This window comes from Mixophyes fleayi, chromosome 5, assembly GCF_038048845.1.
Source record: "Mixophyes fleayi isolate aMixFle1 chromosome 5, aMixFle1.hap1, whole genome shotgun sequence".
Lineage (NCBI taxonomy): Eukaryota > Metazoa > Chordata > Amphibia > Anura > Limnodynastidae > Mixophyes > Mixophyes fleayi.
In genome coordinates, this window is record NC_134406.1 from 249292883 (window position 1) to 249437061 (window position 144179).

The window sequence follows — 144179 nt, forward strand, 5'->3', positions numbered from 1 at the left end:
TCACGAAAGGGGAAAATATGTTTGAAAACATTAAGCCCAAGGAATACATTCTCACACAATTCCATATATTATTAATTTCCACTTTCAAGGCATAAAACAGAAATAAATCAAACACCATTACGGCTGTAGCACCCCCTGTTGATGGATGTACCTGTGTTGCATCATAATGCTGTGACAGGAATGGAGCCATCTCTGGGGCGGGCTAGGATTGCATTTAAATGTCTCTTCCAGTGGCTGGGAAAAAACTTAGACTTCCACCTGAACACAATCTCAGATTATAACTTTGAGTTTTCCTCCTAACTCACCTTAAAAATAAAACCCCTGCTAGAGACAGGTGCAGAGTGAGGATTGCTAGCCTGCAGGCATTCTGAGAGGAGAATCCAGGACTTAGCTATGTCAAGTAATATACCACGGTGTTAGAGAGAGAGCCTGAGTTCTAAGAGGGAAGCTCTGGAACCCAGCATGTGGCAGAGAGCAGAGTCAGTGTAATCACTGAGAGCAGCGGTGAGAGCGCAGCCAACCCTTATACTGCCACTGAGCCATGAGTGCAGGAACATGGATGGCTGCTCTAAGAGGTATCCCTAGAGGAGCATTAATGAGAGACTGCATGTAGCATGGTAAAAGGGGAAGAGATACCTTGCAGTGATGTTAGAGTGAGGAGGGAGACCGTGAAAATATTGGGTCTGGAGAGAACGAGACAGTGACTATCCTAATCACTTTGAGTGTCCGCTCTGGGGACAACTGTGGGATGTGATTGTACATGCAGTGGGCACTTTATTAGGTGCTCATTAATGCAAATATCTTAAAAAAAAAAAAGGAATAAAAGCATGGATATATGGTCAAGAGGTTCAGCTGTTGTTCAGTCTGAACTCCAGAATGGGGACGAAATGTGGTTTAAGTGACTTTAATCATGGAATGACTGTTAGAGCTAGGCGGGGTGGTATGAATAACTCAGAAACTGCTGATATCCTGGGATTTTCACGCACATCAGTCTCTAGAGTTTACAGAGAGTTGTGCACAAAATGAAAAAGGAACATCCTGCGAGCAGCAGTTCTGTGGGCAAAAACTCCTTGTTAATGAGAGAGGTGGATGGGCTACAGCTGCAGAAAACCGCAGGGGATTCCAATGGTGTTGGTTAAGAACATGAAACAGAGGCTACAGTGGGCACAGGCTCACCAAACTTGACAGCTGTAGTTTTGAAAAATGTCACCTGGTCTGCCGATTCTGATTTTCTGCTGCGACATGCAAATTATAGGGTCAGAATTTGGCATAAACAACATGACAAAGCAGGATAGATCCATGGATTCAACAGTGGCTGCTGGTGGTGGTGACATAAAGGTGTGGGAATGTTTTCTTGGCACACATTAGATACTTTAATACACACTGAGCATTGTTTATATCCTGCAGCCTACCTGAGTATTGTTGCTGGGCAGGGGGGCATCGGTCTCACGGGCCGCTCAGAGTGTCCGTTGCTCGGCCCGGCCAACTCCCCCCCCTGCAGTATTTCCTCAATATTGCATCCACGGACACGCGATGCATCAAGGACGCGGCCGCATTGCGTGTCATGTGATGCGGCCGCCTGTGCGCCTCCCGGGCTGCATGTTGCCAGCCTGCGCCTGTTGGCCATATGCATCCCTTCATCGCCACAGTATACTAATCATCTAAAGTCTACTTCCAGCAGGATAACGCTCCATGGCACAAAGGCTACGTCAGGTCAAGCTGGTTCCATGAACATGACACTGAGTACAGTGTACTACAATGGCCTTCACAGTCACCAGATCTCAATCCAACCGAGCATCTTTGGGATGTGGTGGAACGGGACATTTGCAGAATCAATGTGCAAATGGATTTGCAGCAACTGTGCGATACTATTATGTTAACATGGACGGAATATGTATGGATCTTGTTGAATTAATGTCATAGAGGATTTAGGCTGTTTTAGGGGTCAAGCCAGTACCAGAAATATATACCTTATAAAGTAGCCACTGAGTGGATAACCAAGAACTGTGAAAAAGGAGAACGTAATAAAAAATTATTCTTTATTTCATCAAATAGTCTGACGTCTATTAACATGTCTACTGTAATTATACCGCTCAAACATACCTGTGTCAACTCCACAGCTTGCAACTTTTCTTTGTTACCTGCATGTGTCTGTTTCCACATTCCACATTCATGTCCATTGTACCTGGGGAAAAAAAGGACTTCACTAGACGTGGGTTGGAGTGTGAGTAACACCTGAGGCAGGTGCGTGAGACCATGAACCAAACACTATGCCACAGACAGAACAGCCTACACTGATATACGACATATTATATCATTTAAGCCCTATATAGTACAGGCAATTATCAGACATTATAGACGTAAGGGGGAGTTTGTTATACAAAGGCTGGAAAATCTGTATTAGAATCGCAGACCGAATTAGATCCCTGCAGCTGCTGAGGAACTACAACTCCCGTCATGCACTGCCCGATGCCGAAGAGCTACAGTTGCATACAGCAGAGATGCCAACCTGTGCATCCTCTCCTGGGCATTATTAATGACGGTGCAGAGGGCCAGCACGGAGCCTGTAACCAGCCGGGTCTTAGCTGTGCTTCCAGGAAGACTGGAGGTGGAGAGGAGCTCTCACTATTCTGGACGACTCCATAGCAACCCTCAATCACACACACACAGACGCCCAAGCAGGCAGCTCACACACACCAGCCCAATAATCCTATGTACCATAGGGATCAGTCATTCCCTCCCAGCCAGAGCTGTGATCACCCACCCTCGCCATGCTGCCCGGACCATCAATCAATCCGTCTGACGACTGAACTCTCCCACTGCCACTCATCATGGGACAGAAGATGCTGGCTACTGGTAGGAGGGGGCTGCAATGCTATGGGTGCAGTTATGTATGTGCTAATATCACTCAATGTATACCAGAACTGAACCAATGCCAGTGTATCCTATACAATGAAGATACACCGTCATGTAGGAAAGTTGTATGGCTGGTGTAGTAGAACTTTGTTAGCAGCTACATAGCTCTCTAAAATTGAATGCATTTTGCTTATACTTATTTTCCAGATTAATTCACATACACTTTTTATCCTGTTCTTACATAAGGCATTATAAATATACATATACATATATAGAGAGAGAGAGAGAGATCATTGTATATAATTTATGACAGTAAGCTATAGTACAATTGGAATAATCACATTCAGACTATTTTACCTCATGGATGCCCTGGATTTATAATGAGCATTGGTAGCCAAAAATAATTTCAAGACAAAAATAACACCAAATATTTGCTTTAAGAGTTTCATACCCCTCTGTCGGCTCTCTATACATAGGTGTAGTTAGTGACATTTGCTGTATCCATGTGCCAGTCTGATCCAGGCCCCTAATATTGTTTTTTATGACTTAAATTCCCAACATTTGGACTTAAGGTAAAAAAAGCCCTGTGGTTCGCTAACTGTTGTAGTACTGCAAATCCCAGCAATATTTGGAGTTGTACATCCACAAAAAACTGGAAAGTCTCATATTTATCTCTGCAATAGATGTCCGGACCTTCAGTTTAACAATAGGCAAAGAGTCAAAAGTTGCCTACATTTGCCATAGGTAGACAGATAATGTGCCGCCTTTTATTATTTCAATAGTTCTTTCTCTTGTGATGCTATATACTGCCCTATAATACCACAAGTTGGACTTATAGTCCATGTATTGCTCTATGTAGAATATCTGTTTTCTTTGTTGTCTTTAACTGTGTTGAATTTACAGAACAGTTTTATTATCGTTCTTATGTGTCCCGAATTTCTTTTACCTTTCATTGATACTGTGTAAGACAACATGTCATATAAAAATTAATAAAGTAAAAGCAAAAACAGTTTTGTACTTTATATCTTGGAGCATGCAGGGATGAGAGAGCCATTCACAAACTGACATAATACTCATCAAACTAATCAAAAGTATGTTATTATTGCTAGCTCATGACCACCTATGAAAGGCATTTGTATGCTTACTTAAATTCATGTCACTGTTACTATCTGTAGCTTTATATTTATCATACCTATGTCTCTTATCTGTAAGACAATTGCGGTGCTTCGAATTCTGTGGTGCTTTATAAATAGCACATGATGATGATAGTATTACATAATTTAACCTTTTCACTAATATAGATTAAACACCTGCTGATTTTCTCATCAACTGATGACTGTAATTTTTAATCTCTTCATTTTCCAGAGCCGCCCACTATAACAGATGATGTATTTGTAAGTATAGTAAGCAGATAGTCTACTTGAAAATATTTTTAAAATAAATGCACTTTACCGTTCTGTTTAAATGCTCACTTGATGGAAATATCAACAACATTTTGCAACTGTGACAATTAATTAAATGTAACCACATCATTATTGTAACTGTAGAATGTTTATTTGATTGTGCAACCTAATGTGTGTTACAAGTAAACGGTGTACTAATAATATGTCTGTCTACTATAGCTCATGTTTATAAAGTTGTTTCATTCAGTGTGTCAGAGTTTAAAGCATCACAGATAACATCTAATCTGAGTTTGTTGGATCTATGTTGCTAGGTGAGGTTGATATAGGACAGTTTGTCTTATAATTTAACAATTGGGTGTGCACTAGACAAACAGTGTTCACTAATACCACTCAATTACCTTAATAATGCTTAAAGATGAAAGATCCAATGTGCATTAAAGTGAAGTTCTGTTTACATCAAGGCAGTCTAAATGACAGCTCCCAAAGCATTTTCTTCACTGTAATCTCTTGTCTCCGATTATAGATATAATTTTATTGAAAAGGATCCAGCCCAAGAGCCCACCATATCACAAAGCTTGACCGTAAAGCTAGGTACACACTCAGGGATGGATTAACCCGAGGTTTAACTGCGCTAGAGGCCAGGGGCCTCGGACTTCTGGGGGGCCCGCCGGCATTCATCAGCGTCCCTGGCACCGACTGTCAGCTGGTCAAGGAGAATGGCAGACAGCTAACAGCAAATGTTATGCTGTTAGCTGCCTGCTGTCACTGTAGTGCTTCCGCGGCGCGCAGTAATCTCCTTACTGAGGAGATGTCATGAGAGTGAGACTATGAGTCATAGTCTCACTCTCACAAGATCTCCTCAGTAAGGAGCTTACTGCAGCCTGCGGAAGCACTACAGGGAGTGACTGAAGAACGCCTGCTGCATGCAGACAGTGAAGAAAGGACGGATCAGGAATAGTGATTTGCAGTGTAGACAGATCTCCATAGAGTTTACAGGTTGGGTATGTATTAACTACGAGGATAATTCCGACATGCATGAGACTTAAAAAAAACAAACTATTGCACCCAAAACAACGAACGAATACAATGTACACAAACTTACCTTGAGACCGAACACCCAGATTTCCGATGGCACTGGCGTGCTGGCAGGCTGTGATTCCGAACACACAGCTCTCCGGCACTACAGTTTGACATCAGGGCGCCCTACAGCAATGTTCATTTAAAGTGGCAATGTCTGGACCCCGCAGGCTAAGGCTTTCATCACTTAACCTGCAGGGTCTAGACATTGCCACTTTAAATGAACATTGCTGTAGGGCGCCCTGACATCAAACTGTAGTGCCGGAGAGATTTGTGTTCGGAATCACAGCCTGCCAGCATGCCAGTGCCATCGAAAATCTGGGTGTTCGCTCTCAAGGTAAGTCTGTGTATATTGTATTCGTTTTTTTGTGCAATCGTTTTTTTTGTAGGTCTCTTGCGTGTCTGATTTATGGTAATCGTTAATATGATTACCACCGGAGTTTACAGTGTCATGATGGTTATGACAGATGAAGAGCATAGATCTGAAGGTAAATGGTGTAAAATCGTGTAAGTGTGTATGCATGAATCGGCATGCTGATTGGGACTTTCAGTTGTTGGTAAAATCGTTAAAGATATCGCATCGGGAGTAATTTTCGGTAGTGTGTACCTAGCTTAATTCTTAGATACTTTTTTCAAACCCAACATTGTCCTACAGAACAAGAGAATAAAAAATGTTATCTTCAGCCTTGGAACTGTGGGTGCATATACAAATTGTTCTCTTTGGCCAATATTGTAACACTTTAAATACAGACACTGATGTAGAGCTATAAATCTACTTGCAGACAGCTGTTTTCATCTCTTTAATTCCATCTGTACAGGATATGACCCACAGTGACTTCCGCATTGTTAGACTTGAAGAATACAAATAGACTTCAACCTCAGCTCACATAGGCTCTTGCCTTGGGCGGAAAAATTGAAGGGGGTTCATTCTGCTCACTGCACATTATTGTTTTTATTTACTTTTTTCATTATGTGTATTAATATTTTATTACATATTCTATGGTGCTGATTCAATTCAGCGCAATGTGCATTTAAAATAATAAAAACGGATATACATAAGAGCAAAGCATTGTTAAGGTACTCCCTAAGCATTACACTGAACATAACATTGGTCCTTATCTTGCACTGATGAAGTTTAATAAGATTGAGGCAGCTATCTGGAAGTTGCATCCACCATCCTTAATCTGCAGCCCACCATACCTTTAACCAACACACTGTTCAGTGCCTTATTGTGGAAACACTTTTTCTCTTGAAAAGTTTGCAAGATCAATATGATTGCATATCACTGCACTAGACCATTTGTAAACTCATCAGATCAAATCCCAAACTGGATGTGATGTAATCAGGTACGGCAATGTGGAAATAAAGGAGGAGCCAACTGCGGCTTTGTAACCTGAATGTTTAGTGAGGAACCCGGACAAACGGATCAGAGCAATTCCATCTTCCACGTGTGGCCAAATTACTAACTGATCTGGTCACTGTTCACTGTTTGTGCCAGACAACCAGATCACAAAGTGTACGGGGTATTAAAGTATAAGTGATCTTGTTTCAAAACGTGACTATCAGCATTTGCTGTAATGTTCTGTTATCACTTCTGACAACAAATACTGCAGCTAGGATTTCATCACCTTGTCTGTTGTCTTTTTGTGTGCTCAGGAGGACTTCCTAGTAACAGATGATTTGCTTGTAGACTACTTTAATGAATTCCTCAATCTACCAGTAAGTGTTTATTTACTATGCATTTAAGAATAGCACAGTACTGTCCAATTCCCTCAGAGGGGCAGTGTATATGCTAACGTGAGGGAAGAAATGTCTCCTGGGGACCAATATGCAATGGGTTGGGTACGATATGGCAACGGTGAATCTGTCAACAGTCAGACTGTCGACATTCAACCGGCAATACAGCCTGCGGGTCCGGCACAAAATAGTTAATATTAACAAAACAAAACACACTCATACATTAACCCCAAACATCCCAAACACATTAACCCTAGTGCTGCCAGCCTAGACTGTGTGCTAGCAAAATCGGAGGGACTATAGCAGGTGAACCGGCAGCATGGGGTCCCCCTGCCATAATGACAACCTATCTCAGCTGATCAGCACAGGGCTGGATTCCCTAGGAAGATGGGGTCTGAAAAAAAAGCATTTCCCACTCCCCTATGGGTACTCCAGCCACTGCTGAAAGCACAAGGGCTCTTCCCATGCCCCTGGGCGGTGAGTGTGGGGCAATAAAATATATTTTTATAATAAAGACACCATTTTGTGTTGGTGTACTACAGGTCCCAGCAAGCCCAAGCTGCCATTAACAGTTTGGGCATGCAGGTGCTTGTAGCACTACAAGCATCAGCAAACCCATGGCGGCGAGGGCATGCTGGTACTTGGGGACCCACAATTGCCAGCATGCCCTGGCACTCTGGACCCACTGGGGCATGTAGTGCACCTATACAACATATAAATAAACCACACATCTCATGTCCTACATAATTGTATTGGAAAAAAATAAAAAAATACACAATAAAATTCCTGGTTCCATGGTTGTCCCAAAAGAAAATATCTATTAAAATTATTCCGTGGTTGTCCCCCCCAAAAATACTTAAATTAATCCCAGCTTGGAAAAAAAAATCTTCTGTTCTTCAAGCTTGATTAACCAAAATAATCCACTGGAACATAAAAAATATTACTGCCAAAATAAAAAACTATTACAAATGACACACACTAGCTCCTGACTGCAGGAGCACCTGGCACATAATAAAAGAATGACAGCCGCTAGGTCTATTTATAACCTGGGGCTTTCAGCTCTGACATAGTGGGAAAGTCCCAGGTTATAAGTAGCAGTTGTGATTTTTTTCATTATGCCAGAGCAGCTCCTGCAGTTATCTACCAACTTTCCCACTGTGAGAAAGACAAGCATGCAGATGGGACAGAGAATATTTTGCCCTTTCTCTCAGTAATTTTGGGCTTCATAATTGATCTTCACTGACAGGTGCACAGATAATTTATTTCTTTATTTGATATAGAGTGATGTATAAAGTGGATCTTTAAGTTTAGCACCAGCTGACAATAAGACCATGGGGTATATTTACTAAAGTACAGATTTCAAAAAGTAGAGATGTTACCTATAGCAACCAATCAGATTCTAGCTGTCATTTTGTAGAATGTACTAAATAAATGATAGCTAAAATCTGATTGGTTGCTATGGGTAACATCTCCACTTTTTCAAACCCACACTTTTGTAAATATACACCTATGAATCTGTATACTTAAGCTTATCTGAAAAATATGGCCACCATATAAAGAAATTAAAAGTACAAGAAGAAATTAAAGTACAATTAGGGATACAGATATAAATATTAACCTTTTAAAATTGTTTGCATAACACTTTCTCTGCAGACCTTCACTGAAGCAATTAAGTTCAATAAAGTATACGGGATTTTCGAAGTGATCAGTCATTTTCCAGATGAACTGGAACAGAAAATTAAAAAAGTGCTACGTGGGGAGCAGCCACCAAACCCCATCTATAATGCCACCAGAAATGTCACCAGACGGACAGCCACAAAATCCGCCAACGATTTAACCATTGACAACAATTATAGTATTATGGTGAGCTGTGTTTACTGAATTCTATTATCTCATATTTATAAATAATTTTGACATCTTTTTCTAGCTTTATGGTATGAGAAATCATCTATTAGACTGATGTTTTATATTTATAATCACTTTTCAATGAAAGGTGACTCAAAATGTTTTCTGTAAAACTCATTAAGAGATTATTTATGTTAAGGCCCTGGTCTTCTAGCAACTAATCCTGAACTAAACACATTGGGCCTGATTTATTAAAGAGAGCAAAGAAAAAAAAATTAGTATGTTTTCTCTGGGGCAAAACCATGTTACAATCCAAGGGGTGCATATTAGTTTATTATTTTGCACGTAAGTTAAATACTGGCGGCTTTTTTCATGTAGCACACAAATACTTGATAGCTTTATTTTTACACTGAAATTTAAAGTTAATCTAGGACATGCCCTTCCCCTGCTATATATCTGTCCCTACATTTTACATTTAACTTCCCCTCTAATGCAACAAGGTTTTGCCAAGGTGCAAAGTTACTCTTTTTTTTGCTTCCCTTTCCTTAATGAATCAGGCCCATTGTTTCTTGATGTGTACCTTAAAATAGCTCCCCTCCCAAAGGTAGACAGTAAGCCTACACTACAGAGGAACGTTTGCTTGCATTCCAACTATTTCGATCAGGGATGGACAACCAGCAGATTGCTGGGTGCATGTGGCCCACCAAGCCTTTTTATGTGGCCCCTAACTCCTTCTTTATGACTCGATTGTGTATTTCTTTGCTTTGTGTCCCGTCAGCCTCAGCTCTTATTATAAGTGAGTGGGGATACTAAGGGATGTTTTAGGGAATGTCTGAGAGGAGTTTTGGGTAAATGGGGATCTAAAGGGCAAAATGGGGTGTTTTGGGTGAGTGGGCACTGTGAGTTGTCGGGGGGTGTTTTGAGGTGAGTGGAGGGGCTTTAACTGCATGTGGGGTCTATTGTAAGGGCATGTGGTGTCTCTTTAGTTTTGTAAATGTATCGTTCTATTCATCATTTGAAGGCTAGAGGGCAGCAGACGTGGGTCTTGGAGTGTATCAGGTTGCCCAACACTGATGTAGATAGACACACGCACATACCCTATCAGGCTTTCAGCCGAGCACCAAAACCACTACAACTCACAAAATACCCAGGGATGGGGGATTTAAGTGTACTGAATTCAAACACCAGAAATCAGATTGTGTGATAAACTCTTTTACTGATAATTTGTATGTAAATAGCCAAAACAGCAACTTGCAGAGATAATCACAGTCCAGCTGCACCTCCATTCATGGCGTTACCTCCCAGTGCTCACCTCTGCATTCGTGATTCCATAATGTTTAACAATATGAGAGTGCTAGAGAGGTATAAACCTCACATAGATCAAGATATGTTGTTTAATTGAAAGGGGTAATTAGTGTTCCAATTTTGCCAGTTAAAGGGGACTTTCCCCCGAAATACACAGCGTAGCTTATGAACTCTTTCCTGGTATGGTGGAAAATACCAATAGTCAATTTTGTAAGTATTAATTTTTTTATAAAAAGCATAATAAAAAAAATAACAAAATAAATATATTTATTTTGATGCCATACAATACAGTTATTATGTGGCAGATTCACTTCGTTTCTGTGCCATGTTTATGGTTAATTTTTTTTTATAATTTTTGCTCGCATCTCGTAGCAAAGATCTCTGTACTGTAATTACCAGTCTACTGCGCAGAAACACCTCGCGCGAAGTTCCGTTCTGCCCTCATGTTTTTAAGATGACTTTTTTCCAGTCTCAAGAAGTAGTAATTTATATGATTTGAAGTAATTTGTTTACATACATATTACACACATATGCAGTATATCATAAACGTTATCCAGGGATAGCAGTATTTTTTATGAGACCATTTAAAACCCAAACATTTTTTTCTACATTTGATTAGAAATAAAGTTTCTGATAATTGTCCTATAACACCGACCTCGTCTCTGGTAATCAACTTGATATTACAGCAAGAAGGTTAAAGAGACATTTAATTAATTCTATAGTAATACTTTTAAAGAGACATCCTTTCTTTCAGTTCTACAATAATGTGCAAACATGTATGTTATTAACCCTTTCACTGGATAACCTTGCTCACGGCGGTACAGCCTCTGATTGTCCAAAGCTTATATAACTTCTGCCACACTGGGACATTGTTCTATCTTAGGTTTACGTTTCTCCAGCAGCATTCCTGAAAGAGTTCCAGTTGTAGCCTTGAATGATCATACCATTGCTTGATTTAAGTAGAGGCAAACCCACCATTGCTGACTTCAAAGTGGTGCTGGCTGGTACCTGCCTGTTATGCCAGTATACATCTTACATCTGTGCCAGGCTGGCAGCCCAGAAATGTTATATAGAACAGATAATAAGACTACATACCACAAATGTACAACCTTCTGCATGCCAACTGTTGCTGAATTACATTTTCTTTCAATAATAAGTATACCCTTGGTGACAGCAGGCAGAGGTGCAATTTTCTGTTTTACTGCTATGAGGGCCCTGTACTAGAGCTTTGCAACACGTAATCCAATGTTATATAGTATGTTACAGAACCATTGTATATATGTATATATTCACTGCCGTGTCACATGGGTAATACAAGTAGTTTCTAACCGTTTATATTGCAATGCAGAATATACAGGGGAAGGCTGGGCTGGGCTTTTTAAAATGCTCCTAATAGGCTGCTGTGTCGAGTCTTGACTCCCATTTGCCAACCCTCCCCTGAGAATATAGCAAAGATGAATGTTACTGATAATCTACTAATGAACTGGATTTTTTTCAAGTGTTTGAATCGGGAGCAAGGCGTTCAGTGGATTAAGAAGGAAAGACTACCAGCCTTTCTGCAAAGTGATTGCTATTTTGAATACAGGTACAAATTCCCCCCACTGTCTGAAACTCTATGACTATAGCATGCAATCTAATACAGGTAGACACAATGTAGCAATAAATATCAAACTATGGTTTCTAATTGGTAATTCTTTGTGTTGTATTTGTTATTTTGTATATTAATGTTGTTCTGTAAGAAGTGACTTTATTTAAGATATTTATTTTAATGTACATATAAACTATACTATTTTAAAGGACCACTAAACCCAAGGATTATATTTTTCAGTGTTCACCTAACATTCAACTTCAGCTGTATTATAAAGTAATGTATTACTGCCCCCAATCCATTCCAGACAGCTGGATCTCCTCCCGTATCCCAGTGTCCTGATAGGAACTGATGCAGGTTAAACAGCTGAGACTGTGACATGACTGGACCCACCCCACGGATGAATCAACCAATCCACACAGAGCATTTATCCAAAGCAAGTCTGCCAAGCTGTCAGTCACTGTCTGCTTGCTTAGCTTAAGGATCACCTCCCTGCTAACATGGCATCCTGCTGCAGAAAGAAATAGAGCATTGTGGACATATTTACTTAAGAATAAACACTGTAGTCATGCCATGTGTATTATTCAGCTCTGTAATACAAAGTGTTTAATAAATATTTTAAAAACAGAGAAGGTGATTGGCATTAGTCCATAAAAGAAGAATATTCATGGATAAAAGTAATGTGAATCCTCATTTTAACTCCCAAAGTTGTAAGTTCTTTCATCTTTGGGTCATATATTTGCAGAGGCTAGCTGGGCTGGGGGAGGGGGACATCTGCCCCCAGGGCCTGACCCATAGTGGGCTACATACTTTTTTTCCTTTTAAATTTTCTCCACAGGCTGCGTAGCCGAGTCACGCCACCCTGGGCTAAAAATCTATTTCCGTCCCCTGTATATTAGGGTGACTCACGAAATTCAGGTAGGTCTCCCGGACTACCGGGAGAGCAGGCAAATATCCCGCAAACGGCATTGCGTCATTTTGCCCCATTCCCCCCCCCCCCCCCCCCCCCCCCCGCGACAAAATCGGCATTTTGTTGCGGGGGGCAGGGGCCAAAATGATGAGATTCACTGCATCTCGCCCCTCCCTCCCTCCAACCCCGCCCCCCTGCCTGGGATCTCCCGGAAAGAAGTTCCAAACGGTTGGCAGGTATGATTTACACTGATCATTCATATTCCATTTATCTATTGATAAGCTTATACATTGTGTGAGTCTAATGATTGATGCCAATCTATGAATGAATGTTCCTCTTTTATAGACTAATTTCATGTACTTTCTATCAGTCTCCTTCACTTTTTTTTGAACTGATAACTGTTGTATGAACCATAAGTCTGAGAGCTGCTAGAGATCATTAGTTTGTCATCTACATTTTATTGTACGGATTTGATTTATATTAATGTCCAATAGTGGCTTGGCTTCCGGACATGAAATCCTAAATAACAACACAAAAGTTTTAATACAGCTGCATTGCCATTTTTGTTATTATATTATATTTTTATACCTATACATTATATGTAATAGCGCTGTCCTTTGTGAGGGAGAGAAAATAAAACTATTATTGCAGGGATTGCTTAGAAGCTGTTATGCATGGTTAATCTTTATATCGTAGTTTATCGTTGGATACCAAATGTAACCAAGGTGACCACAATTATCCCATTGTCAAACAGCTGTAAAATGTAAGTGCTGGAGAGGGAGCAATAAACCAGGGAGCAGTAACCATGACTGGTGTAAGCTATACAGGATAATGGATAGTTAGATAAATGAAGCTACAGGGAAACGTAAATTTAAAATGCTGTCTTCTATCAGAGGAGGAAACGCAATACAGACTTCTTCACTTTAAAAAGTAAAACGGTTATTTATTTATTTGCACAAATAAACATTAAACATTTCAACAAAAAATGCAGCGCACATTATATCAAAGGTCAAATACATTAAACCAACTTAAAAAAGCAAAATGTTTTGGATGGTTAACAGCGGTAGACAGACATAATGAATAAATGGTGCAGAGATTTTTCGATATTTGTTTTGACTCCTATAATAATTTAAGCAAGGAATGAAAATTAGGTCCAAATGTAATCTTGACGTACTAGACGTATGTTCATTGAGCGCTATCAAATTCTTTTTCATTAGTAAGTTCCACTGAAGCTCTGGAGCCTGAGTAAGCATGGCTGTATTGTATATTTGTAAACAAAAGCCTAATGCTTCTGTCTGAAGCCTACCCGGGCATAATCCCAGTCTTCCATCGTTACATAAACCTTTTAATTAATTAAAGGGCCCGCGTTCAAAGTTTTTTGCAGCCCCCTTCATCCCCTGGAAGGGGGCCTGTGCCGAAAATAACAAAGACTCTGGCTCAGTACTACAGCTTTAACTATCTCCTGTGCTGGCGCCATATTTCTGGCACTCTCTTTGGATGGGTTCGGTGGCACTATTTGGTTTTAGTCCCCTCTTGCCCTTGAGGATAGTGCCAGAAAGCTTCAATGTTTGTAAACGTGCACACACCTTGCAATGCACTTGGCAAACTAATAGGAACATTTCTACAAATAAGTAATGCAGTTTAGGATCTCATTGTTGTAGTTCAGAAACTGTCTGCAAAATCCCAATACTTTTTAGGGTTAGTAGTTATTTAGGATAACGTGGTAAATGCTGACACTAACTATGCTGTTGGCTTGTTCTATTGGTATCTACAGACTTGCTAAGCTGATGTCCCAGGTCAAAGCGAGCAACACAGGGGTGAGATTACAGGTTGACCCACATTACCAGCCCTGGACGCACAGGAGAAAAGACGTCACTTCCCTGACCCCTGACACTGAAAATGAGGAAATTATGAGGAATTTATTTGTTACACTTGGTCAGGTAAAGCAGACAGATGGAGTAGACTTCAGTACACCTTATGTCACACCGTGTTACAGTTTATCCATGTTCACTTCAATCTAAGAAGTCTACTTGCCAACGTTTTTGACCTCCCATCCAGAAGGTCGTTGAAGGGAGGTCCGAGTGGCAGGTGTGAGGGGTGTGGCAATATGATTCATGTCATCCTGCAATTTGCATAACCTTGCTGCGGGGTGGAGCCATGATGGGTCATCATGGCCCCCACCCGTCCACTTGATTAGAGAATTGGACAGGATGCTGGAGACTGGCCTTTTCTCCCAGGAGTCTCACTGAGATTTCTTGAGTGTAACAAGTATGCTAAAAAGTGTAATAAGGATCTATATTAATACTACTGGCCCTGAAATTATCAGCATACCAAAAATCAGTCAAATCAAAATAGATCTAATAACCATTTTTAGTCATGTCTTAAAATCACTAGGCAGCCATTTTGTTTACTGTTACCCCTCTGTTCATGACAAAGCTACCTATCAGTTTGCTAGGAACTGGTGACATCACAGTTCAGAGGGATGTGATATACTGTATTCACTTGAACATTGGTCCGGCCCACAAAATGCTTAAATCTGCTGTGTTGAAGTGACGGATACACTTTAATCTGGGTACAATCTGAACACCGTTAAAATCCAACCTTTATGTAAAATACATCACTTTCTGTCTTATAATAGACCTGTTATGTCTTAGCTATAATGTGTGCATCTGACCAGCTGGATTATACATGTGTTTCACAGGCGTCTTTCGTTCAGACAAAGGAGTGGTTCACGATAGCAAAACAAAGTCATCCCACCACTACCACAAATTCAGTTTCTCATCCCATCAGCTGGGGACCAGCAGACAGCAGCACTACATTGTTTCATGAACGTAATAGAAATCAAGGTAAGTAACAGCATCTGCCACATATGTACAGATCACTGGGAACCTTATTGCTACTGCGGGACTCTCGATTCTGTTCCTTCTCTGGGGGAATTTACGAAGCGTACCCAATGCTGAACTCCTTGTTTTTTCATCGCTGTGTCCACTCAGTTCACCCAGCACACATTACGGTGTAACTCTAATCCCCCTTCTCTGGAGCCGCCACCACAAACTATAGGTGACCCTCATTCTGCAAAGAGTCTGAGACATCTTTCGGGGGGCACTGTGCAAAGTCCAACCTACCGCTTTAGAACCAACTTCTTCAATCACAAAAACTCTTATTCTTTCTGCTAAAATACTGCTTGTCTTAGACACATTCATGGCTTGAGAGGACATAGGGACAGTCTTTTGTTCTATTAAACATGCCAATTGTGTGTGTAAAGTTCTTTTATTACATAGCTTGAGTGCATTGCTCCACCGAAGTGCTAACTTGGAGTATAAAATGGTTCCTATTGTTAAATATACAACCAGATCTCCGTTAGTTCTGCTATGCTGCAAAATGTGTCTCCTTTTGTGTACTGGAAGTGGCCGTGCATCCATCCATATGGCGAGGAATGACCCTGAAAATGTGCCCTCTCCACCCCTTCATCTCATTACAATAATCTTGCTCTGCAAAATAAGACGCACTGGTGTGCCTACACCAGGGGTTGGCGACCTTTTTCTATCAGTGTCCCGGCTAAAATCTAGTCAAGCCCAGGTGTGCCAGTTGTGTGTATATATACTACATTATATATAATTCATATTATGCCTCATAGTTGTGCCCCAGTTCATATCATGCCACATAGTTGTGCCCTCAATTAATATTATGCCACATAGTTGTCCCCCAATTAATATTATGCCACATAGTTGTCCCCAATTAATAAAATGCCACATAGTTGTGCCTCAATTAATATTATGCCACATAGTTGTGCTCCCAATTAATATTATACCACTTAGATGTGTCCCCAATTAATATTTTACCACATAGTTGTGCCTCTCAGTTTAACTTAAAACTTACAACTATTTGATACTTACCTTTACAGTGATCACGTCTGAGAGCTGGGACTGGGAACTGCTTCGCTGGAGAAGCCAAAGATGGTGGAAACGGAGATGCTGCACGTTTCAGCCATCTTTGGCTCTTTTAGTGAGGCAGCTACAGAGCTACGGCATGCCAGATAAAAGTGGTCTGTGCGCAGGGGGTTTTCGGCCCCTGTTCTATCCCTTACTTCACTAGGAACGCCTTCACTCTTCCAACTCCAACCCTCCGCCTGGGCATACGGCTGCTCCTTCATAAATGCACCCAACTTGTTATTTAAATCTATACGACCTGTTGAAAATCTAGCTGTACCCCTACACATAAATTTTATTTGCTGTGAATCTACAATATAGTACTGCCCCTTCATAGCCAGCTGCCATGTATTTAGTGGTCTTTTTGGCCACACAGTAAGATTTTGGCTGGTGGACTTGATGAAACTTAACTACCAATTTCCTTAGTGACCGCCATGTCCAATGAAAATATGATCCACTTACAGATATTGTTAGATATGGCTCACAACCAGGTCAAATCAATTATCAACATATATGTGGGCTCATTGTTTGATCGGAAGTGCAAGCAGTAGTACCAAACCACTGATTGCAACGTGTATGGGGCCATTGGTGTTTCAATACGCCACAGTGAGTGTCCCTTGCTAAGTTCTGCTGTCACTTGGTAATATTGTTCAGAATTACTCATTTGTGGGGGGGTTTTGGCTCCTCCTTAAATAAATGAGAGGGTTCTTACCAGAATAAATGAAAGTAACACAATGGCAGCGATGCAATTAGCCACGAGTTTCCATAGTTACCCTGTATCTGTCTCTGTTCTCATTACTAGCAATTACAATATTGAAAACCTTGCTCATTTTTGCTCGGACCTCTATGAGGTGTGATCAAAAATAAGTGAAGATCATTACTTACAACATCACATGGTCAGGTTACTATGGAAACTTGCGGCTAATTGAATTGACCCATCCCGTATAAAATAATATCTTTACATAGTGGATGCAGCAGCAGAACTAAACCTTTTCTGACACTTAAAAATATTTTCCAACCACGCTCGCTATAGTCATGTCTAATTCTTGTTTTGTTTTTTTCTAAAGCTGTCCTAAGTATTTCCAATACCCAGAATGCCAGTCTCCACCAGATGACTAATAAATCACAGTCTGGTAAATCTGAGGACAGGAAGAGTATCTCACCAGATATTCAGGAGGAAGAGGAGTATCCTGTAACTATTGCAGCATCTCCAACACCGAGTCCAGTAAGACTTTATGTGGAGCAGAAACAAGGGAAATTGTGCAATGTTGAAGAAGTGGTAAAATCGGGAGAAAATATTCCAGGTATTGCTCAAAGTCCACAAGTTCCAGTCTTCCCAACCATTGAGGACTTTGCTTTTTATTATGTTGATCGAGTTATGAAATCTGCAGTCTCCAAGGTCAATGGACAGGTATTGGAGGAAAGTTCAGACAAAGTTGATATTTTCGACTTATCCGAGGTGGCAATACAAAGGGCGCAGGAAATGGCTTCTTCCACTAGCTCTGAAACATCCATTGAGGAAGAGATCGGTGCCTCAGAATCTGACAGCGATGTACAGGACATTGTGGATTCCTCGCATAATAAACAGGAATATTTTCATATCCACAGCCGGAAAGAGTTTGAAAAGTTTAAATCATTTATTAAAGGGACTTCTGGGGAAAAACTGATTTTGTTGTGGATGGACATTGAGAGGTTGAAAGCAATGAAGGATATGAAAAGAAAACAGAGGTGTGTCTTCTTTTATAGATTGTAATAGATTATTAGGTTATCTTTTGCAGATTTAAGGTTAATAAACCTCAAAACGTAACATTGGGTATGTTCTTAATGTTCCTTTATTAAGCCCAGCATAAAACATCTAGCAAATTACAAAGTTAGAGTACTCACAGGTACCATAAACTGGAATATTAATTTAAGTGTGCAGAAAAGAAAGCCCTGCACTAAAGAGCTTGGTTAGGTAATGTAATACATACAGAATTGAATGGAAGAGATTGTCATGCAGTGTTAATAAAATAAGTGCACACGAGGGGCCTGATGCTGAGTTTGACACATATGCATTAAATAAAAAGTGTTCAAAACATATGTACATAAAAAGGTCATAGGCATCCGAGATGTGTTCAGCGCGGCACCAGTAGATGTATACTAAGTTCATGTCAACTGTACATCAGATACACGTGCACCCGACCAGGTCATAAGTTCATGAAAAGTTTTAAAACGTTTGTTTTGATAGCAAAAGATGCATAGGCAAACCGAGGGGGGGGGGGGGGGGGTTCCTAGTGCCTGGAAACCCCCCTCCAAGCCTGGGGTAGTGTATAATTGAGGTGGCTGGACCCTGCCCCTGCTTCACACAGCTCTGCTTGAAAAGGGAGAGTTGCGTGCACCTAACAGTAGTGCATGCAGCATTGGCCATGTATATTATGGGGAAAGGAAGAGTTGGAGAGCAGCCAAGCGCTGTCTAAAATTATAGCTACACCCCCATGTATACTGGCCACGCCCACTGGTGGCATGTTGTGGAAACCCCCCTCTACAAATCCTGCGTTTGCCCCTGAGATGCATTCGCTATTAGGTTTGATTTGACTACAAAATCTTCCTCCTCAGGTATAAATGAATGTAGCAAAAGGTTAGTTCTAAAATACACCCAAACAAATCATATACTATAGGCACAACCAATGAAGAAATGCAGAGAATACACAGTCAGCCCATCAGAAGCTGATAACTAGTGCTGGCATCTATCCTAATCATCAGTGTGTATTTGTACCAGCTCTCAGACACCCGCAAGTCATTCTGCTACTGACAGACATATCTGCATCTCTGTGCGGGTCTCTCTTACTTGTAGTTATGCAAACACACTCTTATTGTGCTTGGTCTACATTATACCGCTACTTCCCTCCCCCGGTACACCTCTGCAGTCATAAGGAGGCGCAAGTGTCGGATGCAAACAAATCAACATATGCACCTATTGACTTCATTTATGTGCAGCGCTGTACGGAAAAGCGCATTTTATGCTAAACAAACGGGTGTACTCCGAACTAAGCCCAAAGGTGAGCAGTTTGTTGAGACACAGCAAGCACTTCTTAAGGTATGATTTAAGCTTTGTTTTGAATGTAGACAGAAGGAATTAATATATATATATATATATATATATCAGTTCTAGGGGCAATGTATCAGATTTTCATCTTTTTTTTTATGCTTATTTGCAAACTGCAAGTGTGAGAGAGGCTGATTTGATTGTAACCCATGAATACCCGCCGTTTCCAAAACTGCCATGCTACAAATTGCCTTCCCGATTTGTTTCTATAAAAAAAAAAAAATCAATCGCAAAATGTATCAAGCACGGTTCCCGCACCTATGGATGCCCTGCCCAATGCTAAGTATAATAAATATAATAGTTCTTCCATTATAATTGCATGTCCCTTATATTAATCTCCTGTCTCCTACATTAATCTATATCTGGTACCCCCTTTATTATTTATTACTTTTCTGGTGCTCTCTATAGAATTAAAATCTTAAGTGTTGCCTTTTCAATGGCAAAAAAACCTTATTTTTTTCTGTAGTGCAAACAAAAAACAGATCGGAACAAACTGGTCTGCTCAATTTGAGATCCCTATGAGTTAAACTTTGGTTAGCCCGCCTACTGTATAGACCGACATCCAATTATTAGTTAGAATCAGAGACCTCTCCTGATTGGCTGCCTGTCTATTCAGTAAACGGGCTAGCCAAACCTTAACTGATTTGCAACGTATATCTAATATTGAGCAGTTCGGTTCTGCTTTATTTTTTATTGATTAGGATCAGAGCCTGCTCATCTGTTACTTGCCTAATTTATTAGCCAATTAGATCATATGAATGTTCACTGCATAACAAATAAAATCTTCTCAATTTGTACGGCAGCTCAAGGTATTTCAGTGATGTCATGATGTGTCGGGGAAAGGGGGGGGGGCTATGGCAGATGGAGAACTACAGACTGAGATTTAGATTGTAGAAGGAACAGGGTCCCCCAACAGCACAGAGTAGTGATGTGAGGCTCCAGTTACACTGATGCAGCCGGTTTGTTGTGTTAAATGCACCTTTATATGAAATACCGCTCATGTGTCCCACTTGCCTCTTATGTAATAATGCAAAAAAGTCCATTATTGTCAGAAGGTCATCTATCTCCTCCTTAATACCTGCAGCTCTGTCACAGTGTATCTTCCCATTAACATTAACCATGCATAGTGCTTATTTAACATGATGTGTTTGAAGTATTACCTGTGTACAATAATAATGCAGTGTAAAATGATGCATGTAATTTTGTTTTTGTATCTCAAGTCATATTAACAAGATGAAAAAACTGTATCTGGTGGCAACTAGCAACTATTATCTTCAGGCAGAAGTCTTTATGAAACTGGACCTTCTGGATACAAACCAGTGGAATGAAAACCATCTACACAGTGCCCAGGGTGAAATCGTTAAACCATTGCTCCTGTACTGGTAAGAGGGCATAAGGACGGTTTCTAATTATATGTGTAAAATTCTGTTTTCCACATGTATGTGTAATTTGGAATTAGATGATATGATGAAACTTTGATACAACTGTCAGGTTGTATCTACAACTAACAACTAACTGTGGAGGATAGTTTACTGTGATTAGTGTGAGTGGCTGGAAAATGTTGGTTACATTAATGAAATGTCTGCATTTTTATTTATTTTTTAAAGGGGGCCTAGATTTTGCTCTGGGGATTCCGCCTTGGCTAGTAATGTTGGTGCTGATCTTAGAATTTGGTACGACCGTCAGCTGAGACCCAAAAGGGATGTGGATCCTTTTGCACAGACGGTAACACTGCTACCTCACAGACCCAAGTCTTGTGTGCCAAGAATCTCCACCTCAAGTTCTGCTGTAAGTTCCCCTGACGTACATATGCTCTGTCCATGGTGACCAAATCATTGTTCCGTAACAGCCAGCGGCTTCTGCAGTTCCGCGCACAGCAGGTTCTGCTTACTTCAAGCTGATTAGTATTTCTACAGGTTTGAAAATTGTTAAGGAAACCAGTGGGAACTGGACAATATGTTCTACAGTGGAGTAAACCTGCATCAGTGTCATGTGGTTTGTTGGCTATGTGTTCAATCTCTGTAGAGTTATCCATAACTGCTGTAACTATAATGAAAGCAGTTATATATAGTAGTGATGGGACCTTGAAGCAATGACAAAGGGGGAAATGTGCTTCTCAGGGACCATTTGCATCTGACTAGTAAAAAAAAAGTAACCAGATTATTACCATGCTGAGTATTGTATTGAGGTCCAGCAGCTGTGCGGAGTGGGTGCCCAAGGTATATCAAATCTACCACCAGGTTGGGGCTCCTTCAAAAGGTGACAGTGGGCCCAGACTCTGGTTTTACATTGGCCAATGCAAATTGCATGGCTGTTCTAAATGGTGGAGTGGGAATTTATATTCTGATTTTTGTATTAGTAATGTCTGACAGCAACGCAAATATATGTGTGATCTACATACACCTGCACACACTAAATGCCATCAAAATCACAAAACAAAAGAAAAAAGGCAAAAGAAAAAAACTACTGTGGCAATAAAGATTGCTTAGATATTGATTAGATATTATTTGCTTGCACATAACACATCCCAAGTCTTTTATCTCCTATTATGAAAACTATGTTTGTTTCAGAAAGTGAAATGTGAATGTGAGCATGCCATGCATTCTTTATGCACTAATACACCTATTTATCTACCTGTGCCTGGATGCTACAGAAGTCGTCCTATTCTCGCGTTTCAGCACTTCCTGAGCAACAGTAAATTACCACATTCTTCTGTAGGTAGAAAGACTTTGCGGCCACCTGCTAACAATGGAACATTCCTGGAAACGCAGACTCTCCACCCCTTCAATCTCCGTTATATATCTAGTCCCATCTAATCCCATAATACATCTCCCCTTCGCATGTGAGCACAATTTTAGGTATTGAGAAGATATGGGTGCACTCAGACAGCATATAAAATGACATAAATAATATAATATATTAAAGGACCTTTAGGAGACTCTGCTGAATAAAATAACATATGCCCATAAATTGCACAACTTAACCCAAAGGAAAAAAGAAATTGAGTTCCTGGTACTTAAATTAAGATTGGATAACAGTCTAGATACTATATGTGTTATTAAAGAGCATACCAACATGAAGGATCTCCTTGTCTTGACTCTTGTCTTTATTCTTATCTAAACTACTTGTCCCTGGTCTTCTCAACCATATTCATTTCTCTAATATCTATCTTCTTATTAATAATTTAACTTTTCTACTTTATTCAAAAAAATATTCAAAGAAAATGCTATTATATGTTACAGAGCATTGTAATAGACTTTTACAAGGTCAATTTCTATTTATTTCTGTAGGTAATTGAAAGGAGCCATCCAACTCCCAAAAAGATCAAGAGTGCCTCTTTCATGAGACGATCTGACAGCCTGATATCTGCAAAATTATCAATGCAAAAAAGACAGACAAGGAGCTTACCTGGCAGCGCAGTCCAGTCACACCAACACCGGTAATTAAGAGATATAGCGCAAATAGAACTATATATATATATATATATATATATATATATATATATATATGTGTATATATATATATATAATCATCATCATCATCATCATCATCAGTTATTTATATAGCGCCACTAATTCCGCAGCGCTGTACAGAGAAGGGATGCGACTCTTGGCGATTGCTAGATTGAGCTTCAGCCAATTGAACTGCTGTAGGTGCAGTTACCAGTATCACTTCCCTTTTCCACGGAACAGAACACATACTTGTTTGAAATTCCCTGATAATACATACAACACATGCAGGCTACTTTTCCAGCTGTTTTATAGGTCTACACAGACATAGAAAGCTTCCTATGTGAGATGGCCAAGACCAAATTCTGCGGTACTTCAGATGATAGATTGCCATGACTTGACATACAATATGAAAAAAGTGTGATTTGTATAAGACACGTGTTGATCAGTCTGTTTGCTCCTAGTAAACTTTCCCCTGGTAATGCTCATGAGAGGCCCAATGTTAAGACATAGGATATGTAGAGTACATTGATCCCTATGAAGAATGCAGTGACAATACGCACAAGAATTCAGAGTGCATGCTGGACAGATCATGGAGCAAGACAGTAGACTATGATTCATACATGATCCATTAACTGATCACTTTGAACGCTCATGCGCACTGGCAGCATATTGAACCCTATTTCAAGAGCCACTTAAACTGTATTTACCAAGGTGTGAGGCAGCTGAGATGACAACTCTTTGTACAAATCCTTATAACAAACCCATGTTCTTGTACATTCTAAACCGTAGGACAAGATTTAGACCCACAAGCAGCTATGTATCTACTGTACGTTCAGGCTGGGGCAAGGAGAGCATTGGACCACGGTGTCATTACACTGCTCCGGAAGAAGATATTATTTCAGTAAGTACATTTTTATTAGAACGGAATCAGGATTTTACATCAGAAGGGACCCAGTAACGTTGCATACTTATTTATTACAATATCCAATGAATGACAGATTGCAAAGTGCTCATTTTAAATATCAAAATAAGAAGTAGGTAGTACTGTCCACTTATGTATAAATGGGTTTGTTTAATAATAACTAAGAAAAAAAAGGAGTAAATGTTCCCCGGGACAAACCATGTTGCAATGCAAGGGGTGCAAATTACTGTATTATTTTGCACATAAGTTTAATACTGGCTGTTTTTTCATCTACCACACAAATACTTGATATCTTTATTTTTACACTGAAATTTAAAGTTGATCTAGGACATGCCCAACTATAAATCTGTCCCCACATTTTAAATTTACCTCCCCCTCCAATGCAACATTTGGTTTTGCCCAGGTGCAAAGTTTCTCCTTTTTTTTATACTTTGCTCTGCTTAATGACTCAGGCCCACAGTGTCTAGTGTAGTTTTGCACCAGGCCAATAGTACTTAAAAAAGTTGACCAACAGTAAATTTTTCTGGTTTCATGAAGCTATCAAAAACAGCTGATTGAGAACCTTTATGTTTTGCTGTGCTATTATATTTTGCTTACCAATTAGTGCATGTATACATTGGGAACTACTAGGCTTTCACTGTTATTCAGAGCACCATGCCCAAAATATTCTAATTTACATTTAAAAATTACTCCTATGTTGCCCCACTACACTCCTGACATTCACCTCACATCTTAACTTTGTGCAGCAGTGCTCCTCACAGTGATTGTGAGGGGGAGGTGCTTACTGTTTAGTGGTGATATCCCTGTGTATGACAATATCACTGAGCAGCAGCAATTATTTATGTGTTTATCTTTTGAGTTTGAAATTTCTGGATAAGGAGTTTCCAGATAAAAGATCATATACTTATACTTGTTTAACATTCATTTGAAATGGGGATACACATTTTTAGAACCAGATTATTGTGTTCTAGTCATATTAAATTTCATGCACAAATACGTCAATATTCCATATATTTGGGGCAGCACAGTGGCTCAGTGATTAGCACTTCTGTCTCACAGCGCTGGGGTCGTGAGTTCAATCCCCGACCATGGCCTTATCTGTGTGGAGTTTGTATGTTCTCCCCGTGTTTGTGTGGGTTTCCTCCGGGTGCTCCGGTTTCCTCCCACACTCCAAAAACATACTAGTAGGTTAATTGGCTGTTATCAAAATTTACCCTAGTCTCTCTCTCCCTCTCTCTGTCTGTGTCTTTGTGTATATTAGGGAATTTAGACTGTAAGCTGCAATGGGGCAGGGACTGATATGAATGAGTACAGCGCTGCGGAATCAGTGGCGCTATATAAATAAATGGTGATGACGATGATGATTTAGAATATTCTTAAAGAGCACATCTTTTACCCTTTATGGTGAAGATCTTACCACCATGCTATGAAATGACTTGCCAAAAACAACATCAGAAAATCAAGGATTTTATTTTATGCATTTGCAGGAATAAATCCTTACTATCTAGATTTTACTTCACAAGCTGCCCCAAGGCCATTTATAACATTAAGGGGGTAGATTCATCAAAACTTCCATCAGGAAAAGAAGAGGTGTTGCCCATAGCAACCAATTAGATTCTAGATTCCAGCCATCATTTATCTAGTATGTGCTGGAACAGTGATAGCTACAATCTGATTGGTTGCTATACGCCACACCTCCACTTTTCTTTTTTAAAAGGTTTGATAAATCTAACCCTTACCCTTAAAACAGTGTGGAAATAAAACATGTTATGCAAAAATAACTCCCTTACAATGTAAAAGTGGGATATCTGGCAAATTGTCAGTATTAAATACCTGCTTCAAGACTGCTGGTATTGATTGAGAGATTCCTGGAATATGAGACCATGGTTCCATTACTAATTAGTAATTGTAAGGGGATTGTGTGTAAATAGTTTGAGGCTTAAACAGCTTGCTATAAATCCTGACTGCTTAAAGATGGATTATGTGGATGCGGGGAAGTGATGACCGTCTTATAGAGATTGTGAAACACTGCCAAGGTGGGAGTTCTAGCCCAGGTCAAATAGCCACTCACTGATCCTTGGTGTGATTCCTTAGCTTAGTAGCATATGCTGCTATTCTGGTCTCGTGCCACAGCCAGGTCCCCCTGACAACGCTTTTCTGTACAAACATCAGTGTTAAACTCATGACCTCATAGGATTACTTGAATGTACTACAAATAAACTCGTTGCCAGTATAAATAATTCATCCCCCAGTATAATCTGATTTCATCAATCCCTGAAACTGGATTCAGGTCCTCCTTGAAGATAACAATCATTTACATTGCAAATGTTTTGAAATTATTATAAGGGCATGTACGTCAGGGGGGTTAGGATTGTTTGCAGGTTCGCCTTTATTGTTAATATCTTGTGAATGACGTCACTTTGTTGAAAATTAAGGTACACCCTGTAGAAAATAAGCATTTTTAGCAGGGGGGGAATCGGATCACTAGTTGCTTTGTTATTTAAAATAGTCTGGGATTGGTTTATAACGGTATGCACTTCAGCAGAATTTATGACCTTTCTGTAAATGTTTGATAAATGAATTTATGTGGACATTCGAATAGCAGGATGTATAATATGTAATGCATACTTGCCAACTCTCCCGGAATGTCCGGGAGACTCCCGAAATTCGGGTTGGTCTCATGGACTCCCGGGAGAGGTATGCTTATTCATACACTTGTCTTATAAATGGGCACATGTGCACAAGATAGATGCACAGTGTCGCAAAACATCATTTGTGCTGCAAGCCCATTTCAAATCACATGTTGCTTGTTACTATCTAATATACTGTAGTTCTCTATTCCTATTACGTGTAGGAGGTGTTTATAACAGATCGCTTAAGCCCAAGCTCACGTGAAACGGTGTGTTTTTCCTACTAGGAAACTGAAGCGTTCACTCACTCTGTCTAGCATTAAAGTGTATAGGAAAGCCTGTGTCCCTCTTTCTTGAGAGATTACATTGTCAAAAACACTGTAAGCCTTATTTTATATGTATATAGTATGCCCGGCTGGGTCTACAACTAAACTCTTAGCATTATTTATGAACGAGTGTCACTTCTTCTTTTTCCTTTTGTGATGAATTGCGTTTTCTATTTAACAATTAGCACTGTGTATATAAATACCACCGAAAGAGCATTTTTGTGTATCTACACTTGACCATAGGAGACCACGACCCTTGGAAGTGAATAATTAATGCTTCAGTACAAACCAATCTTTAATTTTTTTCTGTTTCTTCATCGTCTCTCGTATAAAGACAATGACACAAATACTTGTGCTGTTTGTTCTCAGAGTGCAGACACAAGCAGCGGTGCTCTGTGGAACTCAGAGATGGAGGAAATGCTGCAAGCGCTACACCTGGACTGCCGCGCCGGTTATTTCTTTGCCACGTTCTGTGAGCAGTCAGGGAACAAGGTATGTCGGACAAGAGTTGAGTTTACACATTCTGTTCTGTTCTACAAATAGAGGCAGTTCTCAGATGTGTACATAAGGGGATCATACATCATGTAAGTAATGAGGACATGTAGCGTGTATGTTGTAACCTAAATGACTCGTATCACATAAATTATCCATGTTCCTACTTATCTTTAACATTATATTTTTTCACAATGCGGACTAGGGAGGATCAACAAGTCAATAGCTTGTAGCAATGACCATCTATAAGTTGTTTCATAGCCACATGTCACTACCAAGTGCTCCTGTAGGTGATCCTTTATCTCCTAGTACACATTTATATGATCCATTTATTATGTGATTTAATATGATTAAGAAAGCAGCAGTAACACTCACTGTCTTAGAATACAAATCCACTTCATTCTACAGAATTTAGGGAAGATGCAATTACCATAAACATGTGGCAAGGATCCGCAGTGCAGACAGTTCTTAATAGGTTATAACCATCGTTTTCAATATAAACAGAAATACCAAGGCGCTATCAGTTAAAGAGACACTTCTTATGAGCAGTGAAGTTTCTTGTATTGAGAAGAATGTTTACAGGTGTGAGCTGCGGGGACTTGTGGCCCCTAAGTTCAGGAGCTCTTTGCTCCCAGCTGTTCGTCAGTCACCACTACTTGCACAGAAGCCCTTGAAATGGGCAAGAGGGGATCCCTTACTGACAATGGAAAAGGTAAGAAACTGCTGTCTACCTTGGATCTGGGCCACTTCTTCGCTCAGTCTAATCAGGAGTCTCACAAAGGGGCACATTTATCAATATTCACATAAAGTGAAAAATAGTTTTCAATCCTTATCGCATTGATAAGGATTGAACTATTTCTCAAATTTATGTACAACCCAGCACAGAAACAGCAGTTCCAATAAACTGCTGTTTCTTTGATAAAAAAAATCACACTTACCCCGCCTCTTCAGAACGCGATGTCCACGGATCTCCTCCTAGTCATCTTCATTTTTCTTTACACTGGAATTGCGCATGTGCAGTTCGAAGATTCCAGTATAACTCACCGCTCCGCTGTCTCTGCAACTATAGTAGCAGAGACAGAGCGGTGAGTGACAGGGAGGGATCATGTGATCCCTCCACACATGCGCTGTTCAGCTCTGCTCTTCGGAGCAGAGCTGACAGCACTGAAATCCTTCAATTATGATAATGTACGCCAGCTTTTTTTCGGAACTTGTTAGATTGCGGTTGGGAGCAGTCACCATACTGTAGAATGGTGACTTCTCCCAAAAACGAAAAGGAATGCAAAGCAGCAGATATCCACGATATCTGCTGCGATGCACCCTTCTTAAATATGCGGGACACAAAGAGGGACATGTATTTTACGGTAAGTGCACGATAATGCACCATCACTATTTGTTAAATATGCCCCAAACTCTTCTAAGACGGTGCCGATAATGCTGCTGCAGTTAGCGCAAGCATGTGAAAGAGATTATTAAAGCAGAGAGCACAGAGATTACAGCTAAACTGGTACAGTATGCACTGAATATGACAGTATTAGATCAATTTAATAGATTGATTTATCGATTTTATTAGCTTGGCTTATAAATATAAAGAAGCTGCTCAGTCAGTTGCATTTTGATGAGTTACAATCCCTATAAAAGCTGTATATATATTTAATGTATTATAGGAGGAGAAAGGGAGCTGTATATATTTAATGAATCATAGCAAGAGTTTAAGAATGTGCTGGAGTGAAGAAGGCCATATAGAGATGGTCTGGCGCCCAATTTATTGAAACATCTAATTGCACTGCCCCACCAAATTACATCACCGGGGTCCCATCAACTACAGAGAGACTTTGTAATAAAATACCTGCATGTGCAGGGACCCCCTGGTAATCTACACCCATGTCCATCAGCTAGACAGGGCTAGATAAGGAGCTGCACTGAGAGGGTTACATAAAGCCTACAAGTATTTACAATATTATGTTTCACAGTTTCTCTGCACAGTTAAGGGGACAATTTAGTTTTTGGTGCCTGTGACAAAGAGTGACTTGTCCACCGAAAATTGAACCAATGTCTCCAGAAATTATTTCAGTATGGCTGGGTACACAGTACAGAAAATTTCTCCCGATGCGACATCTTTAAAGATTTTACCAACAACAGAAGAAAAATAAAGTCCCGATCACCGTGCCTATTCATGTGTACACACTAAACATGTTTTATAAGATTTACCTTCAGGTCTGTACTCTTCATCTGTCATAACCATCTGCTGAATAGATGGTGACTCTGCACACTCCATAGAGATCTATGGAGCCTGCCTGTGGTGAGTGCACACACACTGCAGAATTGTATCGACATCGTTCCATCGTTGAACGAAATTTTTAGTCCAGTTTAAATATCAAATGAAACAATACGATGGGCTTTGGAAAGATAATTGTTCATCGTTGGAGTGTACACACTAATGCGATATTGGGCCGAACGGTCATTTCTCGTGTGATTGGCACGATAATCGGCTGAAAACCCTGTAGTGTGTACCCAGTCTAACTTTGTTGTATATTTACCACCAATAAACCACTGAGCTTCTTCTTCCATTTAGTACACACCACTTGTGTACCTTGTGGTAAGCTGATGTTCTCATTGTCTGTTTTTGTCCTACTCTTCAATTATAACATGTCAGGCGGCTACGTGGTAGGGAATATGCTTTGGGTGATCGTAGAATATAGTTATAGTTTATCAGTTTTATGAGCTTGGCTTATAAAAAGAAGTATAAAAAAGCCCATTCAGTTGCATTTTGAGTAGTTGTAATCCTTACAAAAGTACCATCTTAACCCTGCAAAAACAATTAGTGGCATAATGACTTAGGGGTGAGGCCTAATGATCTAGGGGCATGGTCTGGAGGGATATAGGATATGACCTGGTAACTTGAGCTATGGCCTTAAGTGTCCTGGTATCTTATATAAAAAAAATTATTGCTCTGTTTGTCTGTCTGGTTATGTTTTCAGACACTCCTGCACTGATTGGGATGAAACCAATGCAAGGTGGTCCAGTTGGATCCTGGCCAGGTTTTATGGGGGTTAGTATCCCGGTCGGACCTCACGTTGGTGTACACTGGGCAGAAGTTTGACCCAGGGAGCCTGTCCTGAGCATGCATTTGGACACCCCTGCACCGATTGGGATAAAACCAACGCAAGGTGGTCCAGTTGGATCCTGGCCAGATTTTAGGGAGGTTAGGGTCCTGGTCGGATCTCCCATTGATGTACGCTGGGCAGTAGTTTGACCCGGGGAGCCTGTTCTGCACCTTCCACTGGATGGATTTGGATGACATTTAATATAAAAACAAAAAACAACACTGTACAGCCACCTAACGAGTGTGTTAGAAGAACTGCTAAGCTGCTAATTATTTTTAAAATGTTGTCAGTTACAGCCGACTCATTGATAACTTAATTACTTGAAGATTTAAACCTGGGCAATGTTGGGTACTTCAGCTAGTTGTTATAATTTCAATTTATATTTAAACACTTTATGGATAGCATTGTTCTTATTGGTATTTGTAGTATGACACATTGCACAACAAATGCGTACTGTTTTTCTATTGTAATTTAATAGATTACATATTATATTTTATTGTTTTGTTTTTATTTCCAGCTGTTTTTTTACTTTTGCTTTATTTGATCTTCTTGCTGCTTGTCTCATTTCTTCACATTAGGGATGTGGAAAGTTACAGGGACACCTGTAGCGCCGCCAATTTCTCTCATAGTGTTCTCAAACGCAGATCTCATGGCCTTACTTGCAACTTTTCCTCGTTGGCCTCCGGGAGATCCCGGGGGAGGTGGGCGTGCGGGGGCGGGGCTTGTCAAATCGTATCATTTTGGTCCCACCCCCTAAACAATTGTCACAATTTTGGCCAATTACAGCAGGGAACGGGGCTAATATTTGCGTCACTCGCATTCTCAGGATTCACATTCTCAAGATTCAAATTCTCTGTATTCACAATCTCGGTTGTCTCAATTCCAGTATGTTCAATGTCAGCAGGGTCGTTTCCAGTATTTTAAATGCCAGTATGCTCAGTACCAGTATAATCAGTGCCATTATGCTCATTTCCAGTATGTTCAACTTCAATATGCTCAGTGCCAGTATGCTCAATGCCAGTATTGTCATTTCCAGTATGTTCAATGCAAGTGTGCTCAATGCCATTATGCTGATTCCCAGTATGCTCAATGCCAGTAGTCTCTTTCTCAGTATCCTCGTTATAGGTGTGACCAAATAATGAGGCTCCCACCGCTATTAGCAATAGCGCTAGCAGCACCATGCTCAGCATTGGCCCCTTTCCTTTCAGTTTAGTAATTTAGGAAGTGCACTTGATGTACGCCACATCACCTGGTTTTTGCACTGTACAACTGAATGCCCGGGATTCTCTTGCGGTTAGGGACAGGGTAATCCAGCCCCATATCAAACCCTAATAAATCCTAATAAACCCAAACAAAACTCCAAATGTCAGCAAAACAGAAAGTGTAATAATAAATCCAATCTCTCAGTGATCCCTGCTCTACACACTTCATTAAAAAAAAAAATATTGTAAAATGTGAGAAAGTTACATGGTAGGCAATGGGCTTTTGGTAATCATAGAACATAAAAAATGAATAGGTCGGAGAGCTCCACTATCAATTACAGCAAAAATATAACTTCATACAACTGCACACATATTGATAAAAGTGACAAAATATAATATAAAGTGAAAGAGATATTCAAGCGCTGTTTATCTCCCACAAAACAATGTAATAGATAATATAAATTATACTTCATTTCAAAACGGTGTGTGACATTGTTCTTCAAGAGTTCTCAATAACGAGAACCAATCACCTTTAAAGGAAAGAAAATTATCATAGTGTGATATTTTATTGCAAATGAATAACTCTTTTTAATATAAAAAAAACCATTGTGATAATTTGTTGTGATGGTCAGGATATTCAAATTCAGAGTTCGTTCACGGGTGTCTTATGATTGTAATAATCCTTATGGTCGTAAACCCTTCCGTATGAGTGAACTTACTTGGTCACTTGCATAACATTAGTATTTTAATATTGATTAATATTAATATCATAGAACATAGTGATTATGGATATAAGGAGTATCTTAAATAGATTGTTTTATCGGTTTTATGAGCTTGGCTTATAAATATAAGTATAAAGACACATTTAATTCAGTTGCATTTTGATAAGTTGCAATCCCTACAAAAGTTCAATCTTAACCCTGAAAAAATGGTTAGTGTCATATTGATATAGGGGCGTGGCCTAATGGTCTAGGGTTATGGTTTTTTCCAGCTGTGTTTTTGTTTTTGCAGTATATGACCTTCTTGCTGGTGTCTCATTTCATCACATCAGGGATGTGGAATAGCATCAGGGATAACTCTTGGGCAGTCGCTTCCTACAGTATTCTCATGTGCAGAACTCATGACTTTCAAGTGGCTGATGGATAATACAATGATGAGTAGGAGCACAAGGGCCAATGTGCAAGCAGTCAGAGACACCAGTATGACATTAGGATGTTTCTTTCCAGCCCTTAGTTCGATATCGGATTCACTATTTACTACATATTTGATGGTAGCGATCAGCAGCTCTTATTTGTATGTATCGCTTTGTAATGATGCCGGGTAGAGCTCTTTTTCACGCAGTGTATCTTCCTCTTTTTGGAGGATGACAGGGGGTTAGCTTTGTTTAGCATTGACCATATAAATTTGAATGGCTTGGCCGGTATGATATAATTGTATATCTATATATATATTCTATATCCACTGTATCTGAGATCTTTTCATAGAGTGGGTTTCCCCAGCCACAGTCTATAGCCCCCCTGCACTCGTCGATTTGCCTGACACATACATACTTATTACCTAGGCATTCATGTGTACACAGTACTTCTCTAATGCTAGTTCCACATGTCGTAGTACGTGATCCGGTTAGCAAATCCCTGGTTGCTTCATTTTGATGTGAAACTGCCAGATGTTCTAGAGTCTGGTTCTTATGCTCTGGATTTTCATTCGCAGGATCTCTAAGTTAATTTTCTCAGGATTCTCATTGACCGGCTTCACTTTCTCCGGTTTCACATTCTCCAGGTTCACATTCTCCGGGTTCACATTCTCCGGGTTCACATTCTCCGGGTTCACATTCTCCGGGTTCACATTCTCCGGGTTCACATTCTCCAGGTTCACATTCTCCAGGTTCACTTTCTCCGGGTTCACATTCTCCGGGTTCACATTCTCTGGGTTCACTTTCTCCAGGTTCACATTCTCCGGGTTCACATTTTCCGGGTTCACATTCTCCGGGTTCACATTCTCTGGGTTCACATTCTCCGGGTTCACTTTCTCCGGGTTCACATTCTCCGGGTTCACTTTCTCCGGGTTCACTTTCTCCAGGTTCACTTTCTCCGGGTTCACATTCTCCGGGTTCACTTTCTCCGGGTTCACATTCTCTCGGTTCACATTCTCCAGGTTCCCAATCTCCAGAAGAAAAAAGCAGATCGCTGTTTAGAAACAATTAAATATAAATTTATTTAAATGTATTTATTTAAATAATAATTTACAATCAATAAACATACTACACTGATCTGTTATGGAGTTAGTAGCCTCATTAGTTGATTGATCATAATTCATAAGAATCACAATAGACCATGAGTTTAGCTGACACAAACAACTCCAATAGCAGATTGTTGAATAACTGCCAGTTTCTTCAGAGGCACAAAAAATCCCACTTATACTTCAATCACACCCCCGCTCCGGCAATATCCTGGGTTATTAGGGCAATGTGAACCTGGTATAAGTTCCAGGCACTGTTTATACAGCAGACAGGCAACCACGTAATATTAAGCAGCCAATCTCTGATCAATCTCCATTCGGCATCTTTGCCAGTCACGTGATACAATCAACCAATCACACATTGGTATCCATTGTTCGTTTGTAATAATTACAGAAAAAGTTTAGCAGAACTGTTGTCTGGGTAACTCATATAAACATGAAGGCTAAACATACCCTAGTAAAGTCTGTAAATCGAAATCGATAAACCTGTTGGCTAAGCAACTAATGTAAACGTACAAACCAGACTTCTGATTGCCATTATAATTAAACTAATTGGAACTGCAGTTAGTGATTGCTAAATCACCAGTATTAAACATGCAAATAGCTTAACAAACCAGATCTACAGTCAATTAATACAGATAAGTAGCAATATAATGTGTGTATATCTGTGTTTGTGTGTATATATATATATATATATATATATATATATATATATATATACTTATACAACCTCCTAAATAATTAGAAATAGATATTAATATTATAAATATATAGCATAAATATATAGCGAAAATAAACTATAAATAATTTCATTATTGTCTACTTAAATATTATAAATATAATATATATTAAAGTATGACTTTACTATACAATCATTCACACTAATAAATATTAATATAATATTACTAAAATAATGATACTCAGATAATAATAATAATGTCTCCCTGAAAAATTGTAGCGACTTTACTATTTTATTATATCTCAACCAAAACTATCATTAAAAAGACTGGTTTAAAAAATTTAGAGGACAAAAGTTGTTCATAATCAGAACCACAGATCTATATGTTAAAGGCCTAAATTAGTGCAGCTTGATGAAAAAGGCAGAATATATCCATCAAATCTAAACAGATACTGGAAAAAATGCAACAACCTAAGATAAATACAATGGTACAGGCGAGATCAAAATTCTATGTCTTATCATTATAATTGTAAGTAATAAGGTAATCAGATAGAGACAACATTCCTCAAACGTATAGACGTGAATTAACAATATTTATCAAATGTTGTTTAATTCTATTGTGTCAATGAGACCAGAAGGCATCAGGGTTTTAAGTCTGATGATCCAAGCTTCTCTTTTAACAGAGGAGATTGAATCTATCACCCCCTCTTTTAGTAATATTTATTTGGTCTATTTTTTGACTTTTAGACCTACCAAATTGCCCTTTTGGCATAAATTAACCTGCTGCGATAGTGTGCTTTTTCCAAATTTTTAAGACCATTACGTCAGTGTTCTGAATAACGTACTCCCAAAGACCTAATAGTGCGTCCAATATACAATACCGCACTAAAAGTACACTACTTAATTGGACTGACAGTCCAAAACCTTTTCAATAAAGAATCTCTCTCCAGATATAAAGGAAAAGAACTCGGTACACCTGTTATACGCAAATTTACATGTAATGTATTTCTTTTTGTCTCAACGATAAAAAACATTTGGTCTGTCACCAAGCCAGCTTACAAAAACTCGGTGCCAGTCTTTCTTTCTATGTTCTTGCCCTTGTTAACAGAAGGACCGATAAGTTCATCCAGCTCTAACAGATTGAAGTTCTTATTAATAATCTAATTTCAGTTGCATGACTTTATATTGAGTGATGAAGACCATCGATCAATCTTTCCCTTCCCCAATTTTTTTTTTTTTTCTGGGAGATTGATCAAAGAGACTAGTCCTGTCCATCTGTTTAATTTCCCTATATGCTTTTTAAGCATATACTCATGATAACCTTGTTGAAACAAGGACTGGTACAATTTATGAATGTGTTTCCTAAAATCTTCTGTATTCAGACAATTTCTTTTCATACAGAGAAATTGGTCCTTAGAGACATTATCCTTCCATATTCTGGAGAGGCCACTTTTATAAGGCAAATAATTATGCGAATCCACTTCCTTAGAGAATGTTTCGGTAACAACCATACCATCACTTACCTTCAGTGTGAGGTCCAGATAATCAATATGTGAAGTACAAAAGTGCTAGTGAACGTAAATCAAAATCATCAGAATTCAGATGTGATCAAAAAGAAGATATGGAAACATCATCAACATCCAAAACAAAAAATAAATCAACTATAAACATGCCATAGAGGACTAGGCTCTCCCCAAACCTGGAACCCAAAATGAACCGTTCTTCAAACAGTCCTATGTATAGGTTAACAAAGTTCAGAGCGAAACTAGTCCCCATGGCAGTCCCCAATGTCTGTAAATAAAAAGTGAATCAAATATAAAATAATTGTGTTTGAGAATGAATAAAATAGATGATAGAATGAACTATCATCTATGCCATACAATAAAGGATCCATATACATATCTTTTGTCAGATAATATCTGACTGCTTCAGTGCCATAGTCATGAGGAATATTTAAATAAAGAGCCTGAACATTACATGTCAAGAAAAAGTAGGATGATTTCCACACCATACCCTCCATTTATTTAAAAAAATCAGTGTTATCTTTAATGTGTGACTTCAGAGTAAAATCAAAATTCTGTAAATATGAATCAACATAAAAGGATAGATTGCTAGTGAATGAGCGAACACCTGAAATTATAGGTCTCCCCAGGGGTGAAAACTATGACTTATAAATTTTAGGTAATTGGTAGTATGTGGGAACCACCAGATACTGAGTGAACAAAAACTAAAAAGTATCCGTGAAATCACACCAGTTAGAGCTCAATGTGTCGTAATTCCTGTTGATATTGTAGGGTAGGGTCTTTATCAAGTCTGGTATAAAATCGCTCATCATTAAGTTGTCTCATGGCTTCTGCATGATAATTAGCCTTATCTTGAATCTTCAATCCATCCCCTCTTTGTCGGCAGATTTTTAATAATGCAATTGTCCCTTAAAGGTTCCTCAATCTCTCTCTCTCACACAAATTTCTAACGTTTTACATGATTCTTTTATAGGAACTTTTGCTATACAGACCTTTGAGTTGTAGGGGGTAAAAGTTGGACTTATTTTTGTAATCCTTAGATGTAATTGAAGAGTTAAGATCATATAGACAGGCAGACAGTGGAGATTCATCCTCTACACTTTCCTTCCTCAGGGATTCAAGATGTCCCAATGTTGATACTTTATCCGTATCTAAAACAATAGGCTTCACTTCTTCTTTAGATTTCTTTAAAGCTTTATGGGCAAAAAAGCTTTTCCTGCTAAGTGTTCTTATGTTTTCATTCATAGCCACAAAGAGATTAAACAAATTGAGTTATTTGCTGGTGCAAATGTTAGCCCTTTTTCTAAACGTTTTATCTCAGACTGTGTTAGTAATTTGGATGACAAATTAAAAATCCTTTTATGTGTCAATACCGGCGTACATTTTATGATCGACTTAGCAACCCTTCCTCTGCATCCTCTAAATCTAACTCTGTTTCTTTTTGGTGTATGTAGATTTCTTGTCTGAATTCTATGTGCATATGTCAAAGGGTCCCTCTCCTAAAAAAGAGGAAGAAGAGGAGGCAGAGGTGGCAGCAACTGTACCCAAGTCAGATCTTATACCATCAACCTTTCTTGTTGTTTTAGGTCCAACATCCATTCTGCTCTCACTAAGATCTCATGTTGCATATGATATTTTTCTATCACCTTCAAATCTACTGCCATGGCTGGAACCAGTAGAGTCCCTTCTGTCTCCCCAGTATAACCTAGCCTGGAGGGTGAAGAATGGAGTCCACTGATCATTATGGAATGTTGGGTTCTTCTAGTGTTCCTATAGAATCCCTCCTTAAACGTTGCAAACCCGAAAGGTTTTGGATCTATCTCTAGAAATAAATCAACCTCTATATTATCTATTATAAGATCTAATTTCATCTTTGTTATAGTCCTCTTTATCTCTTAGGAGTTTATTATCTTTTCTCTTAATTGAGGACTTCTCAAATTCCTCAATTTTCTTATTGACTTTGAGATCCCTCTCTTTAAAACCCTCCTCATCCTCAAACTCCTTTAGAAGGCCATGTATTTTTTACATTTTGACTTGTATTGAATCTATTTTAGTGATTCTATATTTAACTAAGAGTTTCATTAAACTGAATGAACAAGCATCTAAAATGGTGTTACATTCATTGGTGAAACCAACATCATCCTTAAAATAAGCCAATTTAAATATGCGTAACCCTCAGGGATAATATTGCCATCCAAATACTTTTGTATTGGTCATTGGACATTTACGTCCCTTTGTATGATGGAAACTGGACATTGGTCCCACAATTTACGCATATCCAATATATTATTATCATCCTTCATATTAAAAGATGGTACCTGTTGAGAAAGGTAACTTTGTCGCCTTTCAATTCTGTCAGCTACACATCTGAGGGAGGATTTGTAATCCCTGTTGTCTCAAAACCAGTAGTCTCAGTATTATTTTTAGTAGTAGTATACTCGTTGTAGGGGTAACCAAATAACAGCGCTCCTTCAGCTATTAGCAATAGCACTCGCAGCACTTTGCCCAGCATCGGGTGTCCTGTATAGTTCTGGATAAAGCTTCCCCTCACTCACTGCACCCTACTCAGGACTGCTGGTCCCTTGGCTGTTTCCACTGTAAATCTAAGCTGCGGAGACGTCACAATACTTGTGGGATTGTGCTGCAACCTCCGCAATTGTGTGAAGCACGTGTGTCCAAATAACGTAATCAGGGCCGGATTAGTGGCGCTATATAAATAGCTGCTGATGATGATGATTATCCTAGGGGGACAAATTCTTTTTTTATATATTTAATTTCTAGAACCAGTAAACTCAGTTTTGCTAACAGATCTGTTCTAAAAAATGATCATGATGTGTAAATATACTATACAAGTTAACCCGTGCATGATACTCATGCATTCTAGTCAAATCAAGCTACTTAAGGTCTTAAAAAGGTTCTTGTCATGCATTTGGGCCATAGCCCAGGCCTCCTCATGGGAAGAGTGTTACTTCCCAACATAAGCGCCCTTTTTTAACGTGGTTTTGTCCACATGTCACCACCTCATCATTCTTCTCCATCACCTCATCCTTTATCTTTATCGCCACATCTATCCAGATGTCTATCCAGACACAGGGATCTCTCTCAGCGGTCCTGAGTATCACACTCCTCTCACTCTGTCACCCCCGGCAACCACCAACCACTCCCAACTGTCACCCCCGGCAACCACCAACCACTCCCAACTGTCACTTCTCCTTCAAGAAATATATATATATTTTTTTAAAATCTTTATAGACACTTTTAACAATTAACAAATTAAATTAACAAATAAAAAACATCTTAGTATACCAAATTTCAGCCCTTTCTGAGTTTTTTTTTTCACACACACTAAGAATTTAGTAGGTCAGTGTATAACTCCGCCCAGCAGGTGGCGCTGCAGCTTGTTTTTGTTTTTTTTCACACACAGACTAACACACACCACTAGGCTTATATATATATTAGATATTAGATAATGCTAAGAATTTAGTAGGTCAGTGTATAACTCCGCCCAGCAGGTGGCGCTGCAGCTTGTTTTTGTTTTTTTTCACACACAGACTAACACACGCTGCTAGGCTTTTATTTTATAGATATTATATAATGCTAAGAATTTAGTAGGTCAGTGTATAACTCCGCCCAGCAGGTGGCGCTGCAGCTTGTTGTTTTTTTTTCTACACACAGACTAACACACGCCGCTAGGCTTTTATATTATAGATTAATGGAGGCTACTATATAGAGCAGAGCTTTAACTTAAAATGTTAGCGCCTAAGGCGGGAGAGAAAGCTGCCGCCCAGCTAGCCCTCAATTGTAACCAAATTACCCTAAAATATTCATGAACATGGAGTGTTATGTGCACACTTATTAAATGTTTTTTTCCTATACCTCTATGGGTATTGAATTTTGATTGAGTATCTTCTACTTCTGTATTGTTGTTTGAGAGATGTCTGGTAGCCATTTGGAGGCTTTTGGGATACCTCTTGGTAAGTTAGCTTTCAATTTAAAAGCACATAAATATATGACCCAGTATATAGGGACTCTCATTGTTTATAGTCAGGACCGCCCTATTAGCAGAAGCGCCGTGAAGTGGTGGGTGGCTTATCCTGCATTTGCAAATGTGTGTAACTGAGAATTCTATGGGCATAATATGGGCAACACAGTGGCCTAGTGGTTAGCACATCTGCCTCACAGCACTGGGGTCATGAGTTTGAATCCCGACCATGGCCTTATCTGTGTGGAGTTTGTATGTTCGCTCTGTGTTTGCGTGGGTTTCCTCCCGGTGATCCGGTTTCCTCCCACACTCCAAAAACATACTGGTAGGTTAATTGGCTGCAATCAAAAATTGACCCTAGTCTCTCCCTCTCTGTCTGTCTGTCTGTGTGTGAGTGTGTATCTTTAGTAGGGAATTTAGACTGTAAGCTCCAATGGGGCAGGGACTGATGTGAATGAGTTCTCTGTACAGCGCTGCGGAATTAGTGGCGCTATATAAATAAATGATGATGATGATGATAATTCTGCATTTTTATGTACGAGTAGAAAGGCAGCTCTTTTACTGGCTCACAGTAGTGTTGCTAGGGGGATATTTCTCCCCATTTCATACTCTTCAGACCTCTTGTAGATACCAATGGCAGTATTACCAAATTGTACATTTTCTCTCTTTTCTTCCCCATAAATCCAGTTTTACTAACCCATTAACCCCTTTGAGGCAGTGTGCTGGTACAAAGGCTGATCGCATCTTATCTCCTGTCTTTATAAACTCCTTCAACGCACTCTATGATCTTTTACTTGGGAGAGAGAATTAGAAAAGGACTGGACCCCCAGTTCATTAAAAACTTTTTTGACTACTAACTTTGCCAGTTCTAGAAACATACTTTATTTGAAATGCCATTATAAAGTCTTACCTAAATGTTACGCTCTTCCCATTGACCAACACCTTAATAATACCTCGCTTTCCCCATTAAGTCAGAGATACCTAAGAGAACGGGAAACTATAATACACATTCGTTTGCAATGCTCTAGCATGACATAATTTCATGCTATTACCACAGAATTAGCCAGTGTTTCCCTTGACAAGATCACCTTAACGTAACTTCTGTGCGGCACAGTAGCTAGCATTGTTGTCTCACAACGCTTGGGCGATGAACTTAATTCCGACCAAGAATGAATTGAATTTGCATGTTCTAACCATGTTTGCATGGGTTTCCTCCCACAGTCCAAAAACATACTGGTAGGTTAGTTGGCTTATGGATTGACTAAATTCAACGGATCAGACATAGAAAGAAATGACACATACACTTGGAAAGTTTTGATATAATATAGCAATTCAGTTAAATATAAAGGTATAAAGGGACCTTGTGTGCATCACTTCACTGGCTACAGCTTTTAAAATGTGTTATTAAAAGTTTATAATTTGCAAAGCGTATGTCCACCTCAAACTGCAGACGCAAAAGCAGGATTTGTAGTGTGGGGTTTCCATGCCACACCACCAGTGGTGTATGATTCGGGGCGTGGCTATAATTTTAGACAGTGGTTGGCTGCTCTCCAACTCTTCCTACCCCCATCATATACACGGGCAATGCTGCATGCACTACTGTTAGGGGCACACAGCTCTCCCTTTTCGAGCAGAGCCGTGTGTAGCAGGACATACCTAACAACTGTCCCTATAATCAGGACAAAGTCCTGACTGAGTGTGTCAGAACAGTTGACAGACTGTCCTGCTCTCTCCTACCTGTTCTTGCTGCTTTCAATACTTGTTGGGCTGTGACCAGTGCAGACAGAAACGATCTGCACACAAGCTGCAAAGCAGCTGGTCCCGGGTCAGGGTCTAGTCACCTCAAGCATACAGTACCCCAGGCTGGGAAGGGGGGTTTCCAGGCACTAGGAACCTCCCCTCGGTTTGCCTATGAACTGAATAGTCCGATTTTCACTTCTGGCTTCCTCAGGAGTATCAGTAAGTGCAACTTTTTTTCAGTGACTCTTCTTTATTTTAAAGTGGCTGCTAATATATTTATACACTCTGATTTATACAACTATGTTGCTTATACAAACTGTCTCTTTAATAGAGAGTATCTTAATGGGTGTTGCTGTATATATTGAAAACTATGGACCTAATTTAATTTAGGACTATCTGCCCTGTGGATCCTTTACATATATTTTTTTTTACCATTAAACATTTTGGATCTGTAGCTGCGCAGTACAATACATTTACTTGATTTTACTTATTATTTGGTTCTTTTATAAAATGCAATTACTACTTGTAACTAGCAGATGAATGTAGCGAGCAGATAAGGTACAGAGTACATGGTGGTTTTTTTTTAATACCTTTTAAAAATGTCTATAGGAAATATTTTGCAAGTAACAGTTGCAGAAAAGATGTTGAAAATTTGTTTTCCTCTTATACTGACTGTAACGTGCCTTAGAAATGAATATCATCTGACGTTAGTCGGAAACGGGTCAGCAAACAGTAGGGGGTAAATGTATCAAGCTGAAAGTTTTCCGGCGGGTTTGAAAAGTGGAGATGTTGCCAATAGCAACCATTCAGATTCTAGCTGTCATTTTGTAGAATGTACTAAATAAATGATAACTAGAATCTGATTGGTTTTTCAAACCCGTCGGAAAACTCTCAGCTTGATACATTTACCCCTAGGCGGGTTTCAGGTTTCTGTAAAACATGTATCCTGTATATTAGGCAACATTTTTATACCAAAGTTGTATCCATATTGTATATATTTCTATGTACTATGTGTTAACATGCAACTGATTTGTTTACAGGTTGTCAGTGGAGGCAGCCATCCTCTGGGATATTGTAATATCAACGAGAATACAACCTATCCATTTATTTGAACTGGCAACATTGCTTGTCTGAGTGATGTCACTGGCTCTTAATAAAAGCCTATATTCTGATTAATGACTATTCAGGTCACAGAACGGCTGGTTCTATTGTGTTTAGACGATGGATGCATTTTAGTTGACAATAAAAGAAAATATTTTATTTTGTATTACCCACTGTTGCCAATTGGCTATCTCTTTTGCTATAAGTTCTAGGCCAGGCACCAAGGCTCTATGTATTGTATAGTCATACCTTGCTTTCTCACTCTGATATTGCTGTTTTGTTTCAGCTGTGGGAGAATAGTGTCTACTTTTGGTTTGATCTACAGTCCTATCATCACTTGTTTTACCAAGAGACTCTTCAACCTTTTAAACTGCGCAGACATTCCCAAGTAAGTGGTAAATCTCAGGAACGAGATGTTATGTGCCGAGAGTGACTGGATTGCATAATGTTCTTCACATTCTGTGATTCTCATGAATCCCACTTAGGGAATATTGTCTTTTTAGTGAGAAGGACCCTTGTCTGAACCCAAAAACACATGATGTATGCCCCTATCAAATCTCTTGAATGTCAATACAAGAATATTAGATATTGTGCTTGTGTTTTTATCACAAATCATCCGAAATATCTTCACGCAAAGATTAATAGGAACATGTTTTGTTTTTTTGTTTTTAAACTGAATAGAAGTTGTCTGGCTAGAACAAGCAGCAAAGCACATTGTCATAGTATATGATTGTGCAAAAGGAATGTTTTCTATGACATCTTGCATTTAAACATTTAAAATTCTGGAATCGAGACAACATGCATGCACCATGGCGTGGCGTGGGTATGGTCACGTCACATTGGGACATGTCTGGAGCTTTCAAGCACTGAGCAAACCCCAGCCTCCTTCATACAACTCCTGCAATGTCCATGGTACTAATGGCAGCTCACCACAGAGCAGCATTGAATGTTACATACCTCTCAAGTTTGTCACAATGGGACAAAGCAGACCGCAGAGCCCTGAATTTGGGACTATCCTGCCTAAATCAGGATAGTTGAGAGGTATGCATTTACTTATATATATATGACAGAAGCTGCCATTTTGAAACTGGGCAAAGATCTAGAGCTGTCACCCCTTCCTACCCAAATAGGTTTTTAGAATTTATTTGAAACAACTTTTCAATTTTCACAACAGTGATCCAACGCTGGGGGTAAATCTATCAAGATGAGAGTTTTCCGGCGGGTTTGAATAGAGATGTTGCCTATAGCAACCAATCAGATTCTAGCTATTATTTTGTAGAATGCACTAAATAAATAGCCAGAATCTGATTTGTTTTTCAAACCCGCCGGAAAACTCTCAGCTTGATACATTTACCCCTGATCTTTGTGATTATTGATTATAGTGAGAGCTTCCATTATAATGTGCTGTCGTGTATAACACATAATAATGTATTAGAGAGACAGAAGGGCTGCATGGATACATTGTTCTGCAGACACGTCAGATCATTTTCATGGCGACTTGGAGCAGTAACTGATCAGTTTACAATGTCTTCACACCTGTTGGGACATTTTATATAAATATTTCCTGTATTAGGTGTAAAAGTGGGTGATGGATTTTGAATCAAGTTATAGTGCGATTATAAACCCATGCCAAGCCACAGTTTTATTGTCTTGCATAAACTCCGTCCAATTAATCATCACCATTAAGTTTAATGGGATGATCAAACTATTACTTAGGAGAATCTACGCGGCTTTGGGCAGAAAATGCGTTAAAATAAAGAATACAGTCTTTTTTTTTCTGTGGGTCAATAGATTAATTAGTAATGTTAACGCAGCTTTTTGCCAGGGCACAGAAGGTTCTTGTATAGACCTTTTTTTCTCGATCCAAAATGGTTATTTCAAGAACACACAGGGGGTAGATTTATCACACCTTCGAAAAAGGAAAAGTGGAGGTGTTGCCCATAGCAACCGATACGGTTCTAGCTGTCATTGATCTAGTACATTCTAGAAAATGATAGAATCTGATCATCATCATCATTAACATTTATTTATCTAGCGCTAGCAAATTCTGTAGCACTTTACAGTTCTGATTGGTTGCTAGGGGCAACACGTCCACTTTTCTTTTTAGATTTGATAAATCTACCCCAGGGTTGAGACACAGAGCAAAATCCTGCCCTCACTTGTTTTCATCGGGGCCATTTTCCTTATAGTGGTTGGTTGGTTTAAAAGGCAAAGTTACAGCATTCGCAGAGGGGCAAACAACGAAGTGAGTGCACCACTGGGCCTAGTTTTGAATCCACAATAATATTTGAACTTTCAACTAACTCTGAGCTGGTTTAGATCGCACTCCGTCCTGTAATTTTAATGTAACACATTTTTCAACTTTCAATTGCCCCCCTCCAAAAAAGCTAACTTTTAATAATCAAAATTATGTAATAAAAATAGTTCTGATGTCCCATCGCTGTCTTGATTAAATTAAGGCTTAAATAAGGGTAAGCCGAGCAGTATTTTAGAAGAAAAATGGAAAAGATGAATTTAATGTAAGTGGTGGTTCTAAAATGGGAGGAGCTTGGAATTTGACGTGGCGATTACACTTTTGCAGAGTGCGCCTCTTCAGATTTATCAGCCGCTCCACAAACCTGGGCACTCTTCTAGTATGTGGAGCAGAGAGTAGGCGCACACCTCGAAAAGCGCTGTGCAGACCATTAAGTCCACTGGAAGAAACCCAAGTTGATTTACAGTACACAACCAGTGCACTTCATGAGGTTCGAAATTTCCCCAGCATGCTACACCCACTATCTATCCCACATAATACGTTCTCATTCTTCAATAGATGCAATTCTGCAACACAAATCCATGTGCAGGGTCAATATATATTGGCATATTCTGCAAATATAGTTTTGTAATATTCCAACAGTGGAATCTAGGTGTGCTGTGCCTAAATTACCCCCAGTGACAACCAGGGGAGGACTGACATATTTTAGCCCGGGGGGGCAAGACTTGACTTAGCAGCCTATTTTAAATGCAGGTGTCCCAGTGACCCAGCCAAAGGTAGCCCACTATGGGACCGACCCAGGGGGCTGATGCCCTCCTGACCCCCCAGCCCAGCCTGTCCCTGGTGACAACTCTTGTGGTCTCATCAAATGCCTCTTTTGAGACAATAACTATATAAACAAAAAAAATATATAAGCTAACTCCTCTACAGCCTCTAGGTGGCAGCAAATCTCCACACTTCACATTACTAAGCCACTGGACGGCATCCTACAATGTGACTCTTAAAATAAATACAAAAATCCCGAACAGACCTTATAGTATCACACACAGATGAGAATGTTCACAGACAAATCAGCCCATAGCCTGGATATTTACTTTTGTACTTTAGATAGCTTTTTAAGCCCTTTGCAAATACAAGATGTGTTTTCATTGGAACCCAAATGAGCTTTAATCTGATTCCTCACCAAAGCGGCTGCAAGTTAAATGTTCTTTTCACAATATCTGTGTTCAGCTCTGGCACTACATGACCGATTTCTGTGAGAAAAGCCATTTCAATGGCTTCAGATATTACAGGCGCGTTACCAGGCTCAGATCACAAGTCTGCAGAGATTTTCTGCAGTCGGTGGAAATGTTTTGAATTTCATTGATTTTGTGGCTTATGACACATATCCTGTGTTTCTGGCAGTCCTCATATGGAAAGTGTACATCATGTTTTGGAATAACACCAGTAGCTGAATTGCAATAAGGTTTTTATAACAGATTCATGGCATGAAAACATCTTATAAGACACCTGTTTCTGAGGTACAAAAAGGCACCTGCTGTTTATCTAAAATATGCCTTGTTGAAACAGAATAGGAAGAAAATCCTGATATAGAAACCCATGGCTGTTTTTAAACTGCATATCCTTAAATAACCTGCTAGCCAGCGATTAACGGCGGTCCATCATGTAGTTCAACAAAAACTGGAGAGGTACCAATGTGTGCGTCATAAAGATGTGCATGCATACATTTTAGTAAATTTTCCTGTATATAATGAACAATTACATCATTTTGAAAATAATATTTGAATTCAATATAAATTAACATTTTAATGTGTTACTTTTTATTGAGGAATGTTTTGTTCAAAATGTATTAGCTGGCAGTGTAGTAAGCATTTCCGACTTTGTGATTATTTGGCTGCAGGTTGATATAGAGCAATGGTCAGGGAACAGGGGTAAATTACCCCAAATGGGGTGAACATGAAATTCCTGGGGGTAATGCTGCCGATTCACATGCTGTCAGTTGGATTGTAGACCCCTTTAAATGTCAAATTGCTGTTGTACCAGAAGAGCCTCAAGGGTTGGCAGAGGCACTTCTTGGGCTTCGATGCAATAATGAAGCACGTATTGCATTTGAAAACAAAGCAGATCTGTCATATTTTTGGATGTCAACAGCTGCAGAGACATTCAAAATTGCACATGAGGAGGCAGTCAAAAAGTTGCAGCCTTTTGCAACAACCTACCTTTGCGAACAAGGATTTTCCACTCTAACGAACATAAAAACAAAGCAGAGAAATCGATTGGACGCTGAAGACTATATCCAAATTGCTCCCACATCAAAATGCCCCAATATTGATGCTCTCGTATCAAAAATAAAACAATATCATTTCTCCAAAACCTGAAGTTTTGAAGTTGAAGCTTCCAAAGAAATTTTGAATAGATTCAATAAAATGTTGTATTTCAATTATTAATAATATATGATTTCCTTCCTTTCAAATCAAGGGGGTAACATCGGCGTATGTAAATATATTTTGGGGTAAAAGGTAAAAAAGTTCCCTGACCCCTGATATAGAGATAATATTTTAAAGGGATTGTCCAGTTCTCTTTCAAAATTGCTTCCCCCCCAGTTAGTGTTTCATTGGGCCGACCAATAATGAAATCTTCACTATAAACTGCTTGCACATGGAGATCAAACCTGAGAGGGCAATTGAAACCTACCAGGGTTGGAGATGTGTAATGAAAGTATCACCTGATTGAACAGGATATTACTTACTTGTAATCGCTGGCCAACTGGGTGTTATTGCCTCTTCCCCATAAACTTCCACCTCAAAGAGAATTTGACAGAGGAGTAACGTGTTTCAGAACTTACTGTGTTACACTCTTAAAGTGTATACTCTTAAAGTGTTATACTCTTAGAGTATAACAGCAGCAAACAGTAAATGCAGAGCTTAGCTTTGTAATGTTGGCCACAAAATTGGCCATTGGGGAAGTTGGCCCAATATCGCTTGACCCGAAAAAGCAGCCATGATGCCTGATAATCCGATTTGAAATTGATCAGATCATTAGAATGTTGGTAAACACGGTCTGAGGGGTCGATTCAATTGATTTTTTTAACGCTTTGTTATTACCGCTATTTGTGGTCATTTAGGATCGTGATAATGTAACCCACAATTCAATTCAAATGTTATGCCTCCTATTTCTTTAGCAAAACTAGTACATTGCGGGGTGTTTGAGGCTCTTATTACAATATAGGGAAAAGCTAAGGGAACAATTCAATTATATGTTAACGGGGTGAGGACCAGCACCTTTTTCTCGCACCTCTACAGGCCGTGTTAAAAAAAATAGATCATCAGAAAAGTATTGAAATCAACAATTTTTTTTCTCATAATCATATTAATGGATGTTTTTATCAAAAAAATCTTTCAGAGAGGAGACAGGACAAGCATTGTCTGGTCTTGGGGAAAAAGAAGACAGAACACAATAAAAACAAATTTGGATAAGATAATCTGTTTAAAGCTTTTAAAGTATGTATGTATGTAGTAATGTGTTTTTGTGATAATTTAGTGTAGATAAAAATTAAAATTTGTGTAGTGTAATGACAATAGTATAAGTAAGGTATGTAATGTACTGTAATGTAATAGAAAGTTTCAATTTTTTTTGTCGGCTATTGTTGTTTTTATCTTCTAAATGGCTGCATAAAGCCCTCCCCTCCCCTCTCATCAATTTTGCTTTCACCTATTAACGCTCAGGGGTGGCGTTTAATGCTTTGCAATTGAATAGCACTATTTTTTAGACAGCGGTACACAAAAACGGCCGCGGCTTCTTTGGTTAACTCACGCAGATTTATTTTTTACTTTAAACGCAGCGGTACATGTAGGAATTGAATCGGCCCCTAAAAATAACCACTACCAGCCTGAGGGGCATATTTAACAAACAGTGATGGTGCACTATCGTGCACTCACCGTAAAATCCATGTGTCCCGCATATTTAAGAAAGGTGCATCGCAGCAGATATCGTGGATATCTGCTGCTTTGCATTCCTTTTCGTTTTTGGGAGCAGTCACCATTCAATAGTAGGTGACAGCTCCCTCTCGCAATCTAACAAGTTCAGAAAAAAAGCTGAAGCTGGCGTACATTATAATAATTGAAAGATTTCAGTGCTGTTAGCTCTGCTCCGAAGAGCAGAGCTGGGCAGCGCATGTGGGGAGGGATCACATGATCCCTCCCTGTCACTCACCACTCGCTCTCTGCAAAGACAGAGCGGAGATGTCTGTGCGCATGTGCAGTTCTTCGAAGGACCAGAAGGAGATCTGTAGACATTGTGTTCCGAAGAGGGGGGTAAGTGTGATTTTTTTTTTTTTAGCACAGAAACAGCAGTTTATCGGAACTGCTGTTTCTCTGTTGCGTTTTTCATAAATTTGAGAAATAGTTCAATCCTTATCAATGCCATAAGGATTGAAAACTATTTTTCACTTTATGATAAAATTGATAAATGTGCCCCTGAGTGAGCGGTCATCTTCTGATCACACTAATAGGCCTCTATCATGTCAGATGTGATTTAGTCCACTTTGTCCATTATACTTGTGACCATATATGGACACTGGCGCAGTCACCCAGTGCTTGTGCTGAGCAGCAGGACTGGCCCATGTGTGGCCAACGTAAAGGACATCAGAGGATGGAGCCAGAGAGTACATGGACAAGAATCCCGGCTGGTGAAGCTTGATACAGAAGCTGTGTCTGTGCCTGCCCAGAATCCTGACTACTCAGTGAGAAGAGTAGGACAGACGTATCCCCAGTTTCAAAAGTATCCCCCTGTCTTCCAACATCTGCTTGGTATTTTGGGGGCTGACTTGTTAGGTTATCTCATTACAAAAACTCTTTTGCCTGGCTGGGAGCATATTCTTCTCAAATTCCCAATAGTTGTCCTCCAGGTCGCATCCTTTCCTTTGAAGCAGATATTTAAACTCTTCTGAAGATTATGAAGTCTAAGAACATCTTCTGGTACTGGACGTGGTGGGATAAACCTGGATTTGCACAACGTGTTTTTAGTATGGAAACCTGAAAAACGGGATGAACCTTCTCTGTGTCAGAAAGTTTGCAATGAAAGATAACCAGACTAACCTGAGCAGATATTTTTAAAAATCCAATTGATTTAGTCCAACTTGGAAGGCAGACGATTGTTGTTATAGAAATCCAGATGCTATCACCTACATTACATGTACTGAGAAGTACTGACTAATGGGCAGTTTTGCCTAAAAGGGACTTTAAGATCTATGAAGGAACTTTGTTTTGAGTTATTTATTCAAACTCAACACTTTGCATATAGTCCGTCCATTTCTCCTGAAGATTTCTGAAATATCACAGATAGTATTCATGTGTTTAATTTCTTCCTTCAGTTTGCTTCATTGAGCATGGAAAGCAAAGAGTAAGTGAATACTTAGATGTAGTGCAGTATAGAAACTTTCCACAAATTGGAGATAAATTGTACCCCTCAATCTGATACTACACAGCCAGGAATGACTTCTAATCTTAATATTTCTTAAATTATCATTTCTGCAGTTTGTTCAACAGTGAATACTGCGTTTGTCGGCATAAGGAGAGACATTTTTGAGAGATGGTACACTACCACTAACATGATGGTAATTCAGTTGAAAGGAGAAAATCAATGACAAAATCACCCAAAATTTAAACACAAGGGTCAAGATGGTGTTGGCGTGCTGGAACTTGCACTTGAACTGCTAGGAAACAACCTGAGAGGCTTCAATTGCCATCGGGTGCGCAGGGGGCAGCCGTGATTACAGTTAAATCCCAGTCTAGATGTTCTGGACTTTCTGTGAGTCCCTCAAGGGAATATATAGACTCAAATGCTGGATGTTCTTCAGGGACCCTGCAACATGATGAAACGTAGCATTGTGAGAACATCCTGCACCTAAACAATATTCTCCGTAGAGAAGTTCCTTACTGCCATTGATGGATCTTATGAGAATACTTCACTACTGTACTTTCAAAAGCTGGAAAATATTGCAACTAGATTTAGAAGAACTTATCAGAAGTTACTAGTTTAAATTCAGAGATTCCCCTGATTTCAGACAGAATGACGAACCTACAGAAAAAGAGGGACAATATGTTTTAAATCTATATAAATCCTGCAGCAACCAGTTAAGGCATGAACCATTCAGCTGTTTAATATTCAGCACAATGTGGATGATATCAAAAATTAAAAAGTGCAATAATATCAGTATCGGGGCAACAGACATTCCAGACCTAACCCTCACTGGTGTGTTCATCAGGCACCTTGCTCCAGATAATGTACTTTTAGTAAGTCTGATGCTATTAACACCTCACTCCTGCCCCAGTTAAACTATTCATTTCACTGCCAATTAGATCATATTAAATATCTAGGAATACTTATTCCTAATGAAGTATACAAATTGTATCACCTTCATTTTTGCATATTTAACTAATCTGCTTTTGGGATTTATCCAAATGTGACCTTTCCATATGTATCCATAAGATGAACATACTACAAGGCTCTATTAACCCCGTCAGGCTTTATTTATGCAGATATCTCCCTATTTTATTTTACTGTATGGAGAAGAATGCAGATGTTTATATGAGGAGGGTGGGGTGGTAATCCAGGAATAGCCAGATCAGTGCTGCATGAATACAAACTGTCTGGGGACCTGGGCCAAGACTGTTATCTGTAACATCTAGCAGAATATTTTATGGAATCTTGGACTGATTTCTTCATAGTGATAACAAGCTTTGTATCCAGCCTAAACAGCCTCTATTAAATGTCCCCCTGGCCACTCTGCTATGGGTTGCCAGTGCAGACGAGGCATTTATAGGGACAGTTTCGTTTGTTGCAGCTTAGGCAAGATATTTTGTCATATGTTGTCATAACTTTCTACCGCAATTGGGCCCTGAGACAACCCATCCCTGCCTCGAGGTTACGGGTTCCATAGGTTTCAGCGTTGGTCAACTTCTCTGGGCTTCAGATTCAACCAGGAATTGGGCCCAGCTTCAATCCCTTAAATAACATCATAATTTCTGTACCCACACGCACCCAAGATTTGCAGGTACAACATGTTTACTTCTTGAATAACAGAGGAGAACTACACAGAGATTTAGTGAGATTTTGATCCCTTTGTGTTGCTAACAGCCTCTCTCCGCACACAATATCTCTCCTTTATGGGATGATAGATTCTCACATTCAAAATAGTTGCCTGAAGGTACAGAGTCATTGTTATACTGAAACAGATTTACCTGTTTGTCTTGGACCATTGCTGGCAATAGTACTGTTGTAACTGAAGTATGAACATAAATAATGAATATATAAAAATTATTTGTATGTTCAATTCTGGTTCAGAAAGACAATCTAACCAAAGGGCACTGCTACTCCCAGTAGCAACTCAGTGGTTCAGTCATAAGAGATGAGGACACTGTCACAAACCGAGGCTAAGATTCGGATCCCCGGGTCTGTCTAGTGTGACAATACTCAACCCACAGTCTAACGAGAGAGGTGGCTTTCGCCAGGGACCCGCAAGGAGGTATGATCTTTGTGGCCTCTGCCCCACAGGTCGTGGCCCTCAGAGAGAGTGCTAGACGAGGCCTGTTAGGAGAATAAGAGGATAGAAGATAATCTGTGGAGGCCGCATCGATCACCAAAGGAGGACCAGAGATGGCAACAGCAATGGCAGTTGAACTTTCTGGGTCCCGCAGCTGAACTGAGGTGGATTCCAGTAGATCTTCAAAACAAACTTGTCCTCGCTGGACGTCACACCTTGTAATTTCCTACTCACTACCGTTTTAATTTTTACCTGTTTTATATTTGTGGGAAGAAGCTTATATGGGAGAGTAGGCACAGAGCTGATCTAACGCGTAGACATCTCTAGCTGCCATCCACATGCCACATATCCATATTAATGCGCATTACTTCTACTGCTGCTTGGAAACCTGCCACCTTTGCTAATGAAAACCATCAGACCGCACGTCCCAGCACCTGTACACGTTGTCTGATCCTATAGTAGACCACCAGATCATTGCTGCTGCTGCTGCTGCTATCTACTGGATCACATGCGCCCTGTTGGAGATCCCCACTGCTGGTGGCTCACAGTAACTGTATTTGGGTACCATTGAAGCCCCTGTGGATATCCCCAATCAGTCTTAAGTGACCTATTAATGAAATATAAAAAACAAACTTCTTGTTCACCTTTGAGAGCGAAATAAAAAAAAATACAATATATAGCACTTTGGACAAGTCACGGAATGCATGTTAGGCCCTTCAAGTTTAGCAGGTTGCCCCCCACTGGTTAATGAGGAATGGTTCCTAAGGTGATCTATCATTTTAGCCATATAAAAAGATGCTGACTTGACTCTGTACTATATATTATTATTATTTACAGTATCCAGCAGTTTAACATAGCAGAATAGGACATATTGGGTCTGATTCATCAGGGCACGTATTTGCCTATATTGGGCGTATCGTACACAAAATCACTCTGGGCATGGTCAGAACCTGCTCATACACCAGTAAACGCAGCCATGTCTGCTCCATCTGCATACGTAAAGGACACTTACTACAGCCCACAATTTCTGGGAGTGATTGGGGCAGTGAAGGGGAGCTTGCCCATAGTCAATGTACAGATGGGGCGTTCCAAACTAGAGTGCAGGCAGCAGCGTCTGATCCAAGCTCTGGGGATCTCAAGATTACTTGTTTTTCTGCCGTATCTCTTGCTCCAGCTACAGGGCTAGTCTAAGTCCTGATCACTGGTGATGACATGCTCGTATGCATGCTATAACATGTGTTTGCAATCAGGAGCAACTGTAAAAAATTATTTTATGTACAGTAGACATTAAGAACATCCTAATAAATGTATGTCATGGGGGGACACTTTTTGAAAAAAATAATAATATTTTATCATTAATGCCTATATTATTAGCAGGTGACATTATTTAAATTTTTTGCGTGCATTCTTTTGCGCATTTGTGATCCACATAGGGATTGGACGTATCCTTCAGTGTCTTGTGTACTAGAGCAGAGCAGACCTACACTCGAATTCGGCACGTATCTTCTGATCCGTTCCTTGTTTAATTCGGGAATGCGCAGAGCCGATTTACGTGCATTTTTAAACAAACGCATGTTGCGCTCAGTATGTGTGCCTTCATGAATCAGGCCCATTGTGTGTAGCAAGGCAAAGGTGTATGTATATGACAAAATTAGATTAATTTGTGTTCGATGTAACTTAATAAAATTAAATGGTAGTACTTTTTTTTTTTATTTGAACTTGTTTTTGGTTGTTATTCTTATGCAGGTTTATGATGAATAATACATCATTTTTGGGTGCGTATAGCACTGTTTAAGAAAACTTTAATAATGGTGTTGGCTATTACTTAATTTAGAAGGAAGTGTAACTGGACATAGCAATAGTACCATTATTGGCACGTATTTTATGCAGTTTCTTCCATAATTCAATGACTTCCTTGTCTTGGTTTGTAAGTAAACCTAGCAGCTCAATAAATGTGGCTCCTAAGGTCATGCCAAATCCTTATAAATTCAGTAATTTGTTGCCTAACCATAACCACCGAGTACACTTGACCTCTATGGTGATCAGATTATTCTGTCCAGATCTGGGATCAGGATCGCAGCTCCGTGGCGTAAACAGTCTCTGGATGATGGTACTGTTTTAGGAGTGTAGAGTAGTCAGCAAAACAGAGCAACTTCAGTTCATGGATTAGCAATCAATTTATATGAATCAGGTAACTGTGTAAAAATAACAAAAAAAATAGGGTACAAAACTCTGGCAAACAGATGTAGAGGTCAGACGTGTAAAGGAAGGTTGATGGATCCAGAGAGCACATGGGCAAGAAATTTGTCAAGAACCATAAACTGGTGTAGGCTGACACAGAAACATAAATAGATGTCGCCATGCCAGGAAGCTCAGTAACAAGAGCTGCTTCTTACATAGAGGACAATGGTGACAATACATTTGAACAGAAATTTTTACTTTTAAATTTCCAGGTGGCGAGAGGCACCATTGTTAATGCTGGAAAATCCCCAGTGTTAGATTTGCTGAAGTTAGGAAGCAGGATAAAAATAAATAAAAATGTACCTGTATCCTCAATGATTTTCATGCAAAATTTTTAGAGTATGGTCGCTTGGAGTAAATGATTCTTTTCTGATCCTATAGTAGCCTTCAGTGACAGTAAAGTGACAGCACCTATATACAGTAAGTCCAGGCCTTATATCACTCTGATACTTCTATCATATTACATATTATAGGCTTTGTTTGCTGTCCTGAGTGTTATTGTTTTATCAGATTACTGTTGCTGACCATTGTTTCTTGCTGCCTGCCCTGACTTAGTTCCTGCTTTGACCATTTTTGTCCATTTGTGCATGACTAGGCCTTCCTGATCTCTCTCGCTCTTTAGTTAGATGTTAGTTGTAACCATATTGATCGGCAATTGTTAATGTATAAGACCTAGAAGCACCTGAGAACCAGTGATCACGTTAAGTTCTATTGAACAGCGGGCTGCTAAACAGGAGACCACGACCAGACTGACTATGGCGGTCTGATCTACTGGTGTCACTGGGGACCATTATATGATAAAGGATTCTCATAGATCAAATCTAAGCCCTGTCTCAGATTACCCAGGTTCTTTATAACAGAGTTTCATCTCCTGGTCATGAACCCTAATTGAATATTGCTGGGAACTTGCAAACTTAACAGAAGGGTGTACAGTAAGATAGATAGCAGTCTAGCAACTTCACATGTTGCCATCGTCACTTCTAGAACTGTAAAATTTAAAATATAAAAGGTAACACTTGTGGCATCAACCATTTACTGTATCTGCTGTCAAGTTCTTTCTTATCCCATAAGAAAGTAATTAAATAATTTATTGTTCTACCTTTGTTTCTTTCCTCCAGTCAATTTTTGCCAATTATCTATCCCCTTCTGCTTCCATGGACATTGGTGTGAAGCAGATCATGAAGACAGTGATTTACCAGAAACTCAATCCACCTTTTGAGGATTTATTTGACTCCGCTGAAGAATACAGCCTCACACTTTTGCTGTCTGCCTGGACTCAGATGAATCGGTCAGACAGGCAGGCCTATGAGAAGGTAATTTTTTTAAATTAGTTTGGTTCAGCATAGGAGAGTGTAACATGTGAGAGTCAGTCAGCCAGTCACGGAGCTACTCCGTGGTCATGTGATGGCAGCAGAAGGAAGGGACTGCTGAGAAGAGGGACTTACTGCATCATTTGTCATGTGACATGGTTAAAATGCTTGCTGATATATTATTTCAGATAGGCGCTGCCAGGGCCGTAACTAGGGCTGTGCGACAGGGGCGACTCGCTGAAGGGGGGCGCAATTTAGTAATATTTTAGGTTCATTTGGTTAAAATTGAGGGCCAGGGGGGCGGCACTTATCTTTCTCGCCCCAGGCGCTGGAATTCTAAGTTAGGGCTCTGGGCGTTGTTTTAACTTATTGCTGAGCTTAAGGGTAGTGTACGGCCCATTGGAAGGTTAAAGCGCTGCCCATGTAGCCCCAGAAGTGTATCAGGTTGCCCATCACTGAGCTGGGCTATGGAATGTGCAAAGAGCTATCGCTTCTGTATGGAGATGACTGGAGGGTACCAAAGGACGTGTCCAACACCCTACAGACTGCAGTGATGTAAATCCAACCCTAAATAAACTCATTTTTGATCAAGCATTAATTTCTGAACGCATGTATTTTTCTACAAATAATACATTTAGTTTGAAGACAAATCTCTTTATTAATTCATAACTGACCCTTAGGTTCTGAGTCATGTTCACAGACACAATCCCGGGCAGGGTACCGCTGCGTTAGTGTAAGAGATGAAGACACGGGGTTGGTGGCCCGCGGCCGTTGCCTGTACTCATTTTCCCTGTTTGTTATAGTCAGGATTAGTATTTTGTACAGTCAGCTGCTCTTCATCACTTTCCACAATATTCAGTGTAAAATAACTGCTGTTAGCAGAGTGATGACGGATTTATTGATCTAAACACACTCAGAGCTCCTTTGCCCTCACCGGACAGCTGGTCTTCCCATTCATATGTCACGGTAACCCCTTCACTGGCTGAGAGGTCGGCAGCATCTCTTCCTGCTTTGTTTTAATTCTTTTATTAGGTAGAACTGGTTGAAGAATCACGACAGCTGGAGTCCACTAACTATCACAAGCTGCAGGCTGTGCAACAAGAGAAGGCGTCCAGGAAAGATGAGGTAAGATAAGAGCTCTGCCTCACTGTTTGACAGATCTGTACCTTGTACAAAAGCAGAGAATAAATAAAAATATTCATGTATGTCAACTGTAAATACCCATTTGAGTCATTCTGACCGTTAAAGAGCAAATATACTCACTACTGGTCATTACCTGGGCCAGATAATGGGTCCTCACAAACCTCCCCACCGCGGCCTGCCTCCAACACGGCATACAATGTACTAATAGAGCTGCTCTAGTGCCTTTAAGCCCTGTCCCAATCCCCTGACAAAATGTGACAGAGCCCCTCCAATGTATAACTGCAGCACCCAGGGGTACTGCAAGCTTACACCGTCCAAGTGTGGCGAGCAGAGTGGACAGCAACGCCACCAGTCACCCTCTGGAGGATACCAGCTGGCAGGCCATGGTGGGCTTCCCCGACACAGCCTGATCTGACTACAAACAACACGATGAGCATGCTCTGTCTGGGCTCTCAGTTTCAGAAGTGAACGTGGCTTCACTGCTCGTGAGACGGCCGAACACATGGACAGTAGAGCATAGCCCGGGGCTTTTGCAGCAAATTGACCAACATCTCAGCCTCCCCACAAAACACTTTTGCTTTATAGCCCAGAAGTTGAGTTTTTCGCCCTTGTACTTGGCTATAACTAAAACTATCCAGCATGTCCAGCAGACTATCCAGTCTACTTCCATCCCTCGGATGGAAGTAGATATTTTCAAAAACTGCTTAGGAAGGCAGTCCATCTCTGTGTCACAGCACTCTGGATCTGGAATAGAGAGGGAGATTTCAGGAAGTTAAAAAGCCACAGTCTGTAGCCTGCAGTCTCCTAGCTAACAGAAATTATATGTACAGATCCCTGCCTCTCCTCACCCTGGTTGTTTTGAGTATACTCAGAATTTCCAGGCATTAAAGACATTAACAAGATGAGACTCTAGAATTATTCCTGGTATGTGTTGAACTTTTTTCAGTGTCTGTTCCTGCTTCCCTGTCTCACTTTGAGAATGAGGGGCCCAAGACAATTTTAAGTGTTGTATGGATAATGTATGTGTTATTTACAGTGGAGGAGTCTTAGGCTCATTCTAGCCCACCTTTATAGCCCTCATGGGTGCTTTATTCTGGTACTCTCCATCAGAAACTACTGTCCTACACAGGGTAATAACAATAAGGTAGGCAGGGGGGGTGTGGGGCTACGGGAGCCCAGAGATAGGGTCACTCCCCCCCCGTTATGCTGACCCCTACCCAAATTTTGGTATGGGGTCTAGTGATCGACTGTTCCACCCCGTTACCTACATATTGTACTGATGTGAACTTACAACAAAAAACATGCAGACTGCAAGCTAATAAGCCAGTGGTTTTGGACACATCCATGGCTAGTAGGGTTAATGTAATTAGTGATTTGCATATATTTACCCAAAATTCCTTTGGTGAGGTTTAAAAAGCAAGTACAACCACTATTTGACATTAATATGGTGGCAATCTGGGACATGTAGTTCCACACCAGCCGTGTTGTCTATATGTCCCTTGCAGTCACATATGCTATGGGCTGTGTGTGTCAGCATCTGTGATCTGCAAATCTAGTCCAAAAGCTGAGTAAAGATGTTATTTTACTCTTTGATAAAGTTGTTGTTGTTGCAAAGATTCCAAGAAACATCACTACATTAATCTCCCAAATCCTTTGTGCAGATGTCAGCATTGAGTGACTTTGGACAACCACAATATTTAGAAATGCGGTTGGTGACTTTGCCACAACGTCAATCGTAAAAACCCGATAATCCCATTTACACAATCAGATTAGTCATTCCAAGTGGAGTCATTTATCAGCAATGTGGAAAACATAATACCTAATTTATCACTGTTTCTCCCATTAAATAGCAATGTCATGTTTAATTTCATACAGTTTGAACAGCACGAAAAGAAAACCCAACAGGAACACCCGCTAAGGCATTAAAAATGGCAGGAATACAAAACTTATTTCATGACACATAATTGTAATTGTATCTTGTTTTGTGCAGCAAAATGTCAACTGCAAAGACCTTCTCATTAATACAGCACACTTCTAATAATCTATAGTGATGAATGTTTTGTCTCCATACGGTTGTATTATTCATAACCAGCTTTTACTGAAACAAGTTATTTTCTTTTACATTTTTGCCATTAGTTTTACCGGCCTCAGCAATGCATGTTGTATTTATACCCTGTCATTTATATATAACACCACCCATCTGGTATAGCCCCGCCTATTTGAGGAATTTTAGGGGTATAATTACTCAACTGCGTGTTTGAAAAAGTGAAGATGTTGCCTATAGCAACCAATCAGATTCTAGTTATCATTTATTTAGTACATTCTACAAAATAACATCTAAAATCTCATTGGATGCTATAGGCAACATCTTCACTTTTTCAAACACGCAGTTTAGTAATATCATTATTTACAAACCACAGTGCAAGCTTGTATTTTCTCTCTATGGGCTGCTCAATAGAATCTGTCTATGATGCGGGGTTCAAAATGGTGCCAATATTGCCGGCATCTTTGCATACGATCCCATGTTTCCCAATTTTTCCAGGACAATCCCCATTTTTTTCTACTAGAAAAGCTTATTTTCCCACAATCAAGTTTCTGATATATTAGTAACAGGATAAGTGGAGATAGGTTCCTATAAATGTTTTACTTAATTTGTCCTCCAAACAGATGAGTAAGGTGGATTCGTACAACCACAACTCTATTGTGAGTGTATAGAAAACATTTACCTTGCATCTAACAAAAGGGATTGTACAACTGATTGGTATATATACATGAATGTGTGTGATCCTGGCTCAGTGTAGGGAGTAGAGGCATGTTTTTGCAGATTCTGGAGTAATGTTTATGTAGGGATATCCTTAATCCTAAAAAAAACAATAACTATCTTGCCAGGATTATGTCCGCACATCCGTCTTTGTTCCACCGCCTGACAAACCTAAAGAACCTAACCTGTGGGAGCTGGTCCCAGTGGAATATAGGAATTATAACCTCGGCACATTACTCCGGCACAGGATGGAGCTGGAGCACTTCCGAGTCTTTCTGGATGATCATTTTGCAAGGTATGGAAACAATTCACAGCCAACAGATATATTGTTGTATCAAATGTTATGCCAAAAGCAAAAAAAAGTCATTCCTCGCGATGTGCCGCTCAGCGCCTCTGGAATAGCGAGGGCATTCCACCGCGATGTGCCGCTCAGCGCCTCCGGAATAGTGAAGGCATTCCACCGCGATGTGCCGTGTAGCGCCTCCGGAATAGTGAAGGCATTCCACCGCGATGTGCCGTGTAGCGCCTCCGGAATAGTGAAAGCATTCCACCGCGATGTACCGCGCAGCGCCTCCAGAATAGTGAAGGCATTCCACCGCGATGTGCCGTGCAGCGCCTCCAGAATAGTGAAGGCATTCCACCGCAATGTGCCATGTAGCGCCTCCGGAATAGTGAAGGCATTCCACCGCGATGTGTCGTGTAGCGCCTCCGGAATAGTGAAGCCATTCCACCGCGATGTGCCGTGTAGCGCCTCTGGAATAGTGAAAGCATTCCACCGCGATGTACCATGCAGCGCCTCTGGAATAGTGAAGGCATTCCACCGCGATGTGCCGTGCAGCGCCTCCGGAATAGTGAAGGCATTCCACCGCAATGTGCCGTGCAGCGCCTCCGGAATAGTGAAAGCATTCCACCGCGATGTACCGCGCAGCGCCTCCAGAATAGTGAAGGCATTCCACCGCGATGTGCCGTGCAGCGCCTCCAGAATAGTGAAGGCATTCCACCGCGATGTGCCATTTAGCGCCTCCGGAATAGTGAAGGCATTCCACCGCGATGTGCTGTGTAGCGCCTCTGGAATAGTGAAGCCATTCCACCGCGATGTGCCGTGTAGCGCCTCTGGAATAGTGAAAGCATTCCACCGCGATGTACCATGCAGCGCCTCTGGAATAGTGAAGGCATTCCACCGCGATGTGCCGTGCAGCGCCTCCGGAATAGTGAAGGCATTCCACCACAATGTGCCGTGCAGCGCCTCCGGAATAGTGAAAGCATTCCACCGCGATGTACCGCGCAGCGCCTCCAGAATAGTGAAGGCATTCCACCGCGATGTGCCGTGCAGCGCCTCCAGAATAGTGAAGGCATTCCACCGCGATGTGCCATTTAGCGCCTCCGGAATAGTGAAGGCATTCCACCGCGATGTGCTGTGTAGCGCCTCTGGAATAGTGAAGGCATTCCACCGCAATGTGCTGTGTAGCGCCTCTGGAATAGTGAAGGCATTCCACCGCGATGTGCCGTGTAGCGCCTCTGGAATAGTGAAGGCATTCCACCGCGATGTGCCGTGTAGCGCCTCTGGAATAGTGAAGGCATTCCACCGCAATGTGCTGTGTAGCGCCTCTGGAATAGTGAAGGCATTCCACCGCGATGTACCATGCAGCGCCTCTGGAATAGTGAAGGCATTCCACCGCAATGTGCCGTGCAGCGCCTCCGGAATAGTGAAAGCATTCCACCGCGATGTACCGCACAGCGCCTCCAGAATAGTGAAGGCATTCCACCGCGATGTGCCATGCAGCGCCTCCAGAATAGTGAAGGCATTCCACCGCGATGTGCCATGTAGCGCCTCCGGAATAGTGAAGGCATTCCACCGCGGTGTGTCGTGTAGCGCCTCCGGAATAGTGAAGCCATTCCACCGCGATGTGCTGTGTAGCGCCTCTGGAATAGTGAAAGCATTCCACCGCGATGTACCATGCAGCGCCTCTGGAATAGTGAAGGCATTCCACCGCGATGTGCCGTGCAGCGCCTCCGGAATAGTGAAGGCATTCCACCGCAATGTGCCGTGCAGCGCCTCCGGAATAGTGAAAGCATTCCACCGCGATGTACCGCGCAGCGCCTCCAGAATAGTGAAGGCATTCCACCGCGATGTGCCGTGCAGCGCCTCCAGAATAGTGAAGGCATTCCGCCGCGATGTACCCTGCAGCGTCTCTGGAATAGACATTCATAATTATGGCCCTATGTCTTTCCTGTGAAATGCTGCTGCTTGCAAGCTACACACATGAGGTTATCCTGTGATTATTTAATTGTTTGTTACTGATTTTTAGCCATGTTTGTTTATTGTCCTGCATATATTAGGACAGTGAGTCCAACGTCTTGTCTGGAGAGCTTCACTTCTTATCCTGCCATGATATACCCAGAGCGTCTAGCATTTGTAAGATATACAGGAACATATATAATTACCAGGTGTTGTATGATGAGAAAGGACAGCTCTAGTTTGCCATGCTTAGCACAGGACATGATACTTAAGCAGCGCTATAAGAATATTTGTCATTCACATCGGCCTTTGCCCCATTGGCGCTTACAGTCTTTCGTCTTACACACACACACACACAAGGTAACAATGCTGACTACTGTGCTGCCCCCTCGATAAAGTATTAATTCAGTTTTGAATTAAACAATCAGACTTTGCGGCAAACTCTATGCACACTGGCAAATAGGTGTGAAGTGCTGTCCGCTTTGAAGACTTACATTAGTTGTGAACTTAGTAGTTGTTCGTTTTGGAGTGGTTGTTTGTGCTATATGTGTCCCTTATTGTGCTATAATATACATATGTATTTTGGCCATGAATTCCATCCTTGCTGGAGATCAGTAAAGGACATTTCACCCAATAATGAGTCTTTGCTGGTTTTGTTAATCATATTAGTAATGTATTGCTCTTGTCACAGGATTGTGTTTTGCTTGTAGTTTTGCCAGTTTACCGAGCCCCATAAATCATTCTCACATTCTTACATTGTGTGTTATGACATGACCCTTTTGATGCAAATGTGCCCAATAAATTAGAATTACAGGAACAACTGATTGGTTTTAGTACAATTATATTGCACAATACGCATTAATAATGTGCCTGCCAATTCCCCAATACCCATGTTATCAGTGCTGTACAGAATGAAAACATCTGCCCCCTAGCAGAATCTGCTTTAACAGAACTGCTGCCAGCAATTTAATTGGCAGATTTTTGCTACATTAATTCCTCCTAGTGTCCCCGCAGCCAAACATGCTCCCCAGGCATCTGACATGAGCCAAGACCTGGTCTCGTTATGTTATAAGAGGTTCCTGTGGACCACATTCTGTGAACATACTGACCAGTTTATAAAGGCCCATACATCTTACTACTGTACTTTCAAACTTCCATCATCAATCATCACAGTCTTCATCGTGGCTCTCCAAGGTTCTGTTAGCGATATTATTATTTCATACTAACTAAGGTATACAGCTATGCCCCATCACCTACTGCCCTTGTGACCAAAGCTTGCTCCGATGTCATTAGATGCTGGGAGTTAGCTGCCATCTACCATTATCAGCTATTACATTTAAGATTAAACTCTGCAATCCACTTTAACAACGGTTCTCTCACAATTATTTTTAAGCCATAGATTATTTAAAAATCCTTGTATTTTATGCTTGAAAGTTGTCCCCAAAACAGATATTGTCTCAGATATTTACTTTTAAAAGGTCAAAGAAGAAAAAAGTTTAAAACCCCCTGAACTTATTTAAACTCTAAATGCTAAGTAGAAAACATCACAGGTATTTTGAAAGTAATGTTTCCAATTAACGGCAATCCTCAGATAATTCACTGGTTCCAGCGCCGATCCTGCTACTTCTATAGCTGCCCCGCTTTGATGAATTTCTAAAGCGGTCATAAGTGCCAGCTCTGCGGGTACTACCCCACTATTTGTGCCGTAGATGCCAATAATCACGTGCGGCACCACAAGTTATAGCGTCTCCGATGAAGGAGGGTGGGTTTTGTGTATTTCTTTATCACAGTTTCACTCTCAGGTCACAAAAAGGAAACAGAGTCTTGCAGTTCAGCAAGAGGGCAGCACCGACTGTACTCTGTCCACATACGCCGTACTCAGGGCCGCCAAGAGGGTTCTGGGGCCCGATGCAGCATCTTCTTGGGGCCCCTTCCATAGCCGCTGAAGGGAGTGTGGCCACACCAGGTTGGTGGCTGCTCCCACTACACAGGCAAGTCGGGGCCCCGGTACTGGCGGCAACGATGTGAGCACATTGTATTGGGGGCGTGGTCAACATGGAGCGTTGATACATACATTATAATAAAACATTGCATTTATCACATCCATCAGGGTGGGAACTTCCTGCAGAGTGAGCAGGGAAGCTCTTAGTCTCAGGAGATTACCAAATCTTGTGATACTTAGAGCTCCTTGGCTTGTTCTGCAGTCTGTGTCCTATCCCGGTACTGGGAGCAGCTATCAGTTCCCTCCTGCTAATCAGAGCTGGATTAGGGCTCGGGGGGCCCACATGATATAATATGGTTATCATTTTAGACAAATACACTGTTAGGCGCATGCAGATCTGTCTTTATAAGCAGTACAGTGTGAAGCGGGACATACCTCCCAACTGTCCTTTCAGTCGGACCAAATCCTGACTAAGTCACCTAAATTCAGGACTGCCCCACCAGGTTCAGGACAGTTGGCAGACTGTCCTGCTCTCTCCTACCTCTTCTTGTAACTTTCATCACTTGTGGCTGCTGGTGTCTTTAGATCAGATGCTGCTTGTCTGGATCCTTGGAGACCCTATTTGGGGAAAAAAATGGGTACATGAAATATAGAAAACTCTAACTAGTCCAGGCGTTAAATCAGTAGCACCAACATTTAATAATTAGTGCTCTCTCCAGCCCCAACATTAAAATAATAGTATTCACATATGATAAATAGATCTATTTCCCTCCAGCCAGCCCCAACATTAAATTAATGTTATACACATTTAATAAATATACCTATTTCCCTCCCTCTAAACAGCCCCAGTAATAAATTTATAGCTTTTATGTTTAATAAATATAACCATTTCCCACAATCATCCCCGGCATTAAATAATCAGTCCCATATTCAATCAATAGTACCAAACCACCCAAGCTTTAAATTAAAGGTCCCATCACTCCATCTTAAATTAATATGCCCCAAGTTAAATTAAATTGCCCCACCAACAAATTAAATTTCCCCACCAACACCCCAGAAATAAAATAGCACCCATTATAGAATTAGTCCCCACCTACACTCCATAAAATTAATAGCCTACCTCCCAGCCCCATTATATTAAGCCCCCCACTCACTTCCATCACACATTATATTCCCCCTCTCTTATTATATTAACATATCCCCCTTCCTCACACATTATATTATCATCCCCCCTCTTCCCTCACACTTACTTTGCTCCATCTGCGCTGTGTAGCAGACTCTTCTGTCTGCCTCTGGTGCTGCTCTGGTCACATGGGATGGCACCTGTCGTGTGACTCCTGTCTCCTACATGATAGGTGGAGGCCACACATAAGGGGAGGATGAAGGTGGTTGTCCCAGAGGAGGGGCCAGCACTACACTGTCCCCCCCTTGAGAGGACCTTGGACCTGACATAGGGAGGCCCCGGGTTAGTGCCCACTTGCGCAGTAGCACGCATGTGCCGCCCAGTTGGGGGAAAAAAATGTGCTGCCGGGAGGTGCTGCTACTCAGGTGGACAGATCGGCCCTTCTAGCATTTGACAGAAGTGCCAGATGGCCAGTCCGTCCCTGCTTACCTCCTGCTTTGTGCAAAGAGGAAGTGTTATAATAATACACTCTTCATCTCTGAGTGTCTTTAAAATTGGCGCACTAGGATGCTGGCCTGCATGTATACATGACAGTGTAGGGCAGGCCTGGCCATCCTGTGGCTTTACAGGTGTTGTGACACTACAAGCCCCAGCATGCTCTGCAAGCAGATAGCCAGCCGATTGCTGGCAAGGTATGCTGGGACTTGTAGTTACACAATATCTGGAAAGCCACAGGTTGAACAGGCCTGTTCTAGGGCATGAATTTGGAAAACAAAGTGGTACGGCTTACCTGCAATTACTGTTTAAAGCTACGGTGTACCGGACCATATACTTTACTAGCACTACTGGGCTATAGACACAATATGAAGCTGTTGTGAGGCGGTGGCAGAGAAAGAAGAGATACAATTTACTCTGATGCACAGAAAAAATAAGAGGTTTCTATTTTATATATAGTTGTATTAATTCTATTGTTTTAATATATATAGCCTTTCTCCTGTACTGGCTATCACCAATATATTGTGTTTTCTGTTATTTGTGCCATTTTCTGCTTTTTTCTGTAGGAGAGAGAGAGTAAACAGGAACACATGTGATTCCATGAAGCACATTAGACATTAGTAGGAGAAAGAGAGCAAACAGGAACACATGTGATTCCATGAAGCACATTAGACATTAGTAAGAGAGAGAGCAAACAGGAACACATGTGATTCCATGAAGCACATTAGACATTAGTAAGAGAGAGAGAGCAAACAGGAACACATGTGATTCCATGAAGCACATTAGACATTAGTAGGAGAGAGAGAGCAAACAGGAACACATGTGATTCCATGAAGCACATTAGACATTAGTAGGAGAGAGAGAGCAAACAGGAACACATGTGATTCCATGAAGCACATTAGACATTAGTAGGAGAGAGAGAGCAAACAGGAACACATGTGATTCCATGAAGCACATTAGACATTAGTAGGAGAGAGAGAGCAAACAGGAACACATGTGATTCCATGAAGCACATTAGACATTAGTAGGAGAGAGCGAGCAAACAGGAACACATGTGATTCCATGAAGCACATTAGACATTAGTAGGAGAGAGAGAGCAAACAGGAACACATGTGATTCCATGAAGCACATTAGACATTAGTAGGAGAGAGAGAGCAAACAGGAACACATGTGATTCCATGAAGCACATTAGACATTAGTAAGAGAGAGAGAGCAAACAGGAACACATGTGATTCCATGAAGCACATTAGACATTAGTAGGAGAGAGAGAGCAAACAGGAACACATGTGATTCCATGAAGCACATTAGACATTAGTAGGAGAGAGAGAGCAAACAGGAACACATGTGATTCCATGAAGCACATTAGACATTAGTAGGAGAGAGAGAGCAAACAGGAACACATGTGATTCCATGAAGCACATTAGACATTAGTAGGAGAGAGAGAGCAAACAGGAACACATGTGATTCCATGAAGCACATTAGACATTAGTAGGAGAGAGAGAGCAAACAGGAACACATGTGATTCCATGAAGCACATTAGACATTAGTAGGAGAGAGAGAGCAAACAGGAACACATGTGATTCCATGAAGCACATTAGACATTAGTAGGAGAGAGCGAGCAAACAGGAACACATGTGATTCCATGAAGCACATTAGACATTAGTAGGAGAGAGAGAGCAAACAGGAACACATGTGATTCCATGAAGCACATTAGACATTAGTAGGAGAGAGAGAGCAAACAGGAACACATGTGATTCCAAGAAGCACATTAGACATTAGTAGGAGAGAGAGAGCAAACAGGAACACATGTGATTCCATGAAGCACATTAGACATTAGTAAGAGAGAGAGAGCAAACAGGAACACATGTGATTCCATGAAGCACATTAGACATTAGTAGGAGAGAGAGAGCAAACAGGAACACATGTGATTCCATGAAGCACATTAGACATTAGTAGGAGAGAGAGAGCAAACAGGAACACATGTGATTCCATGAAGCACATTAGACATTAGTAGGAGAGAGAGAGCAAACAGGAACACATGTGATTCCATGAAGCACATTAGACATTAGTAGGAGAGAGAGAGCAAACAGGAACACATGTGATTCCATGAAGCACATTAGACATTAGTAGGAGAGAGCGAGCAAACAGGAACACATGTGATTCCATGAAGCACATTAGACATTAGTAGGAGAGAGAGAGCAAACAGGAACACATGTGATTCCATGAAGCACATTAGACATTAGTAGGAGAGAGAGAGCAAACAGGAACACATGTGATTCCATGAAGCACATTAGACATTAGTAAGAGAGAGAGAGAGCAAACAGGAACACATGTGATTCCATGAAGCACATTAGACATTAGTAGGAGAGAGAGAGCAAACAGGAACACATGTGATTCCATGAAGCACATTAGACATTAGTAGGAGAGAGAGAGCAAACACGAACACATGTGATTCCATGAAGCACATTAGACATTAGTAGGAGAGAGAGAGCAAACAGGAACACATGTGATTCTATGAAGCACATTAGACATTAGTAGGAGAGAGAGAGCAAACAGGAACACATGTGATTCCATGAAGCACATTAGACATTAGTAGGAGAGAGAGAGCAAACAGGAACACATGTGATTCCATGTAATGACCTTACTGATTTATTCTTATTTTGTTCATGTTATTGATGACAGTGACTGTTAGTGCTATTACTGCTCCCCATTCGCTTACGATACGTTTCTGGTAACTTGCAGCTTGGACCTTATGTGCTGGATCGATCTTGAGCAGCTCAGAAGAATTCCACACAAGGAAAAGGAAAGACGCTTAGAAAAATCCAAGGATATTAAAAATAAATATTTAAATAAAAAATATTTCTTTGGGCCAAACGGTCCGGCTACCAGAGATCAGCAGGAGCAGGTGAGAGAAACAGAAATCATTTTAATCCCATATTTTAATTTATATTTCCATCACCTAATTTTGCTCTTCTAATCAGCGGCCGACAAAATATCCTCAATCTTTTTCTGAATCTTAAACTTTGATAAATAAGTTTCTTCTAATCTCTGAAATCAAAGACTATGAAGTCTATTAGGCACCTCTGCTGGGCCCAGCACACTGGAAGAATGTCTCAAAAGTGCAGATTGTACAAAAAGGGGTTTTAAACATCTCAAGAGATAGATTTACTAAAGCTTCTTAAAAAGGAAAGTGGATGCGTTGCCCGTAGCAACAAATCAGATTCTAGCTATCATTTATCTGGTACATTCTGGAACATGAGGACCAGAATCTGATTGGTTGCTATGGGCAACACCTTCACTTTTTCTTTTTAGAATCTTTAGAAAATATATCTCCAAAACTAAGAACAGATGGAGCGCTACAGTCAGAAAGCTGTGATTGTTAAAACCATAAAAGTTGTTGTCAAATAAATCCGTAATTCTTTTCCAAATATTTTACTGTCCTCACTATACATTTTTAAAAGGTATAATATTTTGCTTATTTTATGATTCTAAGTTTACCGTGAGAAATTAGTTATTTTTTATATATATTTTTTTGTATGGAGGATTTAAAAACAGATGCCTGTTAGTTTAATCATTTTCTTGAAAATGCAATTATTCTACAACATATACAACATAAAAATTAAACTTTGTCATATTTTAAAAACATATCCAGAATGACCTTTTTATGCATTTGTGAATTTGACTGCAAATGTTAAAGTTTTTTTTGTTTGTTTGTTTTCTTCATTTAAGCTCAACCAATATTGTCAAAGTTATTTCCCTTCATTTCCACTTAATTTATGCATGTGCGCCAGAATTTATAAACTGCTGAGTGAAGTCTGACTTACCTTGATAGTCTCCAAAACATAGGGCTTTATCAATCACAGCTCAGATTTTAGGAGCAATTTGCGTTCATTAAGAAAGCCATAATTGGAACCATATGCAAAGCGGCAGCTATCTTCAGATGGGCCTGGTTATGCCAGGCAGACTACACATACACTTACTTCCAACTTGCGCTCATATTTTTACCCATTTCTTTTATTTGCAACAAGCCCATTCACAATTAAGTTATCAATAAAACTGCTAAAACGTCTCTAATACAGCAGAAACAACTCTCTGTTTTGTCTGTAAAAAGGTTTTGCTTAAACATGCACAAGCATAATATATGTCAGAGTGTTGAAATCAGCGCAAGCAGAGCATTCGTAAACAGCCAATCACAAGCGGTTCACTAATGCTGGAGACCGTTATCATCATTCTTTATTTACACCTGCGCTGACCATCCGCAAATAATAATACGGCTTTCTCAGGCGTGACACATCCTGATTAATACGTTAGAATGTAAGTGGAAAAATCATGCAAAACCACATGGGTGATATGCATGCGACCACTTTCCTGGGCATGGGCAGAACGATGTCGATGCAAAATATGCTGCACAAACTGGCATAGTGCTCACTCTGCATTAGCCCCATAGTCTCTATAAGTGGCAGTTTGTAGTTGTACCGCCATTTCCACAAATTACATTTTTTATGACATATTCTCTGAACCCTAAATTAGTTTTAAGAGGTCCAGCAGGTAAAAAGTCAGATTTTTTTCCAGTGAATTTTAATTTTTTATTTTTTTATTTGCTCCACATTTGAGCCTTTGTGTTCAGCTGTTGATTAGAATGTTGGAATTACTTGTGACTTCCTCAGGTCATGCTGCTGGCTGGAGGCTGGGGGAAGATCCTTCATGATTGTCTCTCTTCAGCCGTCCTCATCGAAATACAGAAATATGTCCGAATGAGGATCGAGAGAAAATGGCTTCCTATGTTCCTGTCAACAGAGGAATACCGAGAGCGGCAGAAACTGCAGGTGAGGAATACACAGTCTGCCTTTGTATTGTGGAGATGTATCAGTCCAGCTTTTCAGATGGAAAGGGCAGGATAGACCATGATTGAAATCTCAAGGGTTGCGCAATGTGCTCGCCCCATTCTGCAAATATGCTGCTGAGCTGGGTCACTGGGCGAGTTTGTAGGAGTAGGGAGAATGGGCGACACAGCACCAGCATCCTAGAGGTGTTGAAGAGTACATGATGACCTGCTAATGGGCAGGTGCTATCAGTAAGGGCCGGGTTTGGTATGTTCACCTGTACATGATTCTTGGATTACATTTTGCCTATTCACACAGTATATCTGGTTTATCTCCAGTCGCAGGTGAAGGATGTTGCGGAAGACGTCACATTTCCAACAAGCAAGAAGAAATTGGGAGTATGGAAGGTAGGATCTTGATTAGTGAATGTGCAGGACTTTTCTCCTTATTGTGTATGTAACGGGAACTGTCCCAATGGATAAGTGGTTGCTCCACTATTTATTGAAGTACTCCCCTCTATTATCCTGTGGCCAATGCTTTGTAACCCTAAACTGTTCACCCCACATTACAGTTTAAATCTGTTTAAATCTGGAGCAGCTGCCTTATAACTGTCCTGACACATATTTGTTTTTAAAGCATTCATATTTCTCAACAATTATTGAAATGTTTTATGTGCCTGATGTGTGCGTCCAGTACAAAGTATAAAACATATGAGCAGATATTGTTATCAGAGGATCACCCAGCTGAACGCTCTCATTACAGCACCTGGACACCAAGTGGATCTCGTCCTCCAAAGAAATCATCGCTTTCCGTAAAGCATTGCTGAACCCAATTACAGCGAGCCAGTTTCAACGTTTCATATCCCTACAAGGGGATTTTTTTGAAAACGGGCTGCTCTTCTGGCAAGAAGTGCAAAAATATAAGGTATCATGTTTCATTTCTTAATTCTAGGACATAAGCACTTTATAAAAGGGTGAGCAATTTAAATATTAGAAATTACTTTTATTTCAAGATTGTGTAATAGCAGTGCAGGCAGGTTCTAGTCCAGGGGGTAAATGTATCAAGCTGAGAGTTTTCCGGCGTGTTTGAAAAACCAATCAGATTTTAGCTATCATTTATTTAGTACATTCTACAAAATGATAACTAGAATCTGATTGGTTGCTATAGGCAACATCTCTACTTTTCAAACCCGCCAGAAATCTCTCAGCTGATACGTTTCCCACCAGATGGGAATTATAATGAGTTTCACATACATGACCATAGTTCTGACCGCTTGGCAAGGACGGGTGACCTTTCTCATATATGGGAACATTACTGTCCAAGAACTGTCTGGACTTAGGCAGCCCATGAACTGTATTATAGAAGAGTCTGTCCCTCAGTCATACAAAGTTCAGATATATATCTATGAACCCAGGAGTTCTCATTAGCTCCACCTGGATTTAATACGTAACTGGGGATTTTGGCTTTGAGAAGTGTGATATGCTCTAAATCGGTGCCAGAAATGTCCTGTGGGTTGAGCACAACAGCCAATCTCTTCTACGCACCTACTCTACACTTACATCATGCTCACTTATACGTTTCTCTGGATTTAAGATACCATGGTAATACGCCTAATGAATTCTCATGGAGAAAGTATATTGCAGCTTGTTGCCGGATGTCTGATCTTTATTTTATTCTCCTCATATCTTCCCCCACACAGTGATATTCTGCCAAAGAATAGCGCTACATGGAGAATTGTCTCATGACGCAGATATCCCATGAACACGAATCCATATTGAAACAATGAGATAACAACTGGCAATATTCCAGACAATACACTTGGTGGCTCCATCAGCCTAAATAATAACATCATATTTACATTTATAGCTACAGAAAACCCTACAGAGTTATAATGATGTTTACCATGTTTTAGATATTGGTTACTCCTTCTATATCCTGATTAGAGAACCATTAGAATAATACGCTGACTTATCTGGAAGTGGAGACTCCAGTAGAATATTGATGAGATAATGACAACCAGAATATTACAGTATTGATGGATGTGACCAGACAGTAAGAGTCTGTTCAGTAATATTGTGTTACTGACTGTCGCCGATCTTTCAGGAATTGTGCCACTCTCATTGCGATGACTCCATCATTCAGAACAAGATCACCGCTATCATCAACTGTTTCATCAATTCCTCCATCCCACCAGCTCTACAGATTGACATCCCTCCGGAACAAGCACAGAAGATTATGGAGCGACGCCGGGATCTAGGGTCCTACGTGTTTCAGGAAGCGCAGGTCAGCTGAAATAGGTGGATGGATCTCTGCTAGGGTGACTGTAGGGGCAGTGATTGGAGTTCTATCTACTTTACATTCATGTTGGGGTTGTTCTTTATAAATGTAAAGTGATATCGAACCTATAACCAGTGGGGGAAGTGGGCTGGTATACGGTAATATGTCATACCGCCACTTCTACTGCCTTCATTGTAAACTATCACATTCCATTCACTTACATTTTCCATACCGCAACTTCGACCACGGCCTAAATCAGAACAATTGTCATCTATTGTAATATCCTCGCCCTATTCGTAAATGGGTGCAAACAGTCCATACTTTACTTAGAAGTAAAGTTTGCCCCTTTTATTTATTAACAGTAAGCCATATTGACATAAATGAGCACAATTTTGAAGTTTCCGTAATCTTTGCAGCGAGTGATCACTTGGTTAGAATGTCTTATTGATTTATGGCTGCTGCTTGGAGATCTTTAAGAAATGACCTTGGGTTCACTCCTGTGTTCTAATAAGCTCCTGGATATAGAGGGTTGTTAATAACATGGACTGTGCCCAGGGTACACCATGGACCCATCTGTTCCTAATGTTGCATTTACCGTGATCCTGCAAGATTGGAGATCTGCAGAGGGCCAGAGCCGTGCATCCTCCACCCATGACTGAGTGAGCCATATTTACTTTGTATATTTGTCAGATGAACAATCTGTGTGTAAGGGGATAAAGAAGCAGATAGGGCAGTAATTCATATGTGTAGAATGAGAAGGGGGGTTTCACTGCAGTGCCAGGGTCCTAGATGTCGGTTACACAGGAACATGGATAGATCTGACAACCTGAAGAGGTGTCTGTTGTCACTTGCCAGATACAAACACCAGCAGACTCCATTAACCATGTGTGTATCTTCAGATGACCATCTTCAGCATTATGTTCAAGTTCTGGCCCCAGTTCTGCCACTTCCGAAGCCACCTGACGGATGAGAAGATTCTGCCGCTGCTGGAGAGGAAGAAGGCGAAGAAGATAGAGCAGATGAAGAAGAATATGAAAGAAGAAGAGAAGTTCGCCAAGGTCAGGAAACCGCATCTCTCCGTCTGTAATAAAACATCTACGGCGTAGAATAATGGGTCTTTGGTTGCAGCCAGGGATATAGTGATTACAGCCAAGGCTTCATATGATGCTGCCTAATTAAATAGAATGTTGTACTCAAAACTAATACTACCGTGTACCTTCAGCGGCTACTTGGGTATTTGTTTTATGGTACTTTGAGTCATTTGGAAAGCACAATAACTATAAACTGTCCCTAAATAATTATGAAAGGTACATTGTACTAGTAGAAGCTTCTTATATAGCTAAAAGCCATCTGGTACTGACTGTATTTTCTATAGTCCAAGTTTTAATAGCGTCTGGGATTTCATGCAGTCTAGTAATTGAATTATATGGGCTTAATGCTGATCTCTTATTGAACTTGGGAACATTTCAATGGTACAACAAACTGTGCTTCATTTCTTCCACTAGATACACTCATTATATACGAGTCTTTGTAGAGCTGCTTGTAGTTTATACTCAGTATATGGGACATAGATATTAAGTTATATTCGTATCTATAAACCCACCTAGATGTAAGAGATCTGTTTATAGACGTCCATTTGTAACCTTAAAGCTAGTATCAACCCTTTTCAGCACTCTCTAAAATCTGTGCTGCCTTAACTCAGATATATATATAGTTTATAATACCCAACCTGTAGTATCCAATGACAACTTTGCTTCCATCAGTGTGATCTTAGCTGGTAACAAACGTACGGGGAATGCACCGTATTAGCAGAGCAAAACTGACACATTATAACACAGCTTTGCATACGGAGATAATCTGATGTTGTCCTCTACTTTCAATGCCGCTATGATGAAAGCAGAAATCAGGTTGCAGAGAATAGACCTTTTAACCCTCAAAATATACACTGCATTTATCATTCCTGGTGCCGCCTTTTGCCACTAATGATATGTCTGACCTCAGTTTTTCTTTACATTTACAGCAGCAGCAGGAAGACTCAAAAAATAAGGGGACGTTGTCTGACATTTATAGGGATAACGAAAGCGTTTACAGTGAGAAGTTATTTCCTGGACGCAACAGAAATGTATGTAATCACAAATGTTATAGGATTAGATCTAAAACTGATGGACATTCTTGTGTAGCACTAGAATAGTGATTCACTGCTATTGACAGGCTGAAGTGACGCTGCTATTCAGCTGCGCAAAACGCGTTTAGATGGTGAGATAAGAAGACTTATCGCTTGATATTAAATACCATTACCAGAACCCTTGTGCAACAAAAAATTTGTGAACTGTATAAAAGGTCACATCATAAACAAATGCAGCATTGCAGGTCTTTGAATACTTTATAGTTTATATTGTCCATGGGATTTGTCCTTATAGACAACTAAAGATTTCTGGTAGATGTTAAGTGATAGCCATGTCCATAAACAAACCTAGGGATAGATTTACGAAAACATCTAAAAAGGAAAAGTGGAACTGTGGCCCATAGCAACCAATCAGATTCTAGCTATAATTTTCTATAATGTACTAAATACATGATAGCTAGAATCTGATTGGTTGCTATGGCCTCCACTTTTAATTTTGAGAAGTTTTAGTAAATCTTCCCCTCTAGGTGTGAGTGAGACTCATGGTGCAAAGTTTTTAAAAGTACTAACTATGAATAAATAGGGAATGTCAACACATCTGTGACTTGTAGCATCCGATGACACATTTGCTTTGATTGTTGTGGTAGAAACTAGTGTGGGATGTACTGGGAATGCAAGGTTTTAGTTTTGCTAATAACATAGGCACAGTGTAATTATTTTCTTGTGCTGGGAAACACATCTTACTGTAATTACTTGATTTCTACTTTGGTGTTTATTTACCGTTCCCATTCTGACCACAGTTATTCTCTACATTTACAGCAGCAGCAGCAGGACTCTAAAAGGAAGGGGACGTTATTGGACATCTATAGTGCTAATAATGAGCAACTAATATCTGGAAGTGAACCGCATGGACGCAGCAAAAATGTGTGTGGTCACAGTTGTGGTACTGATGGAAATGTTGTTACACTGGAACAATAATGCACAGGCAGAGGTGGAAGAGTAATCCATCTATATGTCTATCTGTCTGTCTATCTCATATCTATCTATCTAACTATCTCATATCTATCTATCTATCTATCTATCTCATATCTATCTATCTATCTATCTATCTACCTATCTCATATCTATCTATCTATCTATCTATCTATCTCATATCTATCTATCTAACTATCTCATATGTATCTATCTATCTATCTATCTATCTATCTATCTATATATCTATCTAACTATCTTATATCTATCTATCTATCTCATATGTATCTATATATCTATCTAACTATCTCATATCTATCTATCTCATATGTATCTATATATCTATCTAACTATCTCATATCTATCTATCTATCTATCTCATATGTATCTATATATATATATATCTAACTATCTCATATCTATCTATCTATCTCATATGTATCTATATATCTATCTACCTATCTCATATCTATCTATCTATCTATCTATCTATCTCATATCTATCTATCTAACTATCTCATATCTATTTATCTACCTATCTCATATGTATCTATCTATCTATCTCATATGTATCTATATATCTATCTAACTATCTCATATGTATCTATATATCTATCTATCTATCTCATATGTATCTATATATCTATCTACCTATCTCATATCTATCTCGCTATCTATCTATCTAACTATCTCATATCTATCTATCTATCTATCATATCTATCTATCTATCTATCTCTAATATCTATCTATCTATCTATCATTTACATGTCCTGTATATTGAGCTCCCATCAGCCCCAATTAATTCTAAATAGTTTATGAATTCATATATGAAATTGCTAACTTGTCTGAAACAATAACATACAAAAACAAAAGAGTACGATATGGTGTAATATGTTAAATGTCATTTGATAAATATATATATTGTTCCCCATCTGAGCGCAGTTATTCTCTACATTTACAGCAGCTTCAAGACTCTAAAAGGAAGGGGACTTTATCGGACATCTATGGCGATTACAGTGAGGAGCTATATTCTGGCCATGACACGTACGGACGAGGCAGAAATGTGCGTACTCACAATGTTTATAAGTCCACTGATGATTTACAGTCTGTTCTGCAGTGCAAAATGTGTTTAACTGGTGAACAAGCAGCTCGACTGTCTGGATATATTAAATACCATTTCCAGAATCACTGGACAGCTACGACAATGTATCTATATATGTCCCTTACAGAGCAATCTTTGAGGAAATCATTGTACACCACCTGTTTGTCATTTTCAGCTGCTGTGGAACTACACATCCCAGCATGGCCTGTCAGTCTATTGGTCTTCAGATGTCTAAATAAATATAAAATTAATAAACTGTATGTTAGTACAACAAGTAAAATCTTCTCACTATAACAGTAATTTACGGCAGTACAAGACATGCGGGACAGCGGATCTGTTCATGTTGTGCCACCTCGCACATACATAGGTACGTGCCCATACTCTAGTTTAGGGAATCGCCCCTTGGAGATCACTCTGTGCCTATTTTCACAAGTCCAACTGGAAATGCTCATGTGCAAAAAAATGTTGCTACAATGTCCATCCTTCTACTATTAAGGGTTAAACGATCTTTATCAATTTCAACGTATCTATTGCTCAGTATAACCTGACTCTTGTCTCACATTAATCATTACAGTGATTCACTGTGTCACTTTTGTGTGTTTGATTGTTTGTTCTTACACTGGTCATAATGCACCGAGAAACGTCCTGACACAGCTCAGAATAGCCGGAGGCACAGAGGAATTCCACCAAGAGGGGAGCAGAGAGCTGCCGCCATTGGAAGCGCTGCGCATTGTCCCCAACCTGCTCATCCCGCATGTTGTCATACCAGCAATATAACATAAAGATGTAAATGTATCTGCATGAAGATACGTTTATACTACTCTTTAAGCGCATCATGTGGCAGCAAATGCAAAACTCCAATCATCATCATCATCAGCTTGGTGATAAATTGTGTTTTTCTTCTTAACAAAAAAGCTTTAAGTAAATACATAAATCTAGTACTTGATAAAATATAAAATTGTAGGCAATTGTGGTTAGACCCCTCCTGCGTTGTAACCACTACTAACCAATCAGGGCGGCATCTCACGCTCTGACCAGTTAAGAGTGAAGCTGCTGTGTTGTGTAAACTTTTCATTGGATTAAGAGATGGAAGCCTAGTTCTACATCAGCCCGGATCTGTGCTCTGGGGATACAGCGCCCATAACAGACTCATGTCTGCGGCTGTCTCTACCTCTAAGTAGAGAGCAATTATGTGGACACGTCTTTACTGTACGCGGTCAACGTTTTACATCCCTGCCCTTCTCCGCCTCGCCAGTCGTAAGAATGCTCATTTTTATGCACATGCGCAGTATGAAAAACTGTATTTTACACTTGCATCTGCGTACGATACTGCAAATATGTCCTGCGTCTTATAAACCACAGCCGTATGTTGTAGTGCACAATTAATACTGTCAATGAACAGACAATACTCACAGTACAATGGGGTACACGGGAAGACAGTGATACATGCACCGGCGTCCTCTACATGTTTCCATGTATCTGGGCAAAGACCTGCATATATTTCACTGCCACAAGTGGGCCCCGCTGGTGTCTGCCACCCGATAGGACAGCAAAATACAACTTGTGCGTATTATTTGTGTAGCTCTTGAGTCTTCTATATTCCTACAATTCTTTTACTTACAATAAATTATCCCAACTCAAAATAAGACATATTTTTAAAGAAATTAATTTTGCTCTTGGTGCTAGGGAAGTAAATAAGCCAAGGAAAAACTTGAGTTGTTAATGAGGCAATACAGGACTCACTGCTTAATTAACCACGGTTAACCGAAATTTGATTCGGGCTCGATTCCTGACCAGGACCCTATCTGTGTGGATGTTCTCCTTATGTTTGTGTGCTCTGGTTCCCCCCCACACTCCAATAACATACTAGTAGGTAAATTGGCTGCTGACAAAATTAACCCTAGTCTGTGTCTTTCTGTCTGTGTGTATGTGTGTGACGGTAAAGAGTATTTATGGACGTGCAGTGCATTGTTATTGGTGGAAATCAGCCTAATCGTCCAGCAAACACACTCATAGGTGCACCCCCTCATACCCGCATTTAGAACAGCCCCTGGAAGATTAATCTACTTTTCCAGGATTACTGGTCCTGGATTTAAACAGTAAACATGTAACTTCAAATTCCCACCCTTCAATAATTCCAACAGTTCAGTTTTTCTCTTATAATACTGCCCAGATTAGTCTCTTTTGTCCTAAATGAATGATGAGAGTGAGAGCACATAGGGCTGTCTTAGTACATGTGTCACTTGTGTGTGCTACAGTGCTTTTATTACATTGCTTGAAAGGCACCAAGGGGCAAATTCAATTAGCATTCGTGCCCACGATTACGCGCAGCTGCGCGGGTCCCGATACTGCAACATCGCCGATTAGGGGTGTGTACGGAAATCGGCGATGTTGCGGTACAATAATGACACTTTACAAGCGCAGCCGCGCATAATTGAATCCTAATTGAATATGCCCCCAAGAGTTCCTGATTACCAGAAACTCCGGACTAGCTGGAAAAATCAAGTCCATTTGTCGGAAAAGAAAATTAGAGAGAGCCGTAAGCTAATATATATATATATATATATATAATATTCCACAGCATTGTAGTGAGCAGCTATGGCACTGTCCCTTCTGTAATTGCTGCATGTCACTGTGCTTGTAGGTATGTTGGAGTTATTCAAAATACTTGGAAGCTCTGGAGCAGGAGAGGATGCTGGTTAAAGTACAGCAAGACTTGGAGAGGAGCACAGAGTCCAGCTTCACATCAGGTAGTGTATTAGGTGTTCAGTCCAGGTTATTATGTGAACTGTAGGCTTATGTGAAGTCAGCCAGGAGTATAATCTCATTTTTGGATGTGATATACTTTTATCTTTGTCACTGTCTGGGGTGGATGACAGTGTAGTGAAATATATTGTCACCTGCTGGCATTAGTATGAAATAACCACTCTACATAGGGCTTGGAATCTGCGTTAGAGGCAGGAGGACTAGAGTAGTATCTATACAAAGGAGATCATTATTTCAGTAACAAGGTGACTGCTAATGAAACTGGTTACCAGACTGATTGTAATCATTCATCTCTACACACACAGACCTATAATAGTCAGTTTCATCACTGACCTAAGTGGGAATCCAAAATATTAATCAGAGACTACATAGATTGAAGCTACAGACATATACATAGATATCATTTGAATTAAGTATAATGATGTGATTCTATGAATAAGAGCTATCTGATCCCTAAGAAAGAATAAGCCCTAGACAGTATTTATATGAATGAATGTTTGAAGTGGTGGTAATACCAACATCCGTTGCATATACTTACAGGTACATCATTTATTTCTACAAGGTGTGAAATAAATTGGACTCATTATTTAAGATATATTTAAGAATCATAGAAAGACAACACCTGACATTGCAGTGGATACTGCAATTTTATCTCACATCCTTCCATGAATTTGTCACTTATCACATACATTTGTTTTGTTTTTGATATATCGTTGTCTACAAATCATCCTTGGAGTGCCCCAAGGAAACACATTTCTTTTTGAATGTACACATTAGAGTATATAAGGGTGCCCCTCCGGTAGCTACATTTAAACTGAGTGGAAATTGGATAAATTCCAAAAAACAAAGGATGAAAATACTATTTCCCTTGGATGACCACAGGTTAAAATAATCCCAGGGCGGATGGTGCACCAGTTCTCTTCCATTAATATGACCTATACTTGAGTAGTAATTTTATAACGAAACATTTTATTATTTTATTTGCTTTTGTACTGAATTATATTTTGGGGTTGGTATATTTTGTCTTGGGTGGGTTTAAGAGAAAGGGAAGCTGTCACATGTCTTGTCTTGTGAGGGAACTGTGTCCTATTTGCTGCACGAGGAGATGCTGGGCCTAGGATTGGTGCATCGGTTGTGCAACGCGTTTTGTGGCCATTGTAGTGTCTGAGGTATGTTTGGTGGAGGAAGAGAGGAATCAAGAAGAAAAGCTGCAGCCATTGTTCAAAAACAGTCTATGAAACAAGAGTAAGTACATTATCTTTGTCACTCTCTGATATGGATGACATTTGTCCAAAAAATTGTCACCTTATATAATTATTACTATTGCTAGTCATCAGTGATAATATATAACTACCTTTAATGACTAGTAATATCAGAGTTTGGCAAAGATAAGATCTTTCACAGCAGTGTATACAGTTGGTCACACCACCCATGTATTTACTTAGAAGTATGGTTTTATGTTTTTTTGCATTGGCCTAAATACACCTATTGCCCAGGCATGAAGGTCCATCTTGGTAGAGAGCAAAAACCTCTGAACCTGTAAATCTATCATGTTCCTCTTCAACCTTGTGACTGACTTATTTTTTTAAACCACTTCTGCCGTGTGCATAGTTGGTTTCATGGAATTTCTCTATTTAGACAATTCATTATACAGTGTGAAAACTGAGGATTCTAAAAGGACGGCCTTCAACTCTTCTCACCAGGCTGCACACATACAAAGACTGTCCTCTGCTGCAAGACACTAACGGTGAATATATGTATCTGAAAATATCCCTGATCACCACATTCCCATAAAACATCTTTATTGTTCCTTTGTGACCGAAGATCAAGATCAGTATTTAGGAACAGATATACTGTACATGTCTGTTTCCTTTTGTTTAAATATTTTTGCTGATACTCTCAAATATGATGTTTATTAAAAATCTTACATGAATGGTGCTGTTACAGTGATCCTGTTGTCTAGGGGAACTATAACTAAAATCTAGAGGGGAAATTATAATTTTGGGTGACTGAGTAGGACTGATTCAGCCATTTTGCTCTTGGGCTGAATTTCCATGTCACATGGGGGCCTATCAGTGTGATCAGCAGAGAACCAGACACGTATGCTGACAGCTGACAAAATGTGCCGGTTGATCACATGGATGTAAAGTTAATAAGTGAAGATCATTTTCTCAGATGCAATGGGCAATATATAATGTATAACTTATTTCATCATTATTTTATCAGATTGATAAATGTAATAATGTAATCTAGAGCAGACCTTGGACAGGAGACATTGTGTGATCTTATTTAATTACCCGGGCCACTTTTCTCATGGAATGTTATGATAATGTTCTTTGGTGAAATGACTTCCACATGAGATGTTTTCCGAGGAGACAAATAGCATTTGTTTAATTCATAAATGAGAAATTCTGTGTATACTGCGATACAGAACCAGGACCCAGGGAATAGATCACTTCACTGATTCAGAGTTTCCAGAAGTTTATCACATCTTGTTCTCATTGTAGTACATTTATTGCCTCATTAATAAAAGGTCTTCTAGTACAAAAGACATTAATTAATATCATTGTCATTCATTAATAATAGGATGTTCTTTGTGTTCTTAAATTACTGAAATATGCTTAGAAATAATCCTGTAAGTCTATGTTATGAAGACCCAGGCTTTGTGTGGGACATCTGTTTATCCTCACTTATTAAACCCTTTGGGGAAGTGTAGAAATTGGAACTAGGGGTAAAATGTTATAAGAATTCCTGACAATATATATGCTGGATAAGTCAATCTGAGAATGTTGGAGTCTCTGAAGACTATACTACTCTTTTCTTTTTTTAAAGAACTACTGCTATTTCAGTGGTCCTACAGTGATAGTAGGCAAGGAGTGATCCTACAGTGATAGTAGGCATGGAGTGGTCCTACAATGATAGTAGGCAAGGTGTGGTCCTACAGTGATAGTAGGCAAGGAGTGGTCCTACAGTGATAGTAGGCAAGGAGTGATCCTACAGTGATAGTAGGCAAGGAGTGGTCCTACAGTGATAGTAGGCAAGGAGTGGTCCTACAGTGATAGTAGGCAAGGAGTGATCCTACAGTAATAGTAGGCAAGGAGTGGTCCTCCAGTGATAGTAGGCAAGGAGTGGTCCTACAGTGATAGTAGGCAAGGAGTGATCCTACAGTGATAGTAGGCAAGGAGTGGTCCTACAGTGATAGTAGGCAAGGAGTGATCCTACAGTGATAGTAGGCAAGGAGTGGTCCTACAGTGATAGTAGGCAAGGAGTGGTCCTACAGTGATAGTAAGTAAGGAGTGGTCCTACAGTGATAGTAGGCAAGGAGTGGTCCTACAGTGATAGTAGGCAAGGAGTGGTCCTACAGTGATAGTAGGCAAGGAGTGGTCCTACAGTGATAGTAGGCAAGGAGTGGTCCTACAGTGATAGTAGGCAAGGAGTGGTCCTACAGTGATAGTAGGCAAGGAGTGATCCTACAGTGATAGTAGGCAAGGAGTGGTCCTACAGTGATAGTAGGCAAGGAGTGTCAAATTTGGAAGTCTGGCATCTTTAAAGCCAAATAACAAATTTGTCATTTTCATTTATCTGGATAGGAAACTCCATAGCCTGTCTCCTTGTATCGTGTAAACCATATCTGTGCTGATGTTTCAGTATGAGTTATATTAAAATGTGTTATTTCTTCTTTCTAGATGAAAGGATGGGCTGAGAAACATGACAGGAGTCTGACAGCGCTGAGCAGGATTCTCCCCAATACATTTCATAAATCAGGGACTGAAATTAAATCATTTCAACAAATCATTTCATGCATGAATAATAACTTTTACTTTGTAACAGTTGTGTAAATGTCTGTAACTCAAAACATAACACTGGACACTTGTAACAGTACAGATTACTGTATAGACGTGTAACATGTGACAACACATTGGAAGCAAGTTCTCAGCTGCCATTAGGCACATAGTATGCAGTATGTGATGCCTAGTGCTATGTGTCACAGCTGTAAGACTAGGTACACACACTTATTGTTACACACACACACACACACACACACACACACACACACACACACACACACACACACACACACACACACACACACACACACACACACACACACACACACACACACACACACACACACACACACACTAACCGGTTCCGAGTCTTTTTACTGTGATAAATCCGCTGACATACTTTATACAGGATTTTTTTTTTCTTAAGCACAAACATCAACATTTCTTTGAATGATCACAACTATGAACAAATATGTGTAAATTATAAGAGGCAAACCCTGGCTACATCTGAATTATTCAAAAGCTTTATAGATCACATAACCTTTATAAAGTGCCACCTACTTTACAACATTTCTCCAATAGCGCCCAATTCTAGAGACCCTTCCTGCCTTTTATGGTGACAAATGACAATAACCAATAAAAATATATATTATGTAGTCCACACATTTATTAATACATAATAATCTGCAATATGGAACCGATTGGTTGATGACTGTGTGCAGCAGAGAGCAGTACAGACACGTTACCTGGTCTTCTTGTATTAAACAAGCCACAAACGTGCTCTGATTGGTGGATCCATCTGCTAGCGGTAACGGCTCCTCCAAGCTTGTGAGTGTAGTTATCACAAACATGCTGCCCCTTTAAATAAAAATGCAATTAACCTCTGACATGACTCTGTGGTGAGAGATGAATTTATGTATGACACATGTAGTTCAAATAAATGCCAAGATTGGTTTATGTGTAAAGAATGTTTAATTTCTGTATAGCATCAGCTGAGGACGAGTGAACTTGGCACAGACTATAATAAAACGAAGTCTGTAAGTAAAGTTAGTTATTGAGTATTATGTATATTATATACTAATCATTGGGTTGACATGTCCATGTATTTTTATTAAAATGTGTAGGACATGTAGCAGAACAATCCGCGTGGTGATTATTACAGGGGTATAATTATTTCACTGATTAATATGCATGTAATCCTGAAACACTTTTAAAATGATTGAGCTGTACTCAATAAATAGCCCCCATCCACATGTATAATGTCAAAGACAAACCAGGTTCAATTCTTATCACAATAATGCTAATTCTGGTCTGATTTGTGAATGAGACACCAGAATAACTTGGCTGCACTGTTCTTCAGGCCATTTGATGCATGTAGACCAGTTGCAATGTTTAAGCTGATTAGCGCCACCTAGTCCTGTGTATGGTATCTATAAATATAATATTGCAATAAAAGAAATGCACTGTACATGAATACACCCCGTATCTAGGATGGGCTATCTGATCCACTGTCCAATATCCACAGGTCATCCCTCTGTAAATCACTAAGATATGTGTCCTGTGGGAGAAATTAGGCAACTCCCCACATTGCACTAAATGCCCCCATGAAATGGGACTGTGCATTATATCCTCAGGATTGCAGATACTCATAAAAATGCAAATATTACAAAGTGTAAAAATAAATCACTTAAATGTCAGATTGTTTAGCAGCCTTAGTATCACTTTGTCATTGATTTATACCACATTTGTGTTTTTAACACATATCCTTATATAAATGCACTTACCCAAAATGCACCCGATTGGTGCAAAAGCCAATTTACAGTATAGTGTGACAGACTGCTAGGACCTCATAAGAACCTGTAAAAATCCCAGGTTTTTTTTTCAGTGGTAAAGAGTAGTGAGGGGTCATCAGTGGAGCATACGGCCCCCCCCAAAGTAGTTGGCTCCCCAGCAGTCAGTACAATGGGCTGGATGTGGTCAGAGACACAACATGCGAGTGCTTCTCCTGCTTCCCATAGTGCTATTTAAATAACAGTGAAGAAATTAATAAATATTACTGATGCAGATTATGGGCCTGATTTTCAGTTAGGAGCAAAGCAAAGGAGCAAATTTGCACCTTGGCAAATCCATGTTGCATTAGAGGTGGAGTTAAATTTTAAAGGCAGGGACACATTTATAGTCAGGGTAGCGCATGTCATAGATCAACTTTAATTTCAGTGTTAACATAAAGCTAACGAGTGTGTGCTACATGAAAAAACAGCCATTATGTTCCTTGTGTGCAAAAAAAATAAGTAAATTTGTACCCCTTGTATTGTAACATGGTTTGTCCAGGTGCAAAGTTGCTCCTTTTCTTTGCTTTGCTGACTGAAAATCAGGCCCTATGTTGCTATTAAGATGGCTGCAATGTACCAAATCAGAAAACTGCCCCTGGAAATGGTCATGAAATGTTTTCCAATGAATGCAGCTCTGTGGGCAATTTAAAACGACAAACTCAAAACCATTCCAGAACACAAACAGTAAATGTGAAATATCATCTGCAGATCTTATATGTGTCCTGAAACATGCAATGTGCCTTTTTTATACTTTATTTTGGCCACCAATCCTACAGATATTCTAGGACCCAGCTATAAATTACTAGAATTCACTTCAAAGGCTAATCTTACAACTCTGTTATTTGTTCCATCTTTCTTCTGTTTTGTGAATGTTTTTATATTGGCACCCGCAGTCTGCTCTCGCACAGGCGGTTCTACAGTTTCCTTTACATTTACAACAACGTTTTTTTGGCAAAGTGTAGTAATTAATACCCTGCTGGAGCTTATGCATCGTTACAATCTGATGCTTCTCAATGGGGAAAAGTGACGACTGAATTTATTTGTTTTCTTTTTTTATAGAAAGCCATGTTCTGCTGTCCAACTGCAGGCTAGGAGGTTGCCTCTTACAGCCAGTAAATCTGCATTGAACAGAGATTGCTGACATGACTGTTTAATGCCAGAACTGTTTGTCCTATGGTGCACATTTGGAGACATGAGAACACATTTTCCTAATTTGATTTAAATACAGCACAAACAGACTATTCAATTACTCAATGTCTTCTTATCCTGCCATGGTGGGATGTCTTTTTTTTCTTTTTCACCATTTTAATTATTAGGTTGGAAATGCAACATAAGAACCTAACATGTTAAAAAAAAATATTTTTGGATGAGTAATATTTACCCCTTCTAAACTAGATGTGTTTCCAGCAGTTTGGTAAATATAATCTACCATTATAATGTTTATTAAATCCAAAGGTTTTTATTGGTTATTTTTTAAATGAATAAACTGAGTACACTCAAGCTGCTAAAAGGCAACAGCAGTGTGTAACGGGAAGTGCTGACAATAAGGGGTTGGGGGGCACATAAAAAACTGTTTCTTGGAATATCAATGACCAGTACGTCATATAAGGATAATTAGTCAAGCCTTAACTCCTGCGAAAACTGCACTTTTTGCAGAAAAAAAGCTAATGTTAATATTGCGGCTATTTAGCAAAACCAGCGGTCCAGTATCCTTGGTTGGGGGCCTCTGTCGGTGCTTCCCCAACGCCTATTTAACAAGGACAGTGTCGGTACTTCTCAGGATGGCAATAGCAGAGGCACAGTACAGAAAAAAGAAATATTAGCAAAATAAAGCATTTTCCCCTTTTTAAATAAAGTTCTTTTCTTTATATTTTCCATTTTTTTTTCTTTTAAACTTTATTTTTTGAATGAATCTGAAACTGGAAGCCCAAGTACATTTACAGTTGTAAGGGCCATTGGGTGTCCCCGAAGCCACTATGATCTGCCCTCCCCCTTCCTCACGTATTTATCTTCATTGCTAAGATGGTAAACGTTGATGCACTATTCTCTGCTTGTCTCAGCTTCAAAAGCTCCTGGCCCAATGCACATGACTTAAAAGAAACTTTTTGAAGGTCAACTAATTGACTAATCCCCCAAACTCCTTGTCATATACATAGGCCGAATCCTCTTACTTGACATCATGGAGGCTGCACAACAGTGGCGGGTTAGGTCTTAGCTGTCCGTGTGGACACCATGCTTCTGTGCAGCTCCGCTCCAGGCTCCAACATTCTCTGGACAATTATCATGTGACATCTGTTGTGGCTCCAAGGTCACTTACCTAGGGTTAGATTTACTAAGCTGCGGGTTTGAGAAAGTGGGGATGTTGCCTATAGCAACCAATCAGAATCTAGCTGTCATTTTGTAGAAGGTACTAAATAAATGAAAGCTAGAATCTGATTGGTTGCTATAGGCAACATCCCCACTTTCTCAAACCCGCAGCTTAGTAAATATACCCCCTAGTCCATCAAGACCTCCAGCCTTGTTCTAACCTCTGTGCATGCCGCAACACCATCACCAGCAACAAGATTGTACGGTGCAAGATGCCAATCTCCATGGTTGTATTCAACCTGGACTAATTTACAGTTGGAGGCCCTAAGCCCTGTTTGTGTGAACAAATGAGTTTTTTTTTGTGTTACAACCAGTTGCTAACTGAGCAACTGGACCTGTTTATTTCCAACCTCACTTGTTTTACTGACCCAAAACCTTGGCTTCGTAGATGGAAATATCTGTATCTCCTGTTTCTCCAACTCTCTGCCCCAAAATTATTTTATCTTTCTCCCTAAGGCCTCAGTGACCACTTACCTACCTCAGGGGATCTCTGATCATACTACACTACACCCTTAAACAACGGTATATTCTACTTCTCCTTATGTAAAAACTAAGTACAAAACAAAGGATATATGACCATGGAGAGTGAAACAGCTACCAACAAGCGCTGCTTTCTAAGTATTGTACTACTCCCACTGTTTAACCCTCATTAGATTGTGTTCAATAATAGTTTAACAAACTCCATTCTGACTTTTCCTAATGGGAAGAAGTGTGAGCCGGAGGGCAGACCTATAGAGGTGTACAAGCTGCACTTAGAGGAGCACTGCAGCGGGACATATTTGCTATGGAGCTCACTCAGCCGTCGGGTTCACATATCATCACTCTACAAGTTACAGTGGGAGGGCTCAAACTGGCATACAAGCTTTGCCAAAGCTCCCCTGCTAACAGGTGTGACATGCACTTACACCTCAGGGAACATTACAATCACCCCCCTCCCTCCGTTAGTATAATAAACACCAGGCACACCATGGAAGGTCATTAAGCTATTACACCAAGCAGGACATGGCATTAATAGGGTTGTACAGTAAACACATTTACATAGAAGAACATGGCATGAACTTTCTCAAACAATTCCTTGTCCCAGCAAAGGCAACAGCACCACCATTCCCCAGTCCACACATGCTACTTTATACTAATATATTATTTTCTGTTAATCTACAAAAGACTGCATGGCTGCAAACACCAGTCCACAGCAACCCTCACTCACAACATATCTCCAGCTGCAGCAAGCAGGACTGCCATCAGAAACTGTGGGTCCCGGTACTAATTAATCTGGCAGAGACTCCCTTCCCCTCCCCTTTCATGCCCCCCCTCCCTCTTCCCCATACATGTGCCCCCCTCCCTCATCCCCTCCACCCAATCACATCACAGTAAATGTCCCCCCATCCCATCACAGTCAATGTTCCCCTCTCCCTCCCCCCCCCCCCCATCCCAGTAAATGTCTGCCCATTTTTTAACCTATGGTAACCTTAAACCCCATTTGATAATTTATTCTATGTAAGGATATCCTTATGTCTATCCAAAGCATGTTTAAATTGCTCTACTGTATTAGCCTCTACCACCTCTGATCGGAGGCTATTCCACGTATCCACTACCCTTTCTGTTAAGTAATTTTTCATCAAGTTTGTGTTAGTAATTAATGTGATGATAAAGATAATCGGAGTGTTGTGCTGCCGGAGAGTCCCCCATCTCTGGTGGTCCAGTGTTGGTCCGGCGGTATCTGACAGAGTTGGGCTTCCAAGGCTGCTCCCGAATGCTGGGAGCCCACACAGCAGCTCGATGCAGAGTTCATGTGTCACAAAATAATTTGGTCTGAAGGCCACTTGCTGGTATTAGCGCTGCTAAGTTAGGAGGCGCGGAGTCTAACACACCTCTGGTCTTTGCCAGGGACTCCGGCAAGAGAGTTTGGAGTTTGTTTCAAGAGACGAGCAGGTCGCGGCCCTCCTGGCGTGGTCGTATAGGCAGAGGTCAAACCGTGCGAGCAAGCGAGATACCAAAGGAGAAAACAATTCGGAGTCAGGAAGCCAGGGGTCAGTTCCAATAAGTGCAGTCAGGACAAAGGGAGATCCAAGAGCAGAACCAGAGGAAGCCGGGTCGGTACACAGGAGATCAGGCAGAGAGCAGGGAAACAGGCAAGAACACTGGAGCATAGGGAGACTTAAATACTAGGGTGCCAGAACCTCCCTTAAATAGATAGAGAGGAGCCCTGATTGGTGGACAGTGGAATTGGCGGTCAGGAACAGCTGATCGCCGTCAGGAGCTGCAAGCAGCGTCCTTGACGCGATGGGCCGCACTAGCACCGGCCCGACAGGAAGGAGAAGTCCCGTGCAGCTTGAGAGTGAAGGCAACCGTCCCTGGCTGCCAGGAAGTAAGCGTGGATCCCTGCAGGAGCTAGTCTGAAAGAAGGTGTATTTATCAGTATTTGGACTGCTGTCACCCAGTTCTGCACAAGGGGACCGGAAATCAGCAGTGTTGGACCCTTTTTAGTACTAGTACCGAGTACCCAGGGAGCAAAGCAGCACAGCCCAGCACAAAAAGGGCTGCCTCCAGAATCAGGACTGATGCTCCAAGGGCTGGATTCTTCCCTCCTAGACCCATATTCAGCCTGGAGGAGGCACCAGGCCTTGGATAACTGAGTTCTGGATGAAACTCTGGATGTGTAAGCTCTTGTAAGAGCAATAAACACTATTGTTCTTAAAGATTTTGCTCTATTCCTGCAACCAGCCTATTATGTATAGTTAAAAGCTTCCACTGTACTCTATTCCCCAGCTGTCCTGCGTTGAACCCAACACTCTACCTGCTATCCTGCAGCCCTGATCCAGAGTAAGAGATCAGGAGGAACCAGCCGCAGTCACCAGCAAAGAGAAGCTGCAGCTGCTACACAGAACACCCAGAAGAAAGCGGATTCATGTGCCGGTGAAGGAGCCCGGTGGGTGCAGCTGACAAAGTCGATGAGTGTCTGGTGGGCAAGTAATGCGAGTAGGCCATCTTGTTGCAAAGCTAAAATAGCTGTAGCCTAAATATTTGCTAAACATCATCTTCTTTTTTACTGACAAAAATATGGAAACCTTAAAAATATTCATGTTATTTATGATAGGTGTCTAACATGGACAATTTACATTATATGTGACCATTCCTAGAGGTTTCTATGATGTCACATGTTTTATACAAAGTGGATGCAATCCTCTGGCTGCTCTGCAATACTTATCCTGATCAGTAATAGTGGGACATACCTGGCTGAAGCAAGCATCCAAGTGTGCGAAGTGAGCAGATCACATGATACTCTCTATCAATGCTGTGATTCCCTCTTCCCCAGGTACCACCCTCTTCAGACGATAGCTGAGCAATCAGTAGTATATTAAATCAAATAATAATGTTATATATGTGGTCATAGGAAAGGATCAACCTTGTTGTGTTGTGAATTGACAACAGTTGTGTTATCTTCCCTTTCATATTTCAGCAAACTAGTAATAACTCCCATGAATTTTCTTTAACAACAAATAGAACGTTAATATGTTACATACATGTAATGCCCATAGATCGGTTTCGCCAGGCCTTGGGTATTTGTGGCTCAGAACTATAATATTTTTTTCAAAAAGCAAAAGTAAAACAGTAACCAGGTACCGTGAGCCATCTGAGTAACCCAATTTATCTGTTGTATCATATCACTAACTAAACAGAGTTAAACAGGTTTGTTATCACAATACAGGTTCCTTGTGTAGTAGCTCAAATACAGGTAGCCCATGTGGAACTACAAATCCCAGCAGACCTGCTAGCCTTTGGGTCTTCTAATTTCACAAGTGTCTGCACACAGTCTGCCTGAGACAGTCTTGAAATATTGCTCCTTAATATCTGTCAGCACCATATCTACCATAATATAATTTTCAGGACCCTTTGCAGCTGGACAGGTGAATAATGGCTGTTTAGATTAGAAACACATTGATACACAACTCCCATAATGACATAATTGTAAACTGCGACTGAATATACTGGCGCTATATAACTATCAATAATAATATTAATAATAATAATAATAATAATAATAATAATAATAACTAGATATACTGTGACTCTCATGTACACTTTGCTGATGTTCGATAAATAACGTGGTAATTCTATACCCAGAGCTGGAAGGATGATTATGTGCACTTGGCAGGTATATAATATAATATAATATAATATAATATAATATAATGCAATGCTGTATGTAATGTACATGATCACTGGGTGACCCAGCACAAGGTCAGCACGTAAATCACGTTCTCATCTCGCACTTATAATAGTTTTGTCCCTCGCCGGCGCCCGTCATCTCGGAAAAGGCGTGGCCTACGGCTCATATCCGCCCGGACCTGTCTCATTGGGAAGGACACAGTGGAGGTGAGAGGGTGGCGGGTGTGTGTGTGGTCCGGGGCCGTGGGCCTGGCTGGAGGGGTCAGACTGGGCTCGTAGTGTTGTGTGTGTCCGGGGAGAGAGGTCATCCAGAGCCGGGAAGCGGTAGACTCTCATAGGGGTCCGGACGTGTGAGCTCCGGGAGACCGGTGTACCGGGGCCCCTTAGTGGGGTGATGGGTTGAGGTGTATGGTGAGGGTGCTGCAGGGTATCTATCACCCCGGGTGCTCTGTCTGTTTATACTGGGTCCATCTATATTCAGTGGGCCGGTAATTACCCCTCAGCCCCCCATGACCTGTTAGGAGAGACCAGAGTTTAGAATTGTACACTTGTTAATTATACGGGCTCCGCGGGCTCCCTGTCATTCCAGGGTGGATGTGGTTACCTGGAGCCCAATGCTGCCTGTCAGCTCTCTAATCACCAAGTACTGGTGGTTGTTTGTTTCCCCTTTGTGTCTGGTAGTAGTTACAGCTGGAAGAGTCCTGAAGTGACAAACAAGGACCTGGGCAGAGGGGGTGATTGAAGTGAGTGGGGGTCAGTTGGGTCACAGATCCTCCTAAATACCTGTAGTGCACCAGGATAGTGATGTCCTTGTGGCTCATTTACAGTAGTGTCTGTATAATTATCAAGTGCCCCACAGTTCATGCTTTCTGATGCTGACATATACCTATAATGACTAAGGCTGTAGGACAACAAATGTGTAAACTTTCTGTCACGATTGAATGTAACCACCCCATGATAATGAGCTTTACAGGATATCTTTTTTTCCTTTCAAATTTTGGTAAACAATTCAGATTTGATGTGTAGGCTATAGATCACTTTCAGAAGCTAAAATTACAAGTGTTTATATTTAGGCCCTCTGGCCTAATTTTTAGGTCTCAATTGTGAGGATTTGATGTTTGGGTGAATTGCAAAATAATCAGTTTATGCCCGAACATTGCATGTGTGTCTTGAGTTGGAGATTTAATGGCTATTTAAGAAACTGTTCACTTCCTGCACTCTCATAACTAGTACATGAAACTGCTGCCCTTCTCTATAAATGTTTTTATATGTTCCTTTCTGTGTATATTTCAGATATAAGTAAACGTCACCATGTCGCAAGCTCTTCTATCTAAACCTCAGATGAGGGGTCTTCTGGCCAAGCGATTGAGAATTCATATATTTGGAGCCTTAGCATTTTCATTAAGTATTGTCGCATTGTATAAGGTAATGTTTATTTCTGGTTAAGATGATAAAGGGATAAAATGCACATATCTCCAGTATACAGGCTGTTTCTTTAATTCCTTATGTGAAAGCACATGGTCAGTGTGTGGTAATTATGTCATGACAAAATTTAATGAGCCACAGGGTACAAGCATGTAAGGAATGAGTACACAGAAAGGTGGTGGTCTTAATAAGCAATCAGATTCTGTAATATGGGCAACACCATCTTATTTTACACTTTCTTTTTTTTTTGGGATGCCCACCAATTCATGCTGAAATTCAGTCCCATGCCCAAAGTCAGTGACTTGTATAGATAATTAGCAGCATTTTTAGGTTTGTTTTCTTACTCAGAATGAAACCACAAAACAGTTTTTTAAATCTCTCTGAACATAAAACCGTCCTTTGCACTTTCAGAGAAAGCTTGTATACTGCTTTTTTGGATCCCCCCTTCACCCCCTTCCCCTTTTAATCCAGATAAAAAAAAATAATAATCCACATCCCAAACTGGCAGGACTACAAGGTCTGTGTCACCAGCCTGATTAAGTTCATTAAACTTCTGTCACAAGTTGCACAGCATGAACTTCACATGGATACAGCACTCTGTGAAAAGGTATCGATAAAAGCTGATTGCACTGCTGCTCAGAGCACGATATACAACGGACTTCATTCAAATACATTCGCACTGAGTGCTGTATTTAGTTTTCCAGATTGTAAAGTCAGTCAGTGGAGTTTATAGAGGTGATTGGCAGAATATGCAGAGGTCTGACATGGGACCCCCACAGAACAAGTCACAGTTGTATCTGTTGAGTTTGACTTTTGAATAACCATCATTAATTCCTTGCACTCATTGATTTAGTTTGGTGTGGCTGAACCCAGGAAGAGGGCGTATGCCGACTTCTACAAGAACTACGATGCAGTGAAGACCTTCGAGTCAATGAGAGAAGCTGGAGTGTTTCAGGGCGTGAGACCAAAAGGCGAATAACCTGACGCCACTTTCCAGGTAAGGAGATGGTTTGAAAGACTATTTACAATGCTCAATACTGTTATATTTAACAATTTTTTTTTGCCTGTTCCCTTGTGTTGAATACAAAGGTGTGTGAAAATAATTGTAGATTACCATACGGGAGCAGTCTGTACCTGCTTCATGTGGTCTAGGAGAGGTTGTGCTCTCAAATTATAAATCTTGGTTAACAGTGGACTTTCCTGTCCTGTGTTTATTGGTCATTTATGAATATAAACTGTGTGGGAGACATTCTAAAAGTGACTGTTAACATTTAAAGATCAATGATAGTATTTGGTGCTATATGTTCCCAGTTACTTTTGTACCTGCTCAGTATCAAACAGGAATTATTATTTAATCAGACATTTCATTTTCCTTCACAGGAGGATTCCACAGTCGGGTGCTGGTTCTCCCTCCACATGGACTCTGACATCCTTTATGTATAACATGATTAAATATCCAGTGATGACACTGGAACGTTTCTATGATTCTCTGTAAATGTACTTAAATATATCACTGAAACCTGTTCTGTGTGTGGTGTGTAAATCCCTATGAATGGGCGGCCGCTGTTCATTTGTAGCTTCCCTGCTCCACCCAATAGGCAGAGTATGGAGTAAATAATGCCCATCTTTCCTACAATACATATTGTCTTAACTTGTTTTCATTTCAGTTGTTGTGCAGTGAGGGCTGCTCCCGCCAGTAAAATGATTGCCCCTAATGCGCCTGTGTAGGGCCGTCCTTGTCTGTGTAGTGTCTCTATTCACTAGTACATGGACAGTGCTTTCTCTGCTCCTTAAGACCAATGTCTGCTTATGGTGCAATCCAACTACAGGACCAGGGCCTTGGTGGTGCTATATACTGGTGACAGGTGAGACTAGTTCTTAGTGCAGCAACCCTGCACCGTGATGTAAAGCAGTGTTGTCATTCTTGTATCATTAAAATCAGGGTCTTTTGTTGCTGAATCACATTAAATTAATTTATTAAGCCAGAGCTTGACAAAACCAGGATGACATGACTACCTGCCCAGCCTGGGTCCCCCTATATCTCTTCTCTCCTGGCTGCAGGTGTTTCTGGACCATGTATCTTGTGGCAGGGGTGGAGGCATTGGTTAGAATAGGGTTTCCCAAACCTGGTCCTGAGGCCTCTTTAGCAGGGCAGGTTTTCCATATCTCTTTGCTGGAGCACAGGTGTGTTCTTGACTGACTGACACATTAACCACAGGTGCTATGAATATTTCCCTTGTCACCTGGAAAACCTTCACGGTTAGGGGACTTGAGGACTGGGTTAGATGGCAGCAAATCAGAATGAATCCGCTGCCAAATGGTCATTAAATACAGTGATGCGGAGCTCTTGTGAGAGAGACGTGATCAGTCTCATTACCTGGGATTAAGCTTAGAAGATACCTGGCTGCGGTCTGATGCTACCTTCTCTGGGGCCTGTTTGTTCTGGTGCTAAACCACACAAACAAGATTTATTGTCCCCAAGCTCTACACCCCCCCCCAATTATGTGATTAATATTAGTTCTTTTCTGTAAGCAAACATATTTTAGATTTAGTGGCAAATAGATGTTTACTAATAGCATTCACTGTAGATATTTGCTCAAGGAGTTGAATGGCCTGTGAGCTGAGGAATAGCATACAATAAAGTAACTAGTTACATTATGTCTAACTGCTTAACCCTTTATGTAAGTGTTACGTAGGTAGTTGTGAATATTATGATACATTGTGGATCAACCTGTATTTTAGATTTGGTGCCTGTGTTTAATGATTCCTTCACACCTATCTGCTTTTAGTTGGTGACTAAAAAGCACATTACATTAAAACAAAAATGATCTTATTTTTTACTCATTCCCAATATTGTGTTCAAATGGTGCACAATCTATTTCTAACTCATTAATATGCATCACCAGTACAGCGCATTGTAGTGCAGTCTGCAGTCGTGTGTTACGTGGTTACCAGCATGTGTGTGTGAACAAGCCATTTAAAGTATGACCTAATGGCTGCAGAAACACATTGACAATACTGACATCTACTGTCTTTTTGTAGAATTACAACTGCAGGAAGAAATACATTTCTCTAGTGTCCATGCAGATGTGGGCAGGCCAGGAACAGTACAGAATACACTACACAATATTTGTATTTTGAAAATCAACCAATAGAGGAGACTTGTTAATGTAAAAGTAGCAGGAGGAAACTACTATGAATTCCTAAAGTTAGTGGCTTTTGTCACTTAAAATGTAGAACTGTTTTTGGATAAATCTGAGATAAGATAATTCCACCCGAAAGTTAAAATGTTGTTATGGGTATAGATCAATGTGTATTATGTAAATGGATGGAGTTAATTAATTTATAAATAATTTCTCTATTTGCATTTTTACATGGCTTTTGAACTCCTGTAATCCTTTTTTTTCCCCCCAAAGAATAAAACTTTGTAAGCAATATAACATTGAATTGCTTCAAGCACAGCACATGTGAATGTGTGAGCATTTACACAATGATTCATGTGTGATAGAGATGCCTTTACAGCAGACTCTAGTATATATGTGATTGTGGCTAGCTGGAACTTTTAAACAATGTATAAATTAATTTGGCTACATCCATGTGGTTTGGGGGTGTGGAGACCTATTTAGTGCTGAACTACCTGTATATGGTTTGTTGTTTTTTTAATCACCAAAGATTACTACTTCAGTTGCTTGGAATGTTAAATACCTGGGTGCCCCTCCATGTCCAACACTAGGGGGCAGTAATGTTTGCTGGCCAGCCCCATATTTAGTTCTGAGTTAGTACCTGGGAGGAGACCCACAAAACCTGTACTGTTAATAAGCTCTGGCCATGTGATCTTACTAGTCTGACTGATGTATAGAGAAAACACAATAATACGTTCACTGCTTTTGCTAGGGGCACCTAAAAACAACTCTATTTTAATCAGAGCTCACATAATTTTTTGGAGTCCACATGTGTACAATTAAAGTGTTTAAACAACTTTAAACAAATACACCTGTAGGTGAGAGGTGCCACAATTGGTGCTTTTCCAAACAGGAGCTTCATCGTGAAGATCAAAGAACATTCATAGCAAATCCGTGTCCGCCAGTGGAAAATGGGATTATTGGTGTACCCAAGGTCTCCCAGCAGAACATTGCCCTGAGCATCACACTGCCTCTGCCAACTTGCCTTCTTCCCAAAGTGCATCCCACCCTCCTCAAGTGTATATGACTGCCTCTCCGCCATCTCCTCTTGGATGTCCTTGCGCTTTCTCAAAATTAACATTGCTAAAACCGAACTCACTGTCACTCCTCCTAGATCCTCATCCCAACTTCGATCTCACCATCACTGTTAACACCATCTCTTCTGTCCCCCCAACTCTGCTGACTGGGCATCACTTTTGATTCCTCCCTCTCTTGTGCCCCTAATTCAATACCTAACCCAATCCTGTTGCTTCCAACTATGCAACATCGCTCACATCCGGCCCTTCCTATCTCAGGATGCCACCAAAACCATTATCCATGCACTCATTATTTCCCGTCTTGAATACTGAATCCTTCTCCTCACCGGCCTCCCACCTCACCCCCCTTCGTTCTATACTCAATGTGGCTGCAAGACGTATCTTTCTTTCACGCCACTCTTCTGCCTCGCCTTACCCTGGCTCCCCTTCCCCTACGGAATCCTCTTCAAACTCCTCACCTACAAAGTCCTTTTACACTCCACTGCCCCATATAGTTCCAACCACTTCTCCATTCACACCCTCTTCTGTCCCTGCGATCATCCAATAACCGTTACCTCTCCACTCTGATCACCTCATCCCACTCCAGAATCCAAGACTTCTCCCGAGCTGCCCTCTCCACCTCCAACGCTCTATCCGACTGTCCCCTAATTTGTGCTTTTTCAAATGAGCACTTAAAACTCACCCGTTCCTCAAAGTTTACCAGCCATCCACCTAACCCTCTCTCCATGCTCGCTCTCATCACTTCTCTCCTCCCGACCCCTTTACTCACTCCTGTGCTCGACTCCCCTTTGTGCCTGCTGTCTGTTTGTCCTCCCTTTAGGATGTAAGCTCTTATGAGCAGGACCCTCTTCCTACCAGTCTTTATACCTATTCTTACCTATGCTCCAACTTCACTATAATTGCTTTGCCTGGAGCTTCTAGAGTATTGGTAATACTCGTTTATTGTTCTGTACTGGTTTCCCTGTATGGTCTACTGTTTGTATTGTGTACGGCACAACGGAAATCTTGTGGCACCATATAAATAAAGAATAATAATAATCCTGGAGCCATCTGTTGTCCAGGTAAACGACGCACACAATGCCCTGGCTGTCACATGATGTAAAAGAAAACGATTCATCAGACCAAGCCACCTTCTTCCATTGCTCCATGGTCCCGTACTGGCGCTGACATGCCCATTGTAATCGCTTTCAGTGGTGGACAGGGGTCAGCATGGGCACTCTGACCGGTCTCCGTCTACGATGCACTGTGTGTTCTGACACCTTTCTACCAGAGACAGCATTAACTTTTTCAGCAATTTGTGCTACAGTAGCTCTTATGTGGGATTAGACCAGATGGGCTAGAGCCTTCACTCCCCAGGCACATCAATGAGCCTTGGGCGCCCAGCGACAGCGCTGGGTCACTGGTTGTCCTTCCTTGGACCACTTTTGGTAGGTACTAACCTCTGCATACCAAGAACACCCCACAAGCCCTGCAGTTTTGGAGATGCCCTGACCCAGTCATCTAGCCATCACAATTCGGCCCTTGTCAAAGTCGCTCAGATCCTTACACTTGCCTATTTTTCCTGCTTCCAACACATCAAGTTCAAGAACTGACTGTTCATTTACTGCCTAATATATCCCACCCCTTTGACAGGTGTCATTGTAACAAGATAATGTCATTCACTTCACTTGTCAGTGGTTTTAATGTTGTGGCTGATTGGTGTATATTACTGCAAAGTCTCTAAGGCACAAGGCTAAAGGCAGTTGCTGGGTAATACGGGGTATAACTATACAATAATGCATGAGTAATGCATTGTTTTTTTCTATCTATAAAATACACACAAAGGACTTTACAAAACAACATTGGTAACATTTGCAAATATACTTAAAGGCCAACAAAAATAAATTATTATTATATACCTAATATAAATTATTTTAAATGCAGTGTGTACACCATATTATGTGGATAATAAACTATTATTCTGTATAGTGGAGCCTTTACTGCAGATAGTTTACATTAAACAATAAGGTTTGGTGTATTTTGTATGTGTTATATTTTGGCATAATGCAACGTAAATAAATATACCTTTTTTCATTAGCAGTTAAATACTTATTCTACAATAATACATTTTCATATACACAATCATTTGAAAACACAGGAAACATGTATTTCTCTTTATTTCTCTTTAAATATATTCAATATATAAGAATCAGTTCTATGAAACAGTTTACAAAGGATCCCCCCATGTTTTGATTCCTAAAACCATATTTACAGTGTCATAATTTAAGCTGTGCTATTAAATACACTGACATAGCAGAGGTTCGACAGTCTCATAGCTGCAAGAAATAATACAGCGGCTCTAGAAGAAAATATTACCAGAAATACAAGGTACTGGTACCTAAAGTGCATCCGTCCTGCATAACACAGAGACGTCACTTCATGTACCCACAGGAGAACTGCAGCCATCACTGAGCCATGGAGCACTGTTAATGAGAATACAATATATCACTAGGGATTAGATATTACTGAGGTGCTTTGTGTCTCAGTGATGTCACTATTTCCAAGCGATTCTCATAAATATTTATAGGCCACAAAAATGTCTGCCTCCAATGTGTGTAGGCGACAGATAAACAGACATTTCACTACTAATACGTCTAAAGATGTGCTCTAGTCCTGCCTTCTAACTCAGACCAAGGGCTAGATTTACTAACCTTTCTAAAAAGTAAAAGTGGAGATGTTGTCCTAAGCAACCAATCAGGTTCTAGTTATCATTTATCTTATATATTCTAGGAAATGATAGCTAGAATCTGATTGGTTGCTATGGGCAACACCTCCACTTTTCCCTTATAGATGGTTTAGTAAATCTACCCCTAAGTGTATATCCCCGATGGGGCTGGGATACCTATTATCAGACTTGTCAGTACAAACTGGGCCATTTAATGAACTCACGGTATATTACATTTTGATTTTGAGAATATCTGTGAACCCCACGCTCTGCCTGTGCCCCACAAGTTACGTAGTCACACATAGGAATGGACATCATGGATGGTGAGAAGTTAATTTTTACATAATGGTAAATACCCCCAAAGATATTTGGTCCTAATTGGTTTTAAATAATGCATAGTTTAACCAGCCGTAATATTTAATTAAAGTCTGTAGACAGCAGCCATCTTGTTTTACCTTTAAACTTGTCATCTACATATGATGGAGGCACCTAAATATTCATAAAAATGCAGCCCATTGCTTCTCTAGGACATTGTGGCACACCGAGGCATGAGGCACATTGTGCCTCATGCCTGAATGATGTTGCTAGTTCAAAGTGAATTGAAAGGCTGCATATTGGCTCACCTCACAAAATGGCTGCCTCCACTCTATGTAAGTGACGCATCCAACTTGAACATCAATTTATATGTGTGCGAGTAACTACTTACATATTATAATATATATTAATATGACAAGAAGTTCTAACACATACAATGCAGAATGGCATATATATATATTGTCTGATATCTGCAGCAATATTTACCTCAGGTAAAGGCATACACTGCATTGTAACAGGAAAAAAAAACTAAGTCACTTATAATGAATGAGACACATAATAAAACTGAGCTGTTGATACTGATTTGGACATTGCTTACTGCCAATATGAATTAATTACGCACCATATTCCTAATTTCTGAATTCTGTCCACAGAATTGTCCTTTAATTATGAAGCAAGTCTGCTCATTCTGCTAATGTGACTGCTCTAGTTTGGGTTTGTAGATCATACATTATGTACAACATATAAGTGTATGTAAAGTATATATAAAATATTTATCATAAAGTTGTTACATTACTACTGATGGTGTTCACAGCATTACTATACAACACAATAATAGGATGATGTCCTGGCCTCAGTGGCTATCTGTTCTCTGGAGTGTATTATCTATGGTCTGTTTCTATGCTATAGGCCAAGATGCACACTGTGCATATATCACAAATAGTAACTAACAGTCTTTATAATGTCTAATTGTTTTTAAATGGCTGTTACACTATTTACCTATTCTCTGAACCAAACCAGGATTCTGTGAGGTGAATTGGCGTGTATTAGAAACAAGATGGCTGCCGGCTATGATCAGCATATGACTGACTGGCACTATGTTTCTGACACCCGCACAGGTCAGGAGGCACATTCATCATGTAACACTAGTGATCAAGATCTAATTTACATATGCAAAAACTTGAGCACAGACAGATTCTATATTATTCACATTGAAAGTTAAGGAAATGGAGAAAAAGGACGTTATTGCCGAACAATAAACTAACAGTTTGCAGCAATACGTTAATATCCGACCATCGGCTATACAGACAAATAAATAAGAGTGTTTGGCGCATAAGAACGCTGTAGTTGTGAGTTGAGGCCTAGCACGCAGTTATACGGATGGCCTAGAGTAGACAATCAGTAAAACCCCATGCGAAGTGCCTTATTTTTCACCATTTTGAACTTGCTGATGAATACTCTGGCAAATGGAGCCTCCACCAGAAACCTGTAAGTCTTGGTGTTGGTTGGCGGGGGTTCTGCGGCTACCACCAGGGCGGCGATGTGTAGTGATGACTGGCTGGGGATCAGGTGAGGAGAACTTTTTGCCACATAATCCACCAGTCTGCTGTACTGTTGTTCTGAGAGGCGCTCTCTAGTACCATCAGCCTGCAAGAGATCAGACATCATTGGGTTTAATAACCCTACGTACAAATACTCGTGAATTGAATTATGTACTGTACTGATGGCAGGTCTAGGTAATCAGACACACTATGCCTCAGTGAATTGATAGACTACATCCTCATGAATAATGGTTCAGCAACAAAATGGCTGCTCAGATGAATACAATATTAATATACTCTGGGGATATTCACCTTCACGTATCAATGATGAAGAGGTCTCAACACTTACACTCACCTCCTGGTCACTGGCTACCGGCTGCTGCTTCAGCTGCACGATGAGACAGTTGTCTGAGCAGCTCTCCTCCATGCAGTCCATCTCAGTGACCGGGAAGGCTTGCTGCTGGGTGTCCTCACTAATACTGACAACAAACAGCACTTCTGAGGTAAGCAGCAAGCAGCCAACATACTCTTGTCCTGAGCCACTGACAATGACCACATCCATGGCCATGTGCAGCTCCGGTCTGCCCAGAGACTGCAGCATTTTCCTGGAGAGCAGAATATGTCATCAATTAATACCTACATCTGTCATCTTACAGGGCAAAATAGAATGTATGAGCCAATAAATTAAAGTAGTCTATAGGTGGAAATGTCTTTTATACTTAACCCTTTATAGTGGTGTCAGTGCTTTAAGAAATAAAAGAAAGATATTCCTGATGGTGTCACACAAGTAGATTTCAGGCTCTGACCGCAAGTGACATTGTGGTCCAGCAGGAAACCAGCTGAAGCAAACAAATGCTCCATAATTTATCATACCTCTGCCACATGGACGATTAAACTGCTCTACATAATACCTGAGAATTGTTTTTCCGCTCAGGAAGAAATGTACTCTGAAACATTAAAAAGCTTTTTTGGCTCCCTTTCTTTGACATGATGCAGAGAGGAAAGCACATGTTTTAATAGCATGTATAATGTTGTTATAAATTCTTATTAAAGCATTGTGTAGTCCTGTACTTGTCCTGATACCTCCCATTTTATAACAATACGTCCAGAATAATAAGTTATACTTTTCATGCAATTTGATGGTGAATGGCCTCTAATGATCTTATCCTCTTCCTAATCAGAACCTCCTAATTAGCAGTAACTTCATAGTGTAATCCATTATTGGATCCTGTAACCCTCAGTTGTGATTAGATTCTCATCACTATTCCTACAGGATAACTACTAGGAGCCACTAACAGGAACAAGTGGAAAATGAATAAAGTACCACGTTCTTCACAACTGAAGTTCCCCCAAAATGTGTGAATTATTTTCCCTCACTATAAAATATTCAGCATTTCTCCCCAGGAATGGAGAGCGTCTGATATTTCTACCTCTGGTACCAAAAAAATAAATAAAGCAAAATGTATATTTTTTTTAAAAAAAGTGATATTCTGGGCTTCATTTGTGAGAGGTACCCAGAGCTTTTTATCTTATCGTCCACAGATGTCTACAATGTTACTGATCTTACTAATTGGATCTTGTGGAGCTGCAGTAGTTATCTCTGTAGCTTTTTCACCTCAGTCCTCGCACTGCACACAATAGGTAGATGCATCATTGCACCTTGATTATTGGCTGCCAATAGACTGAGCCAAGGTAACTGAGTGAAAGGCGCCAGTCATACCGCTTTCATACTGCCGCCCAGGCAGTATGCCGGGTATATGAACCTAAGATATTGCCGGGGGACAGAGTGAAATTTCTGGGTAGGCCGCGTTCATACTGAACTTTGGTCTGCCCGGGGTCTCCGTGGCAACATTAGAAGAGGAGCTCTGATTGGCTCCTCTTGTGATGTTTTTTTATTTTTACATTGTGTCTGGTGAGATCCGGGTTGAAAAACCCAGGTCGCACCATTCATAGTGCAGGCTACCCGGGACAGACCCAGGAATTACCCCACCAAAAGTCCTGGGTCTGATGATGCAGGAATTAGACCTGGGACCATTCATACAGCACCTCGACCCAGGTCGTCTGGGCTTCCCCTGACAAAAACCTGGGTTTTTGGTGCAGTATGAATGGGGTATAATATGACCCAGCGAGACCTACAGTAACTGCAGGGCCATTCTCTATTATACATACAATGTACCTATACACAGAGGGTCAAAAGCAGAAAACAGGGAGAACAACATGTATGTTTGTATGATTGATTACAAGACACTGTGCTATGTTTGAAAGCACAGAACACCAAAAGGTTGTCATGACAGTGCTGATTTAATAACCCTTCTGACCCACGTTTGTGTTTGTTATAATGTGTCCGTGTGAACTCGTATAGGGGCAAATTGATCAAACCTTCTAAAAATCAAAAGTGGAGATGTTGCCCATAACAACCAATCAGATTCTGGCTATCATTTATCTAGTACATCCTAGAACATGACAGCTAGAATCTGATTGGTTGCTATAGGAAACATCTTCACTTTTCCTTTTAGAAGGTTTGAAAAATCTACCTATTATAAGGTACATCAGGGTAGACAGGATACATATGATGGCCCTTACCAGACATATTTCACGTGACTGTTGGGTGCCTGCTGGGTCTGAAGATCGTTGGGCGGGTAGCGCTGTTTGGGGAGTTGAGAGAGGCCAGCTCCATGTAATATCCCTGTAACAGAGAGACAGAGGCATTAGTGACTGCAGACGTGATAACCTGTCATTAGTGATCACATTAACCCTCTGTAACACCATACTATAACTGGAGTAGTACTTTATAATATAAGAGGTAAATGTGTTTCACGATTCTGTTTTCTACCAATCTTCAGGGTAATGTGAAGTTATACAGCACTGTAGATTGATTGGTTTATTCATCTTTCCAGCAGAGTTATTAACATTTTTAAGGTAAAACCCAAATTAAGACAGTGGTAGATTTATCAAACCTTCTAAATAGGAGAAGTGGAGATGTTGCCCATAGCAACCAATCAGATTCTAGCTATCATTTATCAAGTACAGTCTAGAAAATCGTAGCTAGAATCTGATTGGTTGATATTAGTAACACCGCCACGTTTCCTATTTAGAAAGTTTAGCAAATCTGCCCGTAGCAGTCAGTCCTGGGACCCTTTGGACAGCCACAACCTTTATTTGCTTTGAACAATGTATTTCATTTTAATTCTTTATTATTGTTACCAGGCGCGGGCTGGGAGGTACCAGGCCGGGGGGGGGCGCACAGACGGCCGCATCACGTGACACGCAATGCGGCCGCGTCATAAGGACGCGGCCGCATCACGTGTCACGTGATGCGGCCACCTGTGCGCTGACGCGGCCGCATTGGATGCGGCCGCCGGTAAAATAATAAAGAATATTACATCCACGGCGGGGGACGGGGGGAGGCGGCCGCCCCGAACAGCCGCTAGACTAAGCGGCCCGGGTGCCTGCTGTCCCCGATTCCACCCCGCCCCTGATTGTTACTAACTATAACATGATTAGGAAAATAGGTACTTGTATGAAAGAGTCCACACAGAGAACAGCAATGCTGTGTGGGGCCTAAAATAATGGGATCAGTCAGAATGTAAAAGGGGATATTGGAAAATACATGGGTAACGCCCGCTGTCTACATGTGTGGTCTAACTCATGTGATCCGTTTTCAGAAAAACCACTAAGGGCAGGATGCTTGAGTTGAACGTACGCCGGTTTGAGTAAGGTAAATGATGATAATATGCATTGCGCGTGCCTACAAGAGAGCATCATATATGCGTCATGCAGACTTGTGCACATCTGACACTTGCGCCTCATTGCGACTGGAGAGGCAATAGGGGAGGGAAGAGCGCGGTCTGACGTAGGCTGAGTACAATACGCGCTGATGATGATGGCGGTCGCCCCTTCTTATTGGCCGAACGTGACTTCACCTCTGCAGCTGATAGGTGCCTTCTGCATTGATCGTACTTCTATTTAGGATTTTTGGGGTATTTAAAAAATGTTTTTGATACTTTCGTTTGTACGCAAGGAGGAGTATTATATCTGCTGTATTATATGAGGCCTAATAGTGAAAGTATTTTTCGCTATCAAAACAAATGTCAACAAACTTTCTTGTGCTTCTGACCTGGTTGTGTGTATGCTATGTGGCTGTATGTATGCCCGACGTAGCCTGGTGTGCAGAGGTACTTTTATAGGCTACTTTTTCAAGTGTAAATTACGTCCAATATGTGGCCTACTCAGCATCAGGCCCTAAATGAACAATTCTGTCCAATCTGGTCATAGACAAATAGGAGATATATCCAGTCTTAGGATGTCAGCATCGGACTGTGCTGAAGAATCAGGTATCACTCAATGCATCAGACAAGTGTTAAAACACACTTATATAGTAGAAAATTATTAAATAGGCCCATTGTCAGCTCTCCTTAATCGACATAATAACCCACTTTTTATGCCACGTCAAATAGGTTAAGAAACTCCTGCTTTACAACTTTAAATTACAGTACAGCTAGAGCATACCTCCCAACATTTGGGTAGGCAGCAGTGGGACAGGGAGAGTGCCCACATCCCGGCTAGGCTGCCCTGTTCCCTCCTTCTGTCCATACACCTTAAATTCCCTGCGCACGGCATCCGTTCACTGCTGCTCTGACATGCAGAGAATACCTCCCAACTTCCCCACTGCTGCTCTGACATGCAGAGAATACTTCCCAACCTCTGCACTGCTGCTCTGACATGCAGAGAATACTTCCCAACTTCCCCACTGCTGCTCTGACATGCAGAGAATACTTCCCCACTGCTGCTCTGACATGCAGAGAATACTTCCCAACATTCCCAATGCTGCTCTGACATGCAGAGAATACTTCCCCACTGCTGCTCTGAAATGCAGAGAATACTTCCTCACTGCTGCTCTGACATGCAGAGAATACTTCCCAACTTCTCCACTGCTGCTCTGAAATGCAGAGAATACTTCCCCACTGCTGCTCTGACATGCAGATAATACTTCCCAACTTCCGCACTCCTGCTCTGACATGCAGAGAATACTTCCCAACTTCCGCACTGCTGCTCTGACATGCAGAGAATACTTCCCCACTGCTGCTCTGAAATGCAGAGAATACTTCCCAACTTCCCCACTGCTGCTCTGACATGCAGAGAATACTTCCCAACTTTTCCACTGCTGCTCTGACATGCAGAGAATACTTCCCAACTTCCCCACTGCTGCTCTGACATGCAGAGAATACTTCCCCACTGCTGCTCTGACATGCAGATAATACTTCCCAACTTCCCCACTGCTGCTCTGACGTGCAGAGAATACTTCCCAACTTCCCCACTGCTGCTCTGACATGCAGAGAATACTTCCCAACTTCCCCACTGCTGCTCTGACATGCAGAGAATACTTCCCAACTTCCCCACTGCTGCTCTGACGTGCAGAGAATACTTCCCCACTGCTGCTCTGACATGCAGAGAATACTTCCCCACTGCTGCTCTGACATGCAGAGAATACTTCCCAACTTCTCCACTGCTGCTCTGACATGCAGATAATACTTCCCAACTTCTCCACTGCTGCTCTGACATGCAGAGAATACTTCCCAACTTCCCCACTGCTGCTCTGAAATGCAGAGAATACTTCCCAACTTCCCCACTGCTGCTCTGACATGCAGAGAATACTTCCCAACTTTTCCACTGCTGCTCTGACATGCAGAGAATACTTCCCAACTTCCCCACTGCTGCTCTGACATGCAGAGAATACTTCCCCACTGCTGCTCTGACATGCAGATAATACTTCCCAACTTCCCCACTGCTGCTCTGACGTGCAGAGAATACTTCCCAACTTCCCCACTGCTGCTCTGACATGCAGAGAATACTTCCCAACTTCCCCACTGCTGCTCTGACATGCAGAGAATACTTCCCAACTTCCCCACTGCTGCTCTGACGTGCAGAGAATACTTCCCCACTGCTGCTCTGACATGCAGAGAATACTTCCCCACTGCTGCTCTGACATGCAGAGAATACTTCCCAACTTCTCCACTGCTGCTCTGACATGCAGATAATACTTCCCAACTTCTCCACTGCTGCTCTGACATGCAGATAATACTTCCCAACTTCCACACTGCTGCTCTGACGTGCAGAGAATACTTCCCAACTTCCACACTGCTGCTCTGACGTGCAGAGAATACTTCCCAACTTCCGCACTGCTGCTCTGACATGCAGAGAATACTTCCCAACTTCTCCACTGCTGCTCTGAAATGCAGAGAATACTTCCCCACTGCTGCTCTGACATGCAGAGAATACTTCCCAACTTCTCCACTGCTGCTCTGACGTGCAGAGAATACTTCCCAACTTCTCCACTGCTGCTCTGAAATGCAGAGAATACTTCCCCACTGCTGCTCTGACATGCAGAGAATACTTCCCCACTGCTGCTCTGACATGCAGATAATACTTCCCAACTTCCGCACTGCTGCTCTGACATGCAGAGAATACTCCCCAACATTCCCAATGCTGCTCTGACATGCAGAGAATACTTCCCAACTTCCGCACTGCTGCTCTGACATGCAGAGAATACTTCCCAACTTCCGCACTGCTGCTCTGACATGCAGAGAATACTTCCCAACTTCTGCACTGCTGCTCTGACATGCAGAGAATACTTCCCAACTTCCGCACTGCTGCTCTGACATGCAGAGAATACTTCCCAACTTCCGCACTGCTGCTCTGACGTGCAGAGAATACTTCCCAACTTCCGCACTGCTGCTCTGACATGCAGAGAATACCTCCCAACTTCCCCACTGCTGCTCTGACATGCAGAGAATACTTCCCAACCTCTGCACTGCTGCTCTGACATGCAGAGAATACTTCCCAACATTCCCAATGCTGCTCTGACATGCAGAGAATACTTCCCCACTGCTGCTCTGACATGCAGAGAATACTTCCTCACTGCTGCTCTGACATGCAGAGAATACTTCCCAACTTCTCCACTGCTGCTCTGAAATGCAGAGAATACTTCCCCACTGCTGCTCTGACATGCAGATAATACTTCCCAACTTCCGCACTCCTGCTCTGACATGCAGAGAATACTTCCCAACTTCCGCACTGCTGCTCTGACATGCAGAGAATACTTCCCCACTGCTGCTCTGAAATGCAGAGAATACTTCCCAACTTCCCCACTGCTGCTCTGACATGCAGAGAATACTTCCCAACTTTTCCACTGCTGCTCTGACATGCAGAGAATACTTCCCAACTTCCCCACTGCTGCTCTGACATGCAGAGAATACTTCCCCACTGCTGCTCTGACATGCAGATAATACTTCCCAACTTCCCCACTGCTGCTCTGACGTGCAGAGAATACTTCCCAACTTCCCCACTGCTGCTCTGACATGCAGAGAATACTTCCCAACTTCCCCACTGCTGCTCTGACATGCAGAGAATACTTCCCAACTTCCCCACTGCTGCTCTGACGTGCAGAGAATACTTCCCCACTGCTGCTCTGACATGCAGAGAATACTTCCCCACTGCTGCTCTGACATGCAGAGAATACTTCCCAACTTCTCCACTGCTGCTCTGACATGCAGATAATACTTCCCAACTTCTCCACTGCTGCTCTGACATGCAGATAATACTTCCCAACTTCCACACTGCTGCTCTGACGTGCAGAGAATACTTCCCAACTTCCACACTGCTGCTCTGACGTGCAGAGAATACTTCCCAACTTCCGCACTGCTGCTCTGACATGCAGAGAATACTTCCCAACTTCTCCACTGCTGCTCTGAAATGCAGAGAATACTTCCCCACTGCTGCTCTGACATGCAGAGAATACTTCCCAACTTCTCCACTGCTGCTCTGACGTGCAGAGAATACTTCCCAACTTCTCCACTGCTGCTCTGAAATGCAGAGAATACTTCCCCACTGCTGCTCTGACATGCAGAGAATACTTCCCCACTGCTGCTCTGACATGCAGATAATACTTCCCAACTTCCGCACTGCTGCTCTGACATGCAGAGAATACTCCCCAACATTCCCAATGCTGCTCTGACATGCAGAGAATACTTCCCAACTTCCGCACTGCTGCTCTGACATGCAGAGAATACTTCCCAACTTCCGCACTGCTGCTCTGACATGCAGAGAATACTTCCCAACTTCTGCACTGCTGCTCTGACATGCAGAGAATACTTCCCAACTTCCGCACTGCTGCTCTGACATGCAGAGAATACTTCCCAACTTCCGCACTGCTGCTCTGACGTGCAGAGAATACTTCCCAACTTCCGCACTGCTGCTCTGACATGCAGAGAATACTTCCCAACTTCCACACTGCTGCTCTGACGTGCAGAGAATACTTCCCAACTTCCGCACTGCTGCTCTGACATGCAGAGAATACTTCCCAACTTCCACACTGCTGCTCTGACGTGCAGAGAATACTTCCCAACTTCCGCACTGCTGCTCTGACATGCAGAGAATACTTCCCAACTTCCACACTGCTGCTCTGACGTGCAGAGAATACTTCCCAACTTCCGCACTGCTGCTCTGACATGCAGAGAATACTTCCCAACTTCTGCACTGCTGCTCTGACATGCAGAGAATACTTCCCAACTTCTGCACTGCTGCTCTGACATGCAGAGAATACTTCCCAACTTCCGCACTGCTGCTCTGACGTGCAGAGAATACTTCCCAACTTCCGCACTGCTGCTCTGACATGCAGAGAATACTTCCCAACTTCCACACTGCTGCTCTGACGTGCAGAGAATACTTCCCAACTTCCGCACTGCTGCTCTGACATGCAGAGAATACTTCCCAACTTCCCGGAAAAGGATGACCATAGGAATGGTCACTGATCTTCATAATCCTTATAAAAGTTCTCAAAATGTATGAATTATTTTACCTTACAGATCCTTCAATTTTCTTAGGGATGACCTCCACCCTATATCTCTAGGTGGGCGTTTTCCAAAACAAAAAAAATAAATAATATTAAAGGTTTCCTGTAGTTGTGGTGGGCCTATTTTCTGAGATGGACCTGGACCACCTCAATAATCCAGTCCAATTTCAGTCATGTAAACAAACAGCCAAACCAACTGATAAATTCACCACCCACTGGCCTGTGCTGTAGCGTCTTGAACCTACTTTCACTCTTGTTTATACAAAATATATTCCAGACAACTGGTGTCCGGCCTGTCAGAGCCTGAACGGGCATGGAACAGGTTACATACTCTGCTGTCCAGCTTTACACAGAGCGCAGGATTTGGACAAACAGAACTTTAATAAAATGATGTCATTTCTTTGGAAGCCAGTTCTGCAGCTTGTAGCTAATTCTTTAAACGTTAAAATGCAATGGCAGTGCACTTAACCCTCATGATCTTGCATTAGCTAAAACCCCAAAAATTAATGTTTGAAAGCCAACCTTATATTAGCAATTAGTGGAAACCTAATACTCTTGAGAGCCATCCATCTCTGAATGGTATCACACACATCGTTTACAAGTTACACAGAAAGAACTGAGGCTGAAGTTAACGTCCTCCCTTTAAAAATAAAATTCTTCTCTATACGTGTCATGGATGGTAAAATTGAAAAAACAAACAGTTTGCCTAGATACGGTATTTATAGAGAAGTTACTTAATCCAGCTGTTAAACATTGATACATATAGGTTTACGAGTTCTCTGGAGACATGTGCTTTCGGGGATGTTGCAGCCAGTGCCAGCAAGCGCAGGACGACGGCAAGAACTATTTAAACAGGTCTGGATGAGAAAAACGGAGAGGCGAAGAAGATACAACATGTGCGTATTCTGATGGCTTGTAAAGGTTTAATAAATGAGGCATGGTCATTAGACCAAGAATTAGTGCTTTGTAAAACCTTCAGCGATGCTATAAAACGTTTTTACGGGGATATGAATCTGCAGAAAAACCAGAGAGCGAGGATATGTTCTGCTGGGATGGGAACGAGCACAGCCTGATTTTTCCACTGCAAAATATACATCCCACTTCGTAAAGATTTAAATGGGGGGAAAAAAAAGCTACATTTGCTCATGGATTTCACGTACATTAGGTGCATTATAAAGCGGCAGCCTGAAATGTAATAGGCCTCAGAATTCACCATGTCCTACTCCCTAATTCCATTATCACTGACATTATATCACTTACCATTAGATTTTATGATATCGTTATATTGTATTACCACTAACTTTTATGTGGCCACTCAGACTGGAACGAAGCAAACTGATAGCTGCTCGGCCTATATTGTTAAAAGGAATATATTTTAGAAATCGTGGTCTTTAAATGTAACTTTCACTTCTACCAAATTGGTTTGTAACAGGTCCAATAATAGTTTGGGGAGTATTTATACACACAATGAAATAGCAGGAGAATGGGACCTGGTCCCAAGAGCTTATAATCTAAAGGTGATAATGAGACGTAAGGCAAAGCTTGTTTTGTACAGTGGCCCCGTCATGTATCACAGAGATGAACTTTGTCCATGGTGTCAATGTACAAATGAACATAACGACAGTCACTTAATCCCAGCCCAGCTTACCGTATCCCGTCTGCGACACCAGCTCGGCGGCTCCTCCGATTGGCTTGGTAAAGACGCCAACGATCCCTTTCCCCACGCCAGAGATCACGCCTTTGGCCTTATGTCCCGCGGAAGCCTGGGCCTCCGAGGTCCGCTGAAAGTTCTGCATGGGCTGATCGACGATGCCAGCTATCGCTCCTGAAAAAACAGTATTCCGTTACAGGCTTTATTTTACATAAGAGGGGACACACAATCCAAGAGGGAACATTTAAACTGAGAGGTGGAGTTGTGTATGGACAACGGTGTAACCCTACCTTCTGTTTAATGCATTGACCAATTATATCAACTTTACCCTGTTACGACGCCGAGGGCCTGAATTTTGGAGCCATCTACATCACCTATCATCCAAGTTTGCCGCCACCTAGTACTCTGTGAGCTCTTGCAGTAAGTAACTCTGCTCTGATTAATGATCTATTCCTGAACGGCCTGCTAGGAACGGCCTTGTCAGGGAACATTCTTCATCCACCGAGTTACAGAGTAGTGACTGCACCCAGCCAACACATGACATATATTTCTGCCTTTACAGTCTCTTGTTTAAAAAACCAATAGACCTCATGAAACATGATAATCTTGAGCTAGGGACTGAAACACTTAATTTCTTTGGAGTGAATGAGAGAATATTAACTTTACCATGGGACGCAGTCATTTCGAGCGATTTAATGATATTGCTTTTTTTTTTTTTTTTTTCAAGTCTTCTCGTTTTTCTTCAGATATTTTGGAGCACAGAGATTTAAAAGGCTTTTGTAGACGAAGGTGACATTCAAAAATCTGTCACTGCCATAGCCAGGTTTGCTATCTCCAATAACACAAAAATACCTCTGCTCGTGTATCATGGCTGCAGACATCAACGGGGAATCTGCGGACTGTGTTTGCTTTGGAGCACGTAAATGGATATATGTGGGGGGCTCCTCAAAGATGGCTGGAGAGGGGAACGTTCTCACGGTCTTGTCTACGTATCACTCATCGCTGAACACAGCTCTGGCTGCTCGTTGGGGTTTTATAGATTTGACATAGTATTTGATTTTAGAAACAATGCATTGTGTTTATGGCAGTACTGGGCCCACACTCACCCACGAGACAGAAACTGAACACAAATTAAACAGGTTTTATTTTGTCCTGGCTTCACACCGAGGTCAGGACAATGAAGCATGCAATGTATATAGCCAAGATGTAATGTTAGTTTTTCACACTTAATATCCCATTAGTGGTAAGAGCAGAACAATGTGAGGTTAAACCCTTTTGCATGATCAGTGCACATTTCAACGGGATAGATACTCTTTCCCACCCAAAAAAGGTCATTATTTTAATGGGACGTCTTTAACGCCATCTGTCCGTGGAAACGTATTCATAAGTGCGCATAAAGTAATGAATTAAAAATGAACACATGTGATCCATGAAATAAAGCAGTCACAATTATTATTATCGTAGACTTGGAAGGCGCCACAGTGCTCCGCAGCACCATACAGTAGGGAAGACAAGGACATACATAAAACAGGGACATACAAGGTAGACAAAATAAACGCAGACATGAAAACAAAGGGTATGGAGGATCCTGCTCATTAGAGAGCTTACATTCTAAGTGGAAGAGGGCACAGCTGAAACAAGAGGAGCTAGTGTGGCTCAGAGTGGAGATTGGGGTAGCTGTGAGGGTGCATTAGGATGAATAGTGTTATCGGGGATCCGGTCACCTCTAAAAAAGAGATAGGTTTTCAAAGAGCATCTAACGATTTGAAGGCTGTGGGAAAGTCTAATTAAGCGTGGTAGGAAATTCTATAAGTGGGAAGCAGCACGGAAGAAGTCTTGTAGGTGGGAGTGAGAGGTGGTGACCAGAGATGAGACAAAGTGCAGGTCAGAGGTAGATCTAAGAGGGCCGGAAGGAGAGTATTTTGATATGATATTTGAGATGTATTCAGGGGTGGTGTTGTTAAGGGCTTGGTCAGTAAGGGTGAGTAATTTGAATTTGATTTTGGAGGACACAGGCAGCCAGTGTAGGGATTTGCAAAGTGGTGGAGCGGTGAGAGAGGAAGATCACAAAGCCCTCTTAATTGTGTGGACTTCATAAAAAACATGAATGAAGCTCCAGGAAGCAAAATTTTATGTGAAAATAGTAAATGATATTACTGAAATGCCATCTAAAGTGATAGCTACATGCACATTCCTATGATGACGTGCAAACTATAGACCAAGGGCACATAGCTGTGTATACTCCTGGTAGAAACACTGGCTTAAAAGTCTGCATTGCACATTTTTAGTTTGTAAATGACCCCTTTACTCCAGAAGTGACAAAATTTGTATAGGTTGTTATTTCCTTCTCAGCTGACTCTGGGTTGAAAACGTTGTACCGATGTGGTGGACAGCTGGAACGTTGTACCGATGTGGTGGACAGCTGGAACGTTGTACCGATGCGGTGGACAGCTGAAACATTGTTTCAACAAAGTACAAATGCTAAATCAAATACTTGTTGTCCGCCGTTTTTGATAGTAGCTAAAAGAAAACAGGAAAGCTTAGATTACGATCTTTCCAAACCCTATACATACATGCACGGTGAAATCTCCAGCTCAAAAGTAGATAGGTCAGGATTTTTACCGACCACCAGAAGTTAGTAGAAATGTTAAAACCATTAAATATCAAACGGGTAATTGAATTTTGGGGGGAAAAAAGATTATTGAACACTGAAAAGAAGAAGCAGATGGTGCATGGCTGAGAGTTAGATTTGGGCACAAAACAATGGTCTATAGGTATAATTGTAAATAGACTTGCAGATTAATGAGTTCTTTATGTCAATGGGAAATACACTATCATTTCAAGTAGAGAATATTTAAAAAAAAAATTGTATATAAATGTAAAATAAAACATATTACAGGTATCGGTAAAATAACTTATTTATTCGTGCATTTACTTAAAATTCATCATCAGTAATAGACGTCCATAGAACGGCCCATTCAGCGGCCAACTGATGAAGAGGAATAATGTAATATAATGTAATATAGAGGTGAGTGACCTGTGGTTATTCAGTTCTGGTGGAATTACCAGAGGCTGCGACTTTGTTCCACAAAAGGTTGCAGAATAACACATCACTACAAAACAACCTAACAGAAATATGGTCGGACCATAATAACGCACCGAATATTAGGGTTGGAAAGGCTGCCATGTCACAGCTTGTAGATTAACACGCAGGCAATAATGAAAGTAGGGCTAAAATAAAATAAGGCTCCTGCCAGCAATGTATAAAGTCAATACAGGAATAATACACAACGATTGTTGTCAATAAAGTCAATATATAAAAAAAAAAACAACAAAAAACAAAACAAAAAACATACGACTGATTTTTTTTGTCCAAGATTATTTTACACTGGGGGAAAAAAAACCTAAGCACAACTTTAACCTACCATAATAGTTTTAAACCTAAGCCTTGCAGGGCTCAAACCCAAATATGTTACTTCTAGAGTCTCCCTGTATTTTATGATGTTTGCTAGATACTGTAAGGTGCTATTTACAAAGGTTCCACTTACTGAATACTGAATGTGTGTAATGGGACATCCCAAAACTTGATAAATATCAATTTATCATAATATTGGGGGCACCTGAAATGTCTGACGAGAACACAGATGCTTACTGTGATCTCCATAGTTACATTACATTAACCCTTTGTCCTTCTACTAGTAAAATGACATAACTAGAGAGGTCAGCCTGCTGCAGTGAGACTGATAGAGTAACCTCACCAGAACCTGGGAACGGAATTTGCAGCCATTATCACATGACGCTACCAAGTAAATCACTTCCAGCACTTCTGGCCCAACATGTAACAATCCACCACTTCCTCTGGGGACCTTTTCGAGGTCTGTGGTTGCAATTTCAGGACCAACGCACCACAGATTAGGAAAGTCTACAAATCCTCACCGAGTCATCTCCAGCGACCTCTCGCCATGGAATGTCTATGGTCACTTTCATCTTCCACCATTAGGAGCTCATGAAAGACCGCAGCTCCAAATTCAGCTTGTGTCATATGAAGTACAACAAGACACAGTACATGTGTACAGGCCGTGCGTGCCTGCATACATCAATACGCACACGCAGCCAACACCAACAAAGTACACACCACAAACCAGCACATCTTTTGAAAGTTAATTACGGCTCATATTTTTAATTCTAGAAAATCAATCAGTACCATGAAATACTGCCACATAGTACATCTAAAGCAGTAACAAGAGCACAGACTTCTATTAACATTATATTTTACTAAAATCTTACAGCCATGTATAGAAAGGCGTCGGGGATAAACAGACTATATCAAATAACAATTATTTTTTAGCAATGAGTAATTTGGTTTCCGTTGTCACCTATATAGGTTTATTTCGGTATCCAACAAGAACTATGAGCAGTTGTTTAGTAAGTTTTTAGTTTATTTTTAGACATCTATGTTTAACACCGTACAAGGCTGCGCCAAATTACAGGCACTAAATATACAAGAAAACCTATCGACACATTTGTATTTTTCTGGTGTCAGTTCCTGATGGTCATGCACAGGGCATAGTCTGCATAGGAGACATTTTAAAATCACAATGCACAGACATATACAACTATTGCAAATTTCACACAAACTGGTGAAACGTAAGAGAATATTGTACAGTCTGGGCCTAAAATGTCACTGCCCTGTCCTGCAGCAGATCGCTCAAACACCTGCAGCAGTACCGTGAGTCCACCCCACTGCCATGGTCCCATATTCCTCCACCCTCCGATGCTACCATTAGTCCAATCCCCACGTCAGCAGATTCACAAATGTTTACCCATCTCTAATGGTACAATGAGCACCCACAGGCCTATACGCTTGATATGCAATGTTACTGGCTTTATAACACACATCTAACATGCAGTTATGTAGTCTGAGATGTACAAGAGCTCCACAGACAATGAGGGAAGGATGACAGGCAATGTGAGCGGAGAAAAGCAGGTCACCACCACTACAGCGTATCCCATAACATAGAACTGGGGCATCCGTGCGAGGTAATAGTCTGTAGGATCCACCCGTTGCATTAACCCAGCAGATTCAGGTCTATAAGGAAGCTGAGTTCTAAGAAATCTAAAATAAATTTGTACCATAAATAATTTACTTCACATGTGGTCATTGCACATATTTAAGGTTATTTATCTAGACAAACATAGTGAGGGATACAAAGTATATTTAAAGCATATAGTACTTGACTTATTTAATGAATTATCACACTGGGCAAAAATATTTTGGAGCGAAGCTAATATATGTATAAGTAATCATATATAACTACTACACAGTCCAGGCAGTGTGTTCCATGGCATTCCCCTCAGGGTACCAGAGCTTGGGTGGACATAGAGACAATCGGGTGGTTTTCCTGCAGGAACGCTTCTCTTACTAACCCCGGTCCTGAGACTCCACCCTCACCCGCTCTCATACGATTAGCTGTCTGGCTTGGCCATCTGGTCCTGTTTTAATGTGAGCTATCCCCATCCACCTCCCCAGTAATTCCTTTATGGGGTAATCCGTCTGCATCCAGACCTTTCCTCACACATGGTCACAATGTGGTCCAAGGCCGGCGTACTTTTATTGAACGACCTCCTTAGGGTGGGCATATTGTTTCAGTCCTCCAACTTACCTCTGTTCTCGATGGGACAATTCCACCAGTACCTGCAGATCAGGCATCTCTCTCTCCATGGAACCTCTGCCTCCACAGTCACTGCTCCAAGGGACTTATTTAGAGGCTCCTACAATGCTCTTCTGCCTATCTCCCATGGCGAGGACTGGTCTGACTTATATGAGGGAGCTGTGAAGTCCTCTATCAATGTACGGATAAAGGAGAATGCTTACAGAGTGCTCTATCAGTGGTACTATGTTCCCACCAAGCTCTGTGGCAACGTGATCAGCCGGGGTCTTTCATTCATATCTGGTGGAGCTGCCCCAAACTGCAGCCTTTCTGCTTCCACCGTCATCAGATTAAAGATCCTAAACATATTTTGCTCCCTCTCCGCATACTTCCAGGAACATACCCGAACGATACTCAGACACATTATCAGTGCAGCAACCTGCCAAATAGTGGCCTCACATCATGGAAGAATCCTTATCTTCCTACCATGATGCTGGAGTGCAAACGTGTCTGACACACGTACCAGACGGAACATAGTACCAGCATTCTGAGGAACTCCCCTGTGTCCTTTCATGTTTGGGCTCCCTGGACCTCTTTACATAACCAAACACTGCTCAACTTACAAACTAGAAAGAACCTCTCTCAGTACCTCCTCGGTCCCCTGGTGGATATTGACCCTTCTTCTAAGCTGTCACCGAGTGGTTCCAAGCCCCTTCCCTGTACCATCCTCTCTTCCTTCCCACCTTGATCTAACCCCATCCTCCTCATTATTTAACCTTTTATGACAATTTGCATTGTGGGCTTATGTCTATGGCAACACTTGACCTCTGTTACGATTGTTCATTCAGTTTGTGTAAATTCCCGTTGTTAATGGATGATATTAAGACCTGACCGTTAAGCTTCCGATGCTTTCAATAATCACTTTTGAATGGTGCATTCTGATGTCATCATTTTAATGTTCAATTGGAAAACTTGAGCAATATAAGGGAGTATGTATGACCTGTAAATTACTTTAGATATTAGAAGTCACCAAGTCACTGTAAGTTATTCTAGCTACATGGAACAGGCAGACAAGTGCCTAGAGGGACCCACAAATGAGATTACGTCACTGGGTTTATACATCAATCCATTAACACTCTATTTGTGTTTGCATTTTCTCCCTGGGCCTCAATCTTAGAAATATGTAAGTAAGTAATTTATATAAGCAGTTTGGCTTTCAGTCTTTTTTTCCCTCAATAGAAAAACCTCATTTTTAAAATTGCTGAGGGAAGGCACAGTGAGCATTACGCAGCTAGGGGAAAGACTTGGTCATGTAAACATTTACACCATGGATTGTAGCAGAACAGACCTTAGACAATGAATAACCCCCTTCCCAGGCACTGATATAAGAGCTGCTTGTTTTTGTTTGAAAACCACTTGAGCAGAGTGCAGATGTCACGTAAACCTAGGAGAGGATCCTCAGTGAGTAATGAGATGCAGGGCAGACTGACGCGGTCTGATGTGGTTCTTGCAGCTGCAGAGTTGAGCGCTTGACACACGTAGACACATGATCCCGTCTATGTGCTGAGAAGGGTAAAAGCAGTTTTTACCTAGAACAACCTGCTGCAATTAGCATCCCAGCAAAGGAAATGCTCTTTACAACATACTAGCTGTATGTACCATGTAATGCAGATACAGCATATAAAGAGAACTCTTATGAAGATATAACTTATTTCAAAAACAATGGGGGGCAGTTATGAGGAGAAAGACAGACAAACAGCAAATGACCAGATTCTGAAATGAAAGCAAGCCTGTGATTGGTTGCTATGGTCAACACCAGCTCTGACCTTTGCATAGTTTCATAATCCCCCTTAACACCCCCCCCCATATACTTTGAAGAGTTCTCCTTGAGTCGATGCTTCATCTAAAAGAAATTACTTGTTAAGTTCTACTTGCCGCACTGTGGAGGCAGCCATTTTGTGGCTGAACCAAGATTTATGGGAATGAAGCCTGACAGTTTACTAGGGACAAGTGCATACTTGCTATCACTCCCGATTTTAGAGGGAGAATTACGATTTCTTTTTAATTAAAAAAAGTGGGCTGCCAGATAGGGGAGTGTCCTTGATGGAAGTGAATGTGGCATGGGTGGAGGAGGGTGTGGTTTGGGAAGATCAGGACAATTAAAACACCCACCATTCCACAGAAATTCATCCATCACACATGACTGACGCCATCTTTGTCCTTTGTGGGAAAGTGGCTCAGTGATGTCACCGGTTTTCTAGGAATCTGGACTATGTACTATAAAGCCAACTGAGTGTGACCCACACTCCATCATAGTCTATGGCTAATATTTTATTTTGGTACTTGGCCAGGCAACCAAATACTACAGTAGTTTCCCCTCATGCTATAGTGACCCTGTAACCAACACACAGTGCAGGCAGCCATTTTCTGGGCCTATATATCGAAGTCACTGGTTGCTAGCAAACCAAAATGGTTCAGCCCACAAAATGGCTGCTCTAACCATGTGTAGATGAGAGGTCAGCTTTAAATGTAAGAATATTTGAGATTATTTGTACAAATAACATGTATCTACATGTTATAATGAAAGCTTGAAGAAATATAGGGCAGCAGTGTGGTAGCGCTGGGCTCATGGATCCAATTCCAACCAGGGCACTGTGTTTGTATGTTCTACCCATGTTTACATCTGTTTCTTCCCATATTATAAGCACATACTGGTCAGGTAACAGGCCTTGCTCTCTGTACAGCACTGCGTAATACATTGGTGTGGTATAAATGGATAACAAGGATAGAGAGAAGATCATGTAGGAATACACTCTGTTAATTAATAAAGTATATTTTCCCTTTAAATGATTCACAACTAAAAGAAAAAGAAAGTATGTTCTAATAGTATGCTGGCTCTGCTTTCTAGAAATTGGCCACAAAGTACAATATTAAGCTCTGAATATTCCACTAATATTGTTTACTTTGCTTTTAGCCAAAACGGCTTTTATCCTATGTGTGGAGCACTGGATGTTAATGCGCACTGAGAATAATAGGAGTTATTTCATTTTCATGGAAAAATAATTTAAGGAACATCACAAACAGGCATCTGTGAAATCATTAGCTGACCAGGACAAGGGGGGAAAGGAAAGTATCTGGTAGATCTCAATCTGAGGGTCTCTGTAATCTGACCATCTATGTCTGTGGACGGCTGGAATATATAGCGTATGGTTAGCGATAAGTGCCTTCCTTACAATGTAATAGTTTATAAATTGGACATGCAGTATGTTACAGGAACATGTACAGGTCCTGCTTGTGTTTAGCATAGATTCCCGTCTGGACAGATGTCAGTGTAGTGATAGAGCACACTGACACCACTTAGTCACCCCTGGTTTAGGGCTCATTCACATCCAGTGCTTGAAGTGTGTGATGCACAGGGCCGCGTGCAGGATTTCCGTTAGTGCGTCACTGTGCACGTAAGACAGCGCGCAGTCTGACCACTGACATACGGCACTGCGCGCACAGCACTCTCCAGTACTGAGGTGTGGACCAGGCCTTACTCGGGACACATTAGATTTACACTTGTGTAGTAGTGTGGGATCACAGCGCATTCGTAAAACAACCAAAGGAGTAACACATTTTCTGCAGGCGATCTTTTTAAGTAACAAATCTCAATTAAAATAACATAGTACTAATAAAATAGCTTATTTTGAAGAAAAAAAATGTTTTGTATGTAAAACACATGAATGGGCATGGTGAGATGATGTGTGTGTTGTTACTATTTTTGTTTGTTTGTTTTTTATTGATTTTAAAATTAAAACCCTGATATTATAAACATATAAATCACCTAGACATTACCTGATCTGTTAAAAAAAATAAAAAGTGCCCTTGTTTTTTTTTATTCGATAATGCAATTCCTCAGTGACTTGTAATATGCATATAATTTACAGTAGGGTACAGGGGAGGGCTGGCCAATTTTTGCCCGGTGGGAGAGACTCAGCAGTCTATTAGAAACATTTTAAAGGAAAAAAAATGCAGGTGGCCCAGTGACCCAGCACAAGGTAGTCCACTAGGGGACCAGCCCAGGGGGCCGAATCCCACCTGCCCCCCAGCCTGCCCCTGAATTCACCCCTTACTTATATCACACAGCTGCTCTCTTTAGTTCCACCACTCGTCATACACTAAGAATATATTACTGTATTACACAACATAAACTCCTGTCCATAGCATTATAATGGTGTGTTCTGATGCCCTCTCTCCAGTGATCATTTGGAAAATGTGTATGTTATATTATTATAATAATACGTAAGTATTAGAGGCCAGTGATAAGCTTCATGACTTGTATAGCAGCAGTTGGCCTACAGTCTTGTGGCTTTAAATGATTATTGAACTCCTCGCTGACTCCTAATTATAAATGCACCTGTTCCACCGCTAATAGGATATATTTTACCCTCTAACCGCCAACTAAGTGTTGTGTTTTAGACCCAAAACATTTCCTCAGTAAGATGGTTAGGGATTTGTTGTGTAAATGTCATAGAAAAGTTCAGGTTACGGTACCCAGCAGACTGATACCCAGACGGGACAGCCCCTGTCTTAAGCCTTCTCCCAGATTGTCCGGCAGCTGTCTTCTCCATTCCTCCTGTCTGTTGTAATGTTCTTCATCTAAAGACAGTCTGTCCATGTTCCTGGCCAGGCTCGTGGCCAGGTTAGTGAGGGATGTCAGCGTACCTGCACACAGCACAATTTAAGTCACCGTCAGTTAGAATACTGTTCATTTGTAAAATATTACAATAAAAGAAGATAATTTTGATACTGTATATAACAAATGACTATACATGTGCCTGAATTTAGTAGCAATTCCCACCATTCAGCCACTAGATGTCACTGTTTCTATACATTCTTACTGTATCTTTTATAAGTGTGACTATTACACATGTATGCTACAGCCTGGGGTAGGATTTATAATAGCCTGCAGGAATACTGATATATCCTTAATGTTTTCACATTTATCACGTGCAGCAGGATCTACAGCCAGCATCACATTACTCCTGAGGGGGGGAGGTGTAAGCAGCAGCAGATCGTTCTTGGAAGGCTCCCACAGAAAAAAGGTATATAAGGATTTGCTTAAGGAAGAATATATTGTGGATGTGTATCATATACCCAATACAAGCTTAAAATATAACCCTTTTATTAAATAGCACAATGTAATGGTCCTGGTATGCGGGGGATTGTCTTGGTAGATGACCACACAGAAATATTAATATTTCCAAAGATGTGATTTATTCATTATTTTTATTACCTGTACACTCTATGGAAATAAAATCTCAGCTTTGGCAAGTTCCAGTGATAATCTAGCAAGGTGGGGGGTGGAGTGATTGTTATGATGATGATCTGAATGTGATCACATTTACCCAAATCCAGAGACTGCAGGGATCCAAATAATAATACTGGATCTTTGAGGAACGGAACTGTTACATTGTAACTATAAAAGTGGCTGAAATAGTGACGGATCTTAGAGTAATAGGAGAACTTATACTGGACAAATAACTGTATAAGCACATGATTGCCATGTCACAAGGAAACATCATCTGTTCCTGTACCTAGACATAACCCAAGGTAAAAGGCCTCATAATTTCACAACCTAGCTCATCCCATGTGTGAGAGTCATCATATGTTTCTCAAGCGATTGGATCAGTGACCATATTGGACGGATCCGGACGTTCAAGCTGAGTGACCAGATCACATTCAGCTTATTGGGTGTAATTGGGCTTGCAAAGGCACTGAAGCCAGTGACCAAATTGTCTCTTGTAATCGCTGCACAGTTTAACCCCTTCGCGTGCTGTGGTATCTTTAAGCATCACATCTGATGCCACACACAGACTGAGGTTTAACAATGTCATGACGGAGGTGTGAACAGCCTGCTTTTGCATTAACCCCATCTCTGACTTCCAAATTAAACCTCTATATGACCCCTTAAAAAAAGGAAATCAAAATGTTTACTCCCATAAATGAAGGTTTGGTCATAGAGATGTGAACCCTCTTCTGTTTTGAAGGGGATAACTCAACTACTACATACTTTATAATGATTGGTCACTCACCTACTGCGCTAGGAGACAAACCTTACACCACTGAAAGGAGTAAGATTATGGTGACACTACGAGAATATTACTTATAACATAGGTCATATAATGTATCAAAAAATTCCATTTGGAATCTTCCTGGGTGTTTCCTTCTTACCCTGCAAACAAGGACCTTTCACTAACTGTGCAGGGTTTCAGGAAAACCGTATTAATATTTAAATAACGTGAAGAGACAAATTGTAATTGTTATTTATGTCACAAATAATTTTGCAAAATATTATTTTTTTTAAATATTCTGCCAGATTGTATAAAAGCTAAAATATCCTGAAAGACTGCAACGTTCACATTAATGTATTCCTGAATGTGCACTTTTCTGTGGTTGTCCAGCAGTACTATTACAATATATGAGAACTAAGATCCTTATATACCTTTGGAGATGTGTTTCACAAAGGACGTGGTTCCCCTGGAGACTCCGCTCACAAAAGCCCCAGGTCCGCGAGTGAGGCCTTCATACGGGAGCCTGAAGAAGTCCGCGATGCCATTCCCAATGCTTCTTACCAGACTGGCCGGGCTCCCCAGAATCTCAAGCGATCCGACTACCCAACCTAAGAAACCAGAGCAAATATCTACTGTATACAATATTTCTATGTACACTTAAAAGAGATCTAGGAGAGCAAAAGTTTCAGTATCCTTATAAATGAATTCTAAAGATTAATTGGAGACACAAATAAAATAAGGCTTGATTATAACTACATTGTTTAAATCAGAGTACCATGATATTAGGAAATCTATGTACTTTAAAAAAATTGTACAAAATAAGAAACTCTAAAATACATACTTTATTTAATAAAACCACCATATATCGTTTAACTAATGTCACCACAGTTCCTGTGTTTTAAAGTAAAATGATGAAGCATCCGATTCCTAAAATTAAGTAATGTCCCGTTTCATCAGCAGAATCTGAAAACAGATGCCATTATAACGCATCATGACAAAGTCACAATCCCAAATCCAGACAGAAAGAGCAGATCATTCTGTCCTGGTGTGTCCCCCCCTTTTCTTTGTCTTGATCAAATGTTTTTTGCTCGAAGCATAACTCTGGATGCACATAAACACTAATATATTAATAGGAATCATTTGCAGGGTCACTGGGTCTAATAAATGTCTGAACCTCAGTTTTGAGGCAATTTCGAGTCACATATAAAAGATATATACATTGCTCTTTTCATATTTTCTAAAGCTTGCTGTGCCGAATACTGCACACATGCATTTCCCCTCTATTTTGATGTATTTCTGTACATTGATAAAAAGAAAGTCACCTTTACAAGTAGTCTGAGTGTTTAAGAACCTGATTTTATTGTACTTTCTAAAGAGATTGCAGGCGAGTCATCATCTAATACATGGCTAAGACTCCATGTGACATCCACACTAATGTAACAAGGGCACTATAGATATTTCTGTAACTTATCCTAACATTTTGTTGCTTAAAGCGATGTTACCAAATAATTGTTAAATCATATTTGCCAACTCTCCCTGAATGTCAGGGAGACTCCCTGAACTAGGGGTGATCTCCCTCACTCCCTGAAGAGTCTGGCATTCTCCCTGATGCTGAGTCAGTACAAGACGTGGTTGGCTTCGCCATCTGTGGCATGATGACACAGTTCAGAAATTGTGTCCTATGTCCATGTATTGATGCCTATGGAGGTGGCCATTTTCATGGAGACCAAGATTTAATCCCAGACTGACAGGTAAGACAACATGACTTCAGTAATGGAGACAGAAATGTAAAAGACGCTTCAGTCTCTAGAGATTCATTAGCTGCTTTTGTTTAACGCATAGTTGCCTACTGTCCCAGAATGTCTGGGGGACCTCCCGGTTCTCACCCCCGCAATAGATAAGTAGCGGGGGCGGGGATTATTGACGCAAATATCACGTCATCTTAGCCCAAAATGCAATTCGTCAAGCCCCACCCCCGCACACACACCTCCCTTGGGATCTCTCTGAAGCCAATGAGGAAAAGTTGGCAGGTATGTGTTAAATGTTACTCATCTACTGGTTTGCCTCTACGGAGCACCTGCCCAGGTTGTTAAATTTAACAGCAGTACCAAAATACACCAATACCTTCATTACATTGTCTGTTCAACACCTATATACCCTTTCTCCTATATTGTGCTCCCCCCTTCCAATCCTTTTGCCCTGTATCCATCATACTACATAAAATAACATAAAAAGATAAGTAAATACAATAATGAGTATATTCTGACATGATATAGACACCAAGATAAATCATTCTGCTTGGATGTGCCTGTTTATTTCTAGATGGATACTGACCTCATGTTTCCTTTCACCTTGTCCTGGCCGTAAGCTGGCCGACAGCTCATCAGTGTGTGTTATATGGGATGACTGCGAGACGAGAACATCCAACATCCCATTTATGACAATTACCAGACTGCTGTACAGAGAAACTGGACACGCTACTGGGGTCATTTGTTTGGGGTGATGCACGTTTACCACTTCATTCCACCTCTCTTTTGGGAATCAATTCATCAACAGTTTACAGTACAGTTGGCCCAGAAATAATTGTTTCCCCATAAATCTGACACTGTCTCTAGTTGCAGGATGATGATAGTTTGGCGTAGTTTTCTTTGCTATACAGAATCCTAGATTCCGCTGTATTGCCATCAGCCGCTGCGTAAGTCTCTACACTGCAGCAAAACCACGCAGGACCAGGTGGGTCTATGGGACGTCTAAACAACAGGTAGTGGGCTGCGCAATAGAGGAGTGTCACCATCTTAAACTATTCCTGCATATAAGGATAAAATATTTTCTTTAACCAATACATCATGAGTTTAACACATTTGCTCTGCGCACTTAAGCGTGCTTAAGTTTTCCATGCATTTTCTAGTGTTGCGCTTCTACCAATACAATCTATAATACTAGACAACGGCACCAATGATTAATAATTGACCTTGTTTTTTATGCACTGTTCATGTGTTTACTAGTTATAGAATCACTAAACTGAACAGTTGCCTCATATTAAACATATATTGATAACATTGATGAATATATATGTAAAATTTTTCATACCTTGACTTATTTTGACATATTTTAGATAAATTTCTGCTTGTTGGGGAAGTGTTTTTGTCCTATGCACAGCAATGATCATACCGCTGGGCAGCACGGTGGCTCAGTGGTTAGCACTTCTGCCTCACAGCACTGGGGTTTGATTCCCAACCATGGCCTTATCTGTGAGGAGTTTGTATGTTCTCCCCGTGTTTGCGTGGGTTTCCTCCCACATTCCAAAAACATACTGGTAGGTTAATTGGCTGCTAACAAATTGACCCTAGTCTGTGTGTGTGTCTGTGTGTGTGTGTGTGTGTGTGTGTGTGTTAAGGAATTTAGACTGTAAGCTGCAAAGGGGCAGGGACTGATGTGAGTTCTCTGTACAGCGCTGCGGAATTAGTGACCCTATATAAATAAATGGTGATGATGATGATATCAGTAATCCCAATGAATGACAATACAGCCAAACAAAAGCCTACACTCCTATGCACAGCAAATGTAAACGTTCTGTCAAACATCCTGGGTTCTCAATAGGTATAAAGACTTATAAATATATATTTGTGACCAGCATTAGTAGCATTATTTTACACAGGGCGACTTGTACTGTAGGTTTGGTGGTCCTTTAAGCATTATCACTGCACCGAGCAGTCGGTTGCTGGAAAAAAAAGATGGTTTTCCCGAAAAACGTAAATTTGTGCCAAAGAACTGTTTTATTTCATCTGCATTTGTGTAAAACAGTGACATCCTCTTGCTGATTAGATCTGTTACCAGTGTTTGCAACAGATTGGTTCTGGCAGGGTCACCTTAGGATGGATAAAACCATATGACCGGTGGGTGATTAACTCTAGATGAGCACGTCTATAATGTTCAACGCTCTCCTTCTGCTATCGGTTATTTCAGCCCCTCTGAAAGAGCCGTTCGCACACGTTCCAAGCGCTGAGATGTCTACTAGGAAGAGGAAGGAATGCTGTGTATCTGTTTTAGTTTTCTACTTCACCAATGTCTTAGACAATTATGTCTCATTAGAGAACTGGCATGCACACACGTCTGCTTTGTCTCAGCTGTGCTAACCATCCCCGTGTCCTGCAGAGATTCCACTATTGTGATCTCTTGTTCATCACAGCAGACACAACCATTAGATGCAATGAGCTCAGTACAGGGAAATATGTTAATGTACTGCTGGTTTTTATTCAGCAACAAAATAATTTGTTACAAATTGCTTTTACTTTCTTGCTTTCTTTTCCATTCTGGCCATGGCTGTTTCTGTAAAGCCTCATATATTAGGCTAAAACAGGGACCAAGTAGCTGTCACAGATGTTTTAAAGTTACATTACAGGTCATAGACAGGATCAAACGCCAGGTCTTTGACTGGTCTCCAGCCATGAATCAGTGACAGCTGCACAGCTGTCTTGTACTGGTTAGCAAATGTAACATGGACATAATAAATATCTATGCTAATGGCATGACTGGGGGGATGGGCAGTGTATGATGAGTTTTAAGGCACCCCCATTACCATCAGTTATGTAACATAGGCAGCTGAGGGTCAGCACTCAGAATTAGCTGTTGATCATTGTAGGGCAACTTACACACACGTCAAAAATCATGCTTATATTACCATTTTATAACACTAGTAAAAGCATGTAAGTGGGTATAGGGTTGGACGTAATGGTTCCAATGACCTCTTACACACGTGTGTGGGGAGGTCTGAGTGGGATGGTCAGAGGGGCCCGTGTGGGGAGGTCTGAGTGGGATGGTCAGAGGGGCCCGTGTGGGGAGGTCTGAGGGGCGCGGGCCCGTGTGGGGACGTCTGAGGGGCGCGGGCCCGTGTGGGGATGCCTGAGGGGCGCGGGCCCGTGTGGGGGCGCCTGAGGGGCGCGGGCCTGCGTGGGGACGCCTGAGGGGCGCGGGCCCGTGTGGGGAGGTCTGAGGGGCGCAGGCCCGTGTAGGGAGGTCTGAGGGGCGCGTGTGGGGAGGACAGAGGGGCGCGCGTGGGGAGGTCTGAGGGGCGCGGGCCCGTGTGGGGACGTCTGAGGGGCGCGGGCCCGTGTGGGGATGCCTGAGGGGTGCGGGCCCGTGTGGGGGCGCCTGAGGGGCGCGGGCCCGCGTGGGGACGCCTGAGGGGCGCGGGCCCGTGTGGGGAGGTCTGAGGGGCGCGGGCCCGTGTGGGGACCTCTAAGGGGTGCGGGCCCGTGTGGGGATGCCTGAGGGGCGCGGGCCCGTGTGGGGACGCCTGAGGGGCGCGGGCCCGTGTGGGGAGGTCTGAGGGGCGCGGGCCCGTGTGGGGAGGTCTGAGGGGCGCGTGTGGGGAGGACAGAGGGGCACGCGTGGGGAGGTCTGAGGGGCGCAGGCCCGTGTGGGGAGGTCTGAGGGGCGTGGGCCCGTGTGGCGAGGTCTGAGTGGCGCGCGTGGGGAGGACAGAGGGGTGCGCGTGGGGAGGACAGAGGGGCGCGCGTGGGGAGGACAGAGGGGCGCGTGTGGAGAGGACAGAGGGGCTCGCGTGGGGAGGACAGAGGGGCGCGCGTGGGGAGGTGAGAGGGACTTGTAAGTGGCATGTAGATGTCTGAGTAGCATGTGGGGGACATTTAGTGAGGTCTGAGTGGAATGCGGTGACATCTGGGGAGGTTTGAGTGGTATGTGGGATATAAGAGCTTGTGGAGGTCTGAGGGTATGTGGGGCTACTTTGAAGAAAGTGGCAGGTCTGAGAGGCATGTGGTGGAAATACGGAGCGTGTGATGGGCATGTGGGTGTATTCTGGGATGAGTGATGTGGGGGTACTGTGGTAGTTTTGAGTCTGTTTTAGCTTTCTTCTGATCCTTGATGTATATATTGGGTTGCATAACACTGGCCTAAAAGTTGCCTGCTCTTTGCCTAAATAACCTAGGCTCTGAAATAAAACCCCTGCCCACCTGGAATACTATGGTGGGGAATTAGCCAACTTCTTGTAAAGCCGTCCACATTCTGCCACCTTTAATGCAATGTCTGGATGAAGTTATCCATCTTCAGGACCGGTATAAATACTGATAATTATTATGAGTGTGTGTGAGTATCCCATGTGCTGACAGAGAAGCTCACTGTACTTTCTGTAACATCATTAAACTGCTGGACGTCTGCCAGGTATTATTCATTGGCTTATAATGATCACAAGATTAGTGTCAGAGGATCTCGCTCCAACAGCAAATTTAAATAATGTCTGAGGCAGCTTTGACACAAATGAATGATATATGTTAATAACTGTACATTGCAATTAGGCTTTTACTCCGACTGTACTACTCATGTTAGCGTTTTCAAAACTGCATGATAGGTGCACTTCAGTGTGATGAAACTACACTATTTTGCATATATAATTGCTGGACGTATCTACCCTTTAGATAGTTTAGGGTTTCTCCCCTCTTGGCTAGAAACTCACACTCGCAGGAAGGTGGGAGCAGGGGTGCTGAGTAAAGGGGGGCAGGGATGTGTAGGTACACATGGCCATTCATCCACTGACACAGCTGAGCCATACCCTGTCCGTGTGGAATTGTCACCGCGGGCCAATAGCTTCTTATTGATCTACATGGTCATGCCCTTCCCCCCCCCCGGCTGCCCGCGCTGCACATACGTATGCAGAGGCTGCATCCTGGGAGGGGGTAAGAAGCAGCTGCTCCAGGGGCCAAGGTAACTTTCAGCGGCCCTCGGGGCAGGTGAAGGGGGGGGGGGGGTGAGCAAATGTTGTGCAAACGTGAGAGAAATACCTTAGGCCGGCGGTTCCCAAACTGTGCGCCGCGGCTCCCAGGGGTGCCGCGGCACTGTCACTGGGGTGCCGCGGGCCAGACCTATAAAGAAGAAAGAAAACAGGAACTTACCAATCCGCCGGGCGCCGGGACCCAGCAGCCTCCTCTCTCCCGCAGCTGTCACTGAATATTGACGTCAGTGACAGCTGCTGCGGGAGAGAGGAGGCTGCTGGGTCCCGGCGCCCGGCGGATTGGTAAGTTCCTGTTTTCTTTCTTTTTTCTGTGGCTGGCGCCTGGCCCGGGGAAGAGTGTGAGAGGGATCGTAGCAGAGGAGAAGGACAGAATGATGGCAGAGGAGGAGGGGGACAGAATGATGGCAGAGGAGGGGGACAGAATGATGGCAGAGGAGGAGGGCGACAGAATGATGGCAGAGGAGGGGGACAGAATGATGGCAGAGGAGGAGGGCGACAGAATGATGGCAGAGGAGGGGGACAGAATGATGGCAGAGGAGGAGAAGGACAGAATGATGGCAGAGGAGGGGGACAGAATGATGGCAGAGGAGGGGGACAGAATGATGGCAAAGGAGGAGGGGGACAGAATGATGGCAGAGGAGGGGGACAGAATGATGGCAGAGGAGGGGGACAGAATGATGGCAGAGGAGGAGGACAGAATGATGGCAGAGGAGGGGGACAGAATGATGGCAGAGGAGAAGGACAGAATGATGGCAGAGGAGGAGGGGGACAGAATGATGGCAAAGGAGGGGGACAGAATGATGGCAGAGGAGGAGGGCGACAGAATGATGGCAGAGGAGGAGGGGGACAGATGGCAGAGGAGGGGGACAGAATGATGGCAGAAGAGGAGGGGGACAGAATGATGGCAGAGGAGGAGGGGGACAGAATGATGGCAGAGGAGGGGGACAGATGGCAGAGGAGGGGGACAGATGGCAGAGGAGGGGGACAGATGGCAGAGGAGGGGGACAGATGGCAGAGGAGGAGGGGGACAGATGGCAGAGGAGGAGGGGGACAGAATGATGGCAGAGGAGGAGGGGGACAGAATGATGGCAAAGGAGGGGGACAGAATGATGGCAGAGGAGGGGGACAGAATGATGGCAGAGGAGGGGGACAGAATGATGGCAAAGGAGGGGGACAGAATGATGGCAGAGGAGGGGGACAGAATGATGGCAGAGGAGGGGGAACAGAATGATGGCAGAGGAGGGGGACAGAATGATGGCAGAGGAGGGGGACAGAATGATGGCAGAGGAGGGGGACAGAATGACGGCAGAGGAGGGGGACAGAGGGCAGAGGAGGGGAACAGAGGGCAGAGGAGGAGGACAGAGGGCAGAGGAGGAGGACAGAGGGCAGAGGAGGGGGACAGAGGGCAGAGGAGGGGGACAGCGTGAGAGAGGGCATAGGAGGGGGACAGCGTGAGAGAGGGCAGAGGGGGCAACGTGAGAGAGGGCAGTGTGCCTGGATGCAGAGGGGGCAGTGTGCCTGGATGCAGAGGGGGAGTGTGCCTGGATGCAGAGGGGCATTTTTGCATACAACTAAATAAGTATTTCTGTCGTGACCTAAATACTTATTACAATTTTTTGACCCAACTACTTCTAAAACAGGACTGCTCAATAATTATTTTGGAGGGGTGCCTTGAAAAAATTTGGAGACTCTAAGGGTGCCGCGAACTGAAAAAGTTTGGGAACCACTGCCTTAGGCCACAACTGTCCGGCCTTAATAGAAGTTTTGGACAAATGCAGAGAGAAGAAATAAGTATTTTTAGCCACTGACATTTGACATACATTCTTTAATTTTTGGCAATCTCCCCGTAAGATAGAATAGGTAAAATATGCCATACCATAGGTAAAATAATTCCAGTAAAAGAAAAAAGTTTAACGTCAAAACTATTAGGAACCTGTCTGGTCTGATCAGTCGTCAAACTGGATTCCATTAATGTGTGTGAAAATCAAGGTTTAACATTAATTGGATCAGTGACCCATAACTTGGTCCAGCACGATGGTACTAAACATAATACTTTGCTAATTAAGGACATTTCTTCACCATTGATCTCCGGGCACTGCATGCTTGTCAGGTCAGCTCCAGTCACAGGGAAACCTGACATCTGTGAAAAAAACCCAACTCCAATACCAGAGAGTGTAAACGTTACACTCCATCCGTAAGTTATTAACAAAAGATTAAGAAGGCTTCCACAAATATGTTAATTAAGAGAATCTGTACATGATCCTATATCAGGTGACATTGCCTTTCTTTGGTTTAAAGAGGAACTACAACCAAACAGTAAAGTATACATTTTGATTTACTTTTAACTCTTTTAATGAGCTGGTGAGTTGCCTGCACCCTTTTATTGAATTTATTAGGGTGTGTATTCAAGGATGTGTCAGTTATACGTACAGTGCTTGTAAAACTGCTGTAAGTATAGAAGCAGGGCCTATGGCATTAGTCAGATTGCCTTCCATGCGCTTATGGCAAAAGTCAGATTGGCTTTAGTGGGCCTACGGCAACAGTCAGATTGGCTTAAGTGGCCTTACGGCAATAGTCAGATTGGCTTCAGTGGGTTTACGGCAACAGTCATATTGGCTTCAGTGGGTTTACGGCAATAGTCAGATTGGCTTTAGTGGCCTTACGGCAATAGTCAGATTGGCTTCAGTGGGTTTACGGCAACAGTCAGATTGGCTTCAGTGGGTTTACGGCAATAGTCAGATTGGCTTTAGTGGGCTTACGGCAACAGTCAGATTAGCTTCAGTGGGCATACGGCAACAGTCAGATTGGCTTTAGTGGGTTTACGGCAACAGTCAGATTGGCTTTAGTGGGTTTACGGCAACAGTCAGATTAGCTTCACTGGGCATACGGTAATAGTCAGTTTGGCTACAGTGGGCCTACGGCAACAGTCAGATTAGCTTCAGTGGGCATACGGCAACAGTCAGATTAGCTTCAATGGGCATACGGTAATAATCAGTTTGGCTACAGTGGGCTTACGGCAATAGTCAGATTGGCTTCAGTGGGCATACGGCAACAGTCAGACTCCTGGGCCCCTGTTCACTGGGACAGTTGTAACATGAATTTTACTTATTTAAATGTAATTGCCCACAGTGACTACTGCAAAGAAACATCAGAAAAAAACAATATTTTGGTGATACAAAAGTAGACTTTCCACCTCACACAGAAAATCATCTTCTAAAAGTACTTTTTGTCCTAGGAATTAGATTCCCAGACCACCTAGGTAAGAAGTAATTGTAAGAATGTATTATGTCATATAATTGTCTTTCAAAATGATAGAAGTCCTATACTGTACATAATGCTGTTAATGAATGTATCTCTCCAACAGACTTGATTTCTGGTGGACAAAATGGGCGTGGCCTGCTGTGATAATGGGCGTGGCCTGCTGTGATAATGGGCGTGACCTTGGACTAAATAAAGCTGGTCACCCATGTATCAATATCTTTGTACAATACAGTTGTTTTGTTATTTTGTTAACTGTTATAAAATGATCTCTGTGGGTGACATTATAATAAAATGTTAGTGTCCAAATCACAAATCCCATCTTCCTGGCTGGAAATCTTTAACCTGAATACAAATCAGTTTTAAACATGTTTTGCTCTATTCAACACAAACTGCCCTACACGTTGTAGGCTCTAGATCTGTGCTGTGTGTGAGGCAATCATTAGCCCTTAATTAACCTGTTTGTTTTTTTTTAAAAAAGAAAAATGTATGTGTGTGGCCAGAATAACTAAGTATTGAGACTATTTTGTTTTTATTTCTGAAATTCTCTATACCAGTGATGGGCTCTGAGCCATCAACTACGGCCCTCATCCCTTTCCTGCTTTATTGTCAGATTGTTATAGCTGGTGACACCTGTTTAAAATGCCTGCTCATATGTTATTACATCATACCTGCCAACTTCTTCTTGTTGGCTTCAGGGAAATCCAGGGGGAGGTGGGGGGGCGGGGCTTGACAAATCGTCCCCTAAATGATTGTCACAATTATGGAAAATTGCATCAGGGGACAATATGTGTGTCATTAAGCCCCACCCCTTATCTATTGCAGGGGCGAAAACCAGGAGGTTGTCCTGGTCTCCCAGAAATGCGGGAGTCTCCCGGAGTAGACAACTATGCTTAAAGAAAAGCAGCTAATGAATCTCTAGAGACTGAAGTGTCTTTTATATTTCTGTCTCCATTACTAAAGTCATGTTGTCTTACCTCAGTTTTTAATTAAATCTTGGTCTCCATGAAAATGGCCACCTCCATAGGCATCAATACATGGACATAGGACACAATTTCTGAACTGTGTCCTCATGCCACAGATGGTGAAGCCAACCACGTCTTGTACTGGCTCAGTATCAGGGAGAATGCCAGACTCTTCAGGGAGTGAGGGAGATCACCCCTAGTTCAGGAAGTCTCCCTGACATTCAGGACATTCAGGGAGAGTTGGCAAGTATGTATTACAGATAGGTGTCTCTTTCTTTGGTTAACTTTCGTTTTAACTTATTATTGAGATTAAGGGTAATATGAAGGTGGAAGGGCCGCCCTATGCGGCCCCTGAAGCGTATCAGGTTGCCTATCGCTGCTCTACACACACCAGCCCAATGTAGCTAGATACTTTAAACGGACATCATACTAAAGTCAGCAGCACAATGTAGCACACACTCACCTGCTCGGAAAAGGGCACCTGCGGCATAATGCATGGCCAGGCTGTGTATTAGCTGCCTGGCAGTGGTGAAGATCGGCCCACGTTCGAAGACGGAGAAGGATAGCGGCGTGTGATCAGAGGCGATGTACAGCTTCAGAGAGGCGTGGATGCTGACCAATAGGTTGACTGGCTGCACGGTTAGTTTTCTGAGTTTAACAGGGCTGACTAGAGCTAGCACATGCTGCCGTACATGCTCTGGTATTATCATCGGGATGAGTCCACTGGTTTTAACTTGGCATTGCAGCATTTTGTTGTCCGGAAGATATGTGTCAAACAGCGTTTTCACATAGTAGACAAACGTGTCTTCCACATAAAGTCGAGACGGCTTCAAATCAAAGCTTAGTTCATTCAGATCCCAGATGTCTTGTTCTACAGAGAGCGTGACAAAGAGTTTGAGGTAGGAAGCTTCCTTGTAGTCTTCTAGATCTTTGGTAGACAAGTAGACACCCCCAGACTTTGGCCATCGGGTAAATTCACTTCTCTCTTCTTGGCAAACCAGAACAGGGAAATGGAAATGAGACTTGCTGTACAGTTGGTTGTCTAATTGCAAATCTCCGCAATATACTTCCAGGCTATAAAATGTCGGCATGCCGCATGTGATGTCTGTCTGTATGTCCCAACAAGGCTGCCTGACATAGCAGTTTACCGGTGCCAGATGAAGGTACACATTATCCAACGTCAATCGCATGAGTTCAGACGAGGTTTTGTAATTTGTGATGTCATCGAAAATCCCCACGCTGAGTTGGGAGATAAAGACTCTAAATACAATGCCCTGACTCCGAGTCCTGTGCAAAATAAACCAGAGTTAATCACTGTGATATATTCTGTATAAGTGAATAGTAATTTGAATGAGGAGCAGGTGGAGTTCAGTCTCAAAAATGGGTTATTGCTTATCTATTTTAGGTTAGGACCAACTGGCAACAAGCACCTTGGAAGTGGAAGTTGGGTAAGAATATTTTGTACAGACTATGGGACAAAGATATCTACTTTTATCGTTCAGTGTGTGGTTTAAAAAGTAACGCATCTTAAAGTGCAATACATTTTCACAGCTATTGGGTTGGGATTAATTTCATGATGGAGCCTCTGTACTGTGAAATGGGGCTTGTAGTTGGACTAGCACCGTGGCTAGCTAATGACAAGCTGCAATAGGCCAACAGAACAAGCAATTTTTTAAATCCCTTCTGCTGCAAAAACAGCGATCGAGCATATTGTGTTTAATATACAATTACCCCATAAATATTTTTTATGGGTTATATATACAAGATACCGTAGGGACTTTTTTCAAATATAAACCCTACCCTTTCTTTAACCATTTTCTATATACCAATCTCTAGTATATCTCTCTCTCGAGTGTATAAAACATCTGTCCTGAACTTCTGCCCATCTTTGGGGGTCGACCATTATGAGCTCTCCATCATGTTCCTGTTGTTGAATTAGAACAGAAGAGCGCACAAATATATTTTCACTACTCCGTTCAAACCTGATGACGTTGGGCTTGTGACATGATGGCGATAGCCCGATGTGGACAGAGGACTCAGTAGGGTCTGTCCCCCAAAAATGGCAAAATATACAGGACAGGTAACTGTAGACTATACTACAGAGGGTATATCAAGAACAGATAGAGAGTAATGTGTAGTATTGTATCTATACAAAACAAATAGCTCTGCTTAAGCATAGATTATATAAATCCACATTTGATAATCACGTCAATAATTGGCCAACTCATAACGAGAAGTCCTTTGAGCCTTTGCCAGAGGCTAGATTTACTCTATATGGCTGGTAGCCACTATTGGAAGAACTGCAGTGTGCAATCTCCAGTACTCCTCTTATAACTCTAAATAAGTGATAAAATTACCAATGAAGGCGAAATAACATTGGGTACAGTTACACAGTTACTCTGTTTCCAACTTTCAGTATTTTTCATATACTTCCTGGTAGCATGTCCTGAAGCACGCACCCCAGCTGGCCTCACAATTACAGATGGTAGCCTGGCCTTGTTCCCGGAAAAGCTTAATCTCTGTCTAATTCGGCCACTCGTCTTGTGGACCTCATTGCACAGATCTGGCTGTTCAGGCAGAAGAATTGGATGATGGGTGGCTGACTACTGTCTACGCACATGTACAGGTCTGGCCAATACATTATACCAACTACATTGATAACGTCAATTTATTGTATTCAGATTTTGATTGTTTTAGACACACGGAGGGAGCTTGGTCTAAGCAAAGTGGTTAAAAACAACCAAACTGCCCAATGAACCGAACATCCATAATTCATTCAGTATTTATCACAGGAATAGGAGAAATCCACCCATTAAACATTTCATTATTATCCCTCCATATAATATAACTGATAAGTAAGTCAAAAGCTGTCATATAATAATATACTGAATTATTACATTAAATTTGCTTTCCTAAAACCTAATAAATATTTTAAAAGTTCAATAGGACCACAGAAAACTTCTTATGTTGAACATGTTATAAACAGTAATGAAGAATGACGTACAGCACTTCTAGTCCTGCACATCTAAAGCGGCTAAGGATCCTACATACCGCAATGGACATTACCGGCTGGAGCCTTAGGATTGGATACTGTCTGTTATATGTCCTGGTATAGTCATAAGATTGCAGCCAATCAGCTCATTAGGAACCCGTGACAGCACTGACACACCTTAAGACCATACACTCATAAGGCTCTGGTTGCTAGAGAGCAATGTAATGAATTAGGCTCCGCCCACACAATGGCTGCCTCCACTGTATGTGGGTGACGAGTGGAAAGGAGAGTACAAACCTCGGGCCCCTCATTAACACATACCTGTTGAGACTTGTCAAAACGGGGCCAGTCCGTCCTTCAGGTGCTAGAGTGACGATTACGGCCCCACAATGGTGGACCACATCCACATAAACGTATCCATAGCCCGTTAAGAAAACCACCTATAGATGTAATAAATAACATTTCATATAAGCGGCACAAAGAGCCCTGCCCTGACTTCATGGCATGTGGAGGAATCTCACTGTTAATATTCAGAAGCACGTTCCCCCGACAAGATAAGACACATGTTGTTAATCTATCTAGGCAACATCCCTGTAGATGCCTGTAAGCGGACAGGCTTCTGAAATGTCACAAATAATACACATTTATTTTGTTTGATGGCCCCTCTGCTGCAATATTCAGCAAAGCAGGAGAGATAACACAAACGAGTTTCTCCATGCGAAATATATATAAATCTGACATGTAACACCAGATGGTAAAAGCAAATCTGAATGTACAAAAGAGACAGTCAGATTATTATTTTTTAGACATCCTAAGTATATCAATGGAATCATTACTGTAATGTTTTCTTAATTGTACAATTAAATAAACCTCTTTATAAAAATATGCGTCTCTCCCAATTACTGCTCCCGCCTCTTTAAACTTCAAAAACATGCTATATATTATGGGAGAGGATGGGGTGCTGTAGCGTTGTGGGCAGCAGTGGCTCAGTGGTCAGCACTTCTGACAGTGCTAAGGTGATGAGATCAGTCATGACTGTTCTCCCCGTGTTTGCGTGGGTTTCCTCCAGGTGCTCTGGTTTCCTTCCACACTCCAAACACATACAGATAGGTTAATTGGCTTCTGACAAAATTAACCCTTTAGACTTTTAGCTCCAATGGGGCAAGGACTGATGTGAATGACAAAAATATTCTCTGTACAGCGCTGCAGAATTGGTGGCGCTATATAAATAAATGGTGATATCGATGCTGTATTGTCAGTGTTTTTGTGCTATACCACTTAATGACTGGATGAGCTTTATACCTTTGTGAGCAAAGTATGCATTTTCCTTACAATTCTTGGCATTATCCTTAGAATTAAAACATCCTTCATTTCTCCCTGCATCAAACCCCATATTCATAATGACCCTTTTTATTACTCCATTCCCCTCTAATTAACACAGATATCTATCTATGGTGGTGCAATATCATCAACCTGTCAAAGACTGCAGTGACAACGGTGGTCAATGACTGCTAAGGCTAAAGGCTGCTACTTGCTCTAAATCTTCAGGATCTCTCTCTCTGCAGCTTTTGCCCTATCCTGATTGATAACCTATTTATTAAACTGTTCCTACTGTACAGCGTTTGTGTCTCCGGGACCTCCTTATCTCCACCTTCTCTATCTACAAAGTACCACAAGGCTCAGCTCTATGGATTTTGCTCTTCTTTATACTAATTCTCTTGAATAATGAATACACTTCTTTAAATTTAGATATCACCGCTGTGTAAATGACACCCAAATATATCTATCCTCTCCAGACCTCTCACCATCTATGTTGGGCTACGTTACTGAACGTCTTTCTCTACATCTTGGGTGACCTATTGCCACCTCAAACTCAATCTTTCAAAAATTGAGCTAATAATCTTTCCACCAGCAGTCAGAAGCCACCAGACTGGCATCTTTATTTCTACTGAGAACATAAAAACCCACCTAACCCTGATACAACATGGTTTTCCTTTAGCTTCCAAAGCTTCGAGTGCACCATCAAAACTCACTTCTTTATGCAAGTTTATAAAATTTCCAAACCACCTACTTAGCCCTCCGAAGCTACCTGATTACCACCCATTTACACAGTACATGCAAAACTTACATTTATTCTCTTTTTACACTTACTAATATTGTTATGTGATGAGATCATATATATAAACAATTAGTGGGGCTATATGATCTAGAAATTAGTTGCAATTTGACTGGACCAACAGGCTAATTGCTAGAATTATTTTTAGCCTTTTATATAGTGTAGAATGCACCCAGGATCATAATTAACTCCTAAGCACAGTGCCAACATGCCACTTTAATTGCGAAGAGTGCCCAAAATAGAACAACGCCAACAGAGCCGCTACTACAACTAAAATGTGATAATTGCTTCTCCATATTTTTGTAAAATATAAATCTAGCATAATTATATTTATTTGCATGTATCTGAAATGCTACGTTCAACATCTTTATTTGAATTACAGACACTTCAGCTTCTTTTTCTTACAAACTTTATACTCCCTGCTTTCTACTTCCTTGTAGGAGGGTTTGAGTATATTCCGAATGCCATGAAATGCTGACCTGGGAAAGGGGGGTCATTCTGCTATGCCCCTATGGTTTACCAAACAAATACAAAAAATAAAGTTAAAATAAAAGGATATTTATATAATTCTATATAAGTTTGATACAAGTGGCCTGTGGGATTCCGCTTCTTTTACCTTCATTATCCTTATTCCTGATTTGCTACTGAAATCACCTCCATCACATACACTGAAGCCAAAGCACAGGCATTATACTTTTTACAACAAGCGCTCTGGGTTACCTGTGTGCCCTGACTGTTGATATCGATCAGGTCGCTCCACTCTGCCGTTGACTCCTCGCACAACGTGACTTTCAGGTAGACGCCGGGAAGGTAATCTTTGGTTTTGCAGTCGGGAAAGCTGGACACTTGATGATACATTTCATGGTGAACTGAACATTCCGCTGGGATTCTTCTGCAATAAACCTCAAACTTTGGCGTTTCTGAAAACAAGTATTTTGACATTAGTTTAAAAAAAAAAAAAAAAAAAAAACCCGCCAGGTATGTTTAGTGAATAATTATTTCAAAGTAATATATGTAGATAACACAGAAAGACTAATGAATTTGGTTACATTAGTGATACAGTAAAGACTTAAAACTATGATGCAGAAATAACTTGATATGAACGTCACTGTAGATACATTTTATTGGTAGAAAACCCTATGAAGCAGACATCAGTGCACTTACTGTGTATCTATGAAACAATGTAACTGCAGGCAGTACTAGTCAGTGTTTATAATGAGTATTCAGGATTAGAGAGGCTCTATAGATATCTTGTTGTTGATGCTACTTATTATTACAAATCTACTATCAATATTGCATTTGTATCATTACCATACTGAAATCCACACCTTTAATATTTTCTTTCAGGAGTAATGCCACTGTGCACCTGTTGCGAATAATCATCCGAGGGCTCGGGTCTTCTGTAAGGGTTAAATAAGTCACCCCAAAATGTTCCTGATACGTCAGCACCAGAGCCCTATACACAGACAGGGAACATATAGTAAATGTCACAACATGGAACATTAAATGGCATTTCTGTTATACAAGATGTAGTCAATTTACTAATGTCTTTTACTATGTATTTAAAAGAGGCTAATTAATAGGGTATACACAATTAGCTGCACAATGGGAGTGAACTGATCCAACCTCTATCATTAACAGAGTATGGTTCATTTATCAGGTGGGATATATTACAACACCCCTAACAGTACTGACCGTTCACACCATGTACCTTGGTCATGGTACTTCAAGGCCGCAACGCGTCGCCAACAACTAAATCAGCGACACCACCTCTTAATGCTACACAGCCAACTTCCTAATCAGGGGGCAGGATGACCGATAAACCCAGTCCCCACTTCCCCAAATGTTGGTACATGCAAGGTACCCACATCAAAGACAGAGGTCCGTTCGCCTCGCTCCTACAGCTCCCACAGACTCTTCTCACCCGCAATCCTTTTTCCAAAAATGATGCCTATCTATTTATCAAAGTAAAATATATATTTCTACGCTCACCTAGCAATAACATGATCAGCTCTCACAGATTACTAAATAATGACTCTGTACATAACTATGGTTGATGTTTATACAATGAGATTCAGAAACTTTATACTAGGTCTATATTCATGGACTGCAGTTAGTCGTATGTACTTGCTTTGCTCTCCACCCTTTGTCATTTCTTGTTTTCTATATACCCTTTTACACCTTACCAGACAAATTCAGAATGAATAAAAAAGAATTCAGATAAAAAAAGACAATAAACTACTTATATGAAAGAGCATCATTTTATAGTCGGGGGGGACGGGACATTTGACAAGTGCTTACAAAGAGCCACTACTGGACTAGACCAATGTTGTATCTCTCTTCTCTATTCTATTAAACAATGTTTAGTTACTTCAGGTCACCTGACCTCATTATTGTGTAAACTTTATACATCAGAGATATATTGTATGTCTTCATAACACAATGATTGGAATATTGATATTGTCATACTTGGTGCACAAGTCATTTCCACCACAGTCTCCAACAGGGACGGCCACGCTCTGTCGGGGATACTCCTGGCGAATGATGGCCGGTAAGCTCCAGCATTCGGCGCTACCAGCTGCGGCATTGTGGCACAGGCTGAGCAGGATGTACTTCTGGAGAGGAGGAGCTTCTCCCATCGAGTGACTGGTGTCCGAGACAAGATCCCAGCAAGGAATTGTGTTGGATTTGGCGGCGGGATGTTCCCCAACTGGGCTGATGCTGAACACAGTGCTGTCTGGTACAGGCACATACTTTGCAAGGAAGGGAGGGGGAGAAAGGACAAAAAAAGATAAGCTTGATTAAAAGAAACAGATGATTCAGTCCTCTGAGGTTTGACTTATTATTATGAGTTGGACATTTGAAGCCAAACATTGGATTGTTGAAGTACAGCCAGATTTCCAACACAGAGCACAAAGATATCATTTTTCCTTGGGCTTTAAACATAGTTCACAGAGAGGTCTCGCTGTGTTCTATTTGATTTAGCAACAGGTGAAAAGTAGATATTTCCCCCTAAAACCCTTTGTGACTATAGCATACTGTGGACAGATAACAGCAAACATGGAACTTAAACACAATATTGGTCTGTTTCCAGCATGACCTTTATGCAGCTGTTGCCCCGTTGTGACCCGTGGTTTAACCTGTTGCATACAGAACAGATTATCTATAGGTTTGGTGTTTTCTGAACTACAAAATGACTTCTAATGTCACCTATTTTGATCACAAAAACTGCTCCATCACTTATATTTCACTCTATCAGAGCGGTACTGCTAGGTTCTCAAAAG

At 41.3% G+C, this 144179-nt stretch overlaps 3 protein-coding genes and 1 long non-coding RNA gene across 13 annotated transcripts in view; 2 read left to right on the forward strand and 2 right to left on the reverse strand.

Moving 5' to 3' along the window:
* The first annotated feature begins 2491 nt into the window (after positions 1-2491).
* On the forward strand, positions 2492-85282 carry RGS22 (regulator of G protein signaling 22). Of its 6 annotated transcripts, none has more exons than XM_075213856.1 (29): positions 2492-2856; positions 4222-4250; positions 6993-7055; positions 8727-8936; positions 11723-11808; positions 14496-14661; positions 15423-15567; positions 17718-18378; positions 20956-21117; positions 21343-21523; positions 23026-23174; positions 23977-24088; positions 27435-27557; positions 43416-43517; positions 56286-56480; positions 57510-57602; positions 60510-60676; positions 68923-69085; positions 70848-71006; positions 71342-71410; positions 71766-71927; positions 73107-73286; positions 74180-74338; positions 75301-75402; positions 76225-76329; positions 77340-77441; positions 80125-80230; positions 81885-81993; positions 83933-84021. In XM_075213856.1, exons 1-28 carry the CDS (start codon positions 2832-2834, stop codon positions 81989-81991), a joined length of 4083 nt encoding a protein of 1360 aa, XP_075069957.1. In that variant the 5' UTR covers positions 2492-2831; the 3' UTR covers positions 81992-81993; positions 83933-84021. The 6 variants fall into 6 exon arrangements, with proteins under 6 accessions (XP_075069957.1, XP_075069959.1, XP_075069958.1 ...); XM_075213858.1 differs by having other exon boundaries at positions 77343-77441; XM_075213857.1 differs by having other exon boundaries at positions 76228-76329.
* On the reverse strand, positions 62309-65878 carry LOC142159194 (uncharacterized). The gene is made up of 3 exons (XR_012692923.1): positions 65813-65878; positions 64998-65180; positions 62309-62574 (listed from the first exon to the last, which is right to left on the reverse strand). It is a non-coding gene; the product is annotated as an uncharacterized LOC142159194 (long non-coding RNA).
* A 7234-nt stretch (positions 85283-92516) lies between the features above and the next one.
* COX6C (cytochrome c oxidase subunit 6C) lies at positions 92517-95351 on the forward strand. 2 transcript variants are annotated; one of them, XM_075213869.1, is made up of 4 exons: positions 92517-92610; positions 93697-93828; positions 94682-94825; positions 95209-95351. In XM_075213869.1, exons 2-3 carry the CDS (start codon positions 93715-93717, stop codon positions 94805-94807), a joined length of 240 nt encoding a protein of 79 aa, XP_075069970.1. In that variant the 5' UTR covers positions 92517-92610; positions 93697-93714; the 3' UTR covers positions 94808-94825; positions 95209-95351. The 2 variants fall into 2 exon arrangements, with proteins under 2 accessions (XP_075069970.1, XP_075069971.1); XM_075213870.1 differs by lacking the exon at positions 92517-92610 and adding an exon at positions 93122-93146.
* A 4834-nt stretch (positions 95352-100185) lies between these two features.
* VPS13B (vacuolar protein sorting 13 homolog B) overlaps positions 100186-144179 on the reverse strand; it is a 718815-nt gene continuing 674821 nt past the window's right edge. For 2 of the 4 annotated variants that reach the window (XM_075213864.1, XM_075213867.1), the window contains exons 52-62: positions 143365-143648; positions 142224-142351; positions 141616-141815; positions 139101-139219; positions 136251-137074; positions 125248-125424; positions 123297-123467; positions 113107-113283; positions 105191-105293; positions 102963-103212; positions 100186-102713 (exon numbers count right to left, since the gene is read on the reverse strand). In XM_075213864.1, the coding sequence (XP_075069965.1) occupies positions 102465-102713; positions 102963-103212; positions 105191-105293; positions 113107-113283; positions 123297-123467; positions 125248-125424; positions 136251-137074; positions 139101-139219; positions 141616-141815; positions 142224-142351; positions 143365-143648 (2682 nt within the window). In that variant the 3' untranslated portion in view covers positions 100186-102464. Of the gene's footprint in view, positions 102714-102956; positions 103213-105190; positions 105294-113106; positions 113284-123296; positions 123468-125247; positions 125425-136250; positions 137075-139100; positions 139220-141615; positions 141816-142223; positions 142352-143364; positions 143649-144179 lie in introns of all 4 variants that reach the window. The other 2 variants (XM_075213863.1, XM_075213865.1) reach the window with 1 other exon arrangement.

Excerpts from the sequence above, each read along its gene's own strand:
- RGS22 (XM_075213856.1), top strand. The coding sequence starts at position 2,832 with ATGGGACAGAAGATGCTGGCTACTG. Across the intron at positions 4,251-6,992 it reads CTATAACAGATGATGTATTT|GAGGACTTCCTAGTAACAGA; the intron begins GTAAGTATAGTA and ends TTGTGTGCTCAG. Across the intron at positions 71,411-71,765 it reads AGAAATTGGGAGTATGGAAG|CACCTGGACACCAAGTGGAT; the intron begins GTAGGATCTTGA and ends CTCTCATTACAG.
- COX6C (XM_075213869.1), top strand. The coding sequence starts at position 93,715 with ATGTCGCAAGCTCTTCTATCTAAACCTCAGATGAGGGGTCTTCTGGCC. Across the intron at positions 93,829-94,681 it reads GTATTGTCGCATTGTATAAG|TTTGGTGTGGCTGAACCCAG; the intron begins GTAATGTTTATT and ends TCATTGATTTAG.